A 123299-nucleotide genomic window follows, 5' to 3' on the forward strand; every position below is an offset into this window, starting at 1 on the left:
GATTGTCCTATGGGTTTCGTGTGTGTGTGTGTGTGTGTGTGTGTGTGTGTATTAGAGAGTGAGAACTAGAAAGAATTGGCGTTCCAGGGCCTCAGCCACTGCAAAAGAACTCCAGACAATTGCGCCATCTAGGGTGCATGTGCGACTTTGCACTTGTATGGCCTTTGGGTTGCACAGTCGAAAATGGGTCCTTTAGGCTTTGCAGAAAAACTCCTTAACTGCTAAGCCATCTTTCCAGGCTGGTTTTATATTTTTATTTTATTTATTTGAGCAGAGAAAGAGGCTGATAGAGGGAAAGAATAGGTTCTCCAGGGCCTCCAATTACTGCAAAACAGCTCCAGACACATGTGCCACCTTGTACATCTGACTTACATGGGAACTGAACCTGGGTCCTTAGGCTTTGCAGGCAAGTGCTTTATCCAGTCATCTCTCTACCCCCACCACCACCACCCCACCAACACCACTGGTTTCACACAGGCAGAGGCATCTATGTCATACTGAGTCACACAACTCCAGGGCCCCATGGGTCCTTCAAGGCAAGGACCTTGCTGGGGCTCCCAGTAGCAGCCAGCATGGATGAGAACTCACCGTTTTACTCTAGAGCAGCTGGGATCTAAACAAGAAAATCAGACTTGTAAATACATCATCCCTAGGACAAAAACCTCAAAAAAAGAGGTGCTGGGCTGGAGGAATGGCTTAGAGGTTAAGGCACTTGCCTATGAAGCCAAAGGACCCAGGTTCAACTCCCCAGAACCCACATAAGCCATATGCACATGGTGGCACATGTGTCTGGAATTCATTTGCAGTGGCTGGAGGCCATGGCACGCCCATTCTCTCTCCCCTTCCCTGTCTCTCTCCCTCTCTAATAAATACATTAAAATATTTAAAAATCTTTTTTTTTTTTAAGAGGTGCTTATCGTCTGTGTAGCCTGGTGTGGTGGGACATACTTTGTCATTTCTGCACTGGGAAGGCAGAGGCAGGAGGATCAGGAGTTAGAAGCCAGCATTGGCTACACAGCAAGACCAGGTTGGGCTCCAAGAGACAGTAAGGGAAAGGAAAGAGAAAGGGGGAGAGGAGGGAGGGAAGGAAGGGATGAAGTAGGGCAGGAGAAAGGGAAAGAGGGGGATGATGAAAAGAAGGGAGTGAGGTTGGGAAAGTCCCAGACATTTAAAGCAGGCCTTGAGAAATACATGGGAATCTGCCGCGTGACTAAAGACCACTCGCAAGGCGGTGGAGGCACAGTACCCCTCTGGATAAGTGTGGCAAAAGTCAGAGTCCTAAAGCTTCCGCCAGAGTGACTCTTGCAGGGCCAGGTGGCCTGAGGGCTCTGGGGTTCTTCCTGTGGCAGTGATGAGAAGTGGGAGCGAGGCAGGAGAGAGCCTACGCTGATTTGTGCCTTAGATAGTTCTGGAAACTGTGCATCTCAGGCCAGACTGGACTCCAGATTTCGCCAGTGGACAGAAAGAGCCCTCTCCTAGGTTGCTGGGGTTCCAGCCTGGAACCCAGATGGAGGGCCGTTTGATCCCCCCACACACACACACTTCTGAGGGGTGGGGAGATGAGATAAGAGGGGTGGCGTCACCATCAGTGCCCTGGCATGCGGTAAGAGGCATGGCGTAACCCGGTGGCCGGCAGAGGGCGCGCGGGAGGCGGGCCTCTAGACTCCGGGACGCGCGCCCGCGAGCGCCCCCTGCCGGCAGGCCATGGGTCACGCCGTCCGACGCCAGGATGTGAAAGTGCGGACTTCGGACGCCAGGTCCAGGGGACTCTGGGATCGTGGTCCCGGGGGACACTGGGCTCTCCAAGCCTTGCTGACCTCCGGCATGCGGGTCGGTCGGTCGGACACTCCCGGAGCCTGCAAGTGCCGGCCATGTCTGTGTCGTTGGGCTTCGCCTAGAGACCACTGCACACACCGCCCTCGAGCATGACCCCGGGTCATCCACGGAACCCGGAGGCTTCAGGCCGAGGCCGCGCGCTGAGTCCCGGAAGGGCTAACCCGAGCTGTTCCGTGAGCCCTACTGTGCGTTAACCCAAGCGTCGCCACCCAGGGACAGAGCATAAAGCTGGCCGGCCGGCGAGCGGGGTCCCTGGGTGCAGAGGCGCGGATGGCCACTGTCATCCGGGCAGGCTCCGCGGAAGTATGGCAGCCCGAGGCTGGGCTCCTGCAGACAGACGTGGGCTCGTTCCGCCGCCACGGGCCAGCTCCGGGCGGGACCAGCCGGGCGTCCCGGTGGGCGGTCACGGTGAAGGCACCTGGTCTCGAGCCTTCGCCCCTTCAGTGGGGGAAGGGTGGCCAGCTCCACCAGAGCTTCGTCCCATGCCCGGCTTCGAACCGTATTTTCAGCCCCACCTTCCTGGATAGGTTTCCAAGTAGGGGGTTTCGGGTTACAGTCCCCATGAACGTGTCACCACCCCTTCATCTCTTGCATCCACGGGGAAGTCCTTCCTGGCGTCTGACCACCATTCCTCCTGCTGCGGCTGCAACCAGGCACGCTCTATCCCCACCGGAGAAAAGGAAGCATTAACTTCCTTCCCTTGGCCCTTTCCCACCTTTCCCTTTCTGCAAGGTTTCCCCTGGAGGGTCTCCATCTTTCCACCCTCGAATTTGGTCATCAGGACCACCCGACGTTTCTTTCGGGTTGGTTGCCCCTCACCCCCGCCCAGTCTCTTTTCTGACCACTTTCCAGCCTCCAAGTCCCGCTCAACCGGGCCCTTCGGGGGCCTCAGTTTACCCGGTAGGTCCCCCTCGCCCCGGTCGCTATCTCTGCTTCTGGGACACCTTCGCACTCGGTGTCTGCGCGCCTATTACGTGTGGACGCGGGTGTGTAGCCTGGGCCGCAGCCCTCCGCCCCCCAGGCAGGAAGAACCGGCGTCCGGCCGTCTAGACCCAGGAAGGAGAGCTGAAGGTCGGTGGCTGGGTGAGGGCTCGAGGCGGGGCGGACCGGCGCCCACCCCCGCACTCCGGCCCATTCTTAGCGCAAGGACGACCCCTTGTGGTCACTGAGGGAAGCGCAGGTAACACTCCCCGGTCCACACTTGGCTCTGCCAGGGGCGGAACACTTGTTTTCTCCCCGAGCATCCGTCGTGTCGCTGACAGTGGCCGGGGGCCACTCTGCGCACCCCCATTCTTTCAGACCTCAACCACTTGGAGTCGGGGAATCGTTCTCTCGCCGAGCCACAGGGAGAAATACACCACCAACAGCGGCAAGTGTGGCTGTGGTTAGATGGAAGGAAGGAAGAAAAGAAAGGAAAAAGAGCCAGTACCCAGGGATGAAGGACAAGCCTTCTGAGTCCCTCCCTCCCAGGGCTGTGAACAGGGGATGCTGCTGCTGGGGAGGACGTGCGGACCTGGACCGCCTCGTCTGTCTGCCCACGGGGGAGGAAAGATGCTAACAGAGGGGTCCGCGTGTGCTCCAGGACGCGGCTGAGGTGTGGAAGCCAAGTCACTGGGGACCAGAAGGAGGACCCCCGGTGATCCCAACAGACTGTCACCATCCGGAGACGGAAGCCACACAGCAGTGCCCGCTGTGCCCCTTCCCCCATCCCTCCGCTCAGCTTGGGCCGGGCCGCTTCATTTGCATAAATTTACATATATTTGCATGCCCAGCTGCGCACAGCTGCCTCAGGCTTCGGTCCATCAATTCGCGTCTGGGGCCATCTCAGCCTGCGCCCGCGCCCCCTTCTGGGCGCCCGTCACCCCGGGTCTCCGCTCTTCCGTCCCTCTGGATCCACCCTTCCCCTTCGGCTGGGATTTTCCTGGGGAATAGTGCAGCCGCCCACGTGGTGGTGCTGGGAGAAAGGGGGATGACCTAGGGTAACCCAAAGCTCCGGGGACTCCCCAGGCTTGCAGAGCAAAGCTTGTGCGGTTTGCCCTGACAAGGAAGCACCCCCCCACACACACTTTCTGCAAGCACCTGCGCCTCTAGTCTCAGCTCTGGAGCCCAGGGCCTTCGGTCACTGCAAGTAGCAGCTGACGCCCTTCCCTCCGCCAACGACTATTCACCTGCTCTGCAACCCAGCCCCCCCCTCCCCCGCCACCTGTCCGCCGTCCTCTTCCCTGCTGATTACCATTCTCAGCGCGCTGGTGGCGAAGGCCTGTCATTCCAGCTGCTCAGGAGGCTGAGGTACGAGGATCAAGGCCTGTCTGGGCAATTTAAGACTCTCTCTCTCTAAATATCACAAAAGTAGCCCAACGGTTGCACATACCTGTAATCCCAGAACTCCAGAGGCAAGATCGCCTTGAGAAGCGAAGCGTGGTGGCGCACGCCTTTAATTCCAGCACTCGGGAGGCAGAGGTAGGAGGATCACTGAGAGTTCAAGGCCACCCTGAGACTACAGAATGAATTCTAGAGACCCTACCTCGGAAAACTGAGCAGCTTGAGCTAAACAATGAGTTCCAGGTCAGACAGTGGTACTTAAGGAGGCCCTGTCTCAAAAAACATATGAAGAACCAGGCATGGCCCTGCGCCCCTTTAATCCCAGCACTCTAGAGGCTGAGGTAGGAAGATGGCTGTGAATTCAAGGCTAGCCTAGAGCTACAGAGTGAGTTCCAGGTTAGCCTGGGCTAAAAAGAGACACCCTCCCACACACCAGCTTCAAAAAATAAAATAATACTCTGCCGGGCATGATGGTGTAGGCTTTTAATCGCACTAGGGAGGCAGAGGTAGGAGGATTGCCATGAGTTCAAGGACACCCTGAGACTATACATAGTGAATTTCAGGTCAGCCTGGGCCAGAGTGAGACCCTACCTTGAAAAACAAACAGAAAATCAGATTTAGAAGCTGGGGATGTAGCCCAGGGATAAATTGGTTAGCATGTGTGAGGCCCTGGGTTCCCTCCCACTACCATGCAAGGAAAACAAATGTTCATTAGCCATTTTTTAAATTTTTTGTTTGTTTTATTTATTCATTTGAGAGTGACAGAGAGAGAGAGAAAGAGAATGGGCATGCCAGGGCTTCCAGCCACTGCAAATGAACTCCAGTCACATGCGCCCCCTTGTGCAACTTGGCAGTTGGTAATGGCATCTGCTTCTAGGCATAGCATAAACACTGGGTCACTGACACACCCCAGATTGTAAGCTCTCTCAAGTAAGACGGGGACTGCATCTATTCTTGGCCGTGTCCCACTTGTGGCCACAGAGTCTGGAGTCCAGGGGACACTAAGAAATGCTGGATGGGTACTGGGGAATTAAACCTTAGGCTTTGCAGACAAACATCTTAACCGCTGAGCCATTTCTCCAGCCCAATATTGACTTCTTCTCTGTTTTTGTTTTTGTTTTCTTTCAAGGTAGGGTCTCGCTCTAGCCCAGGTTGACCTGGAATTCACTGTTGTAGTCTCAGGGTGACCTCGAACTCATGGCAATCCACCCACCTCTGCTTCTCAACTGCTGGGATTAAAGGTGTGTACCGCCCAGAAATACTGACATTTTTTTATTGTAAACTAATTAGTTTCATTTAATTAAATTTTATTAAAGATTTTTAAAAAATTTTTCGAGGTAGGGTCTCACTCTAGCTCAGGCTGACCTGAAATTCAGGATGGCCTCAAACTCATGGCGATCCTCCTACCTCTGTCTCCTGTGTGCTAGGATTAATGGCATGTGCCACTACATCAGTCTTAAATTTTATTAAGGATTGAACACACACATCAAGTAAAGATCTAAGGATGATACATTAATACCGATAATACATTAATAACTCTTATTAATGTACTTTTTGGGGGGGTTCAAGATAGGGTCTCACTCTGGCCCAGGCTGACCTGGAATTCACTACGTAGCCTCAAGATGGCCTTGAACTCATGGCAATCCTCTTACCTCTGCCTCCTGAGTGCCGCCACCACATCTGCCTATTAATGTACTTTTAATACAAAAACTCAGCACTTAGAAGACAGAAGTAGGAGAATCGCCATGAGTTCAAGGCCAGCCTGAGACTACATAGTGAATTCCAGGGCACCCTGGGCTACAGCAAGACCCTGCCTTGAAAAAGAAAAAAAAAAACAAAGTATAAAAATTTAAGTTGGGAAGGTGGCAGGGGCTATTAAAGGCACTTGTTTGCAAAGCCTGACAGCCCCAGCTCAGTTCTAAAGCTGCCCACTTAAGAAAAGTGGATATTTGACTTTTGACCAAGCAAATGAAATACTGCATGAAATGCCTACTACGTGTCCAAAAGATCTCAGGCTCATGGTGGGCGTGGCCACCCTAAATGGAGGATATGTTCTCCTCGAGGCCCTCTGCCCAGCCAGACTCCATCAGGTAGGTGGACCTGCTCTTCTGATAAGTAAACCCTGGATGCTGTTTCCACGCTGGCTACCAGGGGGCAGCACAAACCCCCAAATCGCCTCAGGCGGCCTAACTTGGGGGTAAGGGAGACATTGCCTCAAGGGCTGAGTCCTCATCTTCCAGTCCTTCCCTGCTCTGTACCCACTCTTCCCACAGCCTCCTGCCTTCTGGAGCTGGGGCTCCTGGTGGGCCAGCCTTGTCTCTGTGGTAAACTTAGGCCCTAAGTGGGCATCTGAGGCCTGGCAGGGGCATGGCCAAAGCCTCTGCGAATAGCACACAGAAGTCCTTCAAGAGACAGGCCTGGCCCGGTGAATGTCAACACCAACCCTTCGGCCAGGTCACAGCCTTCACATCCTCAGTGTCCTCCAAATTGGTCAAAATGCCTCCGTTGCCTGGAAAGCTGCAGTGCACTCTAGGCTCGTCTGGTTAAAGGTCCATCTGATGACACCCAGGCTTCCCCTACCCTGAGGAGGCCACAGCCTCCTGTGTCCAACAGGGGAATAGGACACCTACGACAGTCAGCAAAAGCCCTAAGGGTGAGAGGACGCCAGAGACCTGAGAGGGATTGGGGTCAGGGGAGTCACACAGACGAAGACACCCGGCGGCTGGGCACCACAGGATTCCCCAGGGCACACATAGATGGGTGGAGGGAGGTGCTCTTCCAGTTGGGGGCTTCCTTGAAACAAGCTGCTGGGCAGGTCCTGGACACACCTCCCTTCTCAGGTAGAGCCTTTGTGGCCCCACCCCACACCTCCTCTTTCTTGCCTTTCCTTTCCCATTTTTTAAAAAAAAATTTATTTATTTATTTGAGAGCGACAGACACAGAGAGAAAGACAGATAGAGCGAGAGAGAGAGAATTGGAGCGCCAGGGCTTCCAGCCTCTGCAAACGAACTCCAGACGCGTGCGCCCCCTTGTGCATCTGGCTAACGTGGGACCTGGGGAACCGAGCCTCGAACCAGGGTCCTTAGGCTTCACAGGCAAGCGTTTAACCGCTAAGCCATCTCTCCAGCCCTTATTTCCCTTTTAAAATGTTATTTACAGCAGGGCATGGTGGCTCACACCTTTAATCCCAGTACTCAGGAGGCAGAGATAGGAGGATTGCCATGAGTTCGAGGCCACCCTGACACTACATAGTGAATTACAGGTTAGCCTGAGTTAGAGTGAGACCCTACCTCGAAAAACCAAAAAGAAAAAAATAAGTCATTTACTGACCAGGCATTGTGGTGCACACCTTTAATCCCAGAATCCAGGAGTGGAGGTAGATAGGAGGGTCACTGGAAGTTTGAGACCAGCCTGATTTCCAGGTGCTGGGGGAATTGAATCCAGACCAGCAGCCTTTGCAAGCAAGTGCCTTTAACCACTGAACCATCTCCCCAACCTGCCTTTCCTTTTTCAGATGATAGTCCCTTTTTTTTTTTTTTGAGACAGTATCTCATGTAGCCCAGGCTGACCTTGAACTTTCTAGGTATCTAAGGATGAGCTTCTGATCCTCCTGTCTCAGCCTCCACCCAGTGCCAGGAGCACCAGTGAGCACTGCCTCCCTCCTTGGTACCTTTGGCACTACACCCTTTTTTTCTTCTTGTTTTTTTGAGGTAGGCTCTCACTCTAGCCCAGGCTGACTTGGAATTCACTATACTGTCTCAGGGTGGCCTCGAACTCTCAGCGATCCTACTACAGCTGCCTCCTGAGTGCTGGGATTAAAGGTATGTGCCACCATACCCGGCAGAGAGACAGAGAGAATGGGCACACCAGGGCCTCCAGCTCCTGCAAACAAACTCCAGATGTATGTGCCACTCTCTGCATCTGGCTTTACGTGGGTACTGGGGAATCACACTTGGGTTGTTAGGCTTTTCAGGCAAGTGCCTTAATCGCTAAGCCCTCTCTCCAGCCCAGTACCCCATCTTTAATATGAAATAAACTGAGTCCTAAGGACAGAGTCCATCTCTAGCTTACTCTGGAGGCTGCTTATCCAACAACCCAAAGATGAGTGAGGGGCCAGCATCATGGCTCCCACCACTGCTGTGTTGCCACTGGCCAGGACCTGCACTGTCACCAGCACAAACTCCTTCCTGGTCACTTCCACTCCATCAGGGCCACCATCGTGAACTGTGCATTGCCTACACTGTCTCGTCAATGAAACTGTGTCTGTCCCCAGGGCATACAGCACACAGAGCCTCCCTTCCCTCCAGTGCCCTGGACACAGTGGGCACATGGGATGGTCATAGACTTTTTTTTTAACCTTATCTTTGTGTGAGGCAAGGTATCACTATAGCACAGGCCCACTTGGAACTCATGGAGATCATCCTGTCGCTGCCTCTGGAGTGCTGGGATTTAAAGTGTGAGCCACCATGACTGGATTTGTTAATTTTACACCAAAAGCAAATATAGCAGTTACCTTCTCCTTGGTGGGACAAACCTGACCTGAAGGAGCTTCTGGAAAGAATGAGTTTACTTTACCTGTTTTCAGGGGAAGACATGGCAGGAGCAGAAAGCTGAGCATCACATCCTATCATGGCAGTGAGATGAGCACGTGAGCAGCACCTTTAATCCCAGCACTCAGGAGGCTGGGGGGCAGGATTCACTGCGAGTTCCAGGTCAACCTGGGCTACAGTGAGAAGCCCCCTTAAAAAAAAAAAAAAGCCAGGCGTGGTGGTGCATGCCTTTAATCCCAGCACTTGGGAGGCAGAGCTAGAGGCTCACTGAGAGTTCGAGGCCACCCTGAAAATACATAATGAATTCCAGGTCTGCCTGAGCTAGAATGAGACCCTACCTCGAAAACCAAAAAAAAAAAAGTGAGGGCAGGAGAGATGCTCAGTAGTTGTCTGTCCATAAAGCCTAATGACCCGAGTTCCATAAAACGTCAGATGCACAAAGTGGTACTTGTGTCTGGAGTTTGTTTGCAGTGGCTGGGGGCCCTGGTATGCCCATTCTCTCTCTCTGTCCCTCTTCTCCCATCTCTCTCTGCTTGCAAATGAATAAATTAAAATAAAAAAGTGAATTTAGCTGACACTGGCACAGAGATGGACTATAAGCCCAAGGCCCGCCCCAATAACACACCTCCTCCAGCAAGGCTCTGCAAGCAGATTAAGTACTCACAAATACACGAGACTGTGAAGAAACACTTCATATTCTTTTTTTTTTTTTTTTAAGGCAGAATATAGAGAGAATGTGTGCATCAGGACCTTCAACCACGGCAAAAAACTCCAGATGCATGCACCACCTTGTGCATCCGGCTAATGTGGGTCTTGTGAAATAGAGCCCTTTGGCTTTGCAGGCAAGCGCCTTAACTGCTAAGCCACCTCTCTAGCCTGACACTTCATATTCAAACCATCATAGCAACAAAACATTTTGGGAGAAGTGAAAGCACTATTCAACATTTAAGCCAACTCCTCTCAGAAAACTGAGGGACTAATTTAACTGGTACCATATAACCTATGCAATGACAGTATCAAACTTACATTTTTTTAAAAGTAAATCAAACTTTATTTATTTATTTGACAGAGAACAAGGGGAGGGTGGAGAGAGAGAATGGGCATGCCAGGGCCTCCAGCCACTGCAAAGGAACTCCAGACGCGTGTGTCGGCTTGTGCATCTGGCTAACATGGGTCCTGGGGAATTGAACCAAGGTCCTTCGGCTTTGCAGGCAAACACATTAACTGCTAAACCGTCCCTGCAGCCCAAACTTACTTTTTTTTTTTGCAGTGGTGGGAGTGGAATTCAGGGTCTTGTATATGTTCAGCTTGTACTTTGCCCTGAGTTCTACCAAATTCCAGCCTTTAATTTAAAAAAAAATTTTTTTTCTTAGGTAGGGTCTCACTCTAGCCCAGGCTGACCTGGAATTCACTATGTAGTCTCAGGGTGGTCTTGAACTCATGGTGATCCTCCTACCTCTGCCTCCCGAGTTCTGGGATTGAAGGCACGTGCCACCACGCCCAGCTGCAAATTGAATTCTTGATTCTGCCTAGTGCATGGGCCATTCTGAGACTTGTGAGTGTACAGCGCTTACTAGCCTCTCTCTACCCTGCTGTATCCTGCCACTGGGTGCCCTTGGCCTTCTAACCAGCTCCCCACTCTTCCAAATTTTGCTGTCTCTGATGTTCTCTAGCCTCCTGTCTTTCCACCAGATGAACTGCCTGCTGTTCCTTCCTTCTGGGTTATGTGTATAGGAGCAAATTTTCCTTCTTCTTAATGACTTCTTACTCTCTACTGGGAAGCCCCCACCTCCCTAGGAGCAACCTAGCAGCTTTCATTTTCCCAAATGATTTGAGATTTGCTGCTTTGGGCTATTCAGGTGAATGCTTCCATTCAAGAGGTTCAACTTAGACTCAGTGGAATTTAATGTACTCAAATAAGCACAGCCGTACTCATAGGAATCCACCTCCTATCCCACCCCTGCCACTTCCCCTGTGGGGAGAAGGGAGCTGTTCGCCATCCTCTTAACAGCTGGTTAGTCACTCTGCCTCCCAGATCTCTAAAAGGAACTGAGTGTCATCACCCGTGGCCCCCTGTATGCCAAATCCTCACGGCCTCTTTCTGTCCCTTGCTGGACCAGCCCGAGGCAGGCCTGGGGACTGCAGTAGCCCAGCCTCTCCTTTCCCTACCCTTGGTGGGAACTGAAGTCATTCAGGAAGCAGAGGGCTCTGGAAATAATCCAAATATTTCTCAGACTACCAGGGAGGCCATGGAGTCCAGAGGAAAGTCTATCCTAACTCTGAACAAATGAAGGTGAGTGCCACATTTATTCAGAAGCTAAATTCCAGCTGGCTGTTTGTTGGGGTACACTCTGCCTGGAGGCGATGGATGCAGTCCCAGCCAGCTCAAAATCCCCTTCCATGCTCCCACAGTCTCTACCCCCAACACATCCTGTTTCCCCAGGCGCACACCTTTAACCCCAGCACTTGGGAGGCAGAGGTAGGAGGATCTCAGAGAGTTTGAGGCCACCCTGAGACTACTGAGTGAATTCCAGGTCAGCCTGAGCTAGCGTGAGACACTACCTTGAAAAACCAAAAAATAAAAATAGATAAATAAATCAGTGGCTTTCAGTCTCACTGCAACCCTCCCAGATAGCTTGAGGTAATGAAGTTCTCAAAGGTGATTATCAGCTTTTTTTTTTTTTTTCCTTTGGACACAGAATCTCACTCTAGTTCAGGCTGACCTTGAACTCACAGTTATCCTCCTACATGAGCCTTCAGAGTATTAGGACTAAAGGCATGGGTCACCACAACTGACATTTTTTTTTTCTTTTGTTGGTGGCACACACTTTTAACCCCAGAGCACTGGGGAGGCAGAGGTAGGAGGATCACCATGAGTTTGAGGCCAACCTGGGACTATAGTGTGAGTTCCAGGTCAGCCTGGGCTAGTGAGATCCTACCTCAAAAAACAACAAAAAATTCCTGGAGATTGCTGAGCAGTTGAAGACACTTGACTGAAAAGCCTGCTAAACCAGGTATAGCGGCAAATGCCTTTAATTCCAGCATTTGGGAGGTAGAGGTAAAAGGATCGCCACGAGTTTGAGGCCACCCTGAGACTACATAGTGAATTCCAGGTTAGCCTGGGCTGGAATGAGACCCTACCTCAAAAAACAACAACAAAAAAGAAAAGCCTGCTGGCCCAGGTTTGGTTCCCTAGTACCTATGTAAGCCAGAACAAAGTGATGTATATATATATCTGGAGTTTGTTTGCAACTATTCTCCCATATGCAAATATTATTTTTGCTTTTATTATTTGTGTGCGTGCACTCATACATGTTTATGTTCATGTCTGTCTCCCATGTGTCATCAGTGTCTCTATGCCAGGATTACAGAAGCCTGCCAAACCTTCGGGCTTTTTACATATGGTCTGGGGACTGAACTCAGGCAATTCCAACTTGAGAGGTGAATGCTTTATCCAATGAGCCATCTCCCCAGTCCTACAAATGAATAAATTGTGTTAAAAAAAAAAAAAAGTCCCTATTTTAAGAGCCGGGCATGCTGGCACATGTCTTTAATCCCAGCACTTGGGAGGCAGAGGTGGGAGGAGCAATGTGAGTTTGAGGCCACCCTGAAATTACATAGTGAATTCCATGTCAGCCTGGGCTAGAGTGAGACAGACCCTACCCCAAAAATCCAAAAGTCCCCATTTGCATATCATTGCTGACTCAGGAGAGCTGAGGGTAGATTCCAGATCCAAAGGGGACAAAGATGTGATTTCTCTGTTCGCCATATTCCAAAGAAGAGGAAGATACTGCTCCTCCCCGTGCAATGCCTTCCCTCCATCCCTCTTACTAGCCAACGTGAGACTAGAAACGCACAGGAACCAACAATAACAGAGAGGAGCATGGCAAGCATGGCAAGACGCCGCCGCCTGGGCGTCAGGAGAAGGTGCCCAGCACTGCTCACCCCGGGGACTTGAGGAAGCAGGCATGACCAGACTCCTGTGCAGACCGGACTGGAGTCCTGAGGGAGAAGCTACACCAAGCAGTCCACGACAGGAGCAGCCGGTGCTCCTGGCTGCCATCAGGAACACAAGGCACATCCACTGAAGACTGTGGGGGACAGGGTGCGTAAGGAGGCACCGTGGTGTGGAAACAGCATGGAAGACTGGCCCATCCCACTCCTGAGGGGCCAAGGAAAGGGCTCTGATTCACCTGTGTCCTCCTCACTACAGATGTAATCTCATAAAATGCAGCAGCCCCGTGGCTCCCCACCAGCTTCCTGCTGCACAAGGCAGCAGCAGCAGGAAGGGGCGGGGGAGGGTGTAATAAAACCCCAAACCTTTTATCTTGGCAGCCCTCATTTAAATTTATCAGCAAGCTCAGTTCTCAGCACCTCTCCCTTACTCCCTGGCTCATAACCAAAAGGCCTCACAGAGAGGCTGGCACGCAGGCCGGCACCTTCTCCCAGGTTGGAAGGGGCATCGCAGTGCACATGGAAAGACACGCACCTGCTCCCAGAGGCTGCATGGGCTACCATGAGTCCCAGGTCGTTGCAAGAAAGATAATAATTTAATGGGCTGAAATGAAATATCCAAATTGGAGGTCGCTTATAGAATTCAGAAAGGGTGGAGAGAGCAGAACTGAAAGAAAACAGACAAAAGACCTAGACAAATATGCGCAGTACAGTCCACGAAGGATAAAGGCCGAGGCCGAGAGGAGGGAAAGCAGCGCCTGGAAAGCAAGATGTCACAGATGTGGAGGGGAACAGGGGAAAGGCCAAGAGGAATGAGCACCTAGCCTAGTGAACCTTCCTTTCTTGCCTTGGGCTTAACATTGAGCTGTGGGTCACAGGGCTCTCTCAGAGCAATGTAGTGCCAGTGTGACATGACCACACAGAGCAGCTGGCTCCAACCTTCACCCTGTCTCCCTCTCTCCAACACACACAGGCTTGGGTAGTAGCTGCATGACACAGAGGCTGTCCCAGGCTCCCTGTGCACACCAGCCCAGGCACTCAGCCTCTGCTCACACTTCCTTCCAAAGGGGAGGAGCGGCCCGGAGACAGTTCAGAACTGTGTGCTCAGCAAGCGGGTGGAGCAGACCCCCATGGCAGTGACCCTCCTCTTTCCTTAGGCTGCCAGCGCCGCCTGGATTTCACTACAAGTCCTTCTGTGCACATGAAGGAGAAGCTGAATTTGCCAGTTCTGGAATTCTCCAGCCAACTGGAAGATTCTTGGGGAAGAGCCACAGCTGACTGCTCATCTGAACGAGTGCCAGGCACATCCCCTCCCTCCCTGGAGGGAGACAGAAACCCAGACACTGCTTCCTAAGGGTGGGAGTGCAAGGTCAAACCCCATCAACAAATCAGGGAGTCTGGGCCTGTGGCAAACTGAGGATAGGATGAGAAAGCAAGATGACGAGACAGACTGGAAGGAAAAAAGGCAAGCAGCCCCAAGCCTAAGAGGCAGGAAATAAATAATGTCCAGAAGGGCTTGGCTCTGAAGTGGACCAAATGGCTCTCCTGTCCCATGTTTATGGGGTCATGGACCATTAAGCCAGCCAACCTACAGATGTCTTCATAAGACTTTACGAGATTAGACTGGGGAGACCCTATAACTCAGCTGCAAGTGAGGAAAACGAGGGGAGAGCTGCAGGGCTGGCCCGGGGGAAGCAAGGACTTGGCTCTCAAGAAGTCACATCCCTCCAGAGTGCACCTGGGTTTGGCATCTGTCTATGTTCCTCACTTCTCTGCAAGTTTCTGCCCATCTTCATCGAAGTCAGAGCCACGTCAGATCTGTGTTGCCCAATAAACCCTTGGTCACCCAGGACCCTATCCCCTCCTAGTCCGACTACCCACCGGCCCCACCACTTTCCTAATCCAGTTTTGGTCCACAGGAGGCAAGTTCCTTTGGTACTTGTGAGGCCTATCAGAAAGATGAAATAATTACATTCCCAAATGCCATTATTGGGATTTGTAGACTTTAGCTGATTCACACAGCGCTGGAGGCGCCTGAAGCCTGGTGTGTCGACTCTGAACTGTCAGCAGAGCAGGGAGATCACCATCCAGCTCAGGGGTCCTGACAGAAGGAAACAGGGCGCACCCTTACTCTGCCGAGATTGCGCCACCCTGTGGCTATTTGTAGAAAGTCTGAACTAACACTTCAATTCTCACCACCAACCCCATGCGTGGGGCTGTGTAGCTTATTTGGTGTAACTAGTCGCTAACAGCCAAGGGCCCAAATTAAAAAGGAGTCCAAGACCCAGATCTTCAAACCACCACTCAAGATCCATATTTGAAAAGCAACCGTTTATTAGAACCAATACAAGAGTATGAAAAGAGGGAAAAAGAAGAGGGTGAAAAGGGATTGGAGAATGAGGTCTGAGACGGATGTCAGTTATGGAAACATAATTGTCTACTTTTTAAACATTTATACTTAAAAGGCAAACATATATACAGACCACTTATCCTTTAAAGAGATCCAAAGCAGACATGTTTGGCTGAAATAAAACTAAGAAACACAACCAACCCCCCCCCCCCAAACCACAAGTCCACAGAGAATTCAAGGTCTCACTTCCATTCAGGTACCTGGCTATATCCGGTGACTTGTTTCCTACTCAGGATGGCACAGTGCTGAAAGAAACCCAGCCTCTTGGGTCTCTGAGAGCCCATCCTGTGGGAAGTGATGGGAAAGCCAGTAGGCCACGGTTGAGGCAACTACTTGGCAGGATGGGAGACTGCTCCCTCCTCATCCTCTGGGACGGATGCACGTGGTGAGAAGTAGGAGCAGAGGGCCAGAATGGGGCTGCAGGGAGCCAGAACCTTGTGCTTTTTCACGGGTCACCAACCTAGGGTCAAAGAGGGAAAGGGAAAAGCCCTACAGGGGAAGAACTTGGAGCTGGCTGAGCCCCTAAAGTGAGACAAAACTAAGGCTCTTGAGCCCATACCTGGGCAAACAGTGTCCAAGGATTCTTCAAGGTGAGGGTCAGACTGTGGACACCGAGAGGTGGCAGATACTAAATACAGTGAATTGGATGAAGCCCTGAGGACCAATGCCCAATTCTGAGTGTTATACTTATTTCTGGGGGGAAAAAAATCCAATGTAGCTCTGTTTGGTGGGGATGAGGGGATGGTTATGTTGACTGAACCATCTGGTTTCTATGAGGAGACAGAGGGTTAGAAGCTCAAAAGGTACAGTGACCTAACTGTTTTGGGACTAGTCTGGGGAATGGAAAGCATTATAAGTTAAGCTATCAAGAGTTGCTTTGCTCTTGAGATAGTCCAAGTTGGCTCCAAACCCACGGGAGCATGCCCTTCAATCCCAGCATGCAGAGGGCATGCAATGACATCCCTGCTCATGGTTCCCTACTCCAAGGCTCTTGGATTTGAAACAGCCTCCCTATGAATATAAGACAGTGGAAGTACTCCTGCCTTCCCCCCAAACATCCCAAGTCAGTTTGGACTATTACGACTCCAACATTCATGAAACACTGTCAACATCTGAACTAGCAGCTTTGATGAGGGGTGGGGGGCAGAGAACTTGCTGAGGCTACTAAGTATTTCCAAACTTGGAGACAACTCAGTGAGGGCTAAAAAACTTCAGCTCAAGGCACCCTCCATAGAGGACCCCAAAGGAGTTTATCAACTCTGATTTACAATGCCTCACAACACCCCTGTGAGGTAGGTCAGTATTATCACCCCATTTGACAGATGGGGAACTGAGGCATTGAAAAGAAAGACTTGCCCAAGGTCAGCCATTAGGAGCCAGCGGGGAGGTTGGCACAAGTAAGCATCCACTCAATGCGTCCACATCCTTCGCAGAGTACATTTGAGAGCAAAGGGAGGCTGGTAGGCACACCTCACTGCAGCCGAGATGAACCCCTGCAACCCAAGTCTTAACTGAAGACCTGGTGTTTGCCTAGAATACGGTGAAGAACTTGGAGAAACCATCTGCTTTTGAAAGTCACATTAGTGGATGTTTTTAAAATAAAATGTCATTTGAAACATTAAAGACATGAATTCTTTTGTTTAAAAAAAGCTCACTTAAATGAACAAGTCAGTCACATTATTTCTGAGTTTCGTACTGAGTAACCCAAGTCCAACAAGCAGCAAGCCCTACTCGGGCGGCAGCACCGCAGAGGCTTGCTGGCGTCCTGCGCACTTGCAGGGTCCACAGTGCAGGATGGGAACCTCACCCCACCAGGTCAGCCACAACACAGTGGCTTCATGGTATGTCTGCATCCATGACCTCAAGAGATTCAGCATCTTTGTAAGCGGCTTGGGGTGAATGACGGAAGCGATGATCTCTAACTGGACTTTTCTGCCAGAGATGTAACCCAGGAAAGACACAAACCACCAAGGTGGGGTGAAACCAGTTGATGCCTTCCCCCACATCCTTTGGTTTGACTCAGGGGTCTAGTAGAAATCTCTACCTTAAAACGTGGGGGAGCGAACACAGTCAGGACTGATTTAGAATCAACTTCTAAAGCTACTAAAACTGGAAACCACTGACTCGAGCCTTGAGACTGTTGTCCCACAATCTTTTCAGGCATCCTCAAAGGATTTCCAAGCAGAACACTACTCCTTCCTCCCACTTCTCTCACAGCAGTTAGTCTAGAACTTGACATGTAACAAGAACTCAAAGGATGGCTTAACACAACACAGCACAATGTTCACCAGGAACCATCCCAAGACCTAAATAACTTTGTTTCACTGATGGCTGATCACACCAGACAAATCCGGGTGATGAGACCATTCAAGACTGTCCTAGCACAGACAGTTCATCAGCCTGAAAACACCCCTTCAGAACACACACAAGAACCATGGTCCTGGCCTGGGGCAGCAGCTCAGTGGAAGAGTATTTTCTTGGTAAATGTAAGGTGCTGCACTCAGTCCCCAGTAGCACACCCACAAGCTCTTGAAAGTTGGACATGGCAACAACACCTTGTAAGCCCAGCACTCTGGAGGCTGAGGCAGAGGAATACAAGCTTTAAGCCAGCCTGGGCTTAAAAAAAAAAAACAACCAAACTTTAAAAATGGGCTTGGATCAACTGTTAGGGTCACAACTTGCCAATGCCAGGGGACATCACACAAAAACACAGAATGATAAAAAGTTCATTGCATTCAATTTGGCCTAATTTCTTGATAATAGTTTCCTATTAGATTTTCCGATTAATACTGATGACTCTTACCTAGGCAGTGATAATTGGGTTTTGATCTATTGTGACATTAATGATCACAATCAGTTGACTTTGAAATTGTCTTTAATTAATGGCTCTCTCCTTGTCAGCTTTCGCCTCCAGTGTAGGGACTGCCCCTCCTCCACTGCTATATTTTAACCCCTTCTCTCAGAGACCTCAGAGATAAATAGCATTAGAGGATCATTTCTTCCCATAAAACAAGACTTTAAAACTGATTTTGAAATATGTCTCTAACCCAGGAACAGTATGAGATGATGTTCAATGAAATGAAGGCCAGGAGAAAAGTCAAGAGAATAAACTACCAATGAATAGGAAAAATGCCATCTTAGAAAACAAGCAAAGCTTCATGGTCAGGTGGCAGTGACAGGCACAGTTAACTCTGAAAAGACAAGATGAGGTAGATTACAATTCAAGAAATTCAGCATAAGCAAAAAGGAAATAAGAACTGTTTTATGAGGCGACCCAAAGCACTTCACATTTTAACTTTCTAGAAGTTAGTCTAATTCCAGGGAATTCAACTTCCAAAATCAGGAAAGCATTCATTATCCAGGCAGAGCCAAGTATCTTGGTGGGTGAATTCATGGGTCAAAATGGAAAACTTTCGTAAATCAGACTAGTTTTTTTTTTTTTTTTTTTTTTTTTGTTCACTTTAATTTATTTATTTGAGAGTGACAGAGAGAGAAAGAGGCAGATAGGGAGAGAGAGAATGGGCGCGCCAGGGCTTCCAGCCACTGCAAACGAGCTCCAGATGCGTGTGCCCCCTTGTGCATCTGGCTAACGTAGGTCCTGGAGCCTCGAACCAGGGTCCTTAGGCTTCACGGGCAAGTGCTTAACCGCTAAGCCATCTTTCCAGCCCAAATCAGACTAGTTTTAAGTAGGCTAGGCTCACCTTATACCTCCCTTGACAGATTTAACTCAGACACGCCAGGGTACAACGTGACTCAAGTCCCTGCTCAGAAGTCCTCTCTGCAGTGCTGAAATGAAGCTACGCTGTGACCTAGAGGTAGATGTTCCCAGGCCTTCTTTTTAACAAAACCCTGGTCATTGGATGGTATGTTCTAGCCTTAAAGCCAGCCTCATGAGGATTTCTCTAAAGGGATGGGAAACTGAAAAAAAGCACTCTGCTAAAATGTCCTAAATATACAGAACCCACAATAATGTGACACACAACTGGATCTGAAAAACAAGCAATGCTTTCTACATGCAAGGCTTAACCACAGTCCTGAGACTTTGGCAGGGTCCAAGTCAGATCCCAGGAGAGGGTTCTCAATCCTTTCTCACCAGTTTTCTAAGTAACCATGGCATTTCTAACTCAGCTTTACTTGCTGCAATAAAGCAAGTCTCCATAGTGCTCCATGGCCAGTTAGCTCAGGTCAAAGATCTCTTCCACATATGAACCAATTAACAGCATCCCCCAACTCAAGGGGATTTTCTGTGACTCCAAGGCCTCTGAATGATACACAATCATTCTACCACTGAGCTACCCAAGCACCCTCATCCCCCTGTTCTAAAACAACAGAATCACCTTTGTCTCAAAACCAGAGATGTATATCTATTTGTTGCATTTATCGCACAAAATTATTAATGATCATCTCATCCCACACCACCATAAAAGTTCTTTAAAAGACTGGGACCCCCCCACCCCCCGCCCCCCTGCAGTGTCTTACTCTAACCCTAGCTGACCAGGAACTCACTCTGTAGCCCCAGTGATCTTCTAACCTCCGACTCCAGAGTGCTGGGACTAAAAGTGTTTGGTTTTTATTATGTAAATTGGTCCATCTTTTAGTCTTGGCCTGGAATTGGCGGTGTAGCCCAAGACAGTGATCTTCTGGAGTTTGAGGCCAGCCTGGACTAGAATGAGAATATGCCTCAAAAACAAAGTTGGTATGGTGGTGCATGCCTTTAATCCCAGCACTCAGGAGGCAGAGGTCAAAGGATCACAATGGGTTCAAGGCCTCCCTGAGACTACATAATGAATTGCAGGTCAGCCTGGACTAGAGACCCTACCTCAAAAACAAAAACAAAACATACCACCACCTATACCAAAACTTGTGATTTCCAGAGACCAAGATTTTTTTCTAAAAATACATTTATCAATATAGAGCCAATAAGAAAAGAGTTAATTGGCTCCAGGCCTTTTCCTCTTCTGCAGGCCATAGGCATAGCTGGTATTCTGATTACACAAGACTACCATTTATTCTAAAAACCTAAACCAAATGAATAGAGTCACAAATCCACATGATCTTTTCCTTTAACCTGGTCTGTGAGAAAGATTGCTCACTTCAAATCCATGGGGTTCAAGGCCATCACAAAAGAGTTTAGGCTCTCAATTTTGAACCCCAAGAACAGAGACAATCATTTCTTATGCCAGAGATTTTGTTTTGTTTTGTTTTTACGAAGATAGGGTCTTGCTCTAGCCCAAATTCACTCTGTACACTGTAGTCTCAGGCTGGCCTCAAACTCACAGCGATCCTCCTACCTCCACCTCCAAAGTACTGGAACTAAAGGCATGCATCAATTTGCCTGGCCATGCCAGAGATTTCTCACAGTCTCTTATGTGGGCTGGGCTAACTCCCTAATCCAACAAAAGCCCAGCCTAAGACTACATAGTAAATTCCAAATCAATCAATCAGCTTGGATTAGAGTGAGACTTTACCTCAAAAAAAAAACAAAAAAACAAAAAAACTAAATCCTTCCTAATGCCCTGTAACTTGTCTATCAGGAAAATGAATTGCAAAGTGGTCACATGAAGAATGAGGTGCATAAGTAACACAAATGGGAACAAAAATTAACCAATAAAGCATAGTCCACAGCACTACAAGCCTTATATTTGGCCAGCCAGGCCAAATGAGCCAAAAGGTGCAACAGTGACACGTCTGTTATGGGGGAAACCAACCACCCTCTAATTTGACTGGAGGCCTGCTCCACAGGAGGGAATATATCCCTGATAATGAAAACCTACAACAGGGTTAGTCATGAACCCTACGGGTATAACATCTGATGCTGCCTGGCTAAAGTATATATTATGCTCACCAAACTGCCCAGTAAGCACTTCTCTTAATGTTTATTCCCATATAGTAATGCTACTCTCATTTTTGGCTAGAGAAGCTTCTTTTTTTGGATGGCAGTGACCTTGGGATGACTCAGAAGGCACCATGGTGCTGAGAAGAAGTGACAGAGGAGTGCTCAGCATTGAAATATCTCAACCACACCTTCCAAGGCTCAAGGTCCATTGTGGAAGAGGTGGCGGCAGAAAGAATGTAAGAGCCAAAGGAAGGGTAGGACTCCTTACAACGTGCTCCTCCAGACACAAAATGGCCCGGATATCCATGACCTCACAGTGCCTACCTACACAAGACCATCATAACAGGAAGAAAAGATCATGACATCAAAATAAAAGAGAGACTGAGAGGGGGAGGGGATATGGGCTGACAGTGGAGTTTCAAAGGGGAAAGTGGGGGGATTACTATGAGATATCAATTACAATTATGGAAGTTGTCAATAAAAAAATTATTTTACATAGTCCACAGATATAGACAATGAGTCTAGGGCCACCTACACTTTTCAGTGCCTGGAGCACTGCAAGTCCAAATGCTTCCCAAAGCAGACAAAAACTGGATTGCTGTACAAAGAAGAAAAACACAAGACACTCCAGGCTTCAAACAGGCCCTTCCACTGAGGCTCATCTAAGCAGCTGGCCAGCCCCAGGGTCAGAAGACCTGCAAAGCTGTCCGTGTTAAACTCTACTGGGGAAAGCTCGTTGCTCTCGGCAGAAGAGGGTATCATTTAGTGTAAGTAATTCAGCATCAGAAAGATATTTTGATCAGGGCATGGGTGGCACAAGCCTGTAATCCCTGCACTCAGAAGGCTGATGAAGGAGGATTGTTGAGTTCGAGGCCAGCCTGAGACTACATAGTAAACTCGACCTGGGCTAGAGTGAGACCCTATCTCAGGGGGAAAAAAATGTTTTGAGTAGGGGTGGTGGCACAAGCCTGTAATCCCTGCCACCTGGAAGGCTGATGCAGGAAGATCCCAAGTTGAAGGCCAACCTAGGCAACTTTGAAGACCCTTAGCTTAAAAAAAAAAAAAAAAAAAAAAAACTTTTTAAAAGGCATGAGAGCTAGGTATGGTGGCACACACTTGTTATCCCAGTACTTCAGAGGTAGAGGCAGGAGAATCAGAAGACTAAGGTCATCCTCAGGTGTACAGCAAGTCTGAGGCCAGCCTGGGCTATATAAGACTCTGACTCAAAAACTAAAGACAAGACTGGGGATGTTAGCTCAGTGGTGGCATCAGCATGTGCAAAGCCCTGGGCTCAACACACACGCATATATTTTTTTTATTTTTTTAAATTATTTATTTATTTATTTGAGAGCAACAGACACAGAGAGAAAGACAGAGGGAGAGAGAGAGAATGGGCACGCCAGGGCTTCCAGCCTCTGCAAACGAACGCCAGACGCATGCGCCCCCTTGTGCATCTGGCTAACGTGGGACCTGGGGAACCGAGCCTTGAACCGGGGTCCTTAGGCTTCACAGGCAAGCGCTTAACCGCTAAGCCATCTCTCCAGCCCACGCATATATTTTGAAAGAGGATTAAACACATAAAAAAAGAATACTGAGGTGTTTAAGAGTATCTTGCACATGGCTATTAACTCTTCAGAGGGAAGAAAGCCCAGGAAACAGGTTTCTGTTTGAAGCTACAATTTTCCAAGACAGAAAACACTACTCAGCATTAACAAATGCTGGAGGCATAGGCAAACATTTGGCTTCCTTTGTACTGAGGATTGAAATTACTACTGGCGCCTCTGGCTCCCCACTTGTACAGAGCCAGCTGCAGGTAGCAAGGAAAAAACAAAAGCTGTTTTGTTACTTAGTAGACAACCATGAATCCACAAGCTAAGGACAGAAAAGGTAGAGTATTAAAGAGGTGAAGCCGGGCATGGTGACGCAAGCCTTTAAAATCCCAGCACTGGGAAGGGTGAGGAAGGAGGAGCACTGTGAGTTCGAGGCCAGCCTGAGACCCTACCTCAAGAAAGAGAGGGAAAAAAAGGTACACAATTCTGGAAGTATTCTAATTAAAAGAAAAAACTCAGAATTTTATGAAAGTCTTAAACGTTGCCTATTGTGTCTACATTTCACTACTGAGCATGTGCTTCCAGCCCTTTTTACTGTTTTTAAAATTTATTTATTTGTGACAGAAAGAGGCAGAGACAGGGATGAGAGAGAGAGAGAGAGAGGAGAGTGAGTGGGTGAGCCAGGGCCTCTAGCCACTGCAAATGAACTCCAGACGCATGTGCCACCTTGTGCATCTGTCTTTACGTGGGTACTGGGGATCTGAACCTGGGTCCTCTGGCTCTGTAGGGAAGTACCTTAACCACTAAGCCATCTCGCCCCACTCCCTTTTTACTTTTATTAGGCTGATGGAGGGAGGGGGCAATATTCCCACTATCCCACACTCCTGAGTAGCTAGGATTACTAGGATTACATGCCTGAAACTACTGGACCTTTTAGGACTAATTTTAGTAGCAAATATTGCTGTTTTGTTTGTCCACATGTTAACTTTTTACTTTAAAAGATAGTCACAGCAGTTTTCCATGCCTACTCAAAGCAACTCTGACAGGCTGTGGTTTTCTCCAGCTGTGAAGCACGAGACTCAGTTCACCTCATCAGGAGTTCTGGGCTACTTTTACCCTGCTTTTGTTTACCCCAACAGATATTCTTGCTGATTTATATACAATAAGTCTGTTTTCCAACCACCCTTCCTTTTTTCTCTGTGCTCATCAGCTTTAAGTATTAATGACCATCAATTATCCAACACTTGATCTAGCTTTTAATTCCTTCAATGGGATATGGAGATAAAACACCCAGCCAGTGTAGGTCTGGGTCATGTGCTCTAACCCCAGCACATCACCATTCAGAAGGCTGCCATGTCCCCGCAGCAACAGCTGTCTTCTCAACTGTGCAGTGTAATTTCTGACATAATTTATACAAGCACGCAGAATTCAATCAGCAGCTGAGCAGGGAGGCAATGTGAACAAATGCTAGGAACGGGTGTATGATTTGCATATGATTTGGCTCATCTGTCGACTAGAGCTATTCATCCATTCCTCTCATTACTATGAATAAACCAGAAATGCTCGATGCTACTGGCAGTTATGTTTCTCTCTTTCTTTTCTTTTCTTTTTTTTTTTTGTCTCAGCTTTAGGGCCGGGACAAGAATACTCAAAAAAATCAACTATTACTTTATTTTTAGTCTTGATTCTGTAGCCCCCTTTACTACAAAAAAAGAATAAGTAAAATTGGGCATTTCATGGGGAGCAAAATCAGACACTGTGGTCAGAAAAACCTTGAAATATAATAGCACAGCAAGAGAAGACCAAATGGGAAGGAGTCTGTTGGGTAGGGAAGAGAAGATTGCTGTCAATATGCTAATACCAGGGCCTGTCACTTTCTGAGGTGGCAGTCTTACATGAAAATGTGGTTTTTAAAAATTAGATAACACTACAAGTCTGGGATGGAAAAAAGGAAGTGCATTAATCCTTCAGGGACTCTTGGTGGCAAATATGAGCCACAAAAGTAGGAAGCTTTGAAGTACTACTGCCACGAATACGAAACTTCATACTGCAACCAGTGGAATTCTTCCCTCCAAGAATGTCCCACTGACCATGGCAGCACGGAGAGGAAGCAGGGTCCAGTGAGACTGAGTCGAGTCTGAAGCCTCTTTGGTAACAAGAATGCTTTGGGAGGCCATAAAAGTTGGCAAAGTTGGAGGGTGCCTAGCACCTTGGCACAAACAAGCACCAGGCCATCACTCACACCTACATAAATATAGTCTAAATATGAGGGATGGGAGGAAACAAATACATACAAACCACAAGTGACAACTAAGACAGCTGTACCCTGCTGCACTCCCTCACCCCACACTACAGCTTAGACTCTCCACACTTAACAATCCCATTGTTATGACAACTTACAAACGCAGAATCAGGGATTGCTAATAACGCCAAAAGTCCTAGGGCTAAATGGAGTGTCTTGACAAATTTCAATGTAGAGTTCCAAGTCTTCAAAAGGATGGAGTTACTCAGGGAAGATAGGTGAGAATAAGCAAGGGTGGTCCAGAAGACCACACCAGAGACCCTGTATTCTCTTGGGTAGAGCTATTATGAGGTTGGGAAAGGCTCAAGTTAGGCCATTGCTACTGGCTTTGTAAAAGACGGGCAACCTCCTTTTCACCCGATACATCAAAACAATGGCCAGCTGGTCACCAATATGTTCTAATAATCAAATCAAGAAAACAAAATTTGTAACCATTGTAATAAAATCCCCCAACCTAAAAAGCAACCAACCCTAAAAGATCAAGACTCTAAAATGATTAAAAGTTAAAATTGATCTTGAGGTCGCAGGGAGCAGAAGGAAAAGGTGAGGGCAAAGGAAAAAACTGGGAATTACACATGATATGTAAATGCCTGGTCTTCACAGAGCTACACATATGAATCAGACCATCATTATGTTACAAGAGAACCAACACCAACATGTCTCCTGTGGAGCACAGTGATAAGCACGGTGTTTTATGGATGCGTTGAGGATAGAGGGGCAGGAAAGTGAGTGTGTTATATACAAAGCTTTAACTCTTCGCAGACTCTTTCTCTTTGTTTTCTGCATCCTCAGGATAGGCATGCCACGTCAGTCTCTCTTCATAAAATGCTATCACAATCTGTGGACATTTCACATTTGCTTCTTTTGCGAGAACCAGGTCTGCTTCATCTGTGTCTTTCCTGGAATGGAAGAATGAGACAACGTTAGGACACAATCTGTCCTATTATGTGATTGTTTGGATTTAGATGGCTCAATTTCCTTGTTACACCTTGATTTCAAGGAGAAATGGACCTTTAATATGTCTGGAGGTTAACCCAGTGGTGGAGCCTTATTTGGAAGGCCCTGAATTTGATCTTCATCACCCCCTTTCCAAAAAGAAAACAAACAGGAGGAAGCAGCCCTCGTGGAGGTGCACGCCTTTAACCCCAGCACTCGGGAGGCAGAGGCAGGAGGATCAATGTGAGTTCGAGGCCACCCAGAGACTACATAGTGAATTCTAGGTCAGCCTGGGCTAGAGCGAGACCCTACCTACCTCAAAGAAAAAAAAAGGGGGAATGTTGGGGGGAGGGGAAGAGGAAGGGAAAGAAGGAATAGCAAGAAAGGAAAGAGAAAACAAGGTAAAAAGGCAAAGAACTCCAGCCAGCCAGTATGGTGGCTCACTGAACACTTGTAATCCCAGGACTTGGGAGGTAGAGGAAGGAGGATCAGAGAGAAGTTCATGGTCATCTTTGACATAATGAGTTTGAGGCCAGCCTGAGCTACTAGGACGCTGTCTAACAAAAAGACAGGAAGACAGCTGAATGGTTAAGGCGCTTGCCTGCAAAGGCAAAGGACCCAAGTTGGATTCCCCAGGACCCATGTAAGCCAGATGGCAAAGTGATGCATGCGTCTGGAGTTCATTTTCAGTGGCTAGAGGCCCTGGTGCACCAATTCTCTCTCTGCCTCTTTCTCTTTCAAATAATGAATAAATATTTTTTAAAAGAGAGGAAGGGAGGAAAGGAGGAGACCAATAGTTCAATACTTTCAAGAACTTTAAGTAAATTGTATTAAATAAATCATAAGTGATTATCATTTCAACACTGTACTAAACCGATTATAATTATAATTAGATGTTAAACATGGCAGGCTCAGTCACAAAGGAGAAATAATAAACTGTACTTATTCTACTTCCATAATATTTATTTGTGTGGTTAAGTAGGTGAAGGAACACAATCAAATCTACAGTCAGCCATACTGGTATAAATCTAAGTCAATTAATCCAGTTTCTGGATCACCTAAGTGAAGAAGCCCTAGTAACCCTCTTTGCCTAGTAACCTTTTAAATACTCATTACTGCTCTGGTCAGAACTGTGAAGAGAACAGTAAGAATTCAGAAGTTCAGGGCTGGAGAGGCTACAAGTTAGAAACACTTTCTGCATAAGCCATGAGGGCCTGGGGAAGCCTAGAGATACTTGAGCTCAGTCTCCAGGACCCATGTAAGCAGTGGGATGGCCAGGAGCATCTGTGTTCCCAGACCCATAGGGGAGCAGAAACCCAAGGCTCTCTGCAGCTCATAAAAACATAGCAGCCTCCAGGAGTAATAACAGACACAAGCTCAAGAATGGGCAGAGAAGGCAGATAGATTGATAGTGAATTCCAGGTCAACCCTGGCTAGAGTGAGAGACCCTACCTCAAAAAAACAAAACAAAACATATAAACAAAAATTTAATTAAGTCTCCTAAACCAGGCTGGTAATGTAGCTCAGATGGTAGGGTGCTTGCTAGCATGTATGAAGCCTTGGGTTCGATCAACAGTACCACATAAAACAGAGCATGGGGGGTTGGAGTGATGGCTTAGCGGTTAAGCACTTGCTTATGAAGCCTAAGGACCCTGGTTCAAGGCTCGGTTCCCCAGTCCCCACGTAAGCCAGATGCACAAGGTGGCATATGCATCTATCTGGAGTTCATTTGCAATGGCTGGAGGTCCTGGTGCACCCATTCTCTGTCTCTCTGCCTCTTTCTCTCTCTCTGTCTGTCACTGTCAAATAAATAAATAAAAACAGAGCATAGTAGCATATGCCTATAACCCCAACACTCGGAAGGTTGAGGCAGGAAGACCAGAAGTTCAAGGTCACCTTTGGCTACACTCCAAGTTTAAGGCCAGCCTGGGCTACAAGAGACAGTGTCCACATGTCCCTCCCCCACATGTCTTTGATTATTCAACTTGTACAGCAATTAGCTTTCTTAGTGACAGTGGTACAAACCTTCAGGCAACCAAGAGGCACATTACTTATCACTCTTTGTCTTCAAGTAAACAAATTGAGGGAAGCACTACACTTTCCTCTAAGAACCATTCTCTCTACCTGATAAAAAGTACCTTGCGCTTAGGTTAGTGTTGAACTTAATGGTTATTTTTTTAAATTAAAACATTTTTATTTATTTATTTGAGAGAGAGAGTGAAAGAATGGGTGTGTCAGAGCCTTTAGCTGCTGCAAACAAACTCCAGTTGCATGAGCTACCTTGTTCATCTGGCTTATATGGGTACTTAGGAATCAAACATGGGTCCTTAGGCTTCTGAGGCAAGTACCTTACTGTTAAGTCATCTCTCCAGCACTTTTTTTTCCTTTTTTAATACAGCATTCCATTTAGTCCTCCGTGGTGATTTAGAAAGCCTCATTCAGCTCCGCTCCCAGCCAGGCCTAGATTCATGCTCCTATGCCTCTTCCTGTATAAACAGATGCTTAGTTCATGATTACTGCTTCCAAATTTACCCTTTCCTGATATGTGTACTAACTCTAAGAAGTTTGAGAATATCACATATCCATTTTGAACCACACTTTAAAATTGACAGCTGGTGGATAGAGAGATGGCTTAGTGGTTAAGGTACTTGCCTGCAAAGCCAAAGGACCGAGATTCCATTCCCAGTACTCAGGTAAAGCTAGATGTACAAGGTGGCACATATGTCTGGAGTTTGTTTCCACTGAGTAGAGACCCTGGCATCCCATTCTTTCTCTCTCAAATCAATAAAAATTGACAGCTGATTTAAGTTAAGGATCACAATTCTTAAGTCTGGGAATTCTTAGTCTTTGCATATAAATTCAAGTCACTAGCAAAGAAACACAGTTGTAAAAATCTTTCTCACCATTTCATTAGGAACATTAAATCACCACAGGAATCTGTCGCACCAATGATCTTCTCTGGCTCCAGTCCTCTCTCAAAGCCCCGGGCAATATCATTACTCTGCTATAAACAGAAGAAGAAAGGTTACAGCCTGAAAAAGTGTCCAAATCCAATTCTGAGACTGGGGAGATGGCTCAGGGGACCAAGCACTTGCCACTCAAGTTTAAGTACCAGACACCATGAAAGAGCCAGAACCGGTGGCAGGCTTCTGGAACCCAAGCACACTGACACTGACACTCAAGGCAAGATGGGAGGCAGAGACAGGACAGTTTCAATGAAGTTCTGGGTAAGGACAGCAGAACAAGAAATATTTCCTCAAATAAGGTGGACTGGCAAGGAAAACCCTAAAGTTGTCCTCTGGTCTTTATACACACACACCGTGGCAGGCACATACCTGCACTCACACATACCTCCTACACAAAAATAAGTAATAAGCTGGGTGTGGTGGCACATGCCTTTAATCCCAGCACTCGGGAGCCAGAGGTAGGAGGATCATCATGAGTTCAAGGTCACTCTGAGCTACAGCAAGATTCTACCATAAAAAGCCAAAATTATTTATTATAAGTAAAATAAAAAAATCAGGGCTGAAGTGATGGCTTAGTGGTAACAAGTGATTGCCTGCAAAGCTTAAGGACCCAAGTTCGATTCCCCAGAACCCACGTAAGACAGATGCACATGGTGGCGGCATGTGTCTTAGAGTTCATATGCAGTGATTAAAGGCCCTGGTTAGTCCATGCTCTATCTGCCTATCTCCCGCTCTCTCTCAAATAAATAACTAAATATTTTTTAAAAAATCAGTTTCTTAGCACAACAAAATATAGTCTACTTTAATATCATTTGATAACATTTCTGTCACCAATTCAAAAAAATTCTTAAGAGCTTGAAAAATATAATACCAGGACTACCAGTGGACAGTGACACCAACATAGTTTTGTAAAAGTTGCAGTTGTCTCAGTATTTCCTGCAAAGAACAAGAAGTGAGCCTTGGAAGCATTTAGAGCCTGTGGAGTAGTCTAAGGAATCAGCCAGGAATTCCTTTAAGCCTTCTCACCCAGGATCTCTTCAATACTGTGAACTGACTACCTCTACTCCAAGATGCCAAACAATCATGTTCACCTTAAACCAAGCCCCTTCACATTCTAAATTTCAAATACATGGCCACTCTCAATCTTACTTTTTAGACTCTTACCTTAACAATGGCCAAAAATGTTAACACTTCTTTTCACAGTCATCTATATCATGAAATAACAGCTAAGAATGAAGCAAGATGGATGGAAGGCCAATTCTAGAAGACATAAAATTTGGGGAGCTGGAGAAATGACTCAACGGAGAAAGTGTTTGCTTGCTCTGAGTACGATTCTCAGACCCCATGTAAAACAATGGAAGCTGTGGTGGGTTTCCATGATCCCAGTACTCTGACAATGATGAGAAGTACAGCTAAGAGAATTTTCTATAAGCACTCAAAAAGAATACCAGAGTGAAGGGGCTGGAGAGATGGCTTAGCAGTTAAGACACTTGCCTGTGAAACCTAAGAACCCAGGTTTGATTCCCCAGAACCCATGTAAGCCAGATGTAGAAGATGGAGCACACCTCTGAAGTTTGTTTGCAGTGCCTATAGGCCCTAGTGTGCCCATTCTCTCCCTCTTTCTGGCAAATAAATAAATATTTATTTAAAGAAGCAGCAGCAGCAGCAGCAGCAGCAGCAGCAGCAGCAGCTGGGTGTGGTGGCGCATGCCTTTAATCCCAGCACTCAGGAGGCAGAAGTAGGGGGATGGCCATGAGTTCAAGGTCACCCTGAGACTGGATAGTGAATTCTAGGTCAGCCTGGGCCAAAGTGAGACCCTACCACGAAAAAACAAAATAGCAGAGTGAGGAGCTGGAGAGGTGGCTCAGTGGTTAAGGCGCTTGCCTCCAAAGTTTAACCACCTGAGTTCAATTTCCCAGTACCCACATAAAGCCAAATGCAAAGTGGCGCATGCATCTGGAGACTGTTTGGCTGGAGGCCTTGGCACAGGCATGCACACGCTCTCTCTAAGTAAATAAATGAATGAATAAATGTCAGGCTTGGTGGTGCACACCTTTAATCCCAGCACTCAGGATGCAGAGGTAAGAGGATCGTCATGAGTCTGAGGCCAGTCTGAAAGTACAGAGTGAACTTCAGGTCAGCCTGTGCTAGAGTGAGACCCTACTGCAAAAATCCCCCCCAAAAATATTCAGTATTTTTGTATTTATTTATTTGTGTGAGAAAGAATGGATGTACTAGGGCACCTTACTGCTGCAAACAAATTACAGATGCACAAGCCAATTTGTGTTTCTGGCTTTGTCTGGAGACATCAAACCCGGGCCATAAGGCTTTGCAAAGATGAGCCTTTAACTGCTAGCTAAGCCATCTCCCCGGCTCCATTTCTTTCTTTCTTTCTTTCTTTCTTTCTTTCTTTCTTTCTTTCTTTTTCTTTTCTTTTTTTGAGGTAAGGTCTCACTCTAGGCCAGGCTGACCTGGAATTCACTATGGAGTCTCAGGGTGGCCTCGAACTCACGGCGATCCTCCTACCTCTGCCTCCTGGGTGCTGGGATTAAAGGCGTGCGCCACCACACCCGGCTCCATTTCTTTTTCTTTCTTTTTTTTTTTTTTTGGTTTTTCGAGGTAGGGTCTCACTCTGGCTCAGGCTGACCTGGAATTCACTATGTAGTCTCAGGGTGGCCTCGAACTCTCGGAGATCCTCCTACCTCTGCCTCCCGAGTGCTGGGATTAAAGGCGTGCGCCACCACGCCCAGCTCTCCATTTCTTTTTTAAAGTAGCAAATTAAAAAAAAAAAAATTCAACGATCAAAGAACACAACACCCCCCCCCCCCAAATACGGATGAGCTGTTAGCAGGTTAGCAGTAAATGGTGGCAAACAAACTGATAATTCATGAGAAAAAGTGCTGAAACCTGGTCTCAGGCAATTATGCCATCTAGACACACAATACAGAGGCCAAGCCAAGAGTAATGACACTGGTGAAAACAAAACAATAAAATCTTATAGAAACCAGGTAATTACTAAAAACTTTGTATTATAGGAGACAACAAAAAGCTTATTTAGCAATAGCACAAAGAAATAAAACCTTAAGACTTCCCCTTGGAGTGAAAGGACAAAACCTTGGATATCTGATTTTCCCAGGATTGCTTTGATCTGATATTCACCTTACTTTTGTCTGGAAAATACAAAAGCTTTCAGGGTCCAGGTGGTCCCCAAAGACACCAGAACCCACAATAGGAAGGAAATTCCAGGCATGGATCAAGGGGAGATACTGGCTTTTTAAACACAGCCTCTTTAGGTCGCTGAAGGAGGAAGAGCTTCCCAGATGTGCACACAGCTGCTCACAGCTGGAATGCTGGCACAGGGACTAGGTCGTACATCATTGCTGGCAGCTGAAAACAGTTTGCCACATCGGGAGGGAAGTGGGGGAATGGAAGAAAAATGGTCAAGCTGCTGAAAGGAGCCAAGGCGAGGAAAATGCTAAAATCATCACATAGGCAGTAATCTTAAATCAGGCATAATGCCGACTAACAAATGTCTTCTGCACTGGTTTAAGGAAACATAATCCCTACTCTCCCCCAGCCCATAGTACATTTAAAATATAAAACCACCCATCTTCCCAGCTGCCTCCTTAACAGCCGCCAGTACTATTGAGAATGCTATCAGAGGCCCCAGACAAATATTACCATGGAAGGGATGTAAGGAGGTTGTTTTCAAGGTCAGCAGATCCAGAACTTAGCCTAGGCACTAAAGTCTCTGCACTGGCCAGTGGCATGAAGCCAAATTACTCAGACTGTTTCTTTTAAAAGGACAAAAATCCCAGATTGAAAAACTATGCACTGTCATAAATGCCTAGTTAGAAGTCTTACAGTATGTAGTTTTTGCTCTATTAACTAGAAAATGAGTCCAGAATACAAAACGAAACTGGAATACAAAAGACCAATAATAAAAAAAAATCAAGTCCCAGCTCCTTAGAAAAAGCAGAGCCGGGTGTGGTGGCACACACCTTTAATCCTAGTACTTAGAAGGCAGAGTTAAGAGGATCGCCATGAGTTCGAGGCTATCCTGATTACAGTCCCAATTTATTCTCACTTTATTACTTTTGAGAAGCTTAAGCCTGCTCCCACTCCCATGAACAAGAATCACCTCTGCAAAGCGTGACATCTCAGTCCACCCACAGAAATTCTCATTTAACTGTTCTGGGTTCATCTTGGACACTGGGGATTTTTTAAGAGCACCCTCCAGGTAGCTCCAGGTGTGCAGTGGGGATTGAGAGTAATATTCTAACAGGCCAGGCTTCTGAGCAGAATGAACACAAACAAGGTGCTTGTGGTACTGAGGCTAGAAGATTTGGAAGTGGGCTCTGCTTTCATTCCACTACACTTTAAGTACATACTACATCCATTACCATAAAGGCTTCATAACCACAAAGTAAATGAAGGCATCAAACCTAGGGGTAGAGTGTGTGTAACATACACACATGGAAATCACACAGATGAAAAAGAGGGCTGGGGAGATGGCTTAGTGGTTAAGGTGTTTGCCTGCAAAGCCTAAGGACCCAGATTCCATTCTTCACCACCCATGTAAGCCAGATACACAAGGTGGTATATGTGTCTCAATTTTGTTTGCAGTGGCTAGAGGCCCTGGCATGCCCATATTCTCTTTCTCCCTCTCTCAACTAAATTTTTAAAAATTGAAAAAAAAAAAAGTCCTAGACAAAAGAAAGCCAATATAAACATGTTACTTGCAAAAAAGAAGTCAAAAGGATAAAAGCAACTTAATCAGTTCAATTTGCATAAATATATCTTCCTAAACTAAACAATAAAGAAAATCAAAAGACGAAAATCAGTTTATTATTTGGGATGCATAGCTAGACAGCACCCAGGAAGCTGAGATGGGCTAATATAAGTTCTAGTCTACCCTGGGCTATAGTGAGTTTAAGGCAAGCACAGCATTATCTTGTCTTAAAAAAACTAAGGGAAGGGCTAGAGAGATGGCTTAATGGTTAAGATGCTTGCCTAGGAAGACTAAGGACTGAGGTTCGCTTCTCCAGGTCCCACATAAGCTAGATGCACAAGGTGGCACATGCATCTGGAGATTGTTTGCAGTGGTTAAAGGTCTGGCATGCCCATTCTCTCTCTCCTCCTCCTCTCTCTGTCTCTAATAAATAAATAAAAATAAATCTTTAAGCTGGGCATGGTGGCACATGCCTTTAATCCCAGCACTTGGGAGGCAGAGGAAGATCACTATGAGTTCAAGGCCACCCTGAAACTACATAGTGAATTCCAGGTCAGCCTGGGCTAGTGTGAGACTTTACCTCAAAAAACAAAATGAGGGGCTGGAGAGATGGCTTAGTGGTTAAATGCTTGCCTGTGAAGCCTAAGGACCCCAGTTCAAGACTCGACTCCCCAGGACGCACGTTAACCAGATGCACAAGAGGGTGCAAGCGTCTGGAGTTCATTTGCAGTGGCTGGAGGCCCTGGCGTACCCATTCTCTCTCTCTATCTGCCTCTTTCTCTCTCTCTGTCTGTCACTCTCAAATAAATAAATAAAAATAACAAATTTTTTTTTAATGAAACAAAAAATAATAAATAAATCCTCTCTAAAAAAAAAAAAAGCCAAACTAAAGGGAGGGCTGCAGCAGTTAAGGTACTTGCCTGCAGTGCCTGAGGACTCAGGTTCAATTCCCCAGTACCCACATGAACCAGATGCACAGGTGGCACACGCATCTGGAGTTCCTTTGTAGTGACAAGTGGCCCTGGTGTGCCATTCTATGTCTCTTTCTGCTTCTCTTTCTCTCAAATAAATTAATTATAATCCTAGCACTGGGGAGGCTGAGGTAGGTGGATCTCCATGACTTTGAGGCCAGCTTCAGCTACTTAGTGACTACCAGGTGAACCTGGGCTAGACTGACACACTGCTTCAAGCAAACAAACATAGATTAATGGGGGTGAAAAGTCCCAAATTGAGGTCAGGGGAAGAGACTGAGTAAAGGAAAGGTGGAGGGAGGGCTAATCAAAATCTAAGAGGATGCAAATAAATCATATGGAATCCTCCCGTTTCAGACAATGGAACACTCAGGAGCCATAGATCATTGTTAGAAAATTTTCAGTGCCAGGGATGGGATACCTCCCCAGTGAGTTGTTGGCCAGGGAGGTCCCTGATGCCCCCAAAACATTATAGGCCACTGCCGAGGCCCTTGGTTTCCCACCAGGAATAGATGCTAAGACCCTACTGCTGAAGACTCCACATACTTGGACTGCAAGGCCACTGAGAAATCCTGCTGGAACTGAGCTGATAGCCTCCTCCATGTAGACCAGCTGACAAAAAGCTGGAAGAAGCCATTCTACATGCAGTTCAATGGGAGAAAGAGACACCACCAGTGAAGATACTCAACAGTGGACACTGCAAGCCTTATAATTGGCCAGCCAGGCCAAATGAGCCAATGGGTATAATAGTGGCACATCTGTCATGGTGGAAACCAACTACCCTCCAATTGGACTAGAGGTCCGCTCCATGGGGGAAAACACATCCCTGATACTGAAAACTTAAAACAGGGGTAGTCATGAGCCCTAGGGGTATAATATCTGCTGTTGTCTGGAAAAATGTATATACTGTGCATGTCAAACTGCCCAGTAAGCACTTCTCTTAATATTCATACCCTTATATTAACACTACTCTCACTTTGGGTAGAGAATCTTCTCTTTTCAGATGGCAGTGACTTTGGGATGATTCAGAAGGTATCATGGTACTGGAAAGAAGTGACTAGAGTACTGAGCAACATCTCGATCACACCTTCTAAGGCTCAGAGTCTAATGTGGAAGAGGTGGCAGAAAGAATGTAAGAACCGAAAGAAGGGTAGGACTCCTTATAACGTGCTCCCTCCAGACATAAAATGGCCTGGATATCCATGACCTCACAGTGCCTGACACTACCTACACAAGACCATCATAAGAGGAGGAAAAGACCATGACATCAAAATAAAAGAGAGAATGATTGGGCTGGAGAGATGGCTTAGCGGTTAAGCGCTTGCCTATAAAGCCTAAGGACCCCGGTTTGAGGCTCGGTTCCCCGGGTCCCACGTTAGCCAGATGCGCAAGGGGGCGCACGCGTCTGGAGTTCGTTTGCAGAGGCTGGAAGCCCTGGCGCGCCCATTCTCTCTCTCTCCCTCTATCTGTCTTTCTCTCTGTGTCTGTCGCTCTCAAACAAATAAATTAAAAAATTAAAAAAAAAAAAAAGAGAGACTGATTAAGATGGGGAGGGGATATGATGGAGAATGGAATTTTCAAAGGGGAAAGGGGGGGGAGGGTATTACCATGGGATACTTTTTATAATCATGGAAAATGTTAATAAAAATCGAGAAAAAAAAAAGCAAACAAACAAACCAACTCCTAAGGAGAAGTAGAGGATAAATGCAGCTGACCTGCATATTTAGAGATAGATAACTGCAAGTCACATGAATTTCACCTCAATTTAAATAAGAACCAAGATGGACATGGTATCACATGTGCATACTTCTAGCACTGTGAAGGCTAAGACAGGCTGGGAGATCAAGGCCAGCTTGTGCTACAAAGTGAGCACAAGGGCAGCCAGGGCTACATAACAAGACCCTGTCTCAAAAAACTAAAAATCCAATCAACAAACACACAAAACAAAATAAAGGGCTAGAGAAATGGCTTGGCATTAATCTTGTCTGCAAAGCCTAAGGCCCTGGGTTTGATCCCCTAGTACCCACATAAAGCCAGGTGTAAAGGGGTGCATGTGTCTAGAATTCATTTACAGCGTCTAGATGTCCTGGCACACCCATTCTCTTCTTCCATCCCTCTCCATTTCAAAAATGTATTAAATACACACACACACACACGAGTATTAAATAAATGCAGAGGCAGAAGGATTGCTGTGAGTTCGAGGCCAGGCTGGTACTACAGGGTGAGTTTCAGGTCAGCCTGGGCTAGAACGAGACCCTACCTCGTTAAAAAAAGAAAAGAAAAAAAAAAAGGACTAGCGAGATGGCTCAACAGTTGACGGCACATGCTTACAAAGCCCTGGTTTGATTCCCCAGTACCCACATAAAACCAGATACACAAAGCACAGCATGCATCATGATGAGCACCCATTCACACTCTTTCTGTCTACCTCTTTGTCTCTCTCTCAAAACAAACAAACAAACAAAAAGCCCTCAAAAAGCTGAATGCAGTAATGCATGTCTTTAATTCTAGCACACAGAGTGAGTCCATATCAGCCTGGGCTAGAGTAAGCTGCTACCTGGGAAAAAAAAAAAAAAGTACAAAGATTCTCTTTCTCTAAAGTAACTAAATTTCTATTTATGGAGAAGACAGGGTGGTTTAATGTTTTACATTGTTTTGCTACTTTAATACAAATTCAGTGTTACAAATGACATTTCTCCTTTGGCCAGTAGAGGTCACTGTAGTTAATCAACATACTTACCTCGAAGCTCTTTTGTTCAACAATTTACCTTGTAAACCTCGTAAATCAATTCTTAAGACAGAACTAACTAAAATATGGTTCTTTTCTTGGATGGAGATAGCAAAATGACAGTGAGTGGAGGGGAAGGAGTGTGGAAGCTTACCTCTCTCTTTTTTTTGGATTTGATATCATCAGCACTGTTTGAGAAATTGGATTTCCTCTTGTTACCTTCTGACTTCTCTCTGGGTTTGTTATTTTCATTCTCTTTCATCTTCTTATACTTTTTCATAAACTCAGAAATTAGCTCAGGACAATCCAAGTTTTTCTCCGGTTCCCAGGTATTGTGCTCCCTGGATAAGAATAGAGAGAAAAGAAAATGAATGAGGGATGAGATCTATTATTGTCTATCTACCAATCATCTTTCCATCTATAAGTCAAGTGCTCAGGGTTAGCAAATGCCCTACCACCATTTTAAGCCCCTTTCCAGTGCTTTATTTATTATTTTTTTTATTTTTGTTTTTGTTTTTTGAGGTAGGGTCTCACACTAGCTTAGGCTGACCTGGAATTCACTATGTAGCCTGGTGATCCTCCTACCTTTGCCTCCCAAGTGCTGGGATTAAAGACGTGAGCCACCACGCCCGGCTCCAGTGCTTTATTTTTTTTTAATATTTATTTATTTATTTGAGAGCGACAGACACAGAGAGAAAGACAGATGGAGGGAGAGAGAAAGAATGGGCGCGCCAGGGCTACCAGTCACTGCAAACGAACTCCAGACACGTGTGCCCCCTTATGCATCTGGCTAACGTGGGACCTGGGGAACCGAGCCTCGAACCAGGGTCCTTAGGCTTCTCCAGTGCTTTATTTAAAGAGGACAGGAATAGAACTTGGGAGGCAGAGGTAGGAGGATCACTGAGTTCAAGGCCACCCTGAGCCTACATAGTAAATTCCAGACCAACCTGGTCTGGAGTGAGACCCTACCTCGAAAAATCAAAATAATAATAATAAATAGGACAGGCAAGCAAAAAAGATAGAAATCCTACCCTTAACAGATTTAATAAGAAACCTCAAGTGTAACTCAGTGGTAAGGAAGAATGGTCCCAAGCTACAAAAAGGAAAATGGGATAAAATAAATTTGATTCTTAAAAAAATTTTCTTGTTGTTTTGTTTTTCAAGGTAGGGTCTTGCTCTAGCCCAGACTGACCTGAAATTCACTATGTAGCCTCAGGCTGGCCTTGAACTCAAGCAATCCTCCTACCTCAGACTCCCAAATACTGGATTTAAAAGCATGTGCCACCATGCCTGGCTGATCCTAAAATATTTTTTTTTATTTGCAAGCAGAGAGAGAATGATATACCATGGCCTCTTGCCACTCCAGATGCATGTGCCATGTTGTGTATCTGGCTTTACATAGGACTATCAGGCTTTGCAAGTAAACACCTTTAACAACTGAGTTCTCTCTACAGCCCCCATTTTTAAAAAGTCATTTATTTATTTATTTGAGAGATAGAGAGAAGGAAAGAAAGAGACAGACAGAGAGAGCAATGGGGGCACCAGGGCCTCTAGCCTCTGCAAATGAACTACAGATACAAGTGTCACCTTGTACATTTAGCATCTCTCCAGCCCCCATTTTTCTTTTTGAAAGTCAAGTTTCACTCTAGCCCAGGCTGATTTGCAGTCCCAGGCTGGCCATGAACTCACAGACCCTCCTCACTTCAGTCTCCCACATATTGAGATTAAAGGTATGCATCACCAGGCTTGGCCTCTGATCCTAGGTTTTTATTCAAGAGAAATGAAAAACAACTTTTTTTTTAACAAAGATATGAATAGAATTTACAGCAGCAATTATATTTGTTTTGCAGTGCTGGGTCTTATGCATGCAAGGCAGGTCTACCACCTAGCACTGCAGCAACAGTTTAATAGCCCAAACCAGAAAACAAACTCAAAGGACTATCAACTGGTGATACGGATAAACAAAATATGGAACACTATTCAGCAACAAAAAGAAATGAAATAGCCGGGCATGGTGGCTCATGCCTTTAATCCCAGCACTTGGGAGGCAGAAGTAGGAAGATTGCCATGAGTTCAAGGCCACCCTGAGACTACACAGTAAGTTCCAGGTCAGCCTGAGCTACAGTGAGACCCTATCTCAAAAAAGAAATAAAATATAACTTGAGAGAAACTCAAAAATAATGTGAAAGAAACCAGACACAAGAAACTACATACTTCCTGACTGTATGAAATGCCTAGGCAGTACAAAATTTGAAAACAGACTAAGCTGGGCGTGGTGGCACATACCTTTAATCCCAGTACTCAGGAGGGAGAGGGAGGAGGTTCACCATGAGTTTGAGGCCACCCTGAGACTACATAGTGAATTCCAGGTCCACCTGAGCTACAGTGAAACCCTACCTTGAAAAATCAAAACAAGAAAAAATAAATGAGTGGCTGCCTGAGGCTTGAGAGTTAAGATAACTACAAAAAGAGTCAATGAATTCCTGAGGAATATGGAAATGTGCTAAAAGGGGAATGTGGTAATGGTTCCACAACTCCATAGTCACACATACACAAATCAATTGTACAATTTTAGTGAATATATAAGGCACATAAGTTACATCTTAATAAAAATGTTTAAGGGCCAGGCGTGGTGGCACATGCCTTTAATCCCAGCACTTGGGAGGCAGACATAGGAGGATCACAGTGAGTTCGAGGCCACCCTGAGTCTACATAGTGAATTCCAGGTCAGTCTGGGCTAGAGTAAGACCCTACCTCAAAACTTCCCCCGCCAAAATACCTATCTAGTAATGCACAAGGCCCAGAATCTCTCTCTCTCTCTCTCTCTCTCTCTCTCTCTCTCTCTCTCTCACACACACACACACACAAGCCTAAATCTGGGGGCTGAAGAGATGGCTCAACAGTTAAAGCGCTTGCCTGCAAAGCTTAAAGACCGACGTGTGACTTCCCAAGTGCCACATAAACCAGACACTAGGTGACACACACTTCTACGGATCAATTACAGTGGCTGGAGGACCTGGTACATCAATGCTCTCTCATTTAAATAAAAATGTCATGTGTGGCTTCTCTCTCTGCTTGGCCCTTCTTCTGCTACTATGGAACTTCCTCTGGATCTGTAAGCTTTAATAAACATCCCTTCTTCCATAACTGTGCCTAGTCTGGAAGTTCATCTCAGTGAACCCGAAGCTGAAACTGTCTGCAACAGAAATTGGTACCAGAAAGTGGGGTAAGATGAACCTGACTGTATAGGTCTTCATCTTTTGGAACTTTTGTATTGGAGGAACAGGCATGGACTTGGTACTTGCAACTGAAGACACTTCTGGAGTGGTAAGCCAAGTTTTATGGACTATCCATAGTTTGAGAGTTTAAGAATACTAACTGTAAGGTTTGGGAGTGACCACGACTGCACAAACCACTCTGAGGCAAAGTTGAAAACTTTTATTTGGGAAACACACGAGCTTCAAGGACTGACTCTCAAGAGTGGAGCACAGGGAGGGGGGTACTTAATAGGCTGGTATTGTATATATTTAAGTAGAAGAATAGATTAACGGGGGTGAAAAGGCCCAAAGTGAGGTCAGGGGAAGAGACTGAATAAAGGGAAGATGGAGGGAAGGCTAATCAAAATCTAAGAGGATGCAAATAAATCATATGGAATCCTCCCGTTTCAGACAATGGAACACTCAGGAGCCATAGATCATTGTTAGAAAATTTTCAGTGCCAGGGATGGGATACTTCCAGTGAGTTGTGGGCCAGGGAGGTCCCTGATGCCCCCAAAACATTATAGGCCACTGCCGAGGCCCTTGGTTTCCCACCAGGAATAGATGCTAAGACCCTATTGCTGAAGACTCCACATACTTGGACTGCAAGGCCACTGAGAAATCCTGCTGGAACGGAGCTGATAACCTCCATGTAGCTTCCTGCTGACAGAAAGATGGAAGAAGCCATTCTGCATGCAGTTCAATGGGAGAAAAGTGAAATCACCAGTGAAGATACTCAACAGTGGACACTGCAAGCCTTACAATTGGCCAGCCAGGCCAAATGAGCCAACGGTGCAATAGTGGCACAGCTGTCATGGTGGAAACCAACTGTCCTCCAATTGGACTGGAGGCCCGCTCCATGCGAGGGAATACATCCCTGATACTGAAAACTCAAAACAGGGGTAGTCATGAGACCTGGGGGTGTAACATCTGCTGATGTCTGGAAAAATGTATATACTATGCTTATCAAACTGCCCAGTAATCACTTTTCTTAATATTCATACTCTTATATTAACACTATTCTCACTTTGGGTAGAGAATCTTCTCTTTTCAGATGGCAGTGACCTTGGGATGACTCAGAAGGTATCATAGTGCTGGAAAGAAGTGACTGGAGTACTGAGTAACATCTCAATCACACCTTCCAAGGCTCAGGGTCTAATGCAGAAGAGGTGGCAGAAAGGAAGAATGTAAGAGCCAAAGGAAAGGTAGGACTCCTTACAATGTGCTCCTCCAGACGCAAAATGGCCTGGATATCCATGACCTCACAGTGCCTGACACTACCTACACAAGACCATCATAAGAGGAGTAAAAGATTATGACATCAAAGTAAAAGAGAAACTGATTGAGATGGGGAGGGGATATGATGGAGAATGGAATTTCAAAGAGGAAAGTGGGAGGAGGGAGGATATTACCATGGGATACTTTTTATAATCATGGAAAATGTTAATAAAAATTGAGGGAAAAAAAAGAGTAGAGCACATCCAACCTGAGATTAGGGTTTCTTCAGTGGGAGAAGGTGAGGAAGGGAAAAGAATTCCTTTGTTCTTTACATGAACCATTTTAAATAGCGAGGTTGTGAGACCAGATCGGTAAGTAGGCAACGTACCAGATACGGGGCAGGAAACCATGACCTGGGGCATAGTTAGGCAAAGAAGGGATAATGGCTGGGCAGTTTCTTGAGGAATATGGATAACCTACTTCCTCATGTCTCTGTAGTCCTTCCGCTGTCCTTGTTGACTCCATTTTGGGAGCCTATCCTGACCTAACACTAAGTGTAGCAAGAGTTGTATGTGGAGGCTCGGCTTATGAACTTCCTAAGGGAAAGGAAAGACTGCAGATGAGTCTGTTGGAACGGGACCACAGGGCATAAGGGCTGGCTGCATTATGCTGCCTAGGCCCAGAGAGTTTGATCAAGGTTAAATTTATAAAGTACTGATGGGCCTAGCTAAAGATCTTGGACTGAGAGATTTAAGATTTTAAGTTGGAAAACCTCAAGCAAGTTAAAATTACAGGCTCTGAGACTGGTTTTAGGTTGCTGAAGCTATTATTGTCAAACACATTAGCAATCTTAAGGAAGATGGCCCAACTGCTTCATATTAAAAGGATGGGAGAATGCCTGAGGGAAGACTATGATGGAAATGAAAACTCTTGGAAAGGGATGACTGGAGAAGGAACCTGCTTTTCAATGTTATAACTTACTTCTTTCATGAAATAAGAATATGGCTGTGCCCTGCACACCTGGTATTAGTTTTGGAAGCATGAAAAATGCGTGGAGTGGTAAGGAAGTGCACACACGGTTCCAGAGGCGCTGCTGAGACAAGGCATGGGACAAGGCATGATGACCCTGACAGGCTAGCAAAGCCATTCCAAGATGGACTGTGGTTCGCACGGAGAAGTGAAGATATTCTGGATATACCAGGACTGTGCAAGGGCTACCATGGAGGTTGTTAGCTAAGGAAGTTTCCCTCGTTACACAGTACAGCTGGAGGGGCGGAATTGGAAAATCTGGAGACTCTCAGTCACTAGTTATGATTGGACTTGAACTGCACAAGTTTAATATTTGCTTGATGGTGGTTGAGTTTGCATTGGTCTAATCTCTCTTTGTTTTGACTTATACCAGCTGAAAATGTTTACTGTGTGTCTTTATATATTGAAAGCATATAACTTTTTGATTTTACAGGACTCACAACTAAAGGCAATCTTAAATCTCAGATGAGACTTGGGACTTTGAAACTTGAAACAGACTGAGTACAATGTACAATGTGAGATGGTTTAAAACTACTGGGGGCTGGGGCAGGATGTGGTAGCTTGAATAGATGGCCCCCAATATATGCAGCACAGTTTGGCTCTGCAGCCACCTGGCTGGAGGTGTCACTGGACTGATTTTAAGGCATGGTGGTGGGCTTGAAATTCCAATCTAGAGACAGGCAAAGTGCCTAGTTACACCTGGAGTTCCTGTGTGGCTTTTGGCTTCTCTCTACTTGGCTCTTCTAGTGCCATTATGAACTTCCCCTGGATTGGTAAGCTTCAATAAATATCCCTTCCTCTATAAAAAAATAAAATTAAATTTAAAAAGCTAATATGTTGGGTTTGCCGCAAAAAAAATGAGCCTGAATCTGAAGTCTGTGTTATTTCACCTATGCAGTCAATCTGTACTTGTTGGTGTGGGGGGGTGGTGAGGGGGCACGGCAGGGCGGCACTCTCACCTGCTGCCCTGGGACTACTTTGTGGTGCAGGCTATCACTGAACTCACAGAGACCCTCCTACCTCAGCTTCCCAAGGGCTGGGATTATGCACATGTACTAGCTCTTTCCCATCCTTTTGAAGAGAATAATCTAAGAAATCATGTGCCTTCAACTTCTATGTCTTTAAGGAAGGAGGATGTGAACCCAATGCTCTAGAATACCACTAGGTAATTGCAGGGTCAGCACACCTGGAATGCAAGGCAGGAGCCCCACCCTGGGAAAACTACCTTCTATTTTTATTTAATGTATTTTTTATTTATTTACTTGAAAAGGGAAAGAGAGAATGTGCTGCCAGGGCCTTTAGCCATGGCAAACAAATGCCTCCTTGTGCATCTGGCTTACATGGGTACTAGGAAATCAAACCTGGGTCCTTAGGCCTCACAGACAAACACCTTAACTGCTAAGCCATTTCTCCAGCCCAAAACTACTTTCTAGATCATGGTATCTCCACTGCCAGGTTTTTGAGGCAGATGTGAATTACTTTAATTTTTGTATTATCAAGGTTGTTCTCTGTATTTCTGTAATCCTGGCATGTTTTAGAAAACCAAAACTAAGCTAAGCATGGTGGCACATACCTTTAATCCCAGCATTCAGAAGGCAAAGGTAGGAGGATCATCAAGAGTTCAAGGCCACCCTGAGTCTACATATTGAATTCCAGGTCAGCCAGGGTTAAGAGTGAGACCCTACCTCGAAAAACCGAAAAGAAAACCAAAAACTATGAGCCGGACATGGTGGTACACACCTTTAATCCCAGCACCCTGGAGTAGGAGGATCACCATGAGTTCAAGTCCACTCTGAAACTATAGAGTGAATTCCAGGTCAGCCTGGGCTAGAGTGAGAATCTACTTCGAAGAACCAAAAAAAGCCGGGTGTGGGGGTGCACGCCTTTAATCCCAGCATATGGGAGGCAGAGGTAGGAGGATCACCATGAGTTCAAGGCCACCCTGAGACTACATAGTGAAATTCAGGTCAGCCTGCACTTGAGTGAGACCCTACCTCGAAAAAAACAAAGAATAAAACACACACACACAAATAAAATAAAATAAAACAACTAAAACTATGACCAGACCTGGTGGTGCACACCTTTAACCCCAGCACTCAGGAGGCAGAGGTAGGAGGGTCACCATGAGTTTGAGGCTGCCATCATGAGACTACATAGTGAACTCTAGGTATCAGCCTGAGCTAGAGTGAGACCCTACCTCGAAAAACCAAAAAGAAAAAGAAAACCAGGGCTGGAGAGATAATTAGTGGTTAAGTGCTTGCCTGTGAAGCCTAAGGACCCCAGTTCGAGGCTCAATTCCCCAGGACCCACGTTAGCCAGATGCACAAAAGGGCACCTGGCATTCGTTTGCAGTGGCTGGAGGCCCTAGGTGCGCCCATTTTCTCTCTCTCTTTCTGTGTTGCTCTCAAAAAAAAAAAAAAAAAAAAAAACTACCAAGGACATCTGAAGATGTCATCTGCTTATGGAATACAAGCAAAAAAGCTAAGTTAAGTAGTATCTCCTTTAACCTTAGTCAGAGGCCAAGGTTCTTCTGTTTACACAGTAAGGACTATCTTATATTGACATGCACTTGTAACCTGTAAATATATCATAGAAACAAAAACAAGTCAATCAATTAGTCATACAAGTATTTACAATCTCGTTGTTGACTTGGGGGATATTTAAATTTATGCAATATTCATTTTAGATTTTTTGAGGATGCTGGGAATTAAATCCAATGCCTCATATGTGGGAAAATGCTTTACAGTGTGCTATATCCCAGCCTATTTTGTTGTTGCTGTTTGTGAAATAAATATCTTTAATTTTTTTTGTTGTTGTTTGGTTGGTTTTTGGAGGGTGTTTCTGTTTGTTTATTCAAGGTAGGGTCTCACTCTGGCCCAGCTGACCTGGAATTCACTATGTAAGTCTCAGGGTGGCCTCAAACTCACAGTGGTCCTCCTACCTCTGCCTCCCGAGTGCTGGGATTAAAAGTGTGCGCCACCACACCCAGCTTAAAATAAATATCTTTAGATGGGAATGGTTTGAACACATGCCATACCCTGACTCAAAACAGAAGCTCCATAGTAGAAACATCTGAGATCCATTCAGCTAAACAACTATCACAAAAGGAGTTTAAGAATGAAATAAATCCAAAATGAGGTCAAGGAAAGGAAAGGTGGAGGGAGGACTAATCAAAATCAAAGAGTATATAAATAAATCATATGGAATCCTACGTTTTTGGACAATAGAACACCCAGTAGCCATAGATCGTTGCTACAAAATTTTCAGTGCCAGGGATGGGATACCTCCCCTGTGAGTTGCTGGCCAGGGAGGTCCCTGATGCCCTCAAAACATTATAGGCCATTGCCAAGGCCCTTGGTTTCCCACCAGGAATAGATGCTAAGACCCTATTGCTGAAGACTCCACATACTTGGACTGCAAGGCCACTGAGAAATCCTGCTGGATCTGAGCTGATAACCTCCTCCATGTAGCTTCCAGCTGACAGAAAGCTGGAAGAAGCCATTCTGCATGCAGTTCAATGGGAGAAAAGTGAAATCACCAGTGTATACTGCAAGCCTTACAATTGGCCAGCCAGGCCAAATGAGCCAACAGGTGCAATAGTGGCACATCTGTCGTGGTGGAAACCAACTGTCTTCTAATTGGACTGGAGGCTCACTCCATGGAAGGGAATACATCCCTGATATTGAAAACTTAAAGCAGGGGTAGTCATGAGCCCTAGGGGTATAATGTCTGCTGTTGTCTGGCTAAATGTATATACTATGCTTATCAAACTGCCCAGTAAGCACTTCTGTTAATGTTCATACCCTTATATTAATACTACTCTCACTTTGGGTAGAGAATCTTCTCTTTTCAGATGGCAGTGATCTTGGGACAACGCAGAAGGTATCATGGTGCTGGAAAGAAGTGACTGCAGTGCTTAGTACCGCAATATCTCTAACACACCTTCCAAGGCTCAGGGTCTAATGTGGAAGAGGTGGCAGAAAGAATGTAAGAGCCAAAGGAAGGGTAGGACTCCATACAACATGCTCCCTCCAGACAGAAAATGGCCTGGATATCCATGATCTCATAGTGCCTGACACTACCTGCGTAAGACCATCATAAGAAGAGGAAAAGAGCCGGGCATGGTGGCACACGCTTTAATTCCAGCACTCGGGAGGCAGAGGTAGGAGGATTGCTGTAAGTTCGAGGCCACCCTGAGACTCCATGGTGAATTCCAGGTCAGCCTGGGCTAGAGTGAGACCCTACCTCGAAAAACCAAAAAAAAAAAAAAAAAAGAAGAAGAAAAAAAAAAGAGGAGGATGGAGAATGGAGTTTCAAAAGGGAAAGTGGGGGGAGGGTGGGTATTACCATGGGGTATTTTTTATAATCATGGAAGTTGATAAAAATTTGGAAAAAAAAATAAAAGAATGAAATAAAATTTACTTCCAAGTTATTTGAGCTAATATCTTGTAGTAGATCCTTAATCCTCTACTTAGGAAAAGCTGCATTAATTTCCTCATTTGGAAAATGAAAACATTTCTGAAGTCTTTTATGAAAATTAAAAATACAAGAGGTGAGCCGGGCATGATGTCACACGCCTTTAATCCCAGCACCTGGGAGGCAGACATTAACATAGCTAATTCCAGGTTAGCCTGGGCCAGAGTGAGGTGAGACCATACCTTGAAAAAAAAAAACAAGAGATGGAATTTGGCCAGGTGTGGCAGTACACACTTTTAATTTTTGCACTTCAGAATTTGTTACTCTTAATTCAACTGCAATCTTAAAGTATTAACAGGGGGCTAGAGAGATGGTTCAATGGTTAAGGGTACTTGCTTGTCAAGTCTGCCACCCCAGTTTGATTCCCCAGTAGCCACATAAAGCCAGGTGTGCCAAGTAGCACATGTTTCTAGTTTGTTTGGAGTGACAAGAACCTTGGCACACCCATGCTGTCTCACAAATTAAAAAAAAAAACAAAAAAGTTTTTCGTCTTTTTTTGGGTTTTTCAAGGTAGTGTCTTACTCTAGCCCAGGCTGACCTGGAATTTACCATGTGTCTCAGGGTGGCCTCAAACTCAAGGTGATTCTTCTCCTACCTCTGCCTCCTGAGTGCTGAAATTAAAGGCATGTGCCATCATGACCAACTTAAAAAAAAAAAAAAAAAGTATTTTCTAAGTATTAATTGTAAAATTCCTGAAATAAACAAGCTGCTTGGTATTTGTCTCTATTATCAGACTGACCACCATGGTGCAACAGTGACTGTGTTCAAACAACCTGCGCGGCCTACTATGTATACTACAACGGCTGCCTGCATCACCCTATCTTCTCCTCACTTCTTTTTCTTTACAGTAAGAACAGTGAGGACAAAGAAGATAAACTTTGAGATCATATTCAGTGTGACTTTCTATTATAGGATGCTATTACAATTATTCTATCATTGTTATCGTTAACTTCAAACCGTGACTAAGTTACAGAATCAACTTTACCACAAGTACGCATTATTATATAGCAGGAAATAGTGTGCATACAGGCTCTGATACCATCCATAGTTTCAGACATCCACTCATTTGGTGGCACACATTGATACACAAACAGTTACTTTGTTATAGACAAAATGCTGAGGGAGGGGAGAAAAATGTTCCAGCCTTTATGAAATCCCAGGCACTTATGACAAATTAGAGAGAAATGCATCATCTGTCTGCCCCAGACTGTATCTTTCAACTTTGTTTCTATGATGAACACCAAGAGCTCAAAGAAAGACAAGTTCTAAGTACCTTTCAAAGATCCTAGTACTTCTAGTGGTGACTCAACAGGCCTAAGAAACACGTGAACATCTTTTTATTCTTTTAATTCAGTGCTTCTTCTGCTTAGCAGAAGTTGTGATACCACTCTTTAGAAATATGATGAGCACACACTAGGCAAGCACTCTACTCAGCTACATTCCCCACCTAGACCCTACATTCTACTACCGAGCCACACTTCCTACTTAGGCCTATCACAAGCTGTGAGTCTAATATGGTAATCAGTAGCCACATGTGGCTACTGAACACCTGAATGTGGCTACTCTCAACTGAAATGTACCAAAAATGTAAAATACACTTTAGATTTTAAAGAGCACACAAACACAGTACCCCATTAGTAAGTCTTTTACTGATCAAGGTTTTAGAGTACTTTTGGCTAATCATATAGTAAACCTAAACCTTTTAACAGGCATGGTACTCACACCTTTAATCCCAGTACTTGGGGGGCGGAAGGATCCCCTTAAGTCTGAGGCCACCCTAAGCTAGAGATTCTAGATCAGCATGTGTTAGCCTCAGGAAAAGTATCCCCAACCATCCTTGCAAAATAACTCCAAACTGAAAACAAATAACAAAAATGATACTACATTCGAATGTTATTTATAAGACAGGGCATGATGGTATATGCTCAGGAAGTAGAGGCAGGAGGACTGCTTTGCAAAATGAAGGCCAGCCTGTGCTACATAGACCCTGTGTCTTTTTGTTTTTGTTGTTGTTTGGTTTTCCAAGGTGGAGTCTTTCATTGAGATGCTTGCTTCAAGGCTGGAGAGATGACTCAGTGATTAAGGCACTTTCCTGCAAAACCTTATGACGTGGGGGTTCAATTCTCCAGTACCCACATAAAACCAAATGAACAAAGTGACGTATGCATCTGAAGTTCATTTGTAGTGGCTGAAGACCCTGGGGTGCCCCCTTTCTCTCTCTCTCTTCTATTTCTCTCTGCTTGCAAATAAATATCTTAAAAAAATTTAAAAGATGCTTGCCTCATGCTTTTTCTAAAAGTCCTAACATTTCACAGAGTCAGGGCATCACTCAAGAATCCTCACCACAGCCAGGCATGGTGTAGCACGCCTTTAATCCCAGCACTCAAGAGGCATAGGTAGGAGGGCCACTGTACGTTCGAGGCTAGTCTGAGACTACAGAATGAATTCTAGGCCAGTCTAGGCTAGAGCAAGACTCTACCTTGAAAAAAACAAAACGAATCCCCACCACACACACACGGCTTGATTCTGTTTGTGTCACATCTTCTAACAGACTAGGTGGCCACTGTTTTGCAGGGTGAAACTGAATGTGGAGGAAACAGAGTTGCCCTTATTATAAATTCTGGATTTGCCACCTTTAAAACAGATGGCTGCATTTTAAAGTGTAACAGCTACTTTACTTCAACTGATTTTCTCCTCAGGTTTAAAAAGAATTACTGAACTCATTTTCAGAAAATGTTCTAGTAAGCTTATCAAACCTTGAAATCATGAGGCCTAATTCCTTTTTACTCAACAAATGTATAGATTATACAAAAAGGTTGTTCAAATAAAGAAATAAATGTTTAAGCAAGAGAACTTTGTGTTATCTTTTGCTATGCCCCTGCCCCAGGTAGACTCTCGCTTTAGCCCAAGCTGACCTGGAATTCACTATGTACTCTCAGGATGGCCTGGAACTCTTGGCAATCTTCCTACCACTACCTCCCTAAACGTGCTGGGATTAAAGATGTACGCCACCACACCAGGCTACTCGACTGTGCTTTAAAGCAAACCAAGAAACCCCCTCAAAAAGTATCAATACTGGTAGAAATAATAATGGAAATTAAGAAAAAATAAAGCACGTAGTCTTAAGGGGCAAAAAAGACGGGTACTCCACTCTCAAACACTGTTATCATCCAATTTTAGAGAACTATGAGATAAACTTTTTCTTTTTTTCTTTGCTTAAATGTTATAAGTTTTAGGTAAGTTGTATCCAAAAGCATACTAATGATTACACTTACACTGAGCTCCTATGTCAGGCTCTACATCTATCCAACACCTCTATGTTAGTACTATGTGCTGCACCAACACACACACACAATCTTTGAACTGGCCATGTAGCTGAGAATGACCTTGAACTCCTGCCTTACTTCCCACATGCTGGAATTATAGGCATGTCAGCAAACCCCGCAAGTACTATTTCTTTTTCTTTTTCTTGGTTTTACGAGGTCTAGCCCAGGCTGACCTGGAATTCACTATGTACTTTCAGGCTGGCCTTGAACTCACAGCAATCCTCCTACTCAGCCTCCTGAGAATGCTGAGATTAAAGGCTTGTCTTGGTTTTATTTATTTATTTATTGTTTTGTTAGGAGAGGTGTGTAAGGGGGTGAGACACACAAAGATGGTGGCTTAATGGCAGGTGAAGCAAAGGTGTCCGCCAGTACAGCATCCTAAAGCCTGAAAAGGGCACTTACTCAGAAAAGCCTTTCCACTTCAACAGATATTCCACTTGCCCTTTAACCACACGCCTGTCTAACACCTTTTCCACGACATATTCCTCCTCATCCTCTGAAGAAGAACTGTCAGCTGTCCTCTTGGTTTTCTTTCCCATGTCGCACGCTGTTCCACCTGAAGGACTAAGGCCACAGGGTTCCTGCAAAGGGTAAGGATGAAATGGTTACAATCCATGGAGGATTAAAACTGTCACTTGATAGGAGAGATGGAAGGGTATAAAACAATTCTGTGCATACCCTTCTCCTCGGTCTACAATTACTCTACAGATAGGTATAAGAATTTCACTTGAAAAAAAAAAAATGGGTCAATCCTCACTTCTCCAAGTACAACTTTCTCCTCAGTTGAAGAGATTTAATTATTAGATGGAATAATTGTCTTAACTCCTTTAATTTCATATTTCCAAAGGCAAATAGCAGGTATATTAGTCCTAACCACTTTTGTAGCTGTTTACAAATGTGGAAAACCTTCAATTAAATGAATCAAGACAAAATGAAAATCTTTCCAATTGACCTATTCTGCAGTCTGAGCATCTTGACCAGTTTTTAAGCAAAGAAAAGGCCTGTCTAGGCATCTTCCACCACATTTTCAGGGACTCGGCACATTTCCATTGAACAACTTGAGCTTGTCCCTTCAGAACATCCATCAGCTCAGAAAAGCAAGGCTGACATCTCAAACACACTGAGCCTCCTTTTTTTCAGCAAGCTCATTTGGAGATGGGAGGGAAAAAAGAAGAAAAAATGTAGTACTAAAACTTAAAATATTATTCACAGGACTGTTCTGGAATTCCCAGGACTCAACTAAATCCAAATCGTTAAAGAGGTACCTCTTCTTTTAACTGAAGTTGACTTTGGGCCAAAGGAGAAGAGAACAAAGAAGTGTGGCCCCAGACTCAGCATGAACATGAAGCCTCCTCCAAACAGAAGAGCCATTCACTGGCCGGGGAACACCCAAGCAAGGCAGCACAAATGGAAATTGAGTCAAGCTCCCATCAGGGGTGCTTAGCAGAGAAGCTAGGTTTTGAAATCCCACGATGTTGTTACCATAAATTTTTTTTTTTTAAAGAATTCTTCCTTAACTGTGGTAAAGGGTGCCTACAATCTGGACTATGAAATAGCAGTTGTTTTCTTATTCCATGTTTATTTGCTATAATCTTTAAAGTTGTTTTTTTAGCACTGTAAAACATTCCATCTTAATCAGAAGAACCAGTCCTAGAAATAGGAAGGGCAACTAAACTCAGAATTACTAAACTCAGAATTATGTTCTAGTCAAGTAAGCACAAAAAGTTGTATTTATCAATTTACTTCAATTAATCATTACAATATATTGTTGGAAACCTTTTCTCCAGAACTTAATAGCAATAGGTAAGCCCACCGCAAAAAACTGCCTGTATCCATTACTGACCTACAATAAACTAAGTTTTCATTAAAATACTTTATTTGGAAGAGAAGGCACAGGAGAATGTGGGTAAAAGGTTTTAAAATAATCTTTCCAAAATTTTGAAGACTCCAAGGCTTCAAAAATATATATCTGATAAGGCTTATTGAAAATAAAAACAGCTCCAACCGACCGCATCTGAGACAGGAAATGTCATATTCCAGGGAGATTACCCCACCCCACCCCCACTCACCTTGGAATTTCCGGGAGCTGAGCAGTTTAGGTCAGAGCTCTGGGTTAAAACCAGCCCCATGGTGGATGCATGCAGTTAAGCATTGTGGCTATGGCCTCCCCTGCCTCACCAGGAAAAGCAAGGATTTACATATGTGTTCTTCAGTTTGTGGGAGGAAAGACAATTTTTCCTTTATACCTTCATGCAAGAGAAGCCCTCAAAGTAGAAGATGAGTGGGGGTTCCCTCCTTTACCTACCGGATCGCCCCAGTTCTTTCTTTCCCTCTGGGCTAACAGGAGGGGCCTCCCCTCCCAGGTCTGGGGCTTGGCGGGCTGGCAGCTCCCCCGCCCCCACCCAGCTGCCTGGGCGCCACTGCGCAGCTGTCCCAGTCCGTTGCCATGGCAACTGGCAGCCGTACTAGACTAAGGGGGGAGAGGCAAATGGAAAAGTTAAAAGGCTTAACTTTCCTTTTCAGTGAAGATTGGGTGGAGAAATTGGAAGGTAACTCCCTTGGCCTCAAGGCTAAGGCATTCAGAGCTCAAGGGAATTAGTTCTCTGGTTTAAGGTCCAAACCTATGCTTATTGCTCTAAAAGCACCTTAAAATTAATCAATATCATTTTAGGCTCATCACTGGAAGGGGGAAGGGCCTAAGGCTATGTCCTTCAAGCCACCACTGACCTGGCCACCAGAAGCACCTTAGGCAAGGCTTTTTACACTGCCTGCCACTGAACAGTTAATTGAAATTGCTTGAAGTATCAGAAAAGGGGAGGAAACAGTTAAAATAATACTATATAAATTTTCTTGAGAAGATTACTAGGCACACAACTAGAACCCAAAGACTTGTAACACTGATGAAAGAACGTTGCTATCTGGGGGCATCCAAAGTTTTAGACATGCAACTGAGCTACACCCCAGCCCACAAAAGAATCTTTCGGCTGAAGACATGGTTTAGTGGCTAAGGCCATAACTTGTAAAGCCAAAGGACCCAAGTTCAATGCCCCAGGACCCACATAAGCCAGATGTAGAAGTTGGCACATACATCTGAAGTTTATAGTGGCTGAAGACCCTGGCTCGCCCATTCTCTCTCTGCCTCTCAAATAAATAAATAAATAAATTTTTTAAAGAATCTTTCAGCCAGGTGGGTGGCACACACCTTTAATCTCAGACTTCGGAGGCAGAGATAGGAGGACCACCATGAGTTCAAGGCCACCTTGAGACTACATAGTGAATTCCAGGTCAGCCTGGGCTAGAGTGAGACCCTACCTTGAAAAAAAACAAAGAAAAGAAAAAAAGAATCTTTCAAGCCACACAGCACATGCCTCTAATACCAGCACTCAGGAGGCAGAGGTAGGAGGAATGCCATGAGTTCGAGGACACCCTCAGACTACACAGTGAAATATTTTTCTTTTTTTTTTTTTTCCTTTTTTTCCTTTTTGGAAAGTGCTGGGATTAAAGGCATGCGCCACCATGCCCGGCAAAAAAAAAAAAAAAAGAATCTTTCAACTGAATTTATAGGTGAGCAAAAAATTTACTCCTTGTGGCTGGCAAGATGACTCCATGGTGAGAAGAGCTTGCTTGTAAAGCCTGATGTCCCATATTCAATTTCATAGTACTAATGTAAAGCAATCTGCACAAAGTGGACCATGGTGTTTCTTTGCATTATCAGGAGGCCTTGACATACACACAGTCTTTCTCTGCTTATAAGTATAGTTTTTTTTTTATTTGTTTTAGTATATTTATTTATTTGAGAGCAAGAGAGAGAGAGAATCAATGTGCCAGAGCCTCCAGCCACTAAAAACAAACTCGATACATTTGCCCCCTTGTGCATCTGGCTTTTATGGATCCCATAGAATAGAACCAGGATCCTTTTGCTTTGCAGGCAAACGCCTTAACTGCTAAGCCATCTCTCTAGCCCATAAATATTTTTTTTTTGTTGTTCTTTATTTATTGGAGAGTGACGGGGGGGGGGGGGGCAGCGCACCAGGGCTTCCAGCCACTGCAAACGAACTCCAGACGCCTGCACCCCCTTGTGCATCTGGCTAACGTGGGTCCTGGGGAATCGAGCCTCAAACCGGTGTCCTTAGGCTTCACAGGCAAGCGCTTAACCGCTAAGCCATCTCTCCAGCCCATAAGTATTTTTTTTTTTTTAAAAGGAGAGGGAAGTGGGTTAGCTATAGCCTGTTAGATTAAAAATATTTCTTTGTTCCAGGCCAACCTAGACTACCCAGGGAGACACTGTCTTTAAAAAAAAAACAAAAAAAAGAGCTGGGCGAGGTGGCACACATCTTTAATCCCAGCACTCAGGAGGCAGAGGTAGGAGGATTGCCCTGAGTTCAAGGCCAGCCTTGAATTCCAGGTCAACCTGAGCTAGAGTGAGACCCTACCTCAGAAAAACCAAAAAAAATAAAAAGGAGGGCTGGAGAGATTTAGCTTCTAAGGCGTTTGTCTGAAAATCCTAAGAACTCATGTTCCAATCTCCAGGTGCCACACATGCACAGTGACACACATGCACAGTGACACAAACGCGCAATGCCGCACATGCACTCGCGTCTGCAGGTCGCTCTCAGCAGCTGAAGGCCCTGATGCACCCATTCTCTCAAGTCAATAAACAACTGTAAAAAATTCAAGCCAGGTGTGCTGGCCCACGTATTTAATCCCAGCACTCAGGAGGCAGAGGCAGGAGGATCACTGTGAGTTCGAGGCCAGCCTAGGACTAGAGTGAGCTCCTATCTCAAAAAAAAAAAAAAAAAAAAAAAAAAAACTGGGCGTGGTAGTGCACGCCTTTAATCTCAGCACTCTGTAGGCAGAGATAGGAGGATCACTGTGAGTTTGAGGTCACCCTAAGACAACATAATGAACTCCAAGTCAGCCTAAGAAAGAGTGAAACCCTACCTCATAAAACCAAATAATAATAATAAATAAAAGTATTTCCTCTCAGAGACTAGTTGGAACAAAGAAGGGATTCAGTGGGAGGGATTTGGGAGGGCACAGTGACCATGGCAGATTGTCTTTTTTTTCCTTGCTCTAGCTCAGGCTAATCTGGAATTCATTATGTTGTCTCAGGGTGCTGGGCTTGGACTATCACACCTGGAACTAGCTTGTCTATATTTAGGCAAGTTTTTAATAAAAAGTTAAATAAAAAACAGGGCTAAACCAGGCATGGTGGGGCACACCTTTAATCCCAACACTAGGGAGGCAGAGGTAGGTGGATCACTGTTAAATTTGAGGCCAGCCTGACACTACATAGTAAATTCCAGGTCGGAGTGGGGAGTGGGCTAGAGCAAGACCCTATCTCTCAAAAAAAAAAAAAAAAAAAAAGTGGGAGCGAGGGGAGCTGGCTAGAGAGATGGATCCGTGTTTAAAGTGATTGCCTGCAAAGCCCGAGGACACAGGATTGATTCTCCCAGAACCCATGTAAAAGCCAGATGCACAAGTTGGCCCATGTATCTGGAATTCATTTGCAATGGATGGAGGACCTGGGAGCCCATCCTGTCTCTCAAGTAAATAAATTTTTTTTAAAAAAAGGATGGGGTCCTATCCTGGTGGCACAAACCTTTAATCCTAGCACTCAGGAGGATAAATGAGTTCGAGGCCAGCTTGAGGCTACATGAATCCCAGGTCAGCCTGGACGAGTACCTTTTTTTTTTTTTTTTTTTTGGTTTTGCAAAGTAGGGTCTCACTCTATGACAGGCTGATCTGGAACTCACTATGGAGTCTGAGTGTTGGGATTAAAGGTGTGCACCACTGCACCCGGCTTAGAGCAATACCCTATCTTGAAAAAAAAAAATGCAAAAAGGGCCGGAAATAGAATAAAAGGACTGGAGGCATTTGTTGATCCCCTAAAAAAAAAACGGCCTGGCATGGTGGCACACATGGTAGCTGTAATCCCAGCACCTGGGTGGCACAAATAGGAGAATCACTGTGAGTTTGAGGCCAGCCACCACAGAATGAATTCCAGGTCAGCTTGGGCTAGACTGAGACCCTGTCTTGAAAATAATTAATAAATAATTAATTAAGTGGGCTGGAGAGATGACTTGGCTGTTAAAGGCACTTACTTAGAAAGTCTAACAGACAGGTTCGATTCCCCAGTGCCCATGCAGAGCCAGAAGCACAAAGTGGTGCACGCATCTGGAGTTCGTGTGCAGTGGCAGGAGGCCCAGCATGCCTGTTCTTTCTTCTCTCTCTTCCATACAAAAATATTTTTTAAAAACGTAAAAAGGCTGGAGAGGTGACTTAGTGGTTAAAGTGCTTGCCTATGAAGCTTAAAGACACAGGTTTGATTTCCCACATAGGCCAGATGCACAAGGTGGCACATGTGTCTGGAGTTCGTTTGCAGTGGCTAGCGGCCCTGGTGCACCTATTCTCTATCTGCCTTTCTCTCTATCAAATAAATAAAGCATTTTTAAAAATGTAAAAAAACCTGAGTATTTTAAAAGCTAATATTAAAAAAAGTCTTCTCATCAGTTGCTCTTTTGAAGTTATAAAATGCATTTTTAGCAATTATTACATGATACATTATTAGTGAACAACTCCTTACGTAAATAATTTCTACTACTTTCAGAGACATGGGATAAAAAGACTAATAGGAGTTAGAAGCAAAAAATCAGGAGTTAACATGTCTTTAGTGCCAGCACTTAGGAGGCTTGCTGTAAGTTTGAGACCAGCCTGTGCTACAAGTTCGAGGTCAGCTTAGGCTAGAATAAGACCCTGCTTTGAAAAAAAAGTACAGAGCTCCAAGACAATGTATCGCGCGCGCGCGCACACACACACACACACACACACACACAAAAACTACTTGCACAATCAATGCTTATTAAGCTATTCACAACAGCTAAGTTATGGAACCAGACTAAGGAAAATGTAATATTTTACACCAGGTTTTTTCAGCCATAAATAACAAAGTTGTGTTACTTGAAGAAAAATGGATGTAACTGGAGATAAAAGCCAGTCTCAAAAGGACAAGTTTTTGTTTTTTCTTTTTCTTTTGGTTAAAAGTGGTTGTAGTTTTGTTTTTCGAGGTAGGGTCTCACTCTAGTCCAGGCTGACATGGAATTCACTATGTAATGTAGTCTCAGGGTGGCCTCGAACTCAAGGTGATCCTCCTACCTCTGCCTCCAAAGAACTGGGATTAAGGCTTTGTATGTTTTTTATTTTCCATTGTGGTTCGCATGCCTGTGTGACATGAAAGTAGAAGTCAAACTCTCCTAAGGGACATTGGAGTAAAGAGAGAGAAAAGGGGTAATGGAAGGAGGATGGAGTTATAGGAGGGATTGTGTTCAACATAAGAACAGCAAGAGACTGAGGATTGATTATGTGAGCATTACGTCAGTTCACACTGGAACTTGGAGAAGTGGCTCATTTTGGATTCTGAGGAAAAGAAGTGCCAGGTAGATGCTACTCTGTCACCATGGGCAAAGAAGACCCCAACAAGTGATGGGGCAAGAGATCCTCATATGCAAGAAGAAGCAACCCGACTCAGTCAGATTCGCAGAGTTCTCTAAGTGCTCCAAGAAACGGAAGACCTTGTCTGCATAAGAGAAGCCAAAGTTTGAAGACATGGCCAAAAGAGCCAAAGCTTACTATGTTCTTCCCAAAGATGGTAAGAAAGGAAAGAAAAAGGATCCCAATGCTCCTAAAAGACCACCCACCTTGTGCCTGAAAAGGATACCACTGCACAATGTGCCAAGGACAAAATGAGGCAAGAAAGATGAGCTCTGCTAGGCCAACAGCTCAAATAAGAATGAACCAGAAGATAAGGACGAGGAGGTTAGGAGGAAGAAGCTGAAAATGAAAAGGACTAAATGGCTGTTCTATAATGTGTGCATGTTCAGGCAACTGTTATGCTAAGAATGTGAAGTTCAAGTGCAACTCAACATTTGCTTCAGTATAAAAACTGTATTGTTTTTGTATTACTGATGAGATTTCTTGATAGAGAAAATAGTTTTCCAAGCAGGTTAGTTTTTTGGGTTTTCTTTTTTGTTCTATTTTTATTTATTTATTTAAGAGTGGCAGACAGAGAGAGAAATAACTATGGCAGGGGAGGTCATGAGCCTTAGGGGTGTAAAGACTGCTCTTATCTGGCTAAATGCATATATTATGCTCACCAAACTGCCCTATCAGCACTACACTTAAAATTCCTATGTGAATGCTACTCTCACTTTTGGTTAGAGAAGCTTCTCTTTACAGATGGCAATAACTACTGGGATGACCCAAAAGGCAACATAGTGCTGAGAAGTGAGTGTGTTCAGCACTGAAATATCTCTATCGCACCCTCCAAGGCTCAAGGTCCATTGCGGAAGACGTGGTGGAAAGAATGTAAGTGCCAAAGGAAGGGTAGGACTCCTTACAATGCAATTGTCCAGACAGAAATTGGCCTTGATATCCACAACCTTGCAATGCCCAGCAATACCTTCACAAGACCCTCATAATAGAAGGAAAAGATGATGATATCAAAATAAAAGAGAGACTATGCCAGGCATAATGGTGCACATCTTTAATCCCAGCACTGGGGAAGCAGAGGTAGGATTGCAGTGAGTTCAAGGACAGCCTGAGACTATATACTGAATTCCAGGTCAGCCTCAACTAGCAAGACCCTACCTCAAAAAAAAACCACACACACACACACACACACACACACACACACACACACACACACACAGACTAACGGAGACAGGGAAGGGATATGATGGAGAGCGGAGTTGTGATGGGAGAGAGTTATCAAAGTTTATTGTCTGTAAGTACAGAAGCTGTCAATAAAAAATTACACATTAAACAAAAAAAGAAAAAACAAACAAAAACACACTTCCAAAAAGGGAAAGAATTCAAATAGAGAATGGTAATGATTTTGGCTAATAGAATACAGTAGGAGAGGAAGTTTTTATTTTTGTGGTACTTGCAAAGCACTCTACTACTGACCTATATTGTAAGCCTATTTGTGTACTTATTTATGGGTACTGGGAAATAGAACCCGGTTCATTAGGCTTTGCAGGCAAATGCCTTAACTGCTGAGCTATCTTTCCAGCCCTCAACTTTTTAAAAAATAATTTTATTTATCTATTGATTTGAGACAGAGAGAGGGAGAGTGAGAATGGGCATGCCAGGGCCTCTAGCCACTGCAAACAAACTCCAGATGCATGTGTCACCATGTGCATCTGGCTTCTGTGGGACTTGGAGAATCAAACCTGGGTTCTTAGGCTTCACATGCATATGCCTTAACCGCTAAGCCATCTCTCCAGCCCAGCCCTCAACTTAAAAAAAAAAAAAAAAAAAATTTTAATTTATTTGACACAGAGAATGGGCTGACATGTCGGGCCTCCAGCCACTGCTAAGGAATTCCAGATGCATGTGCCACCTTGTGCAGCTGGACTACATAGGTACTGGGGAATTGAACCTGGATCCTTAGGCTTTGCAGGCAAGTCCCTTAACCACTAACTCATCTCTCCAGCCCCAGCCCTCAACTTTTATTGTTTTCCTAGCCTTTTGTAATTAAGGAATAACACACAAAAATTTTTTTAATTAAAAGAAAAAGTCAAGAAAACTAACAGTACTTATTATGGAACTTACTTGGATATATGATCTTGAGTAAATAAGCTTTCTGTCTTAATTATCCCAGCATCATTAAAGGAAGCCAAATAAAATAAAATAGCCATGGGCTGGAGAGATGGCTTACTGGTTAAGGCACTTGCCTGCAAAGCCTAAGGAACCAGGTTCTTTTCCCTCAAGCCCACATAAGCCAGATGCACATGGTGGCATGTGGGTCTGGAGTTCATGTGCAATGGTTGGCAGCTCTTGTGTGTCCATTCCCTCTCTCTCATAAATAAAAATAAAGCAGCTGAAGTTGATGGTACATGCCTTTAAGTCAGTACATGGGAGGCTGAGGGAGGTGGACTGCCAGAAGTTCGAGGCCAGCCTGGGACTACAGAGTGAGTTCCAAGTTAGCTTATGCTACAGTGAGACTCTAGCTCACAAAAACAAAAAAGGGGACTGGGGAGATGGCTTAGTGGTTAAGCACTTGCCTGTGAAGCTTAAGGACCTCAGTTTGAGGCTCAATTCCCCAGTACCCACATAGCCAGATGCACAAGGTGGCACATGCATTTGAGTTCGTTTGCAGTTGCTGGAGGCCCTGATGCGCCCATTCTCTCTCTCTCTATCACTCACTAATAAATATATAAATAGGGCTGAAGGGATGGCTTAACAGTTAGGGCACTTGCCCACAAAGCCAAAGGACCCAGATTCAATTCCCTGGGACCCAGGTAAGCCAGATGTACAAGGTGGCACATATATCTGGAATTTATAGTAGCTAGAGACCCTGACATGCCCAATCTCTCTGATTTAATACATTTAAAAAAATAAACAAACAGGGCTGGAGAGATGGCTTAGTAGTTAAGACGCTTGCCTGCAAAGCCAAAGGACCAAGGTTCGATTCCCCAGAAACAGTGTAAGGTGGGGCATACATCTAGAGTTCATTTGCAGTGGCTGGAGGCCCTGGTGTGCCTGTTCTCTCTCTCTCTCTCACTCAAAAAATAAATAAATAAATAAATAAAATAAAAAATAAACAAACAAAGGATTGCTGTGAGTTCCAGGCTACCTGAGACGATTACATAGTGAATTCCAGATCAGCCCAGGCTAGAGTAAGACCCTATCTGGAGGGAAAAAAAAAAATACACACACACACACACTCACACACGTGCCTCCGAAATGCTGGAACTAAAGGCGTGTGCCACCACACTCAGCGTAACCACCTATTCTTAACTTTCTTCCATGGAGAGGCTCAAGGTGGATGCTAAATTGAAAGTAATAATAATAAAAAAAGAAATGAAGTGACCATATAGCAATCTTATGAAGGTATAAAAGATAGGAACAATGAGGCAAACATTAACATTCTGGAGAAACCTTTCAGAAAAAAGAGTAAATTTGGACTAAGAATATAGCTTGGCCAGAATGTTTAACAAGCACTTAGGAGCCCCTGGGTTTGATTTCTTCAATGAACAAATATCTATCTACTGAAAATATTCTAGTGTCCACCATTCTTAAAAAACATTCAGAAAGTAAGCCGGGCGTGGTGGCACACACCTTTAATCCCAGCACTTGGGAGGCAGAGGTAGGAGGATTGCCATGAGTTCGAGGCCACCCTGAGACTACATAGTAAGTTCCAGGTCAGCCTGACCTACAGTGAGACCCTACCTCGAAAACCAAAAAAAAAAAAAAAAAAAAAAATTCAGAAATGAAGGTTCAAATCAACTTCCTCCTCTTTAAGAACTGCCTAAGGCAAGGCACGTGGGCTGAGGTCCCATTCTCTATGGGTAATGGGTTTCCTAACAGCTGACAAATCAAATTGGGCCTGATGCCAGAAGTCAGAGTCCAACCATAATATTCTTTAAAGAATGGCATGCAATTGTCTTGTAAATCTCCTGGACAGTCACAGATCAGAAACTGGCAAGGATGACGACATAGTTCTGATGGAATGTGTCTTATCTCAACCTTGAAGTTACAGATCTACTCAGGAGCAGCAGTAAGAAATGAGAAACGCACACCAGACATGGGAGGGAACATAATTCTCTTTTAGACAGCACGACCCAGTGTATTAGGGTCAAGTGAAACACAAAGCCAGATGGACAATTTAAGGGCTGGTGCCTGGACCAGATAAAGCATCAAGACACTGAGCCTGGGAGGAGGGAACATTCTGGAATGAGAAATGAGACAGGCTGGCAGGATGCTGTAGTGATTAAGGTAGAATCATGAAACTAAGACAGAGGGATGGAGAGGCCAGCCTCAGAGCGCATACAACCTTATCCTTGTAGAATCTTCGTGGGAAGGAGCAAGTAGCTTCTCAAATTTCTAGTCTTTTTTTTAAGCAAAACAGCTTGTAGCCCTTACTTGAATATAGACACACTCTGGTAAAGGATTACTCGCCACAGATTAAGCAACTAGAGCCAGAAGGACACAAAACAGAGCAGTCCCAAGTGCACATCCTATCAGCAAGGGGCAAATTCACCCTATGGATTTCTGAGCTGGGGAAAACTTAAACCAGAGATGTGGACAGAATTCTGTCTTGGAAAAACAAAGAACTTTGTAGTCAAGCATAGTTAGAACCCACATTTCAAGCCACATTTTTAGATTCAAGATGAATCTAAAAATTAAGGAAAAGGAAAAAGGAAAGGAGGGAGGAAAGGCAATAAAGAAGAAAAATGACCAGGAAAAGTTTTAGACACTATGAGGATAAAACAAATTTAAACTTAAAGATAAATTGTTTCATTGAATTGTCCACCAAAATATTTGCAAATGGTAATCAGTTCAAATGAATTTTCCATTTCTGAGTTTCAATAATTGGCAAAAATCCTCTAAAAAGTAACAGTTAAGCAGGGAAAGAAGAAAGCATATTCAAGGCACCCTTTAAATCACATTGATTAATATGCTACTGATGAGTGGCTACAGTTGGCCCAGGCTTAAGAAATCCCCTATTCCTTTTATTTTATTTTATTTTATTTTACTTTATTTATTTTTGGAGCCAGGATCTCTCTTTAACCTAGCTGACCTGAAACTCACTGGCCTCCCACACAATGCCCCTACCACCTCAGCCTCTCTAGTGGAGCACCACCACACCAAGCACGAATCCCCTTCCACTGACCACATCTGAGACAGTCTATGCAGCTCTGACTGGCCTCCACTAATGGTGATCCTCCTGCCTTTACTCCCCAGTGAACCACACCCAGAGAGAAATTCCTATTTAGTTCTTGACGGGCCTTAGAGAAAGACAGTAGTTTGAAGGGGGGAGTTATTGGGAATGGTGACACATGCCTTTAGTCTCAGTACTCGGGAGGATGGCCATGAGAAGGAGGCTAGTCTGGAATACGATGAAACTCTGGGTCAAAAAAAAAGGAAAGCCATCATGATGAGCATGCCTTTAGTCCTAGCACTTGGGAAGCAAAGGTAGGAGGATCACCATGAGTTCGAGGCCACCCTGAGACTACACAGTGAATCCAGGTCAGCCTGGGCTGACGTGGGTCTTGTGAAGGTATTGCTGGGCATTGTAAGGTCGTGGATATCAAGGCCAATTTCTGTCTGGACAATTATATTGTAAGGCGTCCTACCCTTCCTTTGGCACTTACATTCTTTCCACCACCTCTTCTGCAATGGACCCTGAGCCTTGGAGGGTGCAATAGAGATGTTTCAGTGCTGAACACTCTCACTTCTCAGAGTGAATCCCTACCTTGAAAAATCAAAAAACAAGTTGGGCGTGGTGGCACACACCTTTAATCCCAGCACTCAGGAGGCAGAGGTAGGAGGATCACTGTGAGTTTGAGGCCACCCTGAGACTGCATAGAGAATTCCAGGTCAGCCTGAGCTAAAGTGAGACCCTACCTCGTAAAACCAAAAAAAGAAAGAAAGAAAGAGAGAGAGAGAGATCAAAAAATAAAACCCAACAACAACAAAAAATAATTTAGGGAAAGACCAATGTCAAGAGTTCTCTCGGGCTGGAGAGATGGCTTAGCAGTTAAGCGCTTGCCTGTGAAGCCTAAGGACCCCGGTTCGAGGCTCGGTTCCCCAGGTCCCACGTTAGCCAGATGCACAAGGGGGCGCAGGCGTCTGGAGTTCGTTTGCAGAGGCTGGAAGCCCTGGAGCACCCATTCTCTCTCTCTCCCTCTACCTATCTTTCTCTCTGTGTCTGTCGCTCTCAAATAAATAAATAAAAATTAAAAAAAAAAGAGTTCTCTCTATACTTCTATTCATTAAGCATAAACAGATGAACTAATCAACTCCATGTTCTTTGCTCTTTATGGACATTAAAGTAGCAATAGTCTTAGGTGTATAATACATACAGCATAAAACTAAAATACCCTCTATAAAGATGTTTTCTTGCACTCGATTTATGTTTTTTAAAGTATTAGCCATGTGGCACTTTAACAAAACCATAGCAGAGATGCACATTACAGCTGTCCTGGCAGTCTCAGGTTTTGTTAAATGGGCTGATAACTATCACTCCACCTCCACCAAAAGCATGTGAACACCAATTCAAGTGGAGTTAAAAGCTTTCTAAACATCTATTTAAGAGACTGGATTCAGAAAGAGTTAAGGAGGAAGATTAACTGTGGTCATTAACACTCCTATCATTTATAAGCCACATACAGACAACACAAACTTTTATAATAGAGAGGAAATGTTCTTCGTTTGGCTAGCACAGCTACAATTCATGATCCTTTAAAAATCAAGCTAGGAGGGCTTGAAGAGATGGCTTAGTGGTTAAGCGCTTGCCTGTGAAAGCCTAAGGACCTCAGTTCGCGGCTTGATTCCCCAGGACCCACGTTAGCCAGATGCACGAGGCAGTACATGCATCTGGAGTTTGTTTGAAGTGGCTGGAGGCCTGGTGTGCCCATTCTCTCTCTCTCTCTCTGCCTCTTTCTCACTCAAACAAATAAACATTAAAAAGAAATCAAGCTAAGAGGCCAGGTATGGTGGTACACGCCTTTAATCCCAGCACTCGGGAGGCAGAGGTAGGAAGATCTCCATGAGTCCCAGGCCACCCTGAGACTACACAGTGAATTCCAGGTCAGCCTGGGCTAGAGTAAGACCCTACCTCCAAAGACCAAAAATAAATAAATAAATAAATGTACTTTATTTATTTTCAAGGAGATAGAGAGAAAATGAGCATGCCAGGACCTCCATCCATGGCAAATGAACTCTAGATGCATGTGCCACTTTGTGCATCTGGCTTTACGTAGGTACAAGGAGAATCAAACCAGGTTGGTAGACTTTGCAAGCAAGTGCCTTAATCTCTGAGCCATGAGCCATCTATCTCTCCAACCTTTTTTTTTTTTTTTTTTTTTTTTTTGGTTTTTCAAGGTAGGGTCTCACTCTATTTCAGGCTGACCTGGAATTCACTATGTAGTCTCAGGGTGGCCTCATACTCTCAGAGATCCTCCTACCTCTGCCTCCTGAGTGCCGGGATTAAAGGCATGCACCACCACACCTGCCTTTAAAAAAAAATATTTCAGAGAGAGAGAGGAAGAGGTAGATAGAGAGTAAGAGAAAATGGGCACACTAGGGCCTATAGCCATTGCAAACGAACTCCAGATGAATGCAACCCCTTGTGCATCTGGCTTACGTGGGTCCTGGGGAATCAAACCGGGTTCCTTAGGCTTCACAGCCAAACGCCTTAACAGCTAAGCTCCAACCTTTTGTTCTTTAAGATGAACACATATACATTATAAGTGGTCATAAAGGCTAACTTTTCTTTTTTTATTTATTTATTTATTTGTTTGAGAGCGACAGACACAGAGAGAAAGACAGATAGAGGGAGAGAGAGAGAATGGGCGCGCCAGGGCTTCCAGCCTCTGCAAACGAACTCCAGACGCGTGCGCCCCCTTGTGCATCTGGCTAATGTGGGACCTGGGGAACTGAGCCTCGAACCGGGGTCCTTAGGCTTCACAGGCAAGTGCTTAACCGCTAAGCCATCTCTCCAGCCCAAAGGCTAACTTTTAATTACATTTGGCTATACACCCTTGAGCCTGAACTACTAAGTTATACATGTCTGTGGGCTATAGAATTTAGTTCTCAGAACTGCTTGAAATGTCAATTTGATAAACAATTCTTATTATCTCATAATAATTATTTATGAGATTTTTTTTCTTTTTGTTTTGTTTTTCAAGGTAGGGTCTCACTCTAGTCCAAGCTGACCTGGAATTCACTATGTAGTCTCAAGGTGTCCTCGAACTTATGGCGATCCTCCTACCTCTGCCTAAAGGCGTGCACCACCATGCCAGACCAGCTGGGATTTTCTTTCTCTTCACAATCCATTGATTTGGGGTTAAAGAGATGACTCAGTCATTAAAGGTTCTTGCTAGCAAAGCCTGCCACCCCAAGTTCAATTCCCCATCCATCCACATAAAGCCAGATGGGCATTCACTTGCAGCAGCAAGAGACAGTGACATGTGAGCATGCACATGCACAACAAGCAAATAAATAACTTTTGTTCCTAAGTGTCAGTGAGTCTTCATGAAATTTAGTTACAGCACAACTAAATCCAACCACTGGGCAAGAGGGTAGGCATCCAACTGTGCCAGGATTTACGAGAAAGCAGAACTTGGCACCTTATGGGACAGTGTCTTCCAGATGGTGCTTTCCAACAACTCCACCTCTGGAAGGCCCTGAACTCATCTTAAAGCACTCCTCAGGTAGTGTTAGTCACACTCACTCCTCTCTATTAAATGTGATGAAGCACCAGCTTGTAAAGACCTTGTCATCCTTTACAAAGAACCTAGAGTTTTAACCCAGGTATGGTGGCTCACATTTAAAATCCCAGCACTTCAGATGCTAAGGTAGAAGGATTGCTGGGAATTTAAGGTCAGCTGGGATTAAAAGGAAAGCCTACCTTAAGAATGTGGGGGATAGTCATGTGTGGTGGCACACACCTTTAATCCCAGCACTCGGGAGGATCACCGTGAGTTCAAGGCCAGCCTGAGACTACACAGTGAATTCCAGGTCAGCCTGAGCTAGAGTGAGTCCCTGCCTCAAAAAAAAAAAAAAAAAAAAAAAAAGTGGGGGATAGCTGGCCATGGTGGTGCATGCTTTTAATCTCAGCACTCAGGAGGCAGAGGTAGGAGGATTGCCATGAGTTTGAGGCCACCCTGAGACTACATAGTGAATTCCAGGTCAGCCTGTGCTACAGTGAAACCCTACCTCAAAAAAACCCAAAAACAAAACAGGAAAAAAAAAATGGTGGGGGAAAGCTGAAGAGACGGCTTAGCAGTAAGAAACTTGCCTGCAAAGCCTAAGGACCCATGTTTGATTCTCCAGACCACAGGTAAACCAGACACACAAAGTTGCACATATCCACTAGGTGGCGCAAACATCTGGAGTTCCACTGCAGAAGCCAATTCTCTCTAAAATTTAAAACGGGGGATGGGGGTGGGGGGCTAGTTTTATCATACACACACAAAAATCTTGCTATGTTTAACTCTATAGTCCAGGCTGGCCTTGAACTCATGGCAATCTTCCTCCTTCAGCCTCCCAAGTGCTGGGCTTATAGCCATATACCTTGCTCACAAATAAATAAAATAAATAAACAAATAAATCTTAAGAAAAATAGATTATAGCAATGTTTGAGTAAATTACTATCAATGTGTCCATGTTGCTGTAACTTAGCATGCTCACAAAATATCAAGCATTTAAGATTGTCATCCCCATCCAAATAAAATTATAGTCATGACACATTTTTCAAACATTAGCCAGTCTTTTTTTTTTTTTTCCTTTGGTTTTTTCAAGGTAGGGTCTCACTCTAGCCCAGGCTGACCTGGAATTCACTATGGAGTCTCAAGGTGGCCTCGAACTCATGGCCATCCTCTGCCTCCCAAGTGCTGGGATTAAAGGCGTGCGCCACCATGCCCAGCAAGTCTTGCAAATGTTGGACATCAGCAACTTAAGGGTTACAAAGGCCCCTTCAGGTCATTTCAACAAATCATCTTTTTTTTTTTCAAGGTAGGGTCTCACTCTAGTTCACTGCTCACTGTGTAGTCTCTCAAGGTGGCCTTGAACTCGTGTGATCCTTTTACCTCTACCTCCCGAAGGTGAGTGCTAGGATTAAAGACATGCAATGCCACGCCAGGTTAACAAATCATCTTTCTTAAGGAAGAACCTGCTTTAAGTCAGACAATTCAGGTTCTCACAATAGCCTTAGTTTAGCAAGAGACATAAAAATTCACTTCTCTAACCATAAACTAAAATCTCTATAATATTTCTAATTTAATTGCTGAGATTTATTTAAATCAATATACTAAAGTCTGATTAATACATGCTGACAAGAAAGGAATTTTTGTATAATTGGAATAAGAAATATCTGACTGTAAAGCTTCCAGGAAAAGAGAACATTCTTTCAACACATGGCAGAATTTTGTACTTTCGCACTACCTTGGAGTATTTGCAACATGAATTATACTCAAGTTATAGCCTACAGTTTAGATAAATAAAATCAAGCCGATATTGAATTTTTCCAACCCATACACGGGTATCCTTGGCAGTTCCTGGGCCATCTATTATGATCCTGACCAATTTTGCTCTGTGGCAATTTAAAAGCTGTAAAAAAAATAAATAAAAAATGAAAATAAAAAAACATAATGGGTGATGACAGGAGAAACAAACCCATACCAGAAGTAATTGAACCTTGCAGGTCTTTGCAAGTGTCTCTATTGACATTTAAGTGTGAGTTACTATGCCACAATATCATAAAAGTATGCTCTACACTTCAGATATATTGATAGTCAAATGCAAAAAAGGCCACCATCAGATAAATGGTTGAGACCACCCAGCTCTTCAAAAGTGTTTTGATGTGTTACTTAAACCAAGTAAGATTTTTCCTTTTGTCCAGTTTCCAACTACATTCCCAATTCAAATCCTATGCCAAAAGGATGATTAATATAGTCATTCTGTTCCTTCTCTAAAACTGTTTAGTTGGCTGTGGGATATTTATTGAGGGTCTAATAAGTGTCAAACATTACATGAACACTAAATCTATTCCAGCATTTAACCTGCAGGCTGAAGACCTTTCTCCCTGGTCAAGGTTACAAAAATAAAACAAAGCCAGGCATAGTGGCACATGCCTTTCATCCCAGCACTCGGGAGGCAGAGATAGGAGCATCGTTATGCCACCCTGAGATTACATAGTGAAGTCCAGGTCAGCCTAATCTAGAGTGAGACCCTACCTCTTAAAAAAAAAAAAAAAAAAACAGGTTGGAGAGATGGCTTAGTGGTTAAGGCATTTGCCTGCAAAGCCAAAGGACCCCAATTTGATTCCCCAGGACCCACATAAGCCAGATGCACAAGGGGGCAAATGCATCTGGAGTTAGTTTGCAGTGGCTGGAAGCCCTGGCATGCCCATTTTCTCTCTCCCTCTCTCTGCCTCTTTCTTTCTTTTTTTTTTTTAAGTTTTTTTTTTTATTAGTTTACTATTCTGCAAGTACTCTTTCTCTCTTTCAAATAAAGAAATAAAAAACAAAAATGGCACTACAAGGCTAGAGAAATGGCTCAATGGTTAAAGGTGCTTATTTGCAAAGCCTGCCCATCTGGGTTCAATTCCCCAGTATTCACCTAAAGCCAGATAGAGAAAGTGGTGCATGCATCTGGAATTCATTTGTAGCAGTCAAAGGTCCTGAAATACCCATATTCTCTCTCTTAAATAATGGTACTACATGGGCTGAGAATGTGGCTCATTTTACATGTTTGAGGCTCTGGGTTCAATTCCCAAAAAGTGAAGGAAAGAAAGAAAAAAGAAAAGAAAAGAAAGAAAAGAAAAGAAAAGAAAAGAAAAGAAAAGAAAAGAAAAGAAAAGAAAAGAAAAGAAAAGAAAAGAAAAGAAAAGAAAAGAAAAGACGGAGGGAGGGAAGGAACAGTAGCATGTCTACCAGATGTGGTGGCTCAAATTTCTAATCCCAGCATTCAGGAGGTAGAGATAGGAGGATCATCATGAGTTCGAGGCTACCCTGAGACTACATAATGAATCCCAAGTCAGCCTTAGCTAGAGTGAGACCCTACCTCAAGAGAGAAAAAAAAAAAAAAAAAAAAAAAGACCTCTATCAAGAACAAAACAAACTTGCAATAATCCTGCCTTTGCTTCACAAATGCTGGAATACAGGCTACCATGCCTAGTTCATTGAATTTCATTTTGAAGGAGAAAGATGATTTATTTATTTTTGAGACAGTCTTATGTACTCTAGGGCTGGCCTCAAATTCACTATGGAAGCCAAAGATAACTTTGAACCCCTGACCCTCAACCTCCCAAGTTCTGAGATTTCAGGTATGTACTATACTAAGAAGGCTTTGAAATTTACTACTTTAAATATATAAGGCGGAACAGTGGTATCTCTTCTCTTATTCTAAATACTGGCAAATTTATCTTCTGTTTTTCCTGGTCTATCAGTATTACTCATTTTTCTCTACTACATAAGCTGATTCTAGAGATCCTGACTCAGTATGGCCTTGAGCTCATGCTGATTCTACAACTCATCCTCTGGCACATTCCACCAAGCATAACCAGTATTCATTCATTCAGTTATGTACCTATTTGGTGGTGCTGCTGCTGGGGAAGGAATCTAACAGAACCCTGCACATAGTAAGGATGCATTCTTACTTCTTAGCTGCATTCCCAGCTTAGTGTTTCCTGTTTGACCCATGAGAAAGAAACATGGGTGCTGTACAGTTTCCAAATATTTGAGGGACTTCCCAGGTATGTTACTAATTTATAATTTAATGGTACTATGATGAAAAAACACACTTTAGGGGCTGAAGGGATGGCTTAGTGGTTAAGGCATTTGCCTGCAAAGCCAAAGGACCCAGGTTCGATTCCCCAGGACCACATTAGCCAAATGCACAAGAGTAGTTCATTTGCAGTGACTGGAGGTTCTGGAGCACCCATTCTGTCTCTGTGTCAAATAAATACAATTAAAATATCTCAAAAAAAAAAAAAAAAAACATACTGGGGCTGGAGAGATGGCTTAGCATTTTGGCGTGTGCCTGCAAAGCCAGAGGATCCTGGTTCAATTCTCCAGGACCCGCATTAGCCAGATACACAAGGGGGTGCACGCGTCTGGAGCTCCTTTGCAGTGGCTGGAGGCCCTGGCATACCCATTCTCTTTCTCTCTCAAATATATGATTAAATATATATATATACACACACACATACATACATACATATACATATACACACACACACTTTTGGGACGCTAAAGAGATGGCTTATCAGTTAGAAAGCACCTACCCACATATCCTGCTGGCCTGGGTTTGATTCCCTCCTACCCATGTATAGCCAGATGCACAAAAGGCACATGTGCACTTGCAGCAGTGGGTCCTGGAGCACACAAGCTCATTCCCATTCTCTCTCTCATAAATAAATAAACATAAGTTAGAGCTAGAGTGATGACTTGTGTATCACACGGCTCAGTGGTTAAAGGCACTTGTTTGCAAAGCCTGACGACCTGAGTTCAATTCCCCAGGATCCATGTAAAGTCAGGATGCACAAAGTGGCACATGCACCTGGAGTCTGTTTGTAGTGGTAAGAGGCCCTGGCATGCCCATTTTTTCTTGCCAGTAAAATTTTTAAAAATTCTTTAAAACCACACTTTACACAATCTAATTTTTTTGAATTTAAGAATTTTTTTTGCTTTTCAAGGTAGGGTCTCACTCTAGCCCAGGCTAATCTAGAATTCACTATGTAGTCTCAGGGTGGCATTAAACTCATGGCTGAGATTAAAGGCGTGAGCCACCACACCCAGCTTAAATTTAAGATTTTTATGACTGAGAAGATGGTCTATTATCCCATGTGCATTTGAAACCATTCAGCTGTTTAACTATTCTACAGATGTCAATTACATCAGACCAGATGATAATGTTGCACAAGTCTACTTACCTTACTGATTTTTCTATACATTTGTTTTTATCAACTAGAGAGGTGCTGAAATTTCCAAATATAGCAGTGATTATATCCATCTTTCCTTCTTCATGTAGTTGTGAGGGTTTTTTGTTTGTTTGTGTTTTAGTGTTGCTAAAGATTGAACCCAGGTCCTCACACAAGCTATGCAAGCACACTCCCACGGAGCTATGTTCCCAGCCCTTGAAGCTTTTATCATTAGCTGCATAAAAAAGATTACATCCTCTTGAATTTTTTAAAATTATTTTTATTTATTTATTTGAGAGCGACAGACAAAGAGAAAGAGGGAGACAGAGAGAGAATGGGTGCGCCAGGGCCTGTAGCCACTGCAACAAACTCCAGACGCATGTGCCCCTTGTGCATCTGGCTAACGTGGGTCCTGGGGAATCAAGCCTCGAACCGGGGTCCTTAGGCTTCACAGGCAAGCGCTTAACCACTAAACCATCTCTCCAGCCCCGTCTTGAATTAAAAAAAAAATTTTTTTTTGTTTATTTGCAAGCAGAGAGAGACAACAGACAGAGAAAAGGGCATGCCAGGGCCTCCAGCAGCTATAAATGGACTTTCAGATGCATGCCTTTGTGCATCTAGCTTTCAGTGGGTACTGGGGAGTCTAACCCAGGTGGTCAGGCTTTGCAGGGAAGCAGCCTTAACCACTGAGCCATCTGTTCTGCCCTTTTTTCTTTTATTTCGGTCTTTTTGAGGTAGGGTCTCAGTCTAGCCCAGGCTAACCTGAAACTCACTCTGTAGTTCCAGGCTGGCCTCAAACTCACAGCAATCTTCCTATCTCTGCCTCCCAAATTCTGGGATTAACAGCATATGCAACCATGCCCAGCCTGATGAATTGCTGCTTAATTATCTAACCTTACTCATGGGTCTGGCGATGGAAAAAGAACAAGAAAGCACTTTGGAAATAGAAGGTAAAATGTTAGATAATAGAGGAAGTTAAAAATAACTTTAATGAATTTTCTGAATAATCTGCAAGTTTATCTATGCTCGTGTCCTAGCACTCATATAAATAAGGTTTACTATGTTTTTATCAGATCTTTGGTCATAATTTATTGTTGTAAAATACTGAACAATTAGCAGTATATTACTGCCCATGACTCCCGATGAAGTGAGTCTTAGTGATTTAAGGATGAGAAACAAGGCACACAGAGTTCAAGGATTTGCCTCAGAAGCCAGACTTAAAATTTCCCAGCATGTTAGCTGACCTCTTCAGTACAGGGCATTTTATTCCGACATAATTATACCTGCTGGCTCACATATAAACTTGCTTTTTTCTAAAAAAAAAAAAAAAAAAAAAAAAGTAGATTATAATCACAGGGATACTTGAACTCAATTTGGTTCCTCTGCTCCATGGGAAGTATAGTGTACAAAAAATAAATAAAGTAAAAGAGTACATTACAAAACTTTTTTTTTTGTTGTTGTTTTTCAAGACAGAGAAGCACTGAGACTGGCTAGTTAGCCAAGCTGTCAGAAAATAGCTCCAGGTACAGTGAGACTGTCTCAAAGAAACACAGCAGAAAGTGATAGAGGGGCCTGGGGAGATGGTTTAATGGTTAAAGGTGCTTGCTGACCAAAGCCCGTAGGCCCAGGTTCAAGTCCTCAGTACCCATATAAAAACCAAATGCAAAGGACTTGACAGATACTAGTTTTATTTCAACTAACACTGCTAAGTTTAACAATGAGTTAAAAGACCCACCTAACACAGCTGCCAAGAAGAACAAGAAAATGTGTACAAGTCACTTTAAAAGAGCCAAGTCTTGGGCTGGAGAGAAGGCTTAGCAGTTAAGTGCTTGCTTGTGAAGCCAAAGGATCTCAGTTCGAGGCTCAATTCCCCAGTACCCATGTAAGCCAGATAAAAAAGGTGGCGCATGCATCTCGAGTTCATTTGCAGTGGATAGAAGCCCTTATGTGCCCATTCTCTCTCTCTGCCTTCACTCTCAAATAAATAAATAAAAGGAGCCAAGTCTGGGCTACAGAGATGGCTTAGTGGTTAAGCGCTTGCCTGTGAAGCCTAAGGACCCCGGTTCGAGGCTCAATTCCCCAGGACCCACATAAGCCAGATGCACAAGGGGGCACACATGTCTGGAGTTCATTTGCAGTGGCTAGAAGCTCTGGTGCACCCATTCTCTTTCTTTCTCTCAAATAAATAACTAAAAATAAATAAAAATGAAAAAAAAGAGCCAAGGCTTGCAAGAAAAATGAGATGAGGAAGATACATGGATTCTAATTTTTCCAAGTTTTCACAGCACAAATCAAAGCAGAAACACATACTGGACAAGAAGATGACTCATTTGAGGACAATCATTCTGTTTTGTTTTCCTTTTTTTTTGCGGGTACGGGGGGTGTTGAGGTAAGTTCTTGCTCTAGCCCAGGCTAACCTGGAATTCACTATGTAGTCTCAGGGTGGCCTCAAACTCATGGTGATCCTCCTGCCTCTGCCCCCCCAGCTGGGATTAAAGATATGTGCTACCATGCTCAGCTTGTTTCCCTTTCTTGGCTGTTCATGGATTTGGTTTCTCCCTTATTATCTTGATATATATGTGTATAAAATAACTATATTGCACATATTAAACTTTTGAAACAAAAAAAGACAGAAAGGGGGCTGGAGAGATGGTTTAGCGGTTAAGCGCTTGCCTGTGAAGCCTAAGGACCCCGGTTCGAGGCTCAACTACCCAGGACCCACGTTAGCCAGATGCACAAGGGGGCGCACACGTCTGGCGTTCGTTTGCAGTGGCTGGAAGCCCTGGCGTGCCCATTCTCTCTCTCTGTCTGTTTGCCTCTTTCTCTCTCTGTCTGTTGCTCTCAAATAAATAAATAAACAATTTAAAAAAAAAAAAGCCAGAAGCACAAAGTGAAACATATGTCTAGAGTTCCTGTCACATTTATTCCCTAATAAAAATATTAAAGGGCTGGAGAGATAGCTTAGTAGTTAAGGTGCTCTAGTCCAGGCACCACCACACCCGGCTGTTTGTTTTAAAGTGAAGCTGGGCTGGAGAAATGGCTTAGTGGTTGAGGCACTTGCCTGCAAAGCCAAAGGACCCAGGTTAGATTCCCCAGGACCCTTGTAAAGCCAGATACACAAGAGAATGCACACATCTGGAAGCCGACGTGTGCTCATATTCTCTCTCTCTCTCTCTCAAATAAATAAAGCCAAAAAAAAAAAAAAAAGTGAAGACAGTTATAGTAGCACACAACTTTAATCCCAGCAGAGGTAGGAGGATTGCAGTGAGTTTGAGGCCACTCTGAGACTACATAATGAATTCCAGGTCAGCCTGGGCTACAGTGAGACCCTACCTCAAAAAAAAAAAAAAAAAAAAAAAACCTGGGTGTGGTGGCCTTTAATGCTAGCACTTGGGAGGCTGAGATAGGAGGACTGTCATGAGCTTGAGCTGTAGGTCAGTCTAGGTATAAAGTGAGTTGCAGTCAGCCTGGGCTAGACCAAGACCCTACCTCTGAAAACTAACCCCCCAAAAAATAAATTAAATTGATTTGTGAGAGACAGAGACAAAGAAAGATACTATGAGCATGTCTGGACCTCTTGATGCTGCAAACTCCAGATGCATGTGCCACTTTAGGTAGCAGGCTTTGCAAGCAAGTGCCACTTTCCCAGCCCACCTTTTCTGTTCTTTTCTTTGCTTGGTTAAAAGAGAAGAAAATCTGGGTGTGGTGCACACCTTCAATCCCAGCACTCAGAAGGCAGAGAGGTAGGAGGATCACCAGGAGTTTGAGGCCACCCTGAGACTATATAGTGAATTCCAGGTCAGCCTGGCCTAGAACAGCAGCCTACCTGGACAAACACAGAGAAGTAGCTGGGCATGAACATGCCTTTAATCCCAACACTGGGGAGTGCTGAGGTAGGAACCATGAATTCAAGGCCAACCTGGTGTTAAGAGTGAGACCGTACCTTGAAAAGACAAAGATAAAATAAAATAAAAAATTTTTAAAGCTCGGCATGGTGGCATATGCCTTTAATCCCAGTGCTCAGGAGGCAGAGGTAGGAGGATCATCATGAGTTCAAGGCCACCCTGAGACTACATAGTGAATTCCAGGTCAGCCTGAGCTAGTGAGGCCCTACCTTGAAAAACTAAAAAAAAGAAAAGAAAAAAAAAAGATGAAGGCTGGAGCGATGTAGCAGTTAAGGCACTAGCCTGCAGAGCCAAGGACCCAGGTTCAATTCCTCAGGACCCACGTAAATCAGATGCATGAGGTGGTGCACATGCACCTGCAGTTCATTTACAGCAGGGGAAGGCCTTGGTGTGCCCATTTTCTCTCTCTCTCAAATAAATGAATAATTTGTTTTTAAAAGATGAGAGAAGAGGGCTAGAGAGATGGCTTAGCGGTTAAGCGCTTGCCTGTGAAGCCTAAGGACCCCGGTTCGAGGCTCGGTTCCCCAGGTCCCACATTAGCCAGATGCACAAGGGGGCGCACACGTCTGGAGTTCGTTTGCAGAGGCTGGAAGCCCTGGCACGCCCATTCTCTCTCTCTCCCTCTATCTGTCCTTCTCTCTGTGTCTGTCACTCTCAAATAAATAAAAAATAAAATAAAAAAAGATGAGAGAAGAAATTTAGCCTGGAACATTCAAGTAGATCTTAAATGATGAGGCAGAGTTCTGAAACATGTACACAAAAGACCAATGTGGAAACAGAGCAGAAGGAAGATGAAGCCATAAGCCAAAGATGCTGACATGATGTCATCATCAGAAGCAGGAAAAGGAAAGCAAGAGACTCTTTCCTGGAGTGTGTGTGTGTGAGGGGGGCTCAACATCCCAAATACAGACTTCTAGCCTCTAGAACCCTGAGAAAAATCCTGGGCTCAGTGATGTAACTCAGTAGTGGAATGTGTAAGGCCTGGGGTGTGGTTCCCAGCAGTACACCAGTCCAGAGGGCATAAAATACTGTTACTGCAAGCTACTAAGTGTTGCTGCTGAGACATGAAGCTAAAGTCAAAATTTTTTTAAATTTGAGTGTGGGGGGGGTAGGGACAGGCTGACAGAGAATGGGCGAGCTAGAGCCTCTAGCCACAAATTCCAAAAACATGCACCATGTTCTGCATCTGGCTTACATGAGCACTGGAGAATCCAACCTGGGTGGGCCCTTAGATTTTCATAAGGAAGTTCCTTAACCACTAAAGCATCTATCTCTCCAGCCATAAGGTAAAAAAAAAAAATTGTTTGTTTTTTGGTTTTTCAAGTTAGGATTTCACTCTGGCTCAGGCTGACCTGGAATTCACTATGTAGTCTTGGGGTGGCCTTGAACTTCAGGGATCCTCCTGCCTCTGCCTCCTGAGTGCTGGGATTAAAGGTGTGCACCACCACACCTGGATTAGGTTTTAAAGACTGATTAACTTACAGCTGGCTGGGGTAAACTTAGTGGTAAGAACATGTGCACAGCATGCTCAAGGTTCTGTGTTCAATCTCTAGCATCCAAACCAAAAAAAAAAAAAAAAGGTGTGTGTGTGGCTTCAAGTAATCAAAGAATGCGAAAGTCCTTTACTTCTTTTTTCTTGAGATAGGGCTGTGCTATGTAACTCTAGCTGGTCTCATCGTTCTCTCTTCCTCTGCCTACAGAGTGTTGGGATTATAGGTGTGTGCCACCATACCCAGCTTTTGTCTAAAACCTTTAATTCCTTCATTTCAGAGAGTAAATTGAGGCAGTCAAAGGATACTATCTGGGCAAAAATAAACTGGAAGACCCAAGAAGATCTAATATGTACCTGATGGCCAATAAGGGTGGAAGCTCAGCAAGCACATGAGCTGGCTGCACCTGGGCAGACTAAACACTAGCAAGTCACTGTGGGTGGTCTGGCAGCACAAGTGTAAAGTTATCACCAGAAATGAATATGTGGCTTCAAGTGGCTTATAGAATCTAACAAATCTGTATCTTGGGCTATGCACAGGCCAACTCTTCCTAGAATGACCTACTTTCTATTATAAGTAAATAAGGTATAGCCATTTGTTATAAAGTTCATGTCAAATAAAAGAGATGGTGGGCCAGTCTAAATTCATGAGTAGGGCTGGAGAGATGGCTTAGTTTTTAAGGTGAATGCCTACAAAGCCTAATGACCCGAGTTCAATTCCCCAGTACCCATGTAAAGTCAGATGCACAAAGTGGCACACGTGTCTGAAGATTTTTTTCGAACAGCTGGAGGCCCTGGCACACCCATTCTCTCTGTCTCTCTAGCTCTCTGTTTGCAAATAAATTCATGAATATATATATATATATATATATATATAATATACACATTATTTACATAAAATATATATATATCTAAATCTCCAACCAGGCATGGCAGCCTACTTGGGATTTTCAATGTAATATTCTCAAAATATCCCCACCACAGAGAAATGTTCTTATCTGTTAGCTATCACATTAGAAGAAACTTCATAATAAAATCAGCAATTTCTGGGCTGGAGAGATGGCTTAGCAGTTAAAGGGGGATTGCTTGCAAGGCCCAAAAGCCTGGGTTCAATTTCCCAGAACCCACTTAAAGCCAAGCATACAAAGTGGTATAAGTGCCTGGAGTTTGTTTGCAGAGGCAGGAGGCTCTGGCACAACCACACTTACTCCTACTCTCTCTTCTCTGAAATACAAAAATATTTAAAAAAATAGGGAGCCAGGCGTGGTGGCGCATGCCTTTAATCCCAGCACTCAGGATCGGGAGGCAGAGGTAGGAGGATTGCCATGAGTTCAAGGCCACCCTGAGATGACAGAGTTAATTCCAGGTCAGCCTGGACCAGAGTGAGACCCTACTTCGAAAAACCAAAAAAATAAATAAAATAAAATAAAATAAAATAGGGGGCTGGAGAACTGGCTTAGTGGATAATGTGTTTGCCAGCTAAGGACCCAGGTTCAATTATCCAGATCCCACATAGGCCAAATGCACCTGGAGTTTCTTTGCAGTAGCTAGTGGCCCTGGCATTCCCAGTCTCTTTCCCTCTAATACATAAATTAGGGCTGGAGAGTTAGCATAGTGGTTAAGGTGCTTGCCTGTGAAGCCTAAGGACCTATGTTCAACTCCTCATGTAAGTCAGAAGCATAAGGTGACACAGCACAAGGTTGTACCTGTACACAATGTGACACATGTGTATGGAGTTCGACTGCAGTGTCTAGAGGCCCTGGTGCGCCAATTCTTTCTCTCTCTCATTAAAGAAAAAGAAAAAAATATAATATAGGCCAGGCCTGGTTGCGCACACCATTAAACTCTAGCACTTGGGAGGCAGAGGTAGGAGGATTGCAAGCCAGCCTGAAATTACAAAGTGAATTTCTGGTCAGGTTGTTCCAGAGAAAACCCTACCTCTAGAAAAATCAAATAAATAAATACATTTCTATTTTTACAGCAAACTAAAAATGCTTAGTTCATATTCCTACAACATTCAAGTAAACACAAGTAAGGGCTGGGCATGGTGGTACACGCTCCTATAATCCCAGCACCCAGGAAGAAGACATAGGGAAGATCACTGGGAGTTCAAGGCTACCCTAAGACTACACAGGTCAGCCTGGACTAGAGCAAGATTCAACCTCAACAACAAAAAAAACAAGATGGAGAGCAGTAAAGGAAAAACTCAATATTAACTTCTGGTCTTATCACACACACATATGCACCCACACCCATATGAATACGGATACACAAATCCAAGGTCCATCAATTTGTTATAAAAACTAGGACTAAAAATGGGAAAGAATCTAGTTAGTAACACAAGGTGGCATGATTACCTGTTCTACAGATCAGCATTTCTTCCTCAAATCTACGAAATCAGTTCAGTAAAAACTGGCCTGGGTTTTCTGATTTGCATTTTTTTAGTAAGGATCTCATATACCCCATACTGGCCTTTAACTCAGCATAAGCCTTGAGTTTCTGAGCCTCCTGCCTCTACCTCCAGTGATAGGATTATAGGGGTGGGCTACCACACCTGGTTGATGTGTTTACTACAGATATAACCCAGGGCAGAGCTTGCTACATAAACATTCTACTAGCTGAATCACATTCCCAAAATTGAGAAGGGTTTTAAGAAAATGAAATATACTATAAATGACAAAATAATGCATTATTAAGCTTGTTTGATTAAAACATAATATACAAACAGGTTAGAAGCTGGGTGTAAACCGGGAGTGGTGGCGCACACCTTTAATCCCAGCACTCAGGAGGCAGAGGTAGAGGCCACCCTGAGACTCCATAGTGAATGCGAATTCCAGGTCAGCATAGAGTAAACCCTACCTTGGGGAAAAAAAAAAAAAAACAGCTGGGTGTAAAGCCAAACTGGGCACCATTAATCCCAGTACTCCAGAGGCTGAGCAAGGATTGCTGTGCATTGAAAAGCCTAGGATTAGAGTGAGTTCCATGCAAACCTGGACTACAGTGAGGCCCTGCTTTGAACCACCTTCCCCACATGCCCCCTCCCACAAAGCTGGATATAGTGGCTCACACCTATTATTCTACCACTTGGGAGACTCAAGAGCAGTATACAATACAGAGGCCTTGTCACAAAAAAAGAAAAACAACTGGACTGGTGGTGCATACCTTTAATCCCAGCACTCGGGAGGCAGAGGTAGGGAGGATCGCCCGTGAGTTCGAGGCCACCCTGAGACTACATATTGAATTCCAGGTCGGCCTGGGCTAGAGGGAGACCCTACTTCGGGAAAAAAATAAAATAAAAATAACAAAATCAGGTGAGCATGGTAGTACAAGCCTTTCATTTCAGATTGGGAAGGCTGAGGCAGGAGGATAACCTGAGATGGAGGCTAGCCTGGTGCTCAGAGTTCCAGATCAGCCTGAAGTAAACTAAGATTCAGCTTCAAAAGGGGGGGGGGGGGAGAAGAACCTTGGATAAATTTCCTTTCATACCAAGGCATTGGTTATTTCTACTTCTCTTTTTTGTGTTTTTGTTTTTCCGAGGTAGGGTCTCACTCTAGCCAAGGCTGACCTGGAATTCACTATGTAGTCTCAGGCTGGCCTTGAACTCACAGTGATCATGCTACCTCTACCTCCTGAGTGCTGTGATTTAAGGCATGCCTGGCTATTTTATTTATTTGAGGGAGGGAGGGGCAGATAGGATGGGTGTGCCAGGGCCTCCAACCACTGCAAATGAATTCCAAACACATGCACCACCTTGTGTATCTGGCTTATGTGGGTCGGAATTGAACCTTTGGCTTTGTAGGCAAGTGCCTTAACTGCTAAGCCATCTCTACAGATCTGGGTGATTCTACTTCTACAGAAATAAACAGGATTTAGTGATCTATTTACTAGAGGATACTCCCTAAATATTTCACCCATCCCCTACAGAATCTGCTAATTGCCAATTTGATAAAAATTTTTGAAGGTAATTAATTCTAGGATCTATCATTTTACAAGATTGCACTTTTTTTTTTGGTACTTCTTCAAAATCTAAATAAGTCTAGGATAAATGCGCTTATAAATTGGGTACGGTTTTGGTTGGTTTTTTTTTTTTTTTTTTTTTTCCTATTCAAGGCAGAGAGACTCACTCTAGCCCAGGCTGGCCTCCAACTCACAGTGATCCTCCTACCTTAGCCTCCCTGAGTCTGGGCTTAAAGGTGTGTGCCACCACACTGGGCTATATGCTTTCAATATTTTATGAGGGAGTATGGGAGAGGGAGTGCCTGTTGCTACAAACTCCAGATGCATGTACCACTTTGTGCATTTGGCTTTAAGGGGGTACTGGGTAATCCAACAGGGACCAGCCCACTTTGCAAGCAAGCACCTTTAATGGCTAAACTATCTTTCCAGGCCCCAAAACTGTATTAGTAAGATAAATAAGTATAAAAGTTATTGTAAAATATTTCTCCCTTTGCAATTACCAGTGAATGTGGAAATCTCTATCCATTATAAACTTCACAAGTCATTTTTTTGTACTAGGTTTGAAATGTCTGATTCAATTCGTTCTAACATTTTGTCAGCTTTCCAAAGAGCAAGTTCTCAAAAATCTAAAGACCATCGCTGTTGCTGTGGTGGGTGATGACATGTAACCGAAGTGAGCTGGAGTGAGGCGTACAGAAGAGATGCTGTCCTTAAGGAAGTGTATGGAAGAGGAGGGTAAAGGCTTCGCTGGGATAATCATCGTGGATAAATCAACCATCCCAAAACTCTCAGACTTCCCGCTTTGGAGAGCCTGTCCACCTACTGGCTCCAGATTTGGTCCATGCCTTGGACAGGGGGACACCCACGCTCCGGGTGCCTGTGGGGCAAGGCCAACCTACCGCGCGCTTTGTACTCATTGGCTCGGGGACACGCTGCTCAGGCTGGGGAAACCCGCCCCCAGCACTGCAATGGCCCAAGGGCCCATCAGTCGGCAGCTCTAGGAAGACCCAATTGGCCTACACACTCGCCAGTCAGACTCTCCGGCTGCACAGCTCCAAAGAACGTGCAGGGATAAAACATCCCGCCTCTCGCCCTTCCATTGGTTGGCCCGACCCACCGCGGCCCCTTCACTATCCCCCCCCCCACCCCGAGGTCCATTCATTTCACACAATAACGGGCCCAACTGGAACCCATGGAAGACCTCGTACAGATGGACAAGACTCTCGGCCACTTACCCGGGATCGAGAATGACCACTCACACTCACGTCTGCTCGGTTCTTAGGTGGTAAAGGTGCAACACAAAACACCGCTACCGCTGCCTTCTGCGCAACGCCAACCGCCCGCCAAAACGGATCCTTCCCTGCGCCTGCGCAACCAATCCAGGGAACGGGCCTTTTTTTTTTTTTTCTCCGCCCATAACGCCTGCGCAAAATAGGACGTAACTCCCGCCAATGCGCAGGCGCCGTACGTTCTCCGCCCTCTCCCGCCCGCCATTTCACGTGAACCGAGCAGCTCGCCGAACTTCCCAATACGCCTGCGTTAAACTCGCCATTTTATTACACATGCGCTAGATAGGTGGTCGTTAACAAAAAAAAAAAGTCCCAGACTATTTTTCTAGCGTACGTTATTAATCGTGCTTTCTTTGTTTAATGTTTGAATGTGGCGTGTTTAAAAAGACAAAAATACCGTAAGCACTTTCAAACATGAGTGCCTGGTGGGTTAGTCAATAGAACTGGTTGAAAATTGGACTACTCGGCCACCAAAGACTCCAATGGGCGGGGATTGCGTAGAACGCCCAGACGAATGACGTTTCAGAGAGTGCGGAGCCACGGGCCAATAGTATGATGATCCAGTTGCACGGACCCAATCAGAGCCTGGGGAGGGCGGAGCCTGCCAATGCCGAGGGCGAAGGGGCGGGATAAATACGCGAGTCTGAAGGTAGGCTGGCAGAGACGTTGATTAGTTCTCTCCTTTCTGCCTGTGGACGCGGCCGAGGAAGCATCGCTAAAGCCTCTCCTCTCACCGCCGTCATGTCGAAGTCCGAGGTGAGTCCCATGCTCTCCGCGGTTACTTTTACCCCCTTCCGTAACTCGGCCGGTTGGTGGAGACCCGACTGGGCTCGGCCGCTTCCTTCCGTCCGCGCGTTCGGAATCCGCTCGCTCGCGGCCACGGCCTGCTCCTCCCGAAGTTCAGGTCGCCATTTTGTCCTCGTCGCCGCCATGCGGTCCGCTGTCCGCCCACCAATTAAGTTGCGCGTACGGCGTCTTACTCCAGGCAGAACTCATAGACGCCTACGTTCTGTCTTGCGTTTTGTCTGGCGAGCCTGGAAATTAGTGTCCGAAGCGGCGATGCGCCCCTCCTGCTCAGAGGCCTTTGTTGCGCCTGCGTCTCGAGTACAGCAGGGACGCATGCGCTCTCGCCTTCCAAGCCCTCTGGGCCCGCGGGGAGCACGTGGCCTCTCCATATGAATGAACAATGAGGGCCTGGGCCAGCGTGTACGGTGTTGCTTGCAAGGGGAACTCTGGCGTTAGGCGACCCAGTGGTAAACGCCCTCCCTTCCCTGCTTTAGTCTCCTAAGGAGCCCGAACAACTGCGGAAGCTGTTCATCGGAGGGCTGAGCTTCGAAACGACAGATGAGAGTCTGAGGAGCCATTTTGAGCAATGGGGAACACTCACCGACTGTGTGGTAAGACCTCGGACAAAGGGTTACGGGAGTAGTTGGTTATCATGGCTTTGTGAAGATCGTTCAGGGGGTATTGCGGGGTTTTAGTTTCCTGGTCCAGGGACTTTTGTATACCAGGCTGATGTGAGGTTAACTGTTCATGGAGTAAGCACTGGCTTCTTGGGTAAGGCTCCAATTTCATTGGATTAATTCTTCCCAGGTAATGCGAGATCCAAACACCAAGCGCTCCAGGGGCTTTGGATTTGTCACGTATGCCACCGTGGAGGAGGTGGACGCTGCCATGAATGCAAGGCCACACAAGGTGGATGGGAGAGTTGTGGAACCAAAGAGGGCTGTGTCAAGAGAAGTGAGTGCGCCCCTGCCCAACTTTTAACTGTTTTGCCACATTGTAGAATTTTTTCATGTTGATGTCGTTCTGCTTGGCTAACTGAAATTGCTTTTCTTGTTAGGATTCTCAACGACCAGGGGCCCACTTAACTGTGAAAAAGATCTTTGTTGGAGGCATTAAAGAAGACACTGAAGAGCATCACCTACGAGATTATTTTGAACAGTATGGAAAAATCGAAGTGATAGAAATTATGACAGACAGAGGCAGTGGGAAGAAAAGGGGCTTTGCTTTTGTGACCTTTGATGACCATGACTCTGTTGATAAGATTGTCAGTAAGTATTGAGTCATTAGATTTTGCTAATTGTGCTGGATCCCAAGTAGTATTTTCAACCCTAAAATTATCTGCACCTTTAACTTTTAGTACAAAAATACCATACTGTAAATGGCCACAACTGTGAAGTAAGGAAAGCCCTGTCAAAGCAAGAGATGGCTAGTGCTTCGTCTAGCCAAAGAGGTATGTTTATTCCTTAGTTATGTCTTAGAGGTGTGTTGGAGGCATATGCTATAAGCTGTGGTTTAACAAACTAAATATTTTTTTAAGGTCGAAGTGGCTCTGGAAACTTTGGTGGTGGCCGTGGAGGTGGTTTTGGTGGAAATGACAATTTCGGTCGTGGAGGGAACTTCAGTGGTCGTGGTATGTAAGATCCACTGAATATGACTGACAAATAGAATGGGCTCACTAGGGCCTCCAGTCACTACAAATAAACTCCAGATGCTTGGGCCCTTGTGCATCTGGCTAACATGGGTCCTTAGGCTTCATAGGCAAGTGCTTAGCCACTAAGCCGTCTCTCAAGCCCAGCAGTTAGGTTGTTTTTTTTTATTATTACTTATGGAGGAGGCAAAGAGAATGGGCCCACCTGTGCCTCCAGCCACTACAAACTTATGACACGTGTGCACCCTCTGCATCTGGCTAACCATGGGTATTGGAGAATTGAACCTGGGTCCTTAGACTTCCTAGGCAAGCACCTTAACCACTAAGGCAGCCCTACAGTTAGGATTTAATTTTTACAGATTTTGTGCTTTCAAGTCTTAACACTTGCTTTCTTCCAGGTGGCTTTGGTGGCAGCCGTGGAGGTGGAGGATATGGTGGCAGTGGGGATGGCTATAATGGATTTGGTAATGATGGTAAGTTCTAGAGAAAGAAGTAAAAGATTTACAAGCAGTCTGCACCTTTAGAATAGGCTAGTAGAGAGTAAAACTAGTGCATGGTAAGTTCAGCTTGGCCCCTGATAACGCATGTTGTGAGCAGGACAATAGCTATTAGCTTGCGTAGACTTTCTATCATTAAATACTTTTGTCTTATTGAGAAGAATTGTATTCTTATAGGTGGTTATGGAGGTGGCAGCCCTGGTTACTCTGGAGGAAGCAGAGGCTATGGAAGTGGTGGACAGGGTTATGGAAACCAGGGCAGTGGCTATGGCGGGAGTGGCAGCTATGACAGCTATAACAACGGAGGCGGCTTTGGCGGTGGTAGTGGTAGGTATCCAGTGATCCAAGTACTTGGTGTGGCAGCTAGATTAGCCTTCTAGAGTTTATGCCCATAATCTCAAAGCTCTACTGTATGGTACATAAAAAGGCTTGCTATGCTACCTCCTCTCAGCTTTAAGCTGGGGCCGCCTCACTCCCAAATAAGATGGATAATAGTGTCGTTAGATTGAGTTAGCTAGCACTTTAGCTGGATTGGCTGGATTTAGTTTCTAAATTGCTTTAGGACTTTAGGCATTTAGTTGACATCCAAAAAATCTGGCCCTGAAAATAAAAGCTTATAGGGTACCACTAGAGAGCCCTCAGTTGTCAGCGTGAGTTGGGTCAGCTTAAGATTCTAGATCAGAAAAATGAAAGGAGCCACCAGTTGGGAAGAAGACAGTTGCTTCTTCCTTTCCTTCTGAGCCCTAAAGAGAAATGAGCAGTTAATCATCTCAGAGTGTTGAACAAAGGCTTCATTTCCATTCCATTCTTAGGAAGCAATTTTGGAGGTGGTGGAAGCTACAATGATTTTGGCAATTACAACAATCAATCTTCAAATTTTGGACCCATGAAGGGAGGAAATTTTGGAGGCAGAAGCTCTGGCCCTTATGGTGGGGGAGGCCAATACTTTGCCAAACCACGAAACCAAGGTATAGTAACAAAGTGTTGCCAGTTTTAGTCTTTCTAGAAGTATGTAACCTGTTTTAAATTTAAGCAAGGGCTGTTTGAATACTCACATTTTTAAACTCAGGATTGTTAACGATGTTAACACAAATACTGCTTTCAGGTGGCTATGGCGGTTCAAGCAGCAGCAGTAGCTATGGCAGTGGCAGAAGATTTTAATTACTGCCAGGTAAGTAGCCCCTTTTTTTGTGTTTACTTAATTTTTTGACATAAATCTTATAATTGCTGATGAACCCAACCAGCAATCCTAATGTAGCTGAGCAGTGTAACATAGTTAACATTATAATTGCAGTAAAATTGTGGATATTAATAAGTTAATATGAAGATCAGCAAAATTTGTGGGAAACAACTTGCTCTATTGGATTGTAGCCTTGAGTCTTAATATGTTTAGATTAACAACTTTATTCCATATTGTTCAACAGGAAACAAAGCTTAGCAGGAGAGGAGAGCCAGAGAAGTGACAGGGAAGCTACAGGTTACAACAGATTTGTGAACTCAGCCAAGCACAGTGGTGGCAGGGCCTAGCTGCTACAAAGAAGACATGTTTTAGACAATACTCATGTGTATGGGCAAAAAAACTCGAGGACTGTATTTGTGACTAATTGTATAACAGGTTATTTTAGTTTCTGTTCTGTGGAAAGTGTAAAGCATTCCAACAAAGGGTTTTAATGTAGACTTTTTTTTTTCACCCATGCTGTTGATTGCTAAATGTAATAGTCTGATCATGACGCTGAATAAATGTGTCTTTTTTTTAAATGTGCTGTGTAAAGTTAGTGTACTCTGGGCCATCTTGGTAAACTTCCCCAACAGTGTGAAGTTAGAATTCCTTCAGGGTGGTGCCAATTTCACTTGAAATTTATTTACAGCTGCTTGGGTGGAGAAGCCATTGTCTTCACAAACCTTGGTGTAGTTGAACTGACAGTTATGACCTTACTAATTTCACCATTGAGAAGGGTCACCCAAGCAGTCAGTTATTTGATTATAAGTGATTGTTGGCACATCCTATGCAATATCTAAATTAATGGTACCAGAAAAAATGATAGATGGGAATGAAGCTTGTGTATCATCCATTATCATGTGTAATCAATAAACGATTTAATTCTCGTGAATGGAATGACAACTGTATGGATTTGGGACTGGCAGAGATTTGTACTTTCCCTACCCACCACCCCTTATAAATGTTGAATGTTCCTATAACAAGTTCAAAGCTCTGCCAGAGCAGAAACCAGCTGCTGGTTAATGCCACCCCATCGTAAGTCCACAGGTTAGAACTGTCTGGAGCATCTTTAAGAAATAAGTTCCAGTTAAGAATTTTAATACACAAATAGGCTTACATAGAAGGAAAACTGCAGTTTCACTGGGTCATGGGTGGGTCTTGAGGTTTTATAATAAACATCGTGTTATTTTAATATTGAAATAGAAACATGAGGGCTGTTTTCTACATATAATTTGTGTTAACTGCAGTTTTCCTTTGTGATATAAGATCACACAACTATCCAGAGGTATTGATTGTATAGAAAATGAACTCTAAACAGTTAAACACCCAATAATTGTTATTTGTAAATAGGATTTTGAGCCTTCCATTTGGTGCCCTTTTAATTTCAGTGCCTTTGTATCTGGCAGCTAGATAATTGTCTATTCTAGGACTGTATATGCCATCCCATGGGTGTGTTACCTGGAAGTTTGGGGAGGGGGGAAGGAGGGGATGGGTGGGAGGTGGCGGGGGTGGGAAGGCATGGATGGTAGTTCCATGATACTGGCTGAGTTTGCAATAGCAGATGGAACTTTTAACTATTGAGGGAGTTTGCAGATACCTCAGGATTCGTGACAATGCCTTTAAAGATCCAGGAGATGTTCAGCTACTAGGAACTGCTAGCAAGTATAGCGCGAATGGCTTCGAGCTCAGAAACTCTGCAGCTGAGAGTAGACACTTGTGGTATGTGGAGTACAGATAAGCCAGGGGCAGGCCATGCACCCTCCATGAAAGCTAGGAGGGAGTGAAGTTTCAGTGACCATCGCAAGGAAGGAGGCAGACGAGAGTAAGGCACACCTGACTCTTAGGACTAGCAGTCAGAACCAGGAGGAAAGGTTTTATTGCTATGCTGGTAGGTAAGAACAGATTTTACTTACATCCATATAGTTGTAAATCCAGTTTTCTGTTTTAATAATGAGCCAAAACTAGTCCAGTTAAGCTGCACTTGGTTTTTCTGGAAATCAATTCCTTTAATTGACCCCCTATTATAACTCCTAATTGGAGAAAATAATTTCTACCTTCAAGATGCATTTTTGCCCTTTAATTTTAACCTTCCTTTGATTTTTCTTAAAACAATGGCTCAAAGTAATTAAGAGTCCTTTCCCAAAAAGGGTGGGAGGGGTGGGTGGATCATTAGTGGGAGGTGGGGGGAATAGCTTAAGATGGGACTTGGTCTCAGAAAAGAGCTAGTTCTAAAAGTTGTTTACTTTTCTAGGGAGGAATCTGCTACAGGCTTATCAGCTGTTTTTTTAAAAAAACGCAAGTTCTTGGCTTAAAGGTAAGTAGTTCTTTTTGTTTTTCCAAGGCAGGATGACAGCTATGCTATGCATAAAACCCAAAAGCTCTTGGGCTAGAGAAATGGATTAGGGGTTAAGGCATTTGCCTTCAAAGCCAAAGGACCCAGATAAATTGGACATGGTTGCTTTAGTAACTTAAAACACAGTGGTGAGGGTGGATATAATTGTGTTCTGTGTAAATATTTTGTAACCTCTTATTCCTGTTGCAGGAACATCCTTGAGGACCGCCTTTATTCTGAGCCACTAAACTTCATTCTGACTGCCATGCAGTTGGTTTTGAGCTGCTTTTGCAGTTTTAATTAATCATTCAATTTTGTGAATGAATTTTCTGAAATAAACTGCTTTTATGATAGTTCTGCTCTGCTCTTCTTTCCTTTTATGATAGGTGTGTGGTAAATGACTTCATACTATATGAAGTCCCTGCATCTTACTCTAGGTAGTTAATGTACATTTCACTCACTTAGCAAGAATTGCCTGTATGGTTTGACATGGGTGGCTAGGGACCTGTTCTGGCAGGTTTTGCAAACACTTTTGGCCAGTGAGCCATCTTCCCAGCTACTTTTTTTTTTTAATCTAGAAACCATCTTTAGCCCAGGCTAGCCCCAAACTAGAAATTTTGCTTTAGTCTCTGGGAAGCTGGAGTTCTAGGATAGTCCATTAACCAAGCTCAAATTGTAGCGCCTTTTTAACTTTTGAGTAACTAGTCCCAAACTTGACTACATTTTAAAATGGGCCTAACATCTCATCGATAATTTCAGCGTTTGGGGGCAATGGGCTTCATAGGAACCCTGTCTCAACATTTTCAATGCTTTAAGACTAGTCCCAGGTGAGATCAAGTTAATTTGAAGGGTTGTAACTAAAGGCACCACCATTCCTGGCCTAGGATCCACTTTTTTTTGAGGTAGGGGGTCTCTTTAGCTCAAGTGGACCTGGAATTCACTATGTAGTCTCAAGGTGGCCTCAAATGCCTGCCTGTGCATCCTGAATGCTAGGATTAAAGGCAAGTACCACCACGTCCAACTTCCTGCTTTTTTAAAAAAATATTTGAGAGAGAGAGTTGGGCAGAGAATGGGCGCACCAGGGTCTCCAGCCACTGCAACCAAACTCTAGATGCATGCGCCTCCTTGTGCATCTGGCTTATGTGGGTCCTGGGGAATGGAACCAGGGTCCCTAGGCTTTGCAGGCAAATGCCTTAACCACTAAGCAATTTCACCAGTACCCCCCCTTTTTTTTTCTTTTTTTCTTTTTTTTTTTTTTTTTGGTAATAGACAATGAGTGTGCCAAGGCTTCCAGACACATGCATCCCCTAGTGCATCAGGCTGATCTGGGTCCTTGGCTTTGCAGGCAAAGGCTTTTAACCACTAAACCACCCCTCCAGCCTATACTGCTTTTTTTAAATCAAGGATGTCTTTGAGAAAGGATGCCACCCAGCTGCAGGCATGGAAAGTGTGTGGTATCGTGGGGGTTTGCCAGGGCTTTGATGTTGCTTAAAAAATCTGCAGCTGCCGGGCGTGGTGGTGCACGCCTTTAATCCCAGCACTCGGGAGGCAGAGGTAGGAGGATTGCCATGAGTTCAAGGCCACCCTGAGATGACAGAGTTAATTCCAGGTCTGCCTGGACCAGAGTGAGACCCTACCTCGAAAAACCAAAAAAAAAATCTGCAGCTGCACTATAACCTGGTGCATACTCATATTCTTGCAAATAAAATTTTTGGAGGATGATAGCAGTGATCTATTTGCAAGCAGAAGAGAATGGTGTGCCAGAGCCTCCAACCACTGCAGATGACTCCAGATGCATGCTCTACTAAAAATACTTCAAATCTGTAATCTCAGCTATTCAAAGCCTGCCTAGGCTACAAAGGAAGTTTGCTATCACCTTGGGTCTGAGCCTCAAGAAAGGCAGCTTAGTGGTAGAGCACCTGTAAAACAAGGTTCTGGGTTCAATCCCTAGTATTGGAAAAAAGAAAGGCAGCACTTAAGTGGGGTAGGAAGACATGCCTGCCTTTGAGCACTTGGGAGGTGAAAGCTGCATGTTATTCTCAGCTATGTAATGGTTTTGAAGCTAGCTTGAGCTATATAGGGCCCTATCTCAAAAAGCAGCTTTTAGAGGGCTGAGTGTAGTGGTGCATGCCTTTAATCCCAGCACTCAGAAGGCAGAGGTAGGTAGATCTCCCTGAGTTCGTGGCCACCCGGAGACTACATAGTTAATTCCAGGTCAGCCTGGACCAGAGAGAAGACCCTACCTGGGGCGGGGGGGGGGGAGGATAGCTTTTAGGGGGCCTGGAGAGATGGTTTCACAGTTAAAGGGGCTTACATGCAAAGCCTGATGGCCTGGGTTCAGCTCCCCAACACACATAACTAGGTGCACAAGGTGGCATATATGCATCTGGAGTTTGCAGAGGCCCTGGCTGGCTATTCTTACCTTTCCCCCACTCCTTGAAGATAATTTTAAAACATCTCAGGGCTGCAATTTTTAGCAGTTAAAAGACAGTTACCTGCAAAACCAGCCTGCCTAGCACCTACAATAAAGACAGACTGTGATGCATGCATCTGGCATTTGGTCACGTTCATTTGCAGTAGCAAGGGACCCTGGCACACCTATATACACACACTCATGCCAGCAGAATTTTGTTTTTTGAGGTAGGGTCTCTTCAAATCCAGCTAACCTAGAATTGCTAGAATTGACTATGTAGTCTCAGGGTGACCTCAAGTTTAGAGATCCTCCTTCTGCCTCCCAAATGCTGGGATTAAAGGTGTACACCACCAGACCTAATTGTTTTGTTTTCTCTTGAGAGAGAGAATGGACCCCCAACCTTGTTTTTGGTGCTATAGATTGAACCCAGAGCCTCAAAGATGCTAGCCAAGTGCTCTGTAACTTAAGCTCAGGCAGGCCTAGCTCTCCCTGGTTACATAAAGCAATCACTACAAGTTTCAGGTTTGGGAACTGTCATTTCTGTTCTTTTTCAATATAGAGGGGCTCCATTCTAGTCCAGGCTGACCTGGAATTACTTCACTATGTAGTCTCAGGGTGGCTTTGAACTCACAGTGATCCTACCTCTGCCTCCTGAGTGTTGGGATTGAAGGCATGTACCACCATGCCTGGCTCATTTCTATTCTTCAAGATGAGTTTAAAACCCGTTTTGGGGCTGGAGAGATAGTTTAGCAGTTAAGGAATTTGCTTGTAAAGCCTAAGGACACCACCCAGTTCGAGGTTCAATTCCCCAGGACCCATGTAAACCAGCTGCACAAGGTGGCACATGCATCTGGAGTTCGTTTGCAGTGGCTGGAGCGCCCATTCTCTGTGTCTCGGCTGCTCTCAAATAAATAAATAAACAAAAATTTTCTTAAAAAAGAAAAAAAGGTTGAGAGGCAGAGGTAGGAAGAGCACTGTGAATTGATGCTACCCTAAGACGACATAGTCAATTCTAGGGGGTCTGTCTGAGCTAGAGTGAGACCTTACCTAAAAGAAAACAAAAGGTTGGGGCTGGAAAGATGGCTTAGCAGTTAAGGTGCTTGCCTGCAAAGCTTAAGGACTCGCTTGACTCTCCAGATCTCACACATAAGCCAGATGCACAAAGTGATGCACACAAGGTCACACATGCACACAAGGAGACAAACACACATCTAGAGTTGGATTGCAGTGGCTGGAGGCCCTGGCATACCAATTCATTCTTTCTTACACATGCCAAAAAAAAAAGGGCCAGTCTGTTGGGCTTGCCTCAAAAAAAAAAATAAATAAAAACAAAGTTGTACAGGAATGTATGCTTACTCTACTGTGGAGCAAGTTTTATCAAGTATCTAATCAAACCTATTCCAGTCAGGAAAGGTGCAGTTGGTCATAGAGAGTGCTCTTTCAGGGTCCAGGCTGAGAAACAGGAGAGTAATAGAAGAAAAGGCTTGTGAGTATTCTGGGGTTTTGTTTGTTTTTTGTGTGTTTTCTCCAAGGATTGAGAGCAAAGACCAAAATTTCAGGAACTTTATAAGGAATGTAGCCAGCTGTGGTAGCTCTGGCATTCATGACCAGGAAGCCACCAGGTAATGGGAGGTGGATAGAATGAGCTCAGCAGGCTTTCCTTCCCAGCCCTAGCTTCACTACCTTCAAGAAAGGAAGATGTGTCAGGCGTGGTAGAGCATGTGAGTTTGAGGCCACCCTGAGACTACATAATGAATTCCAGGTCAGCCTGAGCTAGTGAGACCCTACCTCAGAAAACCAATAGAAAAAGAAAGGAAGACACGATGGAAAGCTGTTTGCACAGAGCTCTTTATAGACCAAAGCTTAGACAAGAGGTGAAGGCTGGAGGCCTGGGAAGCTAAGTCCCTCTACTAGCCTCCAGGCAAGCCTCACTGAACACACTTAGTGCTTCCAAATGCCAGGGTTGCCTCTGTCCTCAGGCCTGAAAAACCTAGGTCCCAGTATTGAGGAATACCTTTCTCTAAGAGAATGAAGAACATCCCCATCACCTGTCCCACACACCCTGGGCCAGCTCAGTCTGTGACCTCCATCTTGGTTCCCCGTGGCACCAGAAAGATGGCCCCATCTGCAGCCTGTTGCAATGCATACTCCTCAGGGGAGTAGCCGTTGCCAGATTCATCTCGAAGGTGCTTGAAAATGTCAAGGTACAACTCTGCCAGCTGTTGACGCATGACCTCCAGGGTGCGATCCGCCTCCCCTCGGGCCCTGAGAAGCCTCTCCCTCTCACTGCCCAGCCGCTCCAACTCCCGCTCCAGCTGCACGATGGTTTCCAACTTTCTCTTGCGACAGTTCTGGGCGGCTACCTTGTTCTTGCCCCGCCGTCGGATGTCCCGAACGAGAGCCAGCTGGCTCTCCGTCAGTGGGTACCGAGCCAATAGCTCATTAAAATCATCCACAGGTAAGTTGACAATCTTGTCCGTAGGGAAGGGGATCTTCATGGCCAGGGCCCGACGCTCATCACGACTCCCCGCCTCTCCACGTGAAGCAGGCTTAGCCCTCACAGGGCCAGAGGAGGGCTCTAAGGCCAAGGGTGTCTCAGCAGTAGGCAAGGTATAGTTGGGGTGAGCCAAGGAGTTGGGCATAAGTGGGTAGGGGTACTCCACTGAGTACATCTCCACATATTCACTCCGCCGCCTACCCACCTCCGTCCCCTCCAGCTCAAGAGATTCAGCATCACTGTAGTTAAGCGATAATCCTGAATCGGACTCTGGGTCTTCTTGGGGCTTGGGTGGCCCTGCTGGCAGCCCAATGTCCAGGAGGGCTAAGGGGTCTGGGAAGGGCTCATTGAGCAGGCCTGAGAGGGTCAGTGGTTTGGACACTGGTATGACCATGTTGCTGTAGGAGTATGAGGGGTCTGGGATATGGGACGTGGATGCTGGGATCTCATACGATGGCGGAGGAAGGGGGAAGCCTGAATCCGGGTGGACTGCGCAGGGGCAGTAGGTTGTGGGTGGTGGCAGTCCAGAGTATGGGGCTTGGGGCTCAAATGATGGCTCACTTGGAACATTTAGACCCTGCAAGGAAAGACACAATAAAGTTTAGAGAGACAGCTGATTTCTCTTCCTCAGCCTATCTTAGAATCAAGCCTGGTCCTTCTGCAAGGAACCAGAAAGGAGCCAAATGTCACTGGAAGTTTCTAGCAAAGAGGCAATGCAACTGGAAGCGGGAGGTTTGTTGGGTGTGGTAGTGCACACCTGTAATCATAGTACTTAAGAGGTAGACACAGGAGTAAGAGTTCAAGGTCAGCCTACCTAGCAAACTAATGTCAACTTGGAGTAAATGAAACCATATCGCAAAAAAAAATCAAAGTAGCCAGGTGTGGCCGCACAGGCCTTTAATCGCAATACTTGGGAGACGCAGAGGTAGCAGGATCACTGTTAAGTCAAGGCCAGCCTGAACATACAGAATAAGTTCACGGTCAGCCTGGGCTAGAGCAAGACACTACCTTGGGGAGAAAAGCAAGAAGAAAGGGTTATAGAGGGGAGGGAGTAGGGAAAAGCATCTTAAACAGAGAATACAGGTCACTAAAGTAAGACTTCAGAAAAGATGACATAACACTAGAGCAATTTCAAAACCTCACCTCAGAAGCTCTTACTGGGGTCTGGGGAGATGGCCCACATTCGATTCCCCAGTACCCATGTAAAGTCAGATGCACAAAGTGGCACATGTGTCCAGAGTTCATTTGCAGTGGGTGGCAAGAGGCCGTAGTGCACCCATTCTCTCCCATAAACAAATATTTTTTAAGGAAGAAGCAGCTCTTATTGTGCTGAACTGGCTACTATTCATTTATTTCCTTCCGGAAGACAAGGCATTGTTATCCATGGTGACCCCTCAGAATCCCTTCCTGCTGTGGTTATCTAGGGTCAAGTTCAGTTTATGGCCATACTGTGGATGTCCAGTAGAGGGAGCTGCGGTGTGGGAGGAGGGTTTAGGGCAGATCCTGAGGGCACCAGGCCCTGTGGCTGGGGAGGAAAAGGGGGCAGGCACAGAGCCCAAGCTGGGGACTAAGAAGCATCTTGTGAAGCCAGCAAAGTTCTGTGTCTCTTCAGTCACCCTGTCCCTGTCCAGGTGCAGCAAAGAGAGCACATGTTGGAAACAAGGCCCCCAACCCACATAGGGGAGCCACCCTGCTCAAGCCCAGCTGGGGACAAAGACGTCATTGTTAAGCCAACAGATACCCCTTTGTCCAACATTCAGGAGGAGAGGACCCCGCCATAGTCCAACTCCCCTGCTGAGGCCCCTGAACTACTGCTCTGCTACCTGGGGGAAAGGGGCCCGGTTGCTAAGGGCGATGAGGGAAGATGGGCAGGATTGGAAGAGCGGGAGGTCAGAAAAGAAGAAGGTAAAGTGGGAGGGCAGAGCAGGAGGTGGCGAGAGAGATGTGAGCAAAGCAGCTGCCGACAGGAGACTACAACTCAGCCAGGTGCTCCTCCGCCCCTCCCCCAGGCGTTCTCCGCTCCTCCGCCCCCTGCCTCTCCAGCACCCACCACCCTGCTCACCTGCAACTCGGTGATGGACATTATCTCTTGCCAAGTCAGTTCCATCTCACCCAGCTCCCCAGCAGGCAGCTGTGTTGCCCTGTTTCTGCTCTGCTGAGGAGGACACGGGGGCATCCTATTGAGCCAGGTTCTGGTCCAGGTTTCCTCAAAGTCCACAGAGCTCCAACCACCTATGTCAAAGGAAGAAAGGTGTTAGGAGCTGCTCTGCTAGGGTCAAAAGTGTGTCCTGAAAAAAAAAAAAAAAAAAAGTGTGTCCTGTCTCTGTGCAGGGGCCTCCACTTCCCCCCCAAAAAAAGTGGCAACATCAACCTCACCCTCATGCCAGGCTCATCAACCACTCCTGACGCTGTAAAGTCCATTCCTATAGGGTGCTCACTACCTTATCTTCTCTGGCCATACTCCTCTGGGACCATAATAGGCATCTTTACCTTTTTCTCAGACAAGATGCCTTCTTTTGCTTCTGTTCTTACTCCCCCAAACTATATTCCTGGCCAGAGACAGAATCTGATCTTATGAAGGACTTTTTTTTTTTTTTTTTTTGCTTGATTTGGTTTTCCATTTAGGGGGGCCATCAAGAGTCAATCTTACTTTCTACCTGGGTCTTCAGTTTTAGGGTGTCGGCCTTTTCTTCCCAAGAATGCTTGGGGATCCCCAAGGAGTGCACTATGGGAAGTGCTAGGCAGACAGCTCCTCCCCTCTCTGAGATAGGCCCAGGCCTGCTGGTGATAGCAGCCTGGCCCTCTCCTCCCATCCTCACCCAGGCTCCCCTGCCTGGACCAGATAAGAGGTTTATCAGCTGTAGGCAGGAGAGGCAGAGGAGGAATGGGCTCTGGAGTCACTGGCCCTCTGCCCTATGTCCCAACAGGGTCATTTGGCCATGCCCTACCCCACACAACCAGGGCTCCTTCCAATCCCAAGGTCACTTAAGAAGCATGGCAAAGACTTAGCAAGCTTTTGTCAAGGACTGTGCTGGTGTTTTATAAACATGGCTTATGAGGTTGGTCTTTACAGAGATCCTGTAAGGTCCATTCAGAAACTGAGGCTGATACATGGCCGACTGAGAGCTGGAACTTGACCACTCCCCATGATGCTTTCCAACTCCTGTTCCTGCACAGCTGGCTGTCCATACCCCATGCCAACACAGGGAGTCTGTGTCCGTCAGTCCTTCCTGTGCTGGCTCAGTCTTTTTAGGTACCTCTACCTCTTGAGCCTCTTTCCAATCTGGGCTCTAGTTCAGTTCTGCCACAAGCAGTAGAATGGTGTTGGGCAAGCCATGTCACTAAACCAGGCCTGTCTCCCCATTTGTAAAACCAGGGAGTTGGACAAGTTGAACTGGGAGATTCTTTTCTTCTTGAACAGTTCTCAGTAAACTCTCAACCTTGCCTTCATCATCTTTTTTGCTTTGTTTTTGTTTTTCCGAGGTAGGGTCTCACTCTAGCCCAGGTTGGCCTGGAATTCACTATGTAATCTCGGGTGGCCTTGAACTCTTGGTGATCCTCCTGCCTCTGCCTCCCGAGTGCTGGAATTAAAGATATGCACCACCATGCCCAATGTTTGCCTTCATCATCTCTTCTTGGTTGGGGTCCCTCTCCTGATCTACCTCCTTATTCCCTGACACTCATCTTTGTTTGAGTCTGTTCTATTTGTGTTCAGCAAAAGATTCTAAGTAGATTGGGCAAAGCCCTCCTGATCTCTCGGGGCCAGACACAGTACAAGCGTGTATGCACCTTATAAGTAAAGGAAACTTGCAAGACAGAGGACAGGGCTAGATGAAGTCATAGTGTATAATCTTAGATCACATACCACAAGAATGGCCCATCACAGCTATTCAATATGGAATTCACTCTTAGATATACCACAAAATTCAAGGGTTCTTTGCCCTTTTGAAAGACACCCAGACCTACCCTGCCATCCTCAAAACTGGGAGTTGGTGTGTAGGCACAAGCCCTTCACCAGTGGGAAGAGTGGGTGGGGTGTTTATGTCTCTCCAGGATGCAATTTCAACACCGGAACTCCACCCTCCCCACCCAGGTTCTGGAGGAAATTGCCCAAAGGCAAAGAGCATGGAGAAGGGGTTTGGGGTGGGGGGCAGGGGCCATGACTCTTGCCTCATAGTTCTTCATCCATCCTAGCCCACTTTGTTTCCTGTCTTCTGGATCTGAGTTTAAGGTGCAATAGGAAGACCTTGCCCTAGGAGGCAGAAACCAGGTGCTATTCAAGATGCATGACCTTGAGCAAGTTGCATCATAGTTTCCCATTAAATGAAGACAGGGCTAGAGCAGAGCACCTCGCTGCTATGAGGAAATAGTGCATCTACTCAGCGAACCACAAGCCTTACAGTGCTCTACATTCACCTGGGATAAAAGGGAAACAGATTCCTGAAAGCCACCTAGACCTGCTGAACAGTGCAGGCTACCCAAGAATCAGCATTTTAACAAGTACCCAGAACATTCTAATGCAACAGGACAATCTCATCTCAAAAAAACACGACAAACTCAACTGACCAAATTTGCAGAGAAGAACACAAAACCAGAAAGGCAAGTGTAGTGAGTGTTCTGTAGACATGTAGCTTCAAACCCTTGATCCAGGTGAGACTGGGCTCCAGGTGGTGTCTGTTTCTGAACCTAGACACCAGCTCTTTTCTAGGAAGGCCTGGAACTTGGTCTCTGCTTCTCTTGGCATCAGAAGATGAAAAGGTAAAGAAGGGCAGAAAGAAGGCAGGAGGAAGCTGGGCAGAGGTTCGTGAGGAAATCTGGGCTAGTGACGCGCCCACCTTTCTGGTACAGTAGTGAGAGTGATTGTATCAGGCCACAGGTCGAGTAGAAACTCCACTTTCCCTAGATGCTCAGGGATGGTGGGTGTCTATGCATCGGGCGTAGGCCCCTTTGGGTCCAGGATTGGATCAAACAGAAGACCGAGGGCTGGGGACATAGCTCAGTTTGTAGAGTGATTGCCTACCAGGCACAAAGCCCTGGTTTCAACCATCAGTACTACATAAACCAGGAGTGGTGATTCATGTCAGCACTCAAAGTTGGGAACTGGAGACTACATAGTCAATTCCAGGTCAGCCTGGACTAACTAGAGTGAGACCCTACCTCGATAAACCAAAATAAACTGGGCATGGTGATGTATGTCTTTAATCCCAGCACTCAGGAGGCAGAGGTAGGAGGATTGCTATAAGTTCAAGGCCACCCTGAGAGACTATGTAGTAAATTCCAGGTCAGTCTGGGCTAAAGTGAGACCCTGCCTCAGAAATTCAAGGTCATCCTCCACTACCTAGTAGTTTTGGGATACATGAAACTTTGTCTCAAAACAATGAAACAAAATTTTAAAAAAATCCACCAAAGGGCTGGAGAGATGGCTTAATGGTTAAGGCATTTGCCTGCAAAGCCAAAGGACCCAAGTTTGATTCCCCAGGACCCACATAAGCCAGATGCACAAGGGGGCACACACATCTGGAATTTGTTTGCAGTGGCTAGAGGCCCAGGCATGCCTTTCTCTCTCTCTCTATTTCTCTCTCTCAAATAAATAAATAAGTAAATAAAATAAAAATAAACCCACCTAAAATCCCAACACTTGAGATGCTAAAATAGGAGGATCATTGTTTTTGAAGCCAACCTGGGCTACAGAGTGAGTTCCAGCTCAACCTGGGCTAGAATGATATCCTGCCCCCCCCCTCTCTCTCCATATATATATATATATATATGTATATATACATATATATATGTATATATATATGTATGTATCCATATTTTTTATTTATCCATATTTTTTTATTTTTTTTCTTTTATATATATATATTTTTTGAGAGACTGTCAAAGCAGGTGGAACTTCCAGGGCCCCTTTCTGCAGTTAATACGGCTCCCATTTTACAGCTTCACCTGTGTCTTGAGGTTGCACAACAGCTTCACTGAGCTGGTCATTCTCTTCTTGACCCCTCAGCATTGTGGTCAGGTAGAACTGGAGCTGTCTACAGAAATAAATTCATTCTCTTCTTTTTCATCTTGAGGATCCTACCAAGAAAGATATTTCTCCTGTCTTCTCTCCTTTTTCCTCAGTATTAAGAGTTCTTTATTTTAAGCTAGGCGTGGTGGCACACGCCTTTAATCCCAATGCTTGGGGGGCAGAGGTAGGAGAATCGCCGTGAGTTTGAGGCCACCCTGAGAATACAGAGTGAATTCCAGGTCAGCCTGAGCTACAGTGAGACCCTACCTTGAAAAACAAAACAAAACAAACAAACAAACAAAAAGTTATTTATTTTGAGGTAAGGTCTTACTCTAGAGCTCAGGCTACCTGGAACTCACTCTGCAGTCCCAGGCTGGCCTCAAACTCACAGTGATCCTCCTACCTCAGCCTCCTCAAGTGATGGGATTAAAGTCATGTGCCACCATGCCAGCCTTCTTCATTATTTCTCTCTCCATCTCTCTTTCCTCTCCCTCTCTCCCCCTCCCTCTGCTTCTCTAGTCTGTAGAACCTTAAGCATGGTGTGAACGTGCTCTACCACTAAGCTATACTAAGCTTTTTTTTTTTTTTTCCATCACAATCCCTAGGAGAACCACACACAATATGAAGCTTTCTGTTTGAAGATACAAAATCACTTACAAGGGGAGATGCTGGCAAGTTGAAGTCACCTAGCCTCCACTGCCAGCCTAAAACTTTTAGCTTCCTTGACAAGGGGCTTAACTAAGGGTCTATTCTGAGGCTTATTAGATAGACTAACTCACCTCTGCAGGTGTCAATACAGAAAAGGGAAGGGTGGTGGCAGATGAGTAAACCTTGGGGTGTGGACTGAAAGGTAGGAAACCTTTGAAAGCTCAGGAAAAACTTCCAGGAAGGAGAGATACACAGAGCTGAATCCAGGAAACAAACATGATGAAGAGAAGAAAAAACATTTGATCAGAGTAAACTCAGTCCGCTGGGAGCATTTGACTCAAACGGTGTGCGGGAACAAGAGAGAGGGGACAGGCTTCTGCTGTCCTGTCCTGTACTCCTAGACCTCAAACTTCAGTTCTTCAGGACCAATGATTGGGGGCTACAGCCCCAGACGTGGTACCGCCCCCTTCTCGTCCACAGCATCCAGTCCTCCTACATCATAAGCAGTCTAGAGTTCCAGCTGAAGGAACTACAACTGAACTGGGAAGCCCTCCTCTTCCTCGCAGGTCCCGCTCAGCTCTACTGCCCCTGGGTCCTGAAGAGAGAGGGAGCAGGAGGCAAGAACCCAGTTCTCCCCAGCCAACCACCCATTTTGCTATAGTAACACTTCTCAGAAGTCCGGATGCCCAGTGTCTGCAATTCCTTCAACCTTCCGGGATGGCTGGGCTGGGGCTAGGCTGCCTAATACTACTGGGAAGGTGAAAGGCGGGCACCATATACACCTGGAGCTTACTGACTTCCCCAAAGCAGTGGGCCAGTTGAAGAGTCCCTTCTGGCCCCTCCCCAGCACCTCTGCCGTGCTTCACGGAGACCACTCCACTGTGGTCAACGTCCACAGCCTTCCACTTCAAGGACCCAAGACACCTAGCAAGCCATCCAGGTCTTCTCCCACAGGAGTTGGAAAGTTGCCAGTTTCCTCCACCTGAGCCACTCTAGGCAGGAACCTCAGAAACACGTATATGCTGGAAGTTCATTATTTCTCCCCGCACCTCCACCTCCCCAACCTGTCGCCTGGATCCCACCCGAGCCACCCTCTTCCCTTCCCCAGTCCCCCTTTCAGGACCTGTTGGCGGGTTCCAAGCAGGGTGAGGAGAGAGAGGAGGCTGCGGGCGTCGGCTCCGGGAGGCTGGGTCAGAGCTGACACCTCCGGGGCCGGGAGCCCCGCTACCTCCGCGAGCCCGCGAGGCCCGAGCCCCGCCCCCGGGCCGAGGGGCTGGGCGCCCAGCGTGTGGCTGGCAGGCAGCGCCGAAGCGGGCGCCGCGGCCTCCCCTCTGGAGTTCTCAGAGCTTCCTCCAGCCCTCCCCTTTCCCCGTGGCCCTCCTCTCCTCCTGCCCCTTCTGGCCCAGAGAGGAAACTTGAGCCCGGTGCGGTTTCTGCCCTCACCCCGCCCCCCGGCCAGCACCGGGCCCGCGGGGGCGCCCTGAGCCCGCGGCCCTCCTCGCCCGGCCGGGCCAAGGTCCTGGGAGGAGACCCCACCCCATGGTCCATTCCAAGCGGCCTCTACGCTTGACATCGACGGTCTCCTCCTCCTCCTCCTCCTCCTCCTCCTCCCCCGCGCTGGCTGTTAGGAGAGGGAAACTGAGTCATAGCAAGGTGGAGGGCAACTGAAGGTAAGGACCAGGTGCCCAGCCGTGCCAGGGGGCACAGTCTTCACTTAGGAAAAGCCAGTGAGGAAGCTACTTTGGAGAGGAGGGGCTGCCGGCTGCTTTGAAGGGTCCTTTCACCTGTAGCCTTCTCCCCGCCCCCATCAGCCTCGGGTGTCCTAAGACAAAGAATTCTTTCTTAGTCAGGTTTACTTAATTTGCCAATGTGTGAGGGGAGTTGGAAGTGGAACCAACCGGGAGATTACTCACTCAGAAAGGGAATCCCAGTGCCCTCTGTCCTGTCTTCGAAGCCAGGACACCTGTGTCACTTGCTTTATTCCCCAAGTAGCCATAGCAGCTCTGCATCTGGCTAATGTGTCCTCCCAAAAGTCTCTCATTCATCCCTTTGCTCCCAAGCCACAGGCCAAATAGCTCCTGCTTGCAAAGCCTGCCAGCCCAGGTTCAATTTCCCAACACTCACATAAAGCCATTCATTTGCAGTGGCAAGAGACTCAGGAGGCAGAGGTAGGAGGATCACTGTGACTTCGAGGCCAGACTGAGACTACATAATGAATTCCAGGTCAGCTTGGGTCAAAGTGAGAACCTACCTCAAAAAATCAAAATAATAATAATAATAATAAATGACGAGATGCAGGCAAGGGCCACCAAAAGATCAAGCTGTCATTCTGTGAACACTTCTGATAGGATTGTGTTTACTGTTAAAATACTGAGAAGCTACACATAGTGACACACGTCTTTAATCCCAGCATTTGGAAGGCTGAGGTAAGGGGATTGCTGTGAGTTCAAAACTAACCTGGGGCTACAGAGAGCATTCCAGGTCAGCCTGGGCTAGAAAGAGACCTTATCTCAAAATAATATAATAATAATAATTATTAATATTATTAATAGGAAATGATTCGATTGAGCCAGTTGAAACCCAAGCTCATGGGCCGGGTAGTCTGCCCTTCATTTGTAGTCTGACTTCATTTACAGCAGCAAGAGACCCCATCTCAAGGAGAGTAGAGCACAGACACCTCAAAGTTGCCCTCTGACTTCCACACACAAGCAATAGCACATACATGCATGTGTGTGTGCATGTGTGTGTGTGTATCTTGCTTGCTAAGCAAGGATAAAGACCCTTGAGTTCAAGGTCTGGGGAGATTGCTCAGTAGTTAGAGGTACTTGCTTGCAAAGTCTGATGGTCTGGGATTGAATCTCTAGTACACACATGAAGCCAGATGCACAGCATGATGACAATATTTATATTTGAGAGAGAGAGTATGGACACACAATGGCCTCCTGCCACTGCAAATGAACTCCAGATGCATGCACAATTTTGTTCATCTGGCCTTACATGGGTAATGGGGAACTGAATCCAAGATACTAGGTTTTGCAAGCAAGCACCTTTAACCACGGAGTCTTCTCTCCAGCCCTAACATTGTTTTTGATGGGAGGAGGTTCGAGGTAGGGTCTCACTCTAGCCCAGGCTGACCTAGAATTTACTATGTAGTCTCAAGCTGGCCTTGAACTCACAGCCATCCTCCTACCTCCACCTCCCAAGTGCTGGGATTAAAGTTGTGTACCACCATGCCTGGCTCCAAAAAATATTATTTTAAATATTTTATTAATTTATTTGCAAGCAAAGAGATACACACAGAGAGAATGGGCATGCCAGAGCCTCTAGCCACTGCAAACGAAGTCCAGAGGCATGCGCCCCCTTGTGCATCTGGCTAACATGGTCCTGGGGAATCGAACATGGGTTCTTTGGCTTTGCAGGCAAACGCCTTAACCAGTAAGCCATCCCTCCAGCCCCCAAAAGTATTTTTTAAAAATACCTGTGGTATCTGGGTGTGGTGGCACATGCCTTTAATCCCAGCACTCGGGAGATAGAGGTAGGATCCCAGCATCACCATGAGTTCAAGGCCACCCTGAGAATACATAGTGAATTCTAGGTCAGCCTGGGCCAGAGTGAGATCCTACCTTGGGGGGGGGGGGACAACCTTGAGTTGTTCAGATTCCCCAGCGCCCATGTAAACGCCAATTGGGCATGGAGGCCCACCTGTATTCCCCCCAGCATGGGAGGCAGAGACAGGAGATGCCCAGACCAATCTGGTTCAAGTGAGAGAACTTGCCTCAGTCAAACAAAGAGACAAACAACACTCGCCATCAGCATCTGCTCCCACCTCACACACTGAATGTATGCCCACATACAAACACCCACCAAAAAATAAAATAATATTCGGTTTGCCAGGCGTGAGGACTCACACCTTTAATCCCAGCACTTGAGAGGCAGAAGTAGGTGGATCGCCATTAGTTGGAGGCAACCCTGAGACCACATAGTGAATTCCAGGTCAGCCTGGGCTACAGCGAGACCCTATCTCAAAAAACTAAAACCTTCTGGCCCAGTGGTGATCAGCAGCTGCTATGAGCCCTACAAATCTTCCTTCAGCAAGATGCTTCTCTGTGGGCCACCCCAGTTCTCTCCAGGACTCTCAACAGTCCAGCCCCACAGCCAAGCAAATGAAAATGTAATACTGATACCACCAGGGGTCTCTTGGGTAAGCTTGCGTGGCTGAATGTACTGTATTCCAACCCTGTCCTGGGAGCTCCTCACTGTACTTCCTGACCACAGCTTGTGTAGGACAGGAGCAACTCGGTGACGTTAGTGCAGGCTCCACGAAGGCTCAGCATCCTGACGGCCTAGATATGAACCTGGGTCACATACATAAGCACTCAGGTACAACACTGTATTTGCATTCTACATGCTTATTTGGGGTCCTCAGAGGGGATAGAGGGTGGCTTATTTATATACTGTGATTAGCTTACAGACAGTCCATGAACACTTAATGAATGAGAAGTGCCAGTTCAAGACACTGGGTGTAACATTGCAGATACAACTATAGATAACACAGGCCTTATCATTCATTCATTCCAAAAACTATATTATTTTACACTCCAGAAATGCAAAGATGTCCATGAAACACAAAGACAGTCCATGTCCTCACACACAGCATAATCAGGGAATTACCCAGCACGTGGGAGGCAAGGCTAGCCTGGGCCGCACATGGGACACACATAGTAAGACACGTCTCCAAAACAAGTATATGAAGTGCTATGGAGTGGAAGAGGAAATGAATTTAAATTCTACCTGGCAAACTTCAGGGAAGACTTCATGGTAGAGCTGGGCTGTGGAGAAAGCTGGGCTGTGGCAATGGTGGGGTATAAAACACAAGTGATATTTTCTTAGGGGAGGGGTTAGGGTGACAAGCAGGGGAAGATGAGCCATGGGGGCCGGCCTGGGGATGCAGCTTAATGACAGAAATTTGACTGGCTGTTGGCGTCAAAGGGACGACCTGGGAAATATGACTAAGGCTGGCTGGCAAAGTGTCCTGAGAGGAGAGTGTATTCTGTCCTGCAACCAGTAGGGACTCACAGCTGGGCATGGTGGTATTTGCCTTTAATCCCAACACTTGGGAGGCAAAGGTAGGACTGCTGAGTTCAAAGCCAGCCTGAGACTACATAGTAAATTTCAGGCAAGCCTGGACTGGAGTGAGACCCTGCTTTGGGGAAAAAAAAAAAAAAAGATGAGGACTCACAAAAGTGTTCAAAGTCCTTCACTCCCTAATTTTAGGGACAGACATGAGGACATAAATGAAGGGCCAGCCTCCTCCTAGGCAACTGGCCAGGTGGTGGTATCTCTCCCACCTCACTTCACCCCCTTCTATGGAAGTCTTTTCCTAAGTTTCTAGAGTTGTGCCCTGCCTCCAAGACACCCCAGGGAGAAGGAGAGTTCCTTCAGTCCTCTCCTCTGATCCCTCAAGTCCACAATCCATGCCTTGTCTACATTTCCTTTGCTTGACTTACAATCATCTGCATAGCCTGCCTGAATGAATTGCATAGTTCCTGCAGTGTGGCCACAGAATACAGAGAAATGTGGCCGCATAGCTTGACTATCTTACCATTCTCCACCTATGCAGCTTACCTATCCCTAAAAGGTTAACTTGTCACCCCTGGCCAACCCACTCCCACTACGTGTGTGCACACCACCATCAGCATCAGGTCAAGCCACAAGCAATGTTGCCAAACACCCCACTGGGTTATGCAACCAGCTTCCCGAGAAGGGTGAACAGGGCAGGGTGGGTAGAGGTGGAACCAGGGGAGGGCCATGGGTTCCACAGAGAACTGGCTGCCTTGCCTGCTTGCCTACTGGTCTGACCGCAGTGGCCCCAGAGGGCGGGGATAGGACTGGCCCTTTATCAGTGCCCCGCAGTGTTGCACCCGCCACCCCCTGGCTTCCTTTCTCAACAGACGGAAGGGGTGGCAGCCACAGGGGGCCAGGGGAGGGCTGGGTGTTATCCTAAGCTGCAGAGCCAGGCGGTTGCCCTGAGTGGGGGAGGTGGTGGAGGAGGTCTGGGACCAAGGAATTGTGAAGCCCTGATGCATAAGACAGAGGCATGGTGAAGGCAGATCTTCAGAGCCATCACCCATTTTCCTAGTGTTCCCGGTTAGGTAAGGATAAGATGTTCTAAATGTCGTAGAAGAGGTTCCTTTCTTCAGAAAGGACTTCCTAAAAAGAATTGACTCTGGAGGTGAGAGGGAGACTAACCATTCTCAGGCCGAAACAGCTGGAGGCTTTTCAAGGACTTGAGTGGGAAACAGTTCCTGGACCCTGGCATCCAAGAGTTCTGTCTTCTTAGCAGAGCCTAGAGTCAATAATATCCAAGAAGAAATAGCCTCTGGTACTTGATTCTGAACCTAGGAGAAATAAACATCATAGTGCCTAGGACAGTGAGAGCGAGAATGTTTCTTTTTTGCCTTTTTTTTTTTTTTTCTTTGAGAGTGTCTAAGTCTGTAGTTCTGACTTAGAACTTTGAACTCCCAGCAATCCTCCGATTTCAGCCTCTTGACTGTTGGGATCATAGGTTTGAGTTTCCAAGGCCAGCTGAGGACCAATCAGATCTTGAATCTCTGTGTGTGTGTGTGTGTGTGTGTGTGTGTGTGTGTGTGTGTGTGTTGTTCTTCTGGGATCTTGAGTCTTCACATCTGTGCTTGAATCCTGACATTTACTGGTTGTGTGGCCCTGGGCAACCCAACCTTACTGAGCCTTATTTCCTCATCTGAAAAAAAATGGAGATAATGGGGCTGGAGGGATAGCTTAGCCGTTAAGGCATTTGTCTGCAAAGCCAAAGGACCTAGGTTTGATTCCCCAGGACCCACATTAGCCAGATGCACAAGGGAGCGCATGTGTCTGGAGTTCATTTGCAGTAGCTGGAGGTCCTAGCGCGCCCATTCTCTCTCTAATAGATAAATAAATTAAAATAAAATAAATGGAGATAATGATCAAACCCACTAAGCGGAGTAAATATTAAAGTGAATGTGGGGGATGTGTGTGTATAACTCAGTAGAGCTCTTCCTAGCATGTGTGAAGCTATGATTTGATCCATAGCAGCACAAGAAAAATAACAATAATAAAATTAAAAGGGAGTCTGTTATTATTAGGAGGCAGATGCTTATTAGATGCCTACAGGCCAGAGTCCGCTGGGGCTTGAGAAATCTAGAACACTATCCAGAGGTCAGACTAGTGGAGAGATGCTTGGGACAGCTGAAGCCAGGGGGCGCCTGATGCTAGGAAGGAACCAGGGCTAGGATACCGTGTTAGCCAGCTGACTTCCAGGAACCAGCCTCAGGCTATGGCTCTTGCATCCTGGCACTGTTAGGCGGGGCTGGTGCTAGCTACATAATGGGCACAGTACCAGTCCTATGGGTTTCACTCACCTTCCAGGAACCCCAGAGCCCCTACCCCACCCCACTGTTGCAATCATTTGCAAGCGGGGGTGGAGCTCCCTGGGAAGTACTGCCCTGGTGATGGAAGGTCAGAAGCGAGACTGTTTACTTTCCCCAGCACCCTGCACACCCCATCCTTCCTCACGTCTTTGCAGCAGCTGTTCCACTTACCAAGACTGGCCGCTTTGGCTTTTCCACCAGCCTGAGTAGATGAGAGAGATGGGTTTGAGTCTCAGATCATCACTTATCAATGCAGACCTGGGCAAATTATTTAACCCTCTTGAGGTTCAGTCCCCCATCTTTTTTTTCTTTTAGTTTTTTTCAAGGTGGGGTTTCACTCTAGACCAGGCTGACCTGGAACTCACTCTGTAGTCCCAGGCTGGTATGTGATCCTCCTACCTCTGCCTCCCCAGTGCTGGGATTAAAGGCATAAAGGCATGCACCACCACGCCTGGGCAGTTTCCCCCATAATAACTAGGGAGAACTGAATTTCAGTCACAGGCTGTGTGGGATCTGTTGAGGCAATGTACATACAGTATTTATTACTGACAGTCCATTAATGTTTCTCTGTGATCTACATCTACTCTTCCAGTTCAGTTCAGTTTAAGCCGTAGTTTCTAAACATATTTTCTGACTAGTTTAGTTTGGACATAAATTTCTCTTAATTCCTTTTGTAGTTACCTCATTTAATTAATTTTTTTTTCTGTTTTTTTGAGGTAGGGTCTCACTCTAGCCCAGGCTGACCTGGAATACTATGTAGTCTCAGAGTGGCCTTGAACTCATGGCGATCCACCTACCTCTGCCTCTTAAGTGCTGGGATTAAAGGCATGTGCCATCATACCCGGCTCATTTTTACTTTTTGAATGTCATGTAGGGTAAGTGTGATACTGAATTACATATGGGTAAAAATAGTGGGTGTGGTGACAACCACCTTTAATCCAAGCACTCAGGAGACAGAGGTAGGAGGATCGCAGTGAGTTTGAGGCCAGCCTGGCTACAGTGTGAATTCAAGAGCTGAGAATGTAGTTCAGTGGTAGTGTGATTGCCTAGCATGCATGAAGCCCTAGGTTAAATCCCCAGTACCACAAAAAGGGAAAGGGGCATTAGTGATACCATACCTAGGATATAGTAAGAATTATTTATAGAAAATCAGGAGGGCATGGTGGCTCATGCCTTGAATCCCAGCTCCCAGGAGGCTGAGAAAGGAGGGTTGCTGTAAATTCAAGGCCAGTCTGGTGCTATGGAGTGAGAGTGAGTTCCTGGTCAGCCTAGGCTACAGAGTGAAACCCCCGCTTCAAAAGCAAGCAAGCAAATAAACACTATATCCATAGTTTGAATTTGTTTTTATGTTTTATTCGGAGACTTGCTATGTATCTCTGTCAGGCTGTCATCGAATGCTTAATGTTCCTCTACCTCCAAAGTGCTAAGATTACAGGCATGCACCACCACACCTGGTTCTAGAAACAGATAGAGATAGAAAGGGAGAGAATGGGCACACCAGGGCCTCCAGTCACTGCAAACCAACTCTAGATACATGCACCACCCTGTGCATCTGGCTTAGGTGGGTCCTGGGAAATCAAACCTGAGCCCTTTGGCTTTGCAGGAAAGTACCTTAACCACTAAGCCATCTCCCTAGCCCCTCATGAATTCTCTAGAGAGAAAAAGGAGGGTTAGTATGAAGAAGAAACAATATATGTAACTGTACAGTGGTGGGGGATAAAAGTTTGATCTGTGACAGTGTATAAGAGCCCCATCGTTATAGAAGGTTTGAGTGGAGAGGAAGTTTCTAGTCTCCTGGGACTGGTAGGTCAAGGTGACCATGGCTCAGGGACCACTCCCTGGCAGTTTAGTTGATTGTCAAAATTCTCAAGTAGGGCCAGGCGTGGTGGCACACGCCTTTAAATCAGCACTCCACTCGGGAGGCAGAGGTAGGAGGATAGCCGTGAGTTTGAGGCCACCCTGATACTACATAGTGAATTCCAAGTCAGCCTGGACTAGAATAAGGCACTATCTCAGAAAAAAAAAAAAAAAAATTTCAGTTAGAAGCCCAGTGTGGTAGCACATGCTTCCCTGGGATTAAAGATGTGCACCACCATTCCTGGTGAAACCTACATTTTAGGACATTGGTGCACCCAGAAGCCACAGATTGTTACTAGAAAATTTTCAGTTCCAGAGATAGGATACCTTCCAGAGAGCTGTTGGCCAGGGAGGTCCCTGATGCCCCCTAAACATTACAAACCATTGCCAAGGCTCTTGGTTTCCCACCAGGAATAGATTATTAAGACCCTATTGCTGAAGACTCCATGCTTGAGCTGCAAGATCATTGAGAAATCCTCCTGGAGCTGAGCTGAAAACCTCCTTTGTGTAGACCAGCTGATAGTAAGCTGGAAAAAGCTATGCTGCATGCAATTCCATGGGAGAGAGAAATATCACCAGTGGAGATAAACAACAGTGGACATTACAAACTTTAAGTTTGGCCAGCCAGGCCAAATGAGCCAAAGGGTACAATAGTGACATGTCTGTTATGGGGGAAACCATTGGTTCTTCTAATTGGACTGGAGGCTCGCTCCACAAGAGGGAATACATGCTTGGTACTGAAAACCTATGACATGGGAGGTCATGAGCCTTAGGGGTGTAACACCTGCTGGTGTCTGGCTAAATGTGTATCTTATGCTCACCAAACTGCCCATTAAGCACCTCTCTCTCTCTCTCTCTCCCTGGTTTTCCAAGGTAGGGTCTCACTCTAGCTCAGGCTGACCTGGAATTCACTATGTAGTCTCAGGGTAGCCTCAAACTCACAGTAATCCTCCTACCTCTGCCTCCCAAATGCTGGGATTAAAGGCATGCAGCCCCACACCAGGCATTAAGCACTTCTCTTAATGTTCATACCCATATATTAATGCTACTGTCACTTTTGGTTAGAGAAGCTTCTCTTTTCAGATGGTGGTGACCTTGGGATGACTCAAAAGGCATCATCGTACTAAGAAGTGACAGAGGAGTGTTCAGCACTTAAATGTCTCTATCACACCTTCCAAGGCTCAGGGTCCATTATGGAGGAGGTGGTAGAAAAAAAAAATGTAAGAGCCAAAGGAAGGGTAGAACTGCTTACAATTTTTCAGGCAAAATGGCCTGAATATCCATGACCTCACAGTGCCTGGCACTACCTACACAAGACCTTCATAATAGTAGGAAAAAATGATGACATCAAAAGAAAGGAGAGCCAGGCATGGTGGCATACGCCTTTAATCTCAGCACGTGGGAGGCAGAGGTAGAGGTAGGTGGAGCGCTGTGAGTTCGAGGTCACCCTGAGACTCCATGGTGAGTTATAGGTCAGCCTGGACTAGAGTGAGACCCTACCTAAAAAAAAAAAAAAAAAAAGAACAAACAAACAAAAAGAAAGAAAGAAAAAGAAAAGAGAGACTAATTGAGAGGGGGAGGAGATATGATGAAGAGTGGAATTTCAAAAGGAAAGTGAGGGAGAGGGAATTATCATGGTTCATTGTTTAGAATTATGAAAGTTGTCAATTTTTTTTTTTTTTTAATTCTCAGCCAGGCATGGTGGTGCACACCTTTAATCCCAGCTTGGGAGGCAGAGGTAGGAGGATCATCATGAGTTCAGGATCACCCTGAGACTACATAGTGAAGTCTAGGTCAGCCTAGGTTAGAGCGAGACCCTACGTTAAAAAAAAAAAAAAAAAAAATTCTGAAGCGATGGTTTAGCACTTAAGGTGCTTCCTTGGGAAGCCTAAGGAGCCATGTTCGACTCTCCATATCACACATGAGCCAGACACACAAAGGTGAGGAAAGCTTAAGGTCGCTTATGCCCACTGGGTGGCACAAGTGTCTGGAGTTTGATTTCAGTGGCTGAGGCCCTGGTGCACCAATTCTCTCTCTCTCTCTCTCTAAAATTAAATTAAATTATATATAAAAAATTCTCAGATAGCCCTCACTCTTCAAGTACTCTGGGGCAAGTTGGGCTGACCCACCCAGACAGAACTAGGAGGACTTTCCAAAGGGACTTCCAATCTTTTAAAACTTTTTATGCTTATTTATTAATTTTTTGTTTTGTTCTGTTTTCTGAGGTAGGGTCTCACTCTAGCTCAGGCTAACCTGGAATTCACTATGTAGTCTCAGGCTGGCCTCAATTTTTTTTGTTTCTTGAATTGGGGTCTCCCTCTAGCCAAAGCTAATCTGGAATTCACTCTATAGTCTCAGGGTGGCTTCAGACTCAAGGTGATTCTCCTGTCTTGTCCTCCCAAGTGCTATGATTAAATGCATGTGCTAACAGCTGGTTTTTGTTTTTGTTGTTGTTGTTGTTTTTCTAGGTAGGGTCTCCCTCTAGCTCAGGCTGACCTGGAATTCACTATGTAGTCTTCTCAGGGTAGCCTTGAAATCACAGCAATCCTCCTACCTCTGCCTTCTGAGTGTTGAGATTAAAGGTGTGCACCACCATGCCTGGCTTGCTACTAGCTGTTTTGAAATTATTTATTTATTTGTAAGTAGAGAGAGAGTCAAAGAGAGAGAGAGACTGAGAGAGGGAATGGGCACACCAGGGCCTCTTGCCACTGGAAACAAACTCCAGGAACATGCACCACTTTGTGTATCTGGCTTTATGTGGGTACTAGGAAATTGAACCCAGGCCATCAGGCTATATTAGCAAGCACCTTTAACCACTGATCCACTCCCCTAGTCCATGAATTACATTCCTGAGTCTACTGTTCCACTAAAGATTGGGAAAACAGGGCTAGAGAGATTGTTCAGTGGTTAAGCACTTGCCTGCAAAGCCTAATGATATGAGTTTGATTCCCTAGTACCCAAACAAAGCCAGCTACTCAAAGTGGCACATACATCTGGAGTCGCTTTGTAGAGGCTAAGGCCCATTCTCTCCGTACCTGGGTGTAGTGGTCCATGTCTTTAATCCCAGCACTTGGGAGGCAGAGGTAGGATTGCCATGAGTTTGAGGCCACTCTGAGACTATATAGTGAATTCCAGGCTAGCTTGGGCTACAGTAAGACCCTACCTTGAAAAACCAAAAAAATTAATAAAAGAATGGGAACTAAAGCAACATAAATCTCTCTTTCTCTCTGACTTTCTGAGCACACAAATAAGGTGCTCACAGGTTCAATTTTGCTTAATTACTTCATCTGGAAGAATTATTCTGACTGTGGTGGTTTGATTCAGGTGTCCCCCAAAACCGTATGTGTTCTGAATGCTAGGTTCCCAGCTGGTGGCAATTTGGGAATTGGAGCCTCCTAGAGGTGATAAATCGTTGGGGGCAAGTTTATGGGTGTTATAGCCAGCTTCCTTTTGCCAGTGTTTGGCACTCTCCTGTTGCTGTTGTCTACTTGATATTGGCCAAGAGGTGATGTCCACCCTCTGCTCATTCCATTGTTTTCCCCTGCCATCATGGAGCTTCCCCTCAAGTCTGTAAGCCAAACTAAACATTCTCTTCCCATCAGCTGCTTCTGGTTAGGTTCTTTGTGCAGCAACTCAAAACTCACTGCAACACTGACCAAACTTAAAAGACCATAATATACAAGCCATAGGGTTGATCTACTTATTTCTACATTAAAATCACAGTTGGGCTGGAGAGATGGCCTAGTGGTTAAGGCACTTGACTGTGAAGCCTAAGGACTCAGGTTTGATACCCCAGTGCCCACATGACTTGGATGCACAAGGTCACACGTGCATCTGGGGTTTGTTTGAGGTAGCTGGAGGCCCTGGCATGCCCTTTCTCTCTGCCTGCCTGCCTCTCTCTCTCTCTCTCTCAAATAAATTTTAAAAAATTTAAAAAAAAACTCACAGTTGGACTGGAGAGATTGCTTAGCGGTTAGAGCACTTGCTGGCAAAGCCAAAAGGACCCAGGATTGATTCCTCAGTACCCACAAAAAGCCAGATGTACAGGGTAGCACACAAATCTGGAGTCTGCAGTGGCTAGAGGTCCTAATGTATCCATTCTCTTTTTCTCTGCCTCTTTGTCTCTCTCAAATAAATAAACTCAGTTGCTGGGCATGGTGGCACATGCCTTTAATCCCAGCCCTTGGGAGGCAGAGGCAGGAGGATCACTGTGAGTTCAAGTCTATCCTGAGACTACATAATGAAATTTCAGGTCAGCCTGGGCTAAAGTGAAACCATACCTCAAAAAAAAAAAAAAAAAAGAAAAAGAAAGAAAGAAAGAAAGAAAGAGAGAGTTGTCTGTGGATTTTTTTTTTTTCAAGGTAATATTTCACTCTAACCTAGGCTGACCTGAAATTAACTATGTAGTCTTAGGATGACCTTGAGCTCACAGTGATCTTCCTACCCCTGCCTGCTGGGATTAAAGGTGTGCACCATGACACCCAGCTGTATGGATATTTTAACGTTATATTTTTAAAGTATATTTATTTATTTGTTTTTGTTTTTCAAGATAGTGTCTCACTTTATTAGCTCAGGCTGACCTGGAACTCATTATGTAGTCTCCGTGTGGCCTCAAACTCATGGGGATCCTCCTACTTCTGCCTCCCAAGTGTTGGGCTTAAAGACATGTGCCACCACACCCGGTTAATTCTTTACAGACCACCACTTCCCCTTCTATGAAGAAGGGGTACAAGTCAACTCACTGGGTTTCAGCTCTAACCAAGTTAATAGAATTGCTTCTGCTGATATCCCCTTCAGCCACATTATTGTAATTGTCTGGCTACAGCTTGATTGTTTGGGCTCCAGCTATTTCACTTAAGTGATTAGGTTGCTAGAGCTTCAGATACATTGACAGAATTATGTTTTCCTGAAACCATAGCACAACACTTGCCAAGTCCATAAATGATCTAATCCAGAACGCAGTGCCTTCTCACTTTCACCTGTGGCACACAATCTTAATTTTTTTATTTTTTTATTTTTATTTTTGTTTTTTCGAGGTAAGGTCTCACTCTAGTCCAGGCTGATCTGAAATTCACTATGTAGTCTCAGGGTGGCCTTGAACTCAAGGCAATTCTACTACATCTGCTTGGGAGTGCAGGGAATAAAGGCATATGCCACCATACCCAGCTGTAAAAAGCTCTTATAATCAACAACCCAAACTAAAAATGGGCCAAGGGCTTGAATAGATATGCAAATAGACAGCAAGCACTCAGAAAGATGCTAAAACCATTAGTCATTTGGAAAACACAAGCAAAACCACAATGAGACACCACTTCATTCTCATGAGGATGGTTGTAAATAAAAAATAATAATAATAAAGAAAGAAAGACAAGAAGGGCTGGGGAGATGGCTTAGTAGTTAAGCGCTTGCCTGTGAAGCCTAAGGACCCCGGTTCGAGGCTCGGTTCCCCAGGTCCCACGTTAGCCAGATGCACAAGGGGGTGCACGCGTCTGGAGTTCGTTTGCAGAGGCTGGAAGCCCTGGAGTGCCCATTCTCTCTCTCTCCTTCTATCTGTCTTTCTCTCTGTGTCTGTCACTCTCAAATAAATAAATAAATAAATAAAAATTAAAAAAAATAAAAAAATAAAAAAAAGAAAGACAAGAAAATGCAAAAGCAAATAAATAAATAAGTAAATAAGCCACGTGTGGTGGCATACACCTTTAATCCCAGCTTTTGGGAAGCAGAGGTAGGAGGATCACTGTGAGTTCCAGGCCTCAGACTACATAGTGAATTCCAGGTCAGCCTGGACTATAGTGAGACCCTACCTCGAAAAGCCAAAATTAAATAAATAAAATAAAATAAAGTCTCAGGAAATTACAAGTGTTGGTGAGGATGTAAAGAAGTCAAAAACTTACACAGTTGCTACTTGGGTTGGTGGGTCCTGAAAACAGCTGTCTTTAATGGCTGAGCCAGCCCCCAAGCTCCATTAAGATAATTATATATATGCTGGGAGTGGCAGTGCATGCCTTTAATCCCACCACTCAGGAAGCAGAGGTAGAAGGATCGCTGAGAGTTCAAGACCACCCTGAGACTACAGAGTGAATTCCATTCCAGGTCAGCCTGGGCTAGAGTGAGACCCTACCTCGAAAAAAAAAAAAAAATATATATATATATATATATATATATGTATGTATGTATGTATGTATGTATATAATGGACTTATTGATTTATTTATTTGAGACAGTGAGAGAGAAACACACACACACAGAGAGAGAGAATGGGTGTGTGAGGGCCTCCAACCAAACAACCATCAGGGATGTATGCCCTTCCCATGGAGTGGGCCTCCAGTCCAATTGGAGAGCAGTTGGTTTCCCCCATAACAGACGTGCCACTATTGCACCCATTGGCTCATTTGGCCTGGCTGGCCAATTGTAAGGCTTGAAGTGTCCACTGATGAGTATCTTCACTGGTGATTTCTCTTTCTCCCATTGAACTGCATGCAGAATGGCTTCTTCCAGCTTTCTGTCAGCTGGTCTACATGGTGGAGGTTATCAACTTAGATACAGCAAGATTTCTCAGTGGCCTTGCAGCCCAAGTATATGGAGTCTTCAGCAATAGGGTCTTAGCATCTATTCCTGGTGGGAAACCAAGGGCCTCAACAATGGCCTATAATGTTTTGGGGGCATCAGGAACCTCCCTGGAAGGTATCCCATCCCTGGCACTGAAAACTTTCTAGCGTCAATCTATAGCTCCTGGGTGTTCCTTCATCCAAAAAAGTAGGTTTCCATATGATTTATTTATATACTCTTAGATTTTGATTAGCTCTCCTCTACCTTTCCTAACTCAGTCTCTTGCCCTGACCTCACTTAGTCCTTTTTACCCCCATTAACCTGTTTTTCTTACATATATACAAACCATCCTATTAAGCACCTTCCCCCCCCCCCCATTCCCTTTATATCCTCTTTCTATCTTACTGGCCTCTGCTACTGAGTTTTATTCCCACTCACACAAAAAACACAGAAATCCAATCATTTGTAGCTAGGATCCACATATGAGAGAGAACATGCAACATTTGGCTTTCTCGGCCTAGGTTCCTTTCTCCTCCCCCCCCCCCCCCCAAAGTAGAGTCATACTGTAGTCCAGACTGACCTGGAATTCATTATGTATTCTCAAGATGGCCTTGAACTCACAGCCATTCCCCAACCTCTGCCTCCCAAGTGCTGGAATTAAAGTTGTGTACCACCACGCCCAACTCTACCCTATTTTTTGAGACATGGGTTCTCACTGAACCTGCAGCTGACTGCTTCAGTGTGACTAGCTAGCAAGCCAGCCCCAGGAATCCTGTCTCCTTCCCAGTGCTGGAATTGCTGGTGCACACTACCATGCCGCGCTTTTACTTGGGTACTAGGGATCTGAACTCAACGTCCTTACATTTGTGCAGCAAGCACCTTATGAAAGGAACCATCTCCCCAGTGCCTGGTTTTGCTTTGTTTAGAGACAAAGACTTATGTAGTCCAGGATGAAGTCAAGCTCCCTATTTAGCCAAAGTAGACTTTGAGCACCTGGTTCTCTTGCCTCACCTGCCAAGTTCTGGGATTACTGATATGTGCCACCATGCTGGTTTATTTTTCTATTTTGAGATAGGGTCTGGCTAAATTGCCCAGGGTGATCCTCAACTGGATCTGTAACCCAAACAGGCATGGAACTTGTGATCTACTTTCCTCAGCCTTCTAAAGAGATATTACAGGCATTCAGCCCACCAGGACCAGCCACGAACATAGTTTTAGAACTGGATCTCCTGAGTTCAAATGTATACTTGCCAAGTTATAGCTGTATGACCTAGAGTAAATTATTTAACTTCTTTGGGACTTGATTCATGTGTAAAATGAGGTAATGAACCCTTACTTAAAATGTTTTATTTTGGGGGTGGGTGCTAGAGAAATTGCTTAGTGGTTAAGGTGCTTGCTACAAATGCTAAGGATCCAGGTTCAATACACCAGTACCCACATAAGCCACCTGCACATGGTGGCATGTGTGTTTGGAGTTTATTTGCGGTGGCTAGAGGCTCTGGTTCCCCCCTGCCTTGATCTCTATCTCTTTGCTTGCAAATAAATAAAATAAAAGCTTTAGCCAGGCATGGTGACACATGCCTTTAAGGCCCAGCACTTGGGAGGCAATTGTAGGAGGATCTCTGTGAGTTTGAGACCAGCTGGAGTTTCAGATCATCCTGGGCTAGAGTGAAACATTACCTCAGAAAAAAAACAACAACAAAATGTTGATGGCTCAGAACAATGCAGGTTTTGTGAGGATCATTAATATACCAGTTCATGTCAGGAGGACAATGTGAAAAAGTTTTTTGGCTTAGCAGTTAAAGGACTTGACAGTGAAGCCCAAGGACCCAGGCTTAATTCCCCATCACCCATGTAAACCAGAGACACATGGTGCTGCATGTGTCTGGAGTTCATTTGCAGTGGCTAGAGGCCCTGGTTTGCCCATTCTCTCTTTCTCTCTCATAAATAAATAAATAAATAAATAATTTTTTTTTTTTTATTAAGCTGGGCATGGTGGCACATGCCTTTAATTCCAGCACTTAGGAGGTAGAGGTAGGAGGATCTTTGTGAGTTCAAAGCCACCCTGAGAATCATGAATTCCAGGTCAGCAGAGCTAGAGTGAGACCCAACTTTGAAAAATCAAAAAAATAAAGCCAGGCGTGGTGGCGCACGCCTTTAATCCCAGCACTCGGGAGGCAGAGGTAGGAGGATCACCATGAGTTCGAGGCCACTCTGAGAATACAGAGTGAATTCCAGGTTAGCCTGGGCTAGAGTGAGACCCTACCTCGAAAAACCAAAAAAAAAAAAAAAAAAAAAAATACAAGGGGAGGGAGGGTATTACCATGGGATATTTTTTATAATCATGGAAAATGTTAATAAAAATTGTGAAAAGAAAATAAAAATAAAGATAAAAAAAATAAATAAAATACAATAAAAAGTAAATGGACCTACAACAGGGGTAGTCATGAGCCCTAGGGGTGTAACGTCTGATGCTGTCTAGCTAAATGTATATACTCTGCTCATGAAACTGCCAATGCTACTCTCACTTTTTTATTAGAGAACTTTCTCTTTTCAGATGGCAGTGACCTTGGGATGACTCAGAAGGCACCATGGTGCTGGGAAGAAGTGACAGGAGTGCTCAGCACTGCAATATCTCTATCACACCTTCCAAGGCTCAGGGTCCATTGTGGAAGAGGTGGAGGCAGAAAGAATGTAAGAGCCAAAGGAAGGGTAGGACTCCTTACAACATGCTCCCCCCAGGCATAAAATGTCCTGGATATCCATGACCTCACAGTACCTGACACTACCTACACACGGCCATCATAATAGGAGGAAAAGATGATGACGTCAAAATTAAAAAAATAATGATTGAGAGGGGGAGAGGATATGATGGAGAGTGGAGTTTCAAAGGGGAAAGTTGGGGGAGGGAGGGAACTAACATGGGATATTGTTTACAATCATGGAAGTTGTTAATTATAAAGAAATTTAAAAAATAAAAATAAGGGCTGGAGAGATTGCTTAGCAGTTAAGCACTTGCCTGTGAAGCCTAAGGACCCCGGTTTGAGGCTCGGTTCCCCAGGTCCCATGTTAGCCAGATGCACAAGGGGGCACACGTGTCTGGAGTTTGTTTGCAGTGGCTGGAAGCCCTGGCGCGCCCATTCTCTTTCTCTCCCTCTGTCTTTCTCTCTATGTCTGTCACTCTCAAATAAATAAATAAAAAATGAACAAAAAATATTAAAAAAAATAAAATAAAAATAAGAAAGAAACCCTCACACCATGCACATATGTGTGTGTGCACACACATGCAAATAAAAATAAAAGGTAATATCATAAAAATTAATGGGTCTGATGGCACGTGCTTTTAATCCCAGTACTTGGGAAGCAGACGTAGGAGGATTACTGTGAATCTGAGACCACCCTGAGACTACCTAGTGGATTTCCAGATCAGCCTGGGCTAGAGACCCTACCTCAAAAAGCCAAATAAATAAATAAGGATTTTGAGTCTAAGTTGAGTGACTGCCTCAAATACCAACAAACAGAGCCAGGCATGGTGGTGCATCCCTTTAATCCCAGCACTCAGGAGGCAGAGGTATGAGGATGGCTGTGAGTTTGAGGCCAACCTGAGAGACTACATAGTGAATTTCAGGTCAGCCTGGACTAGAGTAAGACCCTACCTCAAAAACCTAACAAACAAGCAAACAAACAAATACAACCCAACAGTCGGGCATGGTTGGTGCACACCTTTAATTCCAGCACTTGGGAGGCAGAGGTAGGAGGATCGCTGTGAGTTTGAGGCCAGCCTGAGACTACATAGTGAATTCCAGGTCAGCCTGGGCTACAGCAAGACTCTACCTCGAAAAACCAAAAACAAACAACAACAAAAAACTCCAACAAACAGTGCTTGAGAGATAGATGACTTAGTGGTTAAGGTACTTGCTTGCACAGCCAAAGGATCTAAGTTGTATTCTCCAGGACCCATGTAAACCACATGTGCACAAGGTGGTACATCTGTCTGGAGTTCATTTGTAGCAGCCAGAGGCCCTGGTGTGCCTATTCTCTCTGTCTCTTTATTTGAGAGTGACTGAGAGAGAAAGAGGCAGAAAATAAGAGACAGAGAATGGGCACACCAGGGCCTCCAGCCACTGCAAATGAACTCCAGATGCATGCGCTCCCTTGTGCATCTGGCTTACGTGGGTCCTGGGGAATTGAACCTTGGCTGTCAGGCTTACAAGCACATGCCTTTAACCTTTAACTGCTGATCCATCTCTCTGGAACCAAAGCCAGCACTTTGTGCATGCAGGCAAGCACTCTGCCACATCAGTGACATTCTCAACTCTCTCTCTCTTTCCTTCCTTCCTTCCTTCCTTCCTTCCTTCCTTCCTTCCTTCCTTCCTTCCTTCCTCCCTCCCTCCCTCCCTCCCTCCCTCCCTCCCTCCCTCCCTCCCTTCCTTCCTTCCTTCCTTCCTTCCTTTTATTCTTTTTCATTCTTCTTGTTTCTTTGTTTTTTTGAGTTAGGGTCTCACTGTAGTCCAGGCTAGCCTGGAATTTACTGTGTAGTCTCAGAGTGGCCTCAAACTCACAGTGATCCTCCTCCTCAGTGCTGGGATTAAAGGTGTGTGCCACCACACCCAGCCTCATTTTTTAAAATTTTTATATATTTGTTTGAAGGCAAGTGCCCTAACCACTAAGCAATCTCTCCAGCCCTTTATACATTTATTTGAGGAGGCAGATAGAAACATAGAGACTGTGAGAGAAAGAGAAAATGGGCACGCCAGGGTCTTCAGGCATTGCAGACAAACTCCAGACACATTGCCAAGCCAGGCAACAAATAAATATTTTTAAATATGTTTAGAAAAATAAGCCGGATGTGGTGGCACATGCCTGTAATCCCTGCATTTAAGAGGCAGAGGTAGGAGGATCACCATGAATTCCAAGGCCACCCTGAGATTACATAGTGAATTTCAGGTCAGCCTGAAATAGAATGAGACCTTATCTCAAAAAGCCAAAATATAAAAATGAAAATGAAAATGAAAATAGGAGACTGGAGAAATGGCTTAGTGATTAAGGTGTTTGCCTGCGAAGCCAAAGGACCCAGGTTCAATTCCCCAGGACCCATGTAAGCCAGATGCACAAGGGGCACATGCATCAGAAGTTTGTTTGCAGTGGCTGGAGGCCCTGGCATGCCCATTCTCTCTCTCTTTCTCTCTCTCTTTCTCTCTGATTGCAAATAAATAAAACTAAAAAAATACCCCCACTACTCCCAATATATAAACTGATATATGTCATGGCTTAGCATTGTGTCTGGCACATAATGGGCAGTGACAGGGACTCAGGCAATGCCCAATACTTGCTTGGATAGTTGTCCCTCAAGTCCTCATCTCTTCTAGATTTGATGCTAGTCACATGGGATGTCACAAGAAAAATCATCACTTTGTTACCACACATTAACTATGCAATTTGTTTTATAGCATTTCATTCTTTTTTTGAGTCTACTTTGAAATTAGAACACCCCTGTCCCCAGGGTAATCTTTTTATTTTAATTAATTAATTTTTTTTTAATGTAGGGTTCACTCTGGCCCAGGCTGACCTGGAATTAACTATGTAGTCTCAGGGTGGCCTTGAAGTCACGGCAATCCTCTGACTTCTGCCTCCTGAGTGCTGGGATTAAAGGAATGCACCACCATGCCCTGCATTAATTAATTAATTCATTAGAGAAAGAGGGTGAGAGTGAGAGTGAGCAAATGAATGAGAGAGAGAGAATGGGAATGCCAGGGCCTCTAGCCAATGCAAACAAACTCCAGACACATGTGCCACTTTGTGCTTCTGGTTTATGTGGGACCTGGAGAATTGAACATGGGTCCTTAGGCTTCACAGGTGAATGTCTTAGTAGCTAAGCCATCTTTCTATCCCTACTGGGGAAACCTTGAACTCTCTTCTTGGAGAGAGTTCCCAAAGACAACTGGAGGTGGGGCTTTGGATTTTTCTTTTTTTGGGGGGGGGTTTGAGGTAGGGTCTCACTCTAGCCCAGGCTGACCTGGAATTCACTATGGAGCCTCAGGGTGGCCTCAAACTCACGGTGATCCTCCTACCTCTGCCACCACGCCCAGCTGTGCTTTGGATTTTTAAGGTCATAGGTGTCTCTAATCTAAGAAGGGAACCAGGAACTGGATTATAGGGGAAGGTCAAACTTCATCAAAACTTTTCCCTTGCCAGGCGAGGTGGTGCACGCCTTTAATCCCAGCACTTGGGAGGCAGAGGTAGGAGGGTCGCCGTGAGTTCGAGGCCACCCTGAGACTCCATAGTGAATTCCAGGTCAGCCTGGGCTAGAGTGAGACACTACCTTGAAACCCCTCCACCCCTAAAAAAAGAAAAAAAAAATTCCCTATTGTGAAATCCCAGCCTTCAACAAACTTCTCTTTTCTCATTTTGCAACAGCTTGTCCCTACTGGAAAACCGCAGGCCCTACTCTCTATGCTCATCCTGCCCCCCGCTCCCCAAGATGTCTATACTGGTCCCTTAACTCTGGCCCTTCAAACAAAAAATTGTTTGCTTTTTTCTTTTTTCTTTTTTTTCCTGAGGTGGGGTCTCACTCTAGCCCATGCTTACCTGGAACTCACTCTGTAGTCCCAGGTTGGCTTTGAACTCACAGAAATCCTTCTACCTCTGCCTCATGAGTGCTGGGATTAAAGGCATGTGCCATCAAGTCTGGCTACTTTGCCTCTGGTCTTTAAAGGAAGCATCCTATTTTCCACATTGATTCAAAGCAAATCTGCTTTTACAAAGGCACTGACTTCTTGTCCATCCCTGGGTCCAGCAAAGCCTGGAGTTCCATTTTGGGAGATTATTACTGAGGAGATTAACTCCTAGAGGCCTCGGTTAATTTATTTTATTTTATTTTAATTTTTTTTTTGAGGTAGGGTCTCCCTCTAGCTTCACTATGTAGTCTCAGCTTGGTCTCGAACTCATGGG

General features: G+C 45.1%; 3 protein-coding genes and 1 long non-coding RNA gene across 8 annotated transcripts; 2 read left to right on the plus strand and 2 right to left on the minus strand.

Moving 5' to 3' along the window:
- Nucleotides 1–23997: 23997 nt before the first annotated feature.
- Cbx5 (chromobox 5) lies at nt 23998–82550 on the minus strand. Of its 4 annotated transcripts, none has more exons than XM_045153131.1 (5): nt 82416–82550; nt 50802–50980; nt 37248–37434; nt 28600–28700; nt 23998–25659 (listed from the first exon to the last, which is right to left on the minus strand). In XM_045153131.1, the coding sequence occupies exons 2-5, from the start codon at nt 50936–50938 to the stop codon at nt 25509–25511; spliced, it is 576 nt and encodes a 191-aa protein (XP_045009066.1). In that variant the 5' UTR covers nt 50939–50980; nt 82416–82550; the 3' UTR covers nt 23998–25508. The 4 variants fall into 4 exon arrangements, with proteins under 4 accessions (XP_045009066.1, XP_004649978.1, XP_045009065.1 ...); XM_004649921.2 differs by lacking the exon at nt 82416–82550 and adding an exon at nt 52705–52810; XM_045153130.1 differs by lacking the exon at nt 82416–82550 and adding an exon at nt 52469–52695 and having other exon boundaries at nt 28600–28697.
- A 518-nt stretch (nt 82551–83068) lies between these two features.
- Nucleotides 83069–87511, plus strand: Hnrnpa1 (heterogeneous nuclear ribonucleoprotein A1). Of its 2 annotated transcripts, XM_004649923.3 has the most exons (11): nt 83069–83225; nt 83750–83866; nt 84063–84209; nt 84313–84523; nt 84613–84705; nt 84793–84885; nt 85302–85376; nt 85578–85727; nt 86213–86368; nt 86506–86571; nt 86825–87511. In XM_004649923.3, exons 1-10 carry the CDS (start codon nt 83211–83213, stop codon nt 86559–86561), a joined length of 1113 nt encoding a protein of 370 aa, XP_004649980.1. In that variant the 5' UTR covers nt 83069–83210; the 3' UTR covers nt 86562–86571; nt 86825–87511. The 2 variants fall into 2 exon arrangements, with proteins under 2 accessions (XP_004649980.1, XP_004649981.1); XM_004649924.2 differs by lacking the exon at nt 85578–85727.
- Nucleotides 87512–88144: 633 nt separating this feature from the next.
- Nucleotides 88145–89304, plus strand: LOC123461641. Its single transcript, XR_006637767.1, has 3 exons — nt 88145–88338; nt 88871–88933; nt 89162–89304. It is a non-coding gene; the product is annotated as an uncharacterized LOC123461641 (long non-coding RNA).
- Nucleotides 89305–93196: 3892 nt separating this feature from the next.
- On the minus strand, nt 93197–101732 carry Nfe2 (nuclear factor, erythroid 2). The gene is made up of 3 exons (XM_004649925.2): nt 101640–101732; nt 95924–96093; nt 93197–94438 (listed from the first exon to the last, which is right to left on the minus strand). Exons 2-3 carry the CDS (start codon nt 96035–96037, stop codon nt 93437–93439), a joined length of 1116 nt encoding a protein of 371 aa, XP_004649982.2. The 5' UTR covers nt 96038–96093; nt 101640–101732; the 3' UTR covers nt 93197–93436.
- Nucleotides 101733–123299: the final 21567 nt, after the last annotated feature.

The sequence above is a fragment of the Jaculus jaculus genome, chromosome 6, assembly GCF_020740685.1.
Source record: "Jaculus jaculus isolate mJacJac1 chromosome 6, mJacJac1.mat.Y.cur, whole genome shotgun sequence".
In the NCBI taxonomy this organism is placed as follows: Eukaryota; Metazoa; Chordata; class Mammalia; order Rodentia; family Dipodidae; genus Jaculus; species Jaculus jaculus.

Coding starts and splice junctions, on each gene's coding strand:
- Hnrnpa1 (XM_004649923.3), top strand. Junction 84,524..84,612: donor CTCTGTTGATAAGATTGTCA/GTAAGTATTGAG, acceptor TTTAACTTTTAG/TACAAAAATACCATACTGTA. Junction 84,706..84,792: donor TGCTTCGTCTAGCCAAAGAG/GTATGTTTATTC, acceptor TATTTTTTTAAG/GTCGAAGTGGCTCTGGAAAC.
- Nfe2 (XM_004649925.2), bottom strand. CDS start 96,037: ATGCCCCCGTGTCCTCCTCAGCAGAGCAGAAACAGGGCAACACAGCTG. Junction 94,439..95,923: donor TGTCCATCACCGAGTTGCAG/GTGAGCAGGGTG, acceptor CTTTCCTTGCAG/GGTCTAAATGTTCCAAGTGA.
- Cbx5 (XM_045153129.1), bottom strand. CDS start 52,528: ATGGGGCTGGTTTTAACCCAGAGCTCTGACCTAAACTGCTCAGCTCCC. Junction 37,435..50,801: donor AAGTGGAAAGGCTTTTCTGA/GTAAGTGCCCTT, acceptor ATTCTTATCCAG/GGAGCACAATACCTGGGAAC. Junction 25,660..28,599: donor TTAATGTTCCTAATGAAATG/GTGAGAAAGATT, acceptor CTTCCATTCCAG/GAAAGACACAGATGAAGCAG.